Source organism: Passer montanus, unplaced genomic scaffold, assembly GCF_014805655.1.
Source record: "Passer montanus isolate IOZ18808 unplaced genomic scaffold, ASM1480565v1 scaffold41, whole genome shotgun sequence".
Taxonomy (NCBI): Eukaryota; Metazoa; Chordata; class Aves; order Passeriformes; family Passeridae; genus Passer; species Passer montanus.
In genome coordinates, this window is record NW_024368930.1 from 5,814,707 (window position 1) to 5,955,772 (window position 141,066).

At 46.7% G+C, this 141,066-nt stretch overlaps 3 protein-coding genes and 1 long non-coding RNA gene across 6 annotated transcripts; 2 read left to right on the forward strand and 2 right to left on the reverse strand.

Annotated features, from left to right (window-relative positions):
- Window positions 1-6,076: 6,076 nt before the first annotated feature.
- LOC120507121 lies at window positions 6,077-7,020 on the reverse strand. The gene is made up of 2 exons (XR_005628687.1): window positions 6,879-7,020; window positions 6,077-6,763 (listed from the first exon to the last, which is right to left on the reverse strand). It is a non-coding gene; the product is annotated as an uncharacterized LOC120507121 (long non-coding RNA).
- LOC120507120 (DEP domain-containing mTOR-interacting protein-like) lies at window positions 6,884-23,588 on the forward strand. 2 transcript variants are annotated; one of them, XM_039719411.1, is made up of 9 exons: window positions 6,891-7,272; window positions 13,642-13,820; window positions 17,331-17,454; window positions 18,652-18,830; window positions 19,409-19,594; window positions 19,948-20,088; window positions 20,381-20,451; window positions 22,078-22,182; window positions 23,311-23,588. In XM_039719411.1, the coding sequence occupies exons 1-9, from the start codon at window positions 6,956-6,958 to the stop codon at window positions 23,434-23,436; spliced, it is 1,428 nt and encodes a 475-aa protein (XP_039575345.1). In that variant the 5' UTR covers window positions 6,891-6,955; the 3' UTR covers window positions 23,437-23,588. The 2 variants fall into 2 exon arrangements, with proteins under 2 accessions (XP_039575347.1, XP_039575345.1); XM_039719413.1 differs by lacking the exon at window positions 18,652-18,830 and having other exon boundaries at window positions 6,884-7,272; window positions 19,437-19,594.
- A 2,584-nt stretch (window positions 23,589-26,172) lies between these two features.
- Window positions 26,173-78,234, forward strand: COL20A1 (collagen type XX alpha 1 chain). 2 transcript variants are annotated; one of them, XM_039719231.1, is made up of 40 exons: window positions 26,173-26,286; window positions 30,000-30,084; window positions 32,834-32,944; window positions 34,532-34,675; window positions 34,901-35,050; window positions 35,956-36,156; window positions 37,350-37,505; window positions 38,466-38,585; window positions 38,752-38,916; window positions 40,113-40,277; window positions 41,196-41,368; window positions 41,951-42,080; window positions 42,537-42,682; window positions 44,361-44,484; window positions 45,405-45,544; window positions 46,131-46,260; window positions 46,788-46,930; window positions 47,999-48,131; window positions 53,096-53,238; window positions 53,830-53,959; window positions 54,465-54,521; window positions 57,439-57,477; window positions 59,240-59,378; window positions 61,564-61,706; window positions 62,038-62,147; window positions 62,872-63,030; window positions 65,143-65,220; window positions 65,856-65,942; window positions 68,200-68,253; window positions 69,076-69,171; window positions 69,672-69,725; window positions 70,097-70,150; window positions 70,469-70,522; window positions 71,895-71,966; window positions 72,660-72,695; window positions 73,979-74,045; window positions 74,867-75,055; window positions 76,360-76,437; window positions 77,255-77,410; window positions 77,904-78,234. In XM_039719231.1, exons 2-40 carry the CDS (start codon window positions 30,012-30,014, stop codon window positions 77,915-77,917), a joined length of 4,413 nt encoding a protein of 1,470 aa, XP_039575165.1. In that variant the 5' UTR covers window positions 26,173-26,286; window positions 30,000-30,011; the 3' UTR covers window positions 77,918-78,234. The 2 variants fall into 2 exon arrangements, with proteins under 2 accessions (XP_039575165.1, XP_039575167.1); XM_039719233.1 differs by having other exon boundaries at window positions 34,904-35,050.
- Window positions 78,235-84,034: 5,800 nt separating this feature from the next.
- On the reverse strand, window positions 84,035-105,596 carry CHRNA4 (cholinergic receptor nicotinic alpha 4 subunit). Its single transcript, XM_039719230.1, has 6 exons — window positions 105,125-105,596; window positions 103,790-103,941; window positions 99,942-99,986; window positions 99,742-99,851; window positions 89,710-91,090; window positions 84,035-84,581 (listed from the first exon to the last, which is right to left on the reverse strand). The coding sequence occupies exons 1-6, from the start codon at window positions 105,183-105,185 to the stop codon at window positions 84,456-84,458; spliced, it is 1,875 nt and encodes a 624-aa protein (XP_039575164.1). The 5' UTR covers window positions 105,186-105,596; the 3' UTR covers window positions 84,035-84,455.
- Window positions 105,597-141,066: the final 35,470 nt, after the last annotated feature.

Here is a 141,066-nt window from a genome sequence, read left to right on the forward strand (position 1 = left end):
CAGACCTGCAGTGTGATCATTCCTGGCTGTTCAGTCACTGATTTGCAGGAGGCCAAGAGAGGCTGCCTGGCTGTGTCAGCTCCAGCCATTTGTGCTCTGTCAGCAAGGAGCTGCAACTCCTCAGGAAGGCAGGAAAAGAAAGATCAGCTCCTCCTCTGAGCAAGGCACTGATGTTTGCTTTAGGTGACATGAAACCATCCTGGTTTTATCCTCAAATACTGCTTTGCCTCCAACCTGAATTTCACCAACGCTGCCCTGATGGCAATGTTTAAACTGGCTAAAAACAGAAGAGATGAAAGAAATACTGAAAAGATCTCCTAGTAGAAGCCGCCTTGTACTTGCAGTGGATGAGAACGAGTGGGAGAGACCGAGTCTCTGGCAGGGCTGGCTGCAAGGACTGCCAAGAACACTCATGTTGTACCTCACCAGGATCATGACTGCTGCTCAAGCAGGAAAATCCAGTGCTATCAGCTCTGCACACTTTGGAAACCAGTTCTTGTCTGTCCCTCTAAGCCCTGCCAAAGTGTGCTCCCTTGGAGAGGCTGCTCAGCGTTGCTGAGGCTGGTGAATTTTACAATAGATGAATCAGCTTCTGCCAGGAAAGGCAGAAAGGCTGGAGTGTGTCTTTTATGAAAAAAATTCACCACTTCTGATTGAGAAGTGCATGGTATCAGCAGTTCTGCACTGGGTTGCTCATCTCGCCTTCAATGGAATGGTGTTTTACTACCTAGGGCAAAAACCATTTGTATATACAATTTTTCCCTACTCTGCTGCCACGGATGGTTAATATATGTAAATTGATGTGCCAGCCTATATAAAGACTGTTGTGATCAAGGTCAAACTAGGAATTTTCCTCCTTACAGAACATCTTCTGTGTGTTGTTGTTACACTGAAGCTTGATACCATTCAAGAGGGAATTGCTATTTTAATTCTGTGTTCACAAATTGCCTATTGACTCCAGCCATCAGCTGTCACTTTTGGGGAGCAGCTCAATGCACTGCACTTGAATTACAAACCTAGTCTGCCCAGACAGGGCTTCACCAGTCAGGTCAAGCTGCCCAGTGTTACTGCAGGGCTGGCAAGAAGAGATAGAATCTGAAGCTGAGGCTGCAACTCCCTTAAGCTTCTTGCCCACACCAAGGTGTGTCTCTGAGCTGGTCCCAGACCTTGGGAGGGAGCACAAGGCATAGCAGAGAAGTGGAATAAATACTCCTTGTGTAATCTAGGCTGCTGGTGAGATCCCGGCTTGTCAAACTAAACCTCTGCAGGACAAACTCCCCCATTCCCACATCTGTTAAATGACTGTCCTCTCTCTGATGCTGGCTGTGAAGGGCTTTTACCATCTGCTAAAGGCCACCCAAACCCTCTCTTGCACTGGGCTTGAGGAGGGACTGGGGCAACACCAGCTCACACAGATGATGATGATCCAGTGAAGGGTCCCTGTCCATAGAGCAGGGGCTGGAACTAGATGACCCTGAAGGTCCTTTCCACCCAGAAGTAATTTTATGATTCTGTGAAGATGCTCCTTTCAGATCTTTGCTTGTCACTTCACCTTCCTTCCTCAGAGGAGACTGTGTCACTGGCTCTGAGGGAACCTAGTGTGAGGTTTGGATAGCTGGATGCAGGGTTGGAAATGTGTTCCTGCTCATGGATCTGTTACCCACAGCCCCATCCTGTCCTCTGCCTGGGACTTTCATGCTGCATTAAGCCAACAGGGGGCAAATTCCTGTCCTGCAACCCCACACAGGTACTCCTTTGTTTTTATTTACAGCCTTGGGATTCCAGCTCCCATCTCACTGCCAGGGTGCACCAGGCTGGATGGAGGCAGTTTAAAGCTTGGGCTGTAACAAATACCAAATATCTGAGCTTTTTGTGATCCCTGGTATCCTGGCCCTTGCTGTTAGACCACTGTAAGCTCTTTCTTTATGAGGAGGAAGAGCAGACTGGCGGTGCAGAGCTGGGACAGGGCTGTCTCACTGCTCCCCACACAGGCTGGCAATAGCCAAGAGCTCTTTTTAATAGGATTACAGTTCCCCTGCCAGGAGTGGCTCCTTTGGCTGTGTTCAGTCCAGGCTAATTGTAACGTAATCAGCACGTTCCCATCACAGCAGGAGCCTGGAGACTTTCCCACCTCTGAAGCCTGAGAGAAATGTGGGTTTAGATTCGGCCATGGCATGGCCCTGACCCAGCTTAGGGTGCCCAGACCATGCTAGGGAGCTCTGAGTGCTGCTCTGCAGCCTGCAGCTCCCTGAATCATAGAATCATTTGGACTGGAAAAGACCTCCTTGAGTCCCGAGAGGTTTCTGTGGAGCTGGGGCAGCAGAGGTGCCTCCCAGAGATGTCCCAGAGCAGGGACAAGGAAGTCTCTGTGTCCCTGTCCCAGTGGTCTGCAACACCTGAGCTGTAAAACCACACAGAAGAGCCTCACCCTGAGGGTGAGCAGGGGGAATTAAACTCCTTTGCCCAGCTTTGAAGTCTCACACCCACACTCTGCTATGGGAGCTAAAAGTTGAGGGCTATTAACAGTTTGAATTGTTTCTTCTGGTGTTGAGGAATGGGGAAGTGGAGGTGACAAAGTTCCGTGTCTTGTTGTGTAAGAGCATTTCTTTTGTTGTCATTTTTTTCTTTGTTGGTTTTCTTTTTTCCCAATGAAACTTTTATTAGTTCATAAAGCAGGTGAGTACTTGGTGGTGTTTTCATTGAAGCTGCAGGTCCTGAAGCAATGCAATCATGGGAGAATTTAATTTTTCAGTGTTGTTTCTTTGTTTGTTTGTTTTCCAAGCTGAAGTTTTATTCCTTGTAGTGCTGGAGAACCAGGACTGAGCTGTATTTGTTTACAATTTTAAGGTCAACGAAGATCCCCCTATTTATTACTTTGAAGCCAACCAAATTATTTTGTCTTGCATTTAATTACTTGGGGTTAGCAGCCTGTCTTTTCTGTGGAAATATACAACATATTGCTCAAACATCCCAATTTTTTTTTTTTCTGGAACAAAATGAAGGACGCTCAATGACAGGAGAGCTCCAGCTCAGATTTATAACTGAGTAATGAGAAATTGCTGAGTACTGTGCTCGTTTTCTGCCACTAGATGGAAATAAATCTTCCACTTTTCTCTGAGAACATGCTGTCCACTCTCAGCCTCCAGCCCAGGAGTGCAGGATTCTCCAGGGTGCAATGTGCTTCCCTGGTGCCCAGCCACCTCAGGCTGGCTTTACTGGCTACAGGAGCATTCCCTGGCTGCTGTGGATGAGGAACCTCAGTGCAAGATGCCCCCAGAATTCCTGATGTGCTGCTCCAAGGGGAGGGGGTTGATGCCAGGTGGCCTCCGGTGTTTGCTGTGGCCCGGACACCAATGAGTTAAGCACAAATAGCCCCGGGGTGGCCTGTGACCTTTACTGGAATAGAAACAACTTTTCCCAAAGCAGCAGGAGGGCCTGGCTCCCAAACAATGCTGGGCACTCTGCTGCCAGCCCAGCTCTGGGCTCCAGCCCAGGTGAGCACACCTTGCTGGGGACAAGGACTTGCCCCCAGGGAAATGCTCTCTGGCAAGGACAGCTGGCAGCTGGCCTGGGGAAGGGACTTTATCAAATCAAATCAGGGATTTTATTTGTTGATGTTGGCAGTGAAATCCTTTTAAAGTTTTTTAGGTTTATTTTTTGTTTTGTTGTTTAAGCAAAATCAAATTTGGTGAGTGGGACAAGCAGCACTGGCTGGCTGCCAGCTGCAGCCTGCTGGCATCAGATGTGCCAGCTCAGAGCAGGAAAAATCTGCATCTGATCTCACCAGACTCTGCTCCCCTGCACGGGAGATTTCTCCAGCTCTCTGCTTCAAATGCAGGCCTGAATTGCCATAGAGAGGACAAAATTTAGGCAAAGGACAAGGCAAGCTTTGCAGCCAGTGAAAGGACGGCTGTGACAGCTCCTGGTGTCCTCTGTGCTCACTCCTAGCAAGATTTACAAACAGTTTTGTTATCTTTTTACAGCTTTCCAAAACAAACTCATCTGATTTCTTCCTGTCTTTTCCTCAGCCCTGCTAGGGAAAAAAGAAGGAAACAAAAAAAATCAAAGGGTGCTGAACTTTCTATCTGAAAACATAGATATTTGGCTGTTTCCAGAGGTTCCCCTATCTTTTCTGAACACTTAATGAGGCAAACGACTTCCTAGTCTATTGAAACAGAAAATTCAGGCACTGCAGCTCCTCTGGAGGGGAGACCTAGGTGGAGGGACTCATTCATTGTAGATTGGACTCCAAAGCCATGCTATGGAAAGCACTTTTCATCTGTAGATTGAGCTGATAACTAATTCAATCTAATTAATCCCTCCCAGATGGGGAGTGGGGGAGGCATATTTAGGGATTGATTTTCCCAACTCTGAAATTCTGTCACCTCCAGGATGGAGTTAACAGCAGCTTGCTGGGTATATTCCCTACATTCCCTTCAAGAAAGGGAACAAAATGCTTTGGGGGAAAGCTCAGATCTGCAAAGGACACTGCTGAGGTTAAATAAGACCTGCTGTGAGCACAGAGATTTGGTTTAACATTCCGTTTCTCCTGAATTGGTGAGGTGCTCTTCCCCTTAAATGTCAGTGTAAAAAGCCCTGAGGTTGTGACATTCAGAGTGTTGAGCTGATGGAGAGCTGAAGTTCTTCCAGGCCTGGATCCTTGCTCTGGTGTGGACCAGCAGCAGAAATCAGGAAAAGAGGAGAAGAAATTGTGAGTGAACTCTCCACTGAAGCATTCTTGCAGCTTCCACCACTGAAAACAGAAGTAATCACCTGGATTTCCATGTTCAATACCAAGACCTGTCCTTCATGAATTTACCTAATCCTTTTTAAAATTAATTTAGATTTTGAAGCTAAACATCCAGTATTGATAATTTGCACAGTTTATGCAGCTGAAGGGGAAAACCCTCCTGTCAAGGAGTTTGTCTCAAGGCTGCTGACTCATTTCATCAGCTTGGCCCTGGTCCTTGTTGGGGAAACAGCCACTCCAGTCACCTCCTGTGTGACAGCTGCAGATTTACAGTGGTGCTCTGTCCTCTCAGGAGAAGTTTTAGTCCATCCCCCTGCCCGTCATCCTCACAGGCAGCTTTCCAAGCACAGCTCCCTGCATCCTCAGCAGCCCTGGATATCCCTGGCTGCTGTGCCCTCACTCTGCTCCCTTGAATGTTCCCCAAGCTTAAGATGGGGAGATAATATATTTTTCATAGTTCTCTTCCTTTTTTGCGTGTCTTAAGTAGAAACATTAACATCTAATTTAAAGGGCACACTTTACAAGGTTATTTACTGGAGAAATAAGCTTTTTTCCTCCTGTGTTTTTCATGGAAGAAGCTGGCAAAAGCTGAAATCCTTTACCTTGTTAGTGTAAAACACTCTCAGGATCGGAGCTGAGTATTTGAATGTATTTTCTTTTAAGGAAGAGAGTTATTATCCAATGATTGAAAATAGTTATGATGATTAAAACAGCAGCAGTTTCTCCATAGTTGAAGCAGCACTGTGAGCAATGGGATGGGCAGATTTGGGGAGCTCTCACCACTGTGCTCACGTTGGGAACAAAGGATGCTGCAGCAGGGCAGGGACGAGCCCAGCCTGCCCTGGGAGCCCTCAAAGGCTCTTTAGCAGAGCCTCAGACACCCCGGAGGGGCTCCAGGAGCCATCCCGAGCGTGGCACGGGGCTGGGCACACAAGGGGAGCCTGTTCTGCCTTTCTGGCCCCGGGCAGAGCTGGAGCTGCTCCGGGAGAGCCTGGACAGAGGAGCCTTGTTGGCACAGCCCATCCCGCTGCTCCTGTTTGCCTTGGACGGCAGCGAGGTTTGTCCAGCCCCACTCGTCACCTCTGCTGCTGCTCCACCAGCAGGGAGCCCAAAGAAACCCAGCGTGCCTCCAGCTACCGTGGTGCCTTTGCCCCGTGTCTCCTGCTCCTTATGCTGCTCTTCCCGAGACCCCAGCACAGGGGGTGGATTTAGGAGCATTTATGGGATGGGGGAATGTAAGCCTGGAATTCCGTGCTGATGGAGACCACAGCAAACTCACTGCCTGCTGATGAATTACTGCCACAGAGGAGCTAATTAAAGACAGCATTTAGTTTATTGATGCTTTATTTGACTTAAATTGAAGCAGAACCTCCTTAGCTGATAAAATTTCCTTCCCTGCCCTCACACCTATCTTCTCCACACTCTCTTTTGGTAGGTTTCTTTTGTGTTTCTGAAGTCTGGTCCCCTGTGCCAGGCAGTATTTTTCACTCCTGATTGACTGATGGAAGCATGATTTTACAGGAACCTGACAGTAGTGATGAGTGTAATTAACCCTCTCCACATCCTCTGCCTTTTTCTGTGCTGGTCACCATCAGTTTTAGGTCAGCTCTGGCCTTGCAGAAAGTTCCTCAAATAATGGGAATGATGAGTGGGAGCTGAGGCAGGTGCCAGTGCCTGGAGGTGACAGAGGTGGCATCAGTGGCACCAGCAGAGCTCCAGCCTCACCAGTGCCAGATCTGGATATTCACAGCCCGTGCTTCTCCATCCACCCCCTCTGGTGGCTCCTGCACAGAGGGAGGGCTCAAGCTGCTCTGATCCCCTTTAGCAAGGGTTGGCCACGGTGTTGTGTGCATCCCACCCTGTGCAAAGGCAGGGAGGAAGATGGGAACAGGCACATGGCTTGCCTTGGGGACGGCACATCTTGAACCCCAGGAAGGTTACAGCATAAGGAAGGAGCTGCTTTGTCCATCTTTGGCTCATCCTCCAGCCCGTGAGTGGTGACACAGGTTGTTCCTGCATAAAGAGAAAAACCCTTTGCAATTTCTTTTTTAAACCATCACAAACATTAATTAAAAGAGTGGCTCTCCGTATTTCCAAACATAGTGAAGAAATTACTCTCCAAACTCACCATTTTCATCCTTCCCTGTTAGTCCATCCTTGGAATAGTGTCTAAAAGACCACAGTGCTTCTCTGGGAGATAGCGGGATGCCATCCCCCGGCCGAGGGGACACTGTCCCGGGCTGCAGGGCCCGCGGTCACCTCCGGCTGCCAGCGGCGGAGCCGGGCTGGGATTGCAGCAGGCTCCTCCTCCGGAGCCGGCCGGGAGGAGGGACGGGCGGGGAGCGGAGCCAGCGCTGCGGGTGCCTCACCTGCCCCGAGCCAGGCCCGGGAGCAGCATCCTGCAGCTCAGCCCATGGGGAGCCGCGGCAGCCCGGCATGGACAGCCTGGGCAGCAGCCTGAAGAAGAAAGCCACGGAGCAGCACTACAGGGCCGAGGTGATGATTGCTGGAGAGCAGCTGAGGTAGGAGGTCCCGGGGTCCTCCTGCCCCCGGGGCTCTGGGCTGAATCCCGTTAGCAGCAGGCTCAGAGCTTTACCCCTGAGCCAGCTCTTCCCCCTCTCCAGTACCTGCTGATCCATCTTTCACCCACCAGAGTGCTGAGCCAGCTCCTCTTCTGTTCTACCTTGTCCTGCTGCTCCTCTCTGGCGTCTCCCACCCTTCACCCCCAGGTACCAGGGGACTGACGGGTCAGTTTAGCTGGCAGCAGATTTCTTTTTGTCCGTTCCACCTTCCCCGAAGCAGGGAGAGTGAAGTGGTGGCACTGGGCAGCCCCCACAAGGTCCCTGACCCTGGCTGGATGAGGACAGCCGCGCTTCTGGGGATGCTTTCGGGGTGACTGGGAAGGGCATTCCACGAGTGCCACGTGCCTGAATGGATCTTCCCTTTCCTGAAAGTCTCTTTTGGGAACTTCTGCTGGTTTGTAGTCCCAGTCCTTCAGCAGCTTCTGAGGGTTTTCTTCTTATGAGGACATAAATCCTTTCTCCTATGCAATGTGTGGCTGAGAAAACATGGGGGTCAGACCCCCTCCCTTGCTTCCAAGCATCTGACTCTGGGCTTTCCTAGCTCTAGAGCAGTTTGCTTGTTTGTATCTGGAGCTGTTCTGGTTTGTTATGAAATGTGGGTGGAAAATAGGAAATATATCCTTGATAATGTAAATAGTCCAGAGCCTGAGTGTGCTATCATCAGATCCCTAAAATTAGCTTGATGTAGATTTGTGCATTCTTAGTGAGCACTGTTAGCTTTAGCTTTATTATTTGTACTGTATCAAGGATTGATAATTTCCAGCTAAGGATTGGGGCCCCATCTTAAACATACAGCCAAGGGACAGAGCAGATTTATTCATATTTATATTTCCAGTAACTTATCTGGAGTGACTGAGGTTTAAGTTGAGCCCCATAGCCTGGGCCAAAGGAAGGGGTCAGGTATTGAGAAAGAAAATAAAATACACAAGCTGTGTGTTAAAACTGTGTTCCCTATGTGGGGGGTGATGTGACTTCCCCACGCCTGTTGCAGGACAGGAGCAGATCAGAGCCTGGACCATTTGGTGATTGTGATTCTAAGCATGAGAAGGGGATAGAGCAAATTTGTTTGTGAACAGGACTTTTCCATTACACTGCACACTGGGCTAAAGTTGAATAAAAACCCCAAAATTTATGTAGTTCGGGGACATCCATCTTTTTTTTTTTTTTTTTTTTTTTTTTTTTTTTTTTTTTTTTTTTTTTTTTTTTTTTTTTTTTCCCATATCTCGTGTTTCTTGTTTGGGAGCTCCCAGAATCTGAGAGTTCACAGTGAGGGAGAGGAGGGTCCTTTTGCTGGGGCTGGGCACACAGCTGTTGCATCCTTCTGCTTTGGTCTGGGCAGGAGCCTGTTCCAGGTGCACAGGATGGGAAGGAGCTGTTGGTGTAAAACCTGGGGAGGAGGCTGAGGAGATGGACACCAGCCTGGAGCTGGGCTGCTCCTTCCACTGAGCCTCTGGCTGGAAGGAGAACTGAGTGAGGCAGAAACACACAGAGTTTGAATTTCTCCCTTGTGTTTTGGGGATCTCACAGCCTGGCAGGTCAGGAGTTAGTGGCATGGATCTTCCTGGATAGCTGGTGGAGAGCAACAGGGAAACTGAGGCAGAGAGGCTGGGTGATGTGTCAGACAACAGCAGATGGACAGGGATAAAAATGTCCACGTCGTCCTCCCCTGCTTTTCCCCAGATGTGGAATACAGAGGCATGGAAAGGAGCCTTGCAGCTGCCCTGAGTCAGTAAACCTCCATCAGCAAATAACGCTGCTGTATCCACACGAAACATCAAACATTTGTTTTTCCCTGCTCCCCGCTTCCTGCCCTGCCTCCCCACTATTACATTAAATCAAACAAACCTTTGCTCCATCTTTACAGTTCTTTGGCTTCCCAGCAAGTTTGCAAATGCCTCAGAGTTTGGTTTGGCCAGAGGGGTGAGTCTGTTCAGTGTCAGGATGTGTTTCCCAGCCAGGAATAGCTGCCCAAGTGAGGGCTGGAGGAATGCTCCGTGTGGATGGCTGGGAATGAAGTGGATCCTGAAGGAATCAGTGGGAGATTGGCCAGTGGGGTTTGGGTTTGCCTATCTGCCAGGGTCCCTCTGCTTCAACGGCTGCCTGTTCCAGGAAGGGGGGAAAAATTGTGTTTTGAATTTCTCTTCAGTAGAAAGACAAAAATAAAATTTTCACTGATATTTTGGCCTTGAGTCTGACAGAGCTGCTGGCTCAGGCTCGTTCCTCACGTCTGCTGTCATTCCTCTTGTGTCAGACGTATAAACTTGCATGAAAATCACATTGGTTTTGCTGGGCGTTGTGTATTCCTGGGTGGCATTCTGTAAGAGAGGCCCAATTAGTCACTTCTAATTGCAACAAATGTTTTATCTACACAGAGAGGCTCTGGAGCAGCTTCCTCGCTTTGCATTCACACCCTGCTGTAATCAGAGTTCCTCAAGTATGGACAAGCCCTGGTGCACTCTCATCTGGGTATTCCCATGGTCAAGAGAAGCAGCTGGGCTCTAATAGCTCTGCTAAGCTGCATTAATCACTCCTAAACATAAAATATACTCAGTAAATTTATATCTTGCACAGGAAAAGTGAGAGGTGAAGGAAGCTTTTTTCCTACAAAGAATAAAATTACATTTTCTGTCACTGTCCAAAACTTTCAGAGCTGGCGAGTGTTTTTTTGTATACTCAGACTGAAGTGCTGTTAAATAAAGTGCTCATACTTTGATGCTCTGGAAATTGGGCTCACTAAAGGTGTGTGGCTGAACATGCCAAAATTTGTATTCTTGCCCAAAAGTCATTTGTCTGCAGGAAGTTTGGTGGTTCTCTGTTGGACTTGGATCTCTTGTGGAGAGCATGACTTCCTTGAGGAATCATGGGGCACTGCTTGATGTAACAGTGAACATTATTCAAAGATGAGGCTTCATGGTCAGAATTACCTTAAAAAGATAATTATAAAATTTCTAGCACTGGTGAAAGGGAGGACTGGGAAGTGGACTTGTGCTTGCTGGGATTTCTTTCTGAGATTTAAGTCTTCCTATACTTATATTTAAATACAAGGAAAATGAAACACCTCAGTACCACTTTGGGTTGTCACAGGTGTGCAAAGCCTGTGTCCCCAGATGTCCTGGTGCTTTTCATATGGGGGGTGATGCAAACTGGGCTTTGCTGAACCCATTTTCAGCAAAATGTGCAGTGTTTGCAGCAGCTCTTTTGCCTGAATGTGCCTCTCCAGCAGCAGCTTCTTTGCAGAAATGCTCCTGTGGCCGTTGCTGCCTTTTAGTGAGCACTTTGTTGTTTTGGTGGGGATTTTTTTTGTTTGTTTGTTTGTTTGTTCCCGTGAAGATAGGAACAGAAAAGATCTTTTAGGTGGTGCATCTTTCCAAGGCCACTCATTTGTGCTTAGCTGCTGTGGCACTGTGAACTAGAATTAATATCCTTGAAAGATCCACCTTGTCATTTGAGATGCTCAAGGTTTGTTTACATGGGAGGTGAGGGAGAGTTTATTCCTCTTCTGTTTGGATGTCCCTTTCCACAAGGTTACCCAGAATGAATAATGATGGCTTTGTAGTGACCTTGACAAAGAAACAATTTGCTTACCCAACACAACCTCCCCAAAGCAAACGCACGTGGAGGCTCTGCCTGCCAAGCCAGGAGTGTTTCATAAGAGCCCATTCTCATGTTCCAGCAAGTGTTTTATCCTGACCTTATTCTGCTTTTTTTTCTTTTTCCTTTTGAAGAAGTAAAGTGTCCACAGGGTGGATTTTGCCATCTAGAAAACTCATAATATAATATATATATATTATTATATATTTGCTTAATCTTATTTATCTGGAGGCATGATTAGAACCCACTCATGGTCTCACCAGCCTTGTTTTTATAACATCACACAAGAGCTGTTACATCCTGTGGCTGAAGGACAAAGTTTGTCTCTTCAGGGTTGACAGGAAACAGTAAACAAGAGGAAAGTGAAAAGTCTGCAAGGACATTCCAGTCGAGCCTCTTCCGCTGCCCTGAGTCTGCAGGACAGAGGGAAAACTCGTCACAAGTTTAAAACAGCCCTTAAGGGCCCAAGATGCTGCTCCAGAGGTGCTGAAATACCACTTAATTCCTGTCCTGGCAGTTGCTCCCAGTCAAATATTTTCAGAATAAATTTATTTTTTTAATTTTTAAATCTTGGTCCTTAGCAGCTTTGCTTCCTAAAAATATTTTCTTTTTAAATTTTATTTATCTCCTTTAAAATCTGTGCAATTTTTTTTTTTTTTGTATTGTGAAACATGATCAAATAAAGGGAATAAAATAGGGGAAATAGTGTTCTCCTAACCAGTTTCTATTCAGGCCTTCTGTGATTATGGTCTATGTATTATTATATGTATAGGGGGTGTGTGTGAATGTAAAAAAAAAAAAATATATATATATATATACATATATATATATATACATATATATATACACACACACACATATATATATTCTTATATATAGACTCCTATATATAGACTATATGTATTCTGTATATAGACTCCTGTAGACTCTTGGTGGCAATAGAGCACTGTTAGAACATTTCTTGTCTTTACCAAATACTCTTCTAAAGTGCCTTCCTACTTTTTGATTGTGAAGGAGAGAAAACATGAAATTGTCTGTGTCTTCCTCCATGGGCAAGGATCCTCTGTTTGCAGTCACTGCTGACTGTGTCTGGTTGCATTTTGACAGTGGACCATGAAATAAAGGAAGAAAAAAGACAAAAACTCTAAAAATAGCAAGGCAGCTGTCTGTGGAGTGTTCTTTCTGGGTAAAACCCATCTGCAGAACGAGTGCTGGGCACATGTGGGAATCAACCTTCCAGGTAAAGAATAAAATGCTGGATATGGACCTCAGGATTTGAGGGAGGTCTGTGCAAGGCAAGGCCAGGAGCTGGTTCTGCATGAATCTTTAGTTTAGTGTTTTAATTGGCAGGAAGGTCTGAAAACTTCTCAGTATTAATTGCAACAATCAATTACTAATGATTCTTCTAACAAAATATTTGATGGTAAAAATTTTAGGAACTTAGTATTTATAAATGTTGCAATATAGGATGATCCATTATTAGCTGAGAGGTTTTTAGGGTATCCAAACTTACTGTGAGATACCTAAAAGTGTTGTCCAACAGGCATAACTTTTCCAAAAAAGAACAAAAGAACTTGAGGCATGAAATAACAAAAGGCTGCAGTGTTTAATACCCTAGTAAAATTCACTGGCCCGGGGCAAAACTGGGAATTGCGATGAATAATTTGAAAAAAAACCATCCTGGAGTTACAGAGATGTTTAATTAATATCTCCCCTCCGAGCCTGCTGCACACACTGGACATTTTCCAGCACGGGTGTTTTGGGAACAGTCATGGCTACAGGGCAAAGGTTTGGCCCCTGGACAGATCTGCTGCCAAAGAGGGCTGGCTTTGGCTGGAGCACAGAGGAACTCTGTGCCTTGTGGCTCACTCAGTTGTTAAGGTCCTTTTGAAAGTCAAAGCTGTGCTCACCTGAGTAACCTTCCCCCATCTACCTTTCCATGGCAGCTGCAGAGCAGCCATAACATTGGGGTTGTTGGGGTAGGAGGGTTGTTTCTGGGTAAACTCTGTCCAAATCAATCCCAGCTGGACCCAGAAAATGCCAGGACTGTTGTCCACTGCTGCTGTGGGTTGGTGGGCACAGGGATTGGGCAGTGCTGGCATCCAGCTGGCACTCTCTGCTTGGACAGGAGAAAGGAGGGCTCCTGTTACTGCTCCCACCTGGAGTTATGAGCGAGGCTCTGTCCTGGGGGCAGCTTTATTCCTGCTTTTGTGGCCATGGGGAAGGAGAACTAGACACAGAACCATGCCAAGAGACATACACAAATACAAATGTGCTATTTGTACATACGAATACATGTACTTTTTGTTTTCTGAGTTTTGTCCCGTCTTCACCCTCTTTGGTTGGCTGCTATGGTTTTTTTTAGAGGCTTGTTTAGAATGAGAAGACACGTATGGGTCAGACTACATCCTCTTTACCCTCTTTGGTTGGCTGCTATGGGTTTTTTAGAGGCTTGTTTAGAATGAGAAGACACGTATGGGTCAGACTACATCTGCTGAGTGGTGGCAGGAGGGGAGAAGGGGATGGTGGGGAGGCTCCCTGGGATTGGCTGGTGCAGCCTGGCAGCGCCAAGGGGTTTGGCTGAATTGATCAGTCCCTGGCTGCTTGGCACCAGCCCCACCACGCCCAGGCTGCTCTCTCCAGGCTGGACAGATCCGGGCATCAGACCCAAGCTCCCGTGTGAGCCCAGCTGTGCTCAGTGGCTGCCTTTCCCCCCAGGCTTCGTCTCCACGACGGGAAGCTGATCAAGGACCGGCGGTTCCACCTGCGCACGTACCCCAACTGCTTCGTGGCCAAGGAGCTCACGGACTGGCTGATCGAGCACAAGGAAGCGCCCGACCGCGAGACCGCCATCCGCCTCATGCAGAAGCTGATGGACCACTACATCATCCACCACGGTGTGTGGGGCTCCTGCTGCCCCCGGGGCGGGCTGTGTGTCTGCTCACCCCGTGTGCCACTCAGCCCGGCACGCAGGAGTCCCTGAGTGCCGCCCTGCCGTGGGTGAGGGCTCCTGGAGAGGCTGGGAAAGGCAGGATGGGGCTGGGTTGGTGTGAAGCTGGGTTGGTGTGAAGCTGGGTTGCTTTGGGGGATCTGCCAGATGCTTGGTGCTGGTGAGGGCACGCCTCGAGTGCTGTGCCCAGTTCCAGGCCCTCAGTTTGGGAAGGATGTTGAGACTCTGGAGCATGTCCAGAGGGGGCAATGAGGCTGGAAATGGGCTTGGAACACAAACCCTCTGAGGAACCACTGAGGGAGCTGGGGTTGGTTACCCTGGAGAAAAGGAGACTCAGGGGTGACCATATCACCCTCTATAACTCCTGAAAGGTGGCTGTGGTCAGGTGAGGGTTGGTCTCTTTCTCCAGGCAGCACTGACAGAACGAGAGGACACAGTCTCATGCTGTGCCAAGGGTTGGCTATCAGGAAAAAGGTTTTTACAGAAAGAGTGATAAAGTTCTGGCATGGCCTGCCTGGGGAGGTGGTGGAGTCACCATCCTTGGATGTGTTTAACAAAGACTGGATTTGGCACTGGGTTTAGTTGAGGTGTTGGGGCTGGGTTGGACTCAGTGATCTTGAAGGTCTCTTCCAACCTGGTCATTGAGTGAATTCTGTGAGTTCCCTGCCCACCAGAGAAGGGGCTTGGGCTGTGCACTGGTAAAATAATGTCTAAAGTGTCTCCTCTTTGAAAGCAAGCTCAGTGACACCTGACCTGTATTCCTGTACCCAGGTGGGTGTTTGTACAGCAGCTGGTCTGGCTCGTGTCTGTGTCACACAGAAGTGGAAGATGAATTATAGCACATTTCACACCTGCACCATAAGACCCCAGTGCTCCTCAGTTCCTCATGCTGGGACAAATAGGGCTGTGGGGTCCACATCACTCCAAGGAAAATTTAATCTGACAGCTGTGAACCTGAAGCTGGAGCAATCCTTTAGGAAAGACTCCCTTAGGATTTAAGTGTGTGCTGCCATTACAACGGCTTGTCTGTGGAACCTAATTAAAAAGAAGTTTTAAAAGGAAGGAGAAAAAAAAAAGGAAGAGTGGAGAAAATCAGCTTGATGCTCAAGCCCAGCTCTTAGCAATACTCAGGTTTTTTTATTTTAAAAACTTCTTTGGAACTTTCAGGAGTTTTGAATTTACTTGGGTCACATACTGAGCTCTGTGCTGCAGAGCAAGGTCCAGCCCTTGGTCCCGACATAACAACAGAAAACAAGTTGTGCTTCAGATGGGCAAAAAGCAATTCCTGTCCATGTGGTTTTCAGGCCCAGCCAGGAACAAAGCCCCCAGAGTGTCAAACAGCCCTGGAACCCTCTGCCATGGGAGGGAAGGGCTGTGGCTGAGCTCTCCTGCTCCCAGGGCTTTGGGGCAGCAGCTGGGGCTGCCTGGAGCTGGGTGCTGCTTTGCCACACGAGGATGTAGCTGAGGAGACAGAAGCAGATGATGACCACACCAAACCAAACCCTCTCCTCCCCCCTCCTCTCTGGGGTCCAAAAATAGCTGCCTTTGACCACTGCAATGCAAACACTCCCTGTTGCCATCTGCTCCTTGTTGAGGGTAATGCCCTTTACATTAAACTGACTTGAATAAAAATAAACTGCTGCTGGGCTTTATCACAAAAAGCTGAAGCAGGGAGTTCTCAGTTAACCATTAACACTTACACCTGATTCTTTTTCCATCTCTCCAGCTGACAGTTTCAAATAAATCCATTAGTTAATTAAACCTGTGCAGCACTGGGTACCAGCACTGTTTTGATTGCATATGAAGACATGTCCCTCCTGCTCCTGTGACAATTCCTGGCAGGACACAGAAGTTGACTTTCCAACTTGCCTTGTGCCCATTAATTTTGTTAGTCCTGTGGAAAGAGCACTGGTGCTTGGCAATTGTCTGGCTGAACTGTTTGCCCTCTTCTCCCCTGGCATCCAGATAATTATCTCATGAAGATCATTGTGCTGCCTCTTAATTGTCTGCTGTTCTTTGAGCTTTGGTTCTGTTACACACTGGAAACACACTGAAATTGGTCTTTAAATAGAAAAATTGCTTTGGTTTTCTATGGGCACAGTGCTGTAGGATTTCATGTTCTATTCCTGGTTGCAATGGCTTTGGAATTATTGTTCCTTGGAATTATGAGGCTGCAAACTTTCACTTAAAATAAAGGTTGTTAAGACAACTTTCTCAATACTGCCCTCGTGCTTGGTGAGTCACAGGCTTTGGAGCCCTGATTGCATCTGAGACAGCTGCTCTGCTCTGCAGGAACGATGAACCCGAGATAATCTGACAGGTTTTGGCATTTTGCTGCTCACCTGAAGGGGAATGTGGTTTTGCCAGTCTGCTTGGAAGGATGAAAAGGAGTTAAAATTTTCACAAGAAGTATTTTGAATCTTTTGAATTTCACTCTAGTGGATGATGCTACTTCAGTGAGGAAACATTTGCGGTTTTTCTTTTTCTCTTTGACTAATTTTCTTTGCTTTCCAGGCATATCCTTTATTCTAGTTTTTGTTGTTTTTTGTTGTTTGGGCTTTTTTTCTTACCACTTAAATTTCTTCTTCTTGCTTCGGATGGGTGCAGCTGAAGGCAGGCTGACTTTTAAGAGCTGAACTATGATTTTTGGGTTGGGATTTTTGGTCTTGGTTTTAGTCTTGTTGTTGTTGTTGTTGTTTTTACTTGTGGTTTAGGAGTCTGTTTCAGGCAGGTTTATCTCACATATTTATTTAAATATTTGGTGTCCCAAATATTTACCTGCTGAAGGTTATATGAACTATTAAGCCATGCATTTACAGAGTGTGTGCCAGTCCCCAAGATGAATCCGAGGCTTTTAATACAGATTTAATTATTCCAGTTGTATTGCCCCTGGCTTTGAAGGAAATTTTCTCTTGAGGTCAGTTTGCCATGCACATGAATTGGGCAGGGCTGGCATAAAATGATGTGGAAAAGTTTGTGCCATTGTTTTTAGCTTTTGAGTATTTTTGATAGACAGATATGGGGGTTTGAGCGCAGTGTGGATTTTTTACCTCTGTCCTCTAAGTCTGCTTACATGTGGCTGTAGCTTTTAAAAAAAACTTGATTGAGGCAATTCTGTTCATCCTCTTTCAGTCTAAATCAAAACATTAACACTTAAATGAAAAAAAAAAAAAAGTCCTGCTTTTTCTAATGAATATTTTAGTGTCTGGAAGACAATGCAGCCCCCAACTCCAGCTTTGCCAAGGTCTGTACTTTGGGATTGACCTCTCCCAGCAGCATGAGCTTCAGGTGTTCACGGGCAGGTAATTTTTGGGGACTGAGGGCTCGGATGCCGATTATTCCATGGGACACATGGGAGGGACATGGCACGAAGCCCTCACAGCTTTTAGCTTGGACACACCACCCTGCTGAGGTGAGCCCCGCTTGTCCCTGACATCCCTGCCCTGTGTCCCTCCAGTCTGTGACGAGCACTCGGACTACAAGGATGCCAAGCTGCTCTACCGCTTCCGCAAGGACGACGGGACCTTCCCCCTCAGCAAGGACGTGAAGGTGTTCCTGCGAGGGCAGAGCCTTTATGAGAAGTACGTGAGTCCTCCCTGGCCCTGGGGCCCTGGGGCTGTGCCCTGCTGGCTGTGCTGGCTGCTGGTGCCCTGCAGCTGGGAGCCCCAGCTCCTGCTGGCTCTGCTTTTCCTTCTCTGCACTCCCTGCTGTCCCACTGGGAAATGCTGCGTCCTGAGCCTCTGCCACAGCTGCAGGACAACCAGGGCATGGGAGTGGAGTTTTACTATGGACTCATGGATGCTTCCAAGGGCTCCAGCCCACGTGCAGGGTCTGGGATCTGCTGTCTGAGTGCTCCTGGGATGAGCACATCCAGTGGCCATTCCCAGCACTCTCCCAGCCTCCTCGTGTGAGCAGATTCCACCAGCTGTATTCGGACTTGTGTCCCACCAAAATCAGCAAGGTGTGGGACTTTGAGGACCCTCGTGGGCGTGGGTGCATGCCCCTTTCTTAGCCTATTAGCCTATTTAGGCTATTCATGGCCTAAATTAGGCTATTTCTTAGCCTAATTTGCAAAATTGTAATGGAAAAGGTTATTGCCAGAGAGTAGAGAAAACTCCTTCCACTTCCAAGTGTTTAATTTTCGTTGTGTCGATTGTTTCTCGTTCTAAATCCAAGCCATCTTTCCAGAGTTTAACCCCAGCCCACCCTCTGGACCAGGTTCCTTTAACAGCCTCTTCACAGCTTCACATCCTCCCCCTCTGGCAGCGAGTCACAAACTGACCCCGAAGGACAGTCCTCCATCCGGCCGGGTGTGATTTTGGGCGTGTCCCTGCCCCTGTGCCAGATATGCATCCCTTGTGCTTTGCTCTCGATCCGTGCCCGTGGGATGGGGAGAGCATCCCGGCCCCGATGGCTGAGCCGGCTGCACCCTCTCGTGGAGACGCTGGATTTCGCTCTCACACGCTGCCTGCTGACCGAAACCCACCTTGTCCTGGCATTGGCACTGCCTGCCGTGTGTTACCCACACTCAGTCTCTCGCTTGGCTTCCCCTGCGGTCTTTAGCCGAGCTCACAGCCCGCCCGGTTTTGCTGGAGATTTACAAAGGTGCCCGACTGCAGCTCCGCGTTCCTCCCTCCCTGCCCGCTGCTCCCCGGCAGGAATGTTCTGGCTGCAATGCTTTGCCCGCTTCCCTCGGCCTTGCTTCACCTGGCTGGGATCCCCTGGGGACTGGCAGGGATGTTTGGCATCACGGGAGCCTTGTCCCACCTCTGTGCCAGGCTGGTGAGCGTGGAAGAGTCAATCCTGAAGGTGAGGGAGGAGAACTCGGTGAAGTACCAGAGGACTTTCCTGGGCTCTGAGATGATCGACTGGCTGGTTCAGGAGGGAGAGGTGGAGAACAGGCAGGAAGCAGTGGAGCTGGGCCGGGCACTGCTGGAGCACGGGATCATTCAGCATGGTGAGCCAGGGCTGGGAAGCGAGGGATGAGCGTGGCTGGGGAGGAACAAACCCCCATTCATGCCAAGCAACAAGTGCTGGTCAAGTGCCCACTTGGAGATGGCAATGGAGCCTTTGAGTTCTATGTTTGGAGCTGGTGACCTTTGAAACTGGAGCAATCTTTACCATCCGCAAGGGCTTTGAGATGAAATCTGAGCTCTTGCTCTTCAGCTCTTCAAAGCCTCCGGCCACAGGGCTGGGCTGCACCCCTGGGTTTGGAGGGCTGGGGCGTGAGGATGTCATGTTTAGCTGCTCTTGGCTGGAGATCATATCCATCTGCTATAATTAAACTTCCAGTTTGGAAGGCAGGGAGTCCTCTGAGTGTCTTGGGACAGGGGCAGGTGGAGGGCTGTGCCAGTGAGTGCCCCCTGGCAGATGGCACCTCTAGGGGGATGGCCCTGCTCTTCCTCCCTCCCTGCAGGCAGAAAAGCTGCAGTAGGGCACAGGGGCATTAAAAACAATTCATGAGGGTCCCTCAGGATATTTGTTATTTCTTTTTCCACCCCCTCAGCCTCTCCCTCCTGCCCTGTTCTCTCCTAGTCTCCAATCGGCATCACTTCTTTGACAGTGACATCCTCTACCACTTCTGGATCAACTTCCGCCGGCGCCGGCGCCTGACGGAGCTGCTCAATGAGAACTCCTCCCGTGCCCTCTCCGAGAGCCCCGACAGCCCCTTCTGCCTCCGCAAGCTCAACCCAGAGCCAGGCAACACCAGCTTCCTCTCTGGTAATGGGATGTGAAAGCAAGGATTAGTTACCCGAGTGTCCGGGGATGAGGGTGTCGCTCCAGCAGAGTTTGAGGGGTTCCTCTGGGCACCCCATGAGGTGAACACCCATCCCACTGGTTTGTGGTGGGTGTCACAATGCACTGACAGTCTCTAGCACAGCCCCCTGTCCCAGGAAAATAACTCAGCATCAGATCAGCTCTTGATCTTTCTTTGAAGCTGGTTTGACTCTTTCTAAGCTCAAATACTTCTGTGCACACACACACCTTTCAAGTGTAGGTCAGGCTTGGGGGGAAGTTTGTTATTTTAAACTAGTCTGTTTTTACACAGAAGTTTTTTTATGTGCCTCTTTCAGTGCAGACCAACAAGGAGATCAAAGTTGTCTCAGCAGTTCGAAGGAGCAGCATCACTTCCCTCTCTGGAAACTCCAACACCTACTTCAGTGCTCCTCCTACCTTGGTATTCCCTCCTGTGCCTGAGTGCAACCCTAAATCAGGTCTGGGCTTCTGCATTGTCTGTTGTTATATGGGAGACATCTACTCCTGCAGGGCACGGGCTCAAGCCCAGCCCCAAACCCATCAAACCCCTCAGCCTCACCTCTGCATCTTGATTTGAAAAGTTGTGCTTGTGTTTGGAACACCCCTGAGATGAACACGAAGGTTTTGGTGTGCAGGAACTGTGGTTCTAACATCTGTTTTCCAGCCCAGGGTGATCCCCAGGCTGCCTTGTTATGCACTTTCCTGTACAAACCCCTTGATTCTGATGGAATCTGTCACCTTCTGCTCTAGTGTTAAAGAGACCTGTCACCACTGAGGAGCTGCTGTCCCCTGGGGCCCCCTATGTCAAGAAAACGCTGACTGTGAGTGACCATTGGGAGTGGCATTGCTAATCCAGCAGCACCCAGCTCCCTGCCTGCTTTTTGGTGGTTTTCTGTTGGCTGCTCTGACCTCTCTGTGCTAAAGCTTTGACTGCTTGCCACATCATCGTGACTTTTTGTTGGTGACTCTCTAGGGGTCAATGTCTTCACACTTTCTTGTGAGTGGAAATGTGCTCAGCCCCTCTGAGAGCTTAATGCATATCCATGAGGTAGATCAGGGGAAAAAAAAGTGTTTTCTGGCCAGAAAAAAACATCCCATTTTGGAGTTTTTTTGCCATTGATCAGGCCCTGGCACAGGGTGCCCAGAGAAGCTGTGGCTGCCCCTGCATCCCTGGAAGTCTCCAAAGTCAGGTTGGATGGGGTTTGGAGCAACCTGGGATGTAGAAGGTGTCCCTGCTCATGGCAGGACATGGTGGAACATGGTGATCTTTAAGGTCCTTTCCGATGCAACCCATCCTAATATTCTCTGGTTTCTGTTCCAACCAGCTCCATGCAAGCTGTAGAATCAGTAAGTCTTGTGGCACTTGGGACTGTGGCACTCACCCTCTGTCACACCCTTTATGCATCTTTCAGGTCCCTCTGCAGATCAGGGGTGTTGATTTGATCCATCAGCCTCTGATGGAGCTGCACTGGGTGGGGGGAGCATCCAAGGGCCACTCTTGCCTTCTTTATGTTGGACTTTCTGCATGGACAAATCTCCAGGATGTTGCAGACATCTCAAGTTTGGGGGTTTTGTTTTTTAAACTCTTTCTAAAGCTGTAGGACTGGTCAAGTCCGCTGGTGGGTGGAAATGCTGCAAGGCAGCTCCTGCCCTGTGGATCCTATTGCACTTGGCTATTTTTGTGTCTCACCCCTCCACTGCCCACCTCTGAAAGGGGCAATCTCACAGAGATCAGTACAGGAAGCATGAGGGCTGCCTTGCCATGCTGCTTTGGCACCAGGAAATGTGGATCAGGTTCCCAAATTAAGTGTGCTGTACAAAGTGGTGGGAAGGAGCAAGAAAAATCAGGCTGGTGATTGGCACGGCACATCTGAGGAGTGCTGTTCATTCTCCTCCTGGACGCTCTTGCCCTGCCCTTCAACTCTGCCAGCCTGGGCCTTTCATGGCTCATTTCCTCCTGCTTAGCTCTGCAGTTGCTGTTATTTATTTATACGGGCCATGTGCAAAGTGCCTTGGGAATTCCTTTTCTCTTTTGGGCACTTCAGAGGGCCGCGGTACCACAGCAAACTGCTCTGCAGGCTGACACCAGAGTGGCAAGGCAAGAGCAGCCCCTTCCACCCAGGAAATGCTCTGCTGTGCCAAGGAAAAGGCACAGCACATGTGTGTGCCCTGGGAATGTTCTCAAGCATGCTCGAGGTGCATGCCTTGCATTTCAGCTTGATGCTGCCTGTGATTCTCCTTCCTGCACAGGCTGGAAATTAATCAGAAATTAGCTTTGTAGCTTTGCAGGGAGCAGTTAATCACTTCTGCATCTCACTTGGTGCACGGCCTTTTCTCTCCTGCCCATACAGGCTAGGATCATGAGCTCTCTGTCTCTCTAGGAGCTGTTGCATCTCCTCTCTCCAGCCCATTCCTTGGTTTTTAAATCCCTTTTGTTTTCCTTGCAGATTGTGGGGGATGCAGTGGGCTGGGGGTTTGTGGTTCGAGGGGGAAGACCTTGCCACATCCAGGCAGTGGATCCAGGAGGACCTGCTGCTGCTGCAGGGATGAAGGTACCTACTCGTGGAGAATAAACAGGATTTGTGTCCTGTTCGAGCTTTTTGGGCTGAACACATCCTCCAGGGTATTCCCACCTCCTGCCCTGGGGATCAGACTGATGGAATGGGCACGTGGAGCTCTGGGAGAGATGGAGGGAGGGATCTTCTCTGCAGCAGAGTGCCCTGTGTGTGCTGGCAGAGTGCAGGATTTGCTTTTTCTAGGGCAGCACAGGGGCTGTGGGCAGCTGAAACTCAAAAAACTCTGTCAGAAGTAAACCATCCCTGTGCCAGACCTTGGAACTGTCAAAATGGTTTGAGCTACTAAAAACAAAGCAGAGAATTCCCAGTTCAGTTCCAGTGACTTTATATAACCCCAGGGAGGCAGGGTAGGAGCAGAGCTTTGTCCTGAATCACAGTTCCTAGAATGCTCAGCTCCTGAGCATTTTGTTCCCCTGCTATTAGCAATGGACTTCTCCATTAAGCTGTTTTCCAATAATATCAAATTGATGCCTTAATTTGATTCATCAAGTAAGTTCCAGTATTTACAGCTCAGGAGAAATGAACTGAGAGCTTGAAACTCACTTTAGGCCCAGGCATGTGAGTTTGGTGTGCAGTCTTAGGCATGAATGAAAGTGTTGACTTTCCCAGTTCCTTACAGAAACCCCAGCAGCAAGGTGGTAATTTATAAAAGCTGATACAAGTCTAAAGTCAAATGAATATTTGAAACAATGGGATTTTTCAGAGGCAGAGTGTGACTCCCTGTTTGCTTCAGGCAGGATTGGAAGGGGATGGATGAATTTGTTTCATTTACTCAAGAGCCCAGTTAATTTCTACTTACCTAATCTCATTTGCTACCAAATTGCTGGATGTTAATATTGTGTTTCATTTCCATCTGTGAAATGAGCCCCTGCTCATAAATGAGTCTTTTTTTCCTCTGCTAGCTCACAGCCCAAATCCCCTTGGTCCCATTTTTATGACACAGTGGTTGCAGCACTGTGATTATTGGTGTAGCTACAGGGTGGTGATACTTGAGGCTTTCCAGGACTTTAACATGAGTTATTTGCATCTCAGCCCCTGGTTCCAGTTTGTCCTGGGCAGGGGGTGCTGAGGGGCTGGGGGTGAGCTGTGCCTCCTCTCCTGCAGGTGTGCCAGTTTGTGTTCTCCGTGAATGGGATGTATGTTCTGCACCTGGACTATCAGACCATCAGCAGCCTCATCATGACAGGACCACGGACTCTGGTGATGGAAGTCATGGAAGCCATTGAGTGAGCCAAGGAGTCTCTTGCCACTGCTCTTTGGAAAGGCAGGGCTCTCCTCTTGGCAGGGATGGACTGTGGGGAGGGACCAAGCTCGACCACTCACTGTGATGTGCTACCCAGGCATTTTGATGTATTTTCAAATAAATACATTTGAATGGACAAATCTTGGATTTTTTATGCTCTTGAAATATTTGTCTCTACCTGCTCTTACAGTGTCTGAGCTCTTGAATCTCCTCTTTGGTGCCAGTGTGAGAATTCAGCACTTAATGAAGCCCACTTTAGAGCAAGCCCTTCACCAGCCAGGCTGTGAGGCAGGTGGCAAAGCTGGTAAGCAGCAAGAAGTTGATACCAAGTGAGTCTGTCTGAGGTGCCCTGAGCTGTCTGTGCACTCTTCCAAGAACACAATGTGCTCTCCAGATGGCCCCATAAGCTGTGCCACCGGCTCTGTCAAGAAAATAAGGAAATGGATACAGGAGTGTGTGTTCCTTGTAAAGTCCAAGGCTCCTGCTACTCTCTTGGCTTAGCCACGCTCACAGCCAGGGCTGGTTGCTGTTCCCAGCTGTTTCTTGAAAAGGTGACACTTTCATGATTGTGCTTTTTGTGCCCTCACTCTTTAATAATGCTTAATTTCATTGATCAGCCTCACCTCAGCAAGGAGGCAGGCAGAGATCCCCAACATCATAGGCTGCCACCAACCTAGAGGGGAGCAGTGGGTAAAGGAGGGACCAAAACCAGGGAGTGCCCAAAAGGAAATGTGTCCTGGTCTGAATGTGGCTCTGGGAAGGAACAAAAATGAGTAAAAGCTACCAAAATCCAGCCCTCTGTCCCCTGCTGCTTGCAGGATGTCTGTATTTGCAGCCAGTGCAAAATATTCATTGCAAACTACCCCGAAAGTGAACTAAATATAGAAAAACAGGTTATAACAAGAAATTAGGGAGGTTTCCTTCTTTCCAGTCCACAGAGCATCCTGTTTGTGATTATTCTGCTGTGCTGTGCATAGCTGGATGATTGCCAGCACTGCTGGTTAGGGCAGGGTCCTCAGTGCAGCTCCTCTGGCCACAAACCAAGCCTTAAAAACACCCCATAAAGGCCAAAGATAGTAATTTAGATTTGTGTTAAAATGGGGTTGACTTTCTTGGAGAGTCTGGTGTCAGCTGTGCATCAGGTATTTCCCTACTGCTGGCTGCCTTTTTTCCCTTGATATAAAGGGGTCTCTGCTCCCCCAGTGCTGGTGCTGAGGTCATGGGACAACCTGGAGAACAGAATTCCTGGAACAGGGTCCAGGCAAGATGTTTGCATTGATAACTGGGGTCCTTCCAGCCCCTAAGTGGAACCAGACCATCTCCTCAACAAACAACAACTCACAGTTGTTATTTGTAGCATTCAGTGCACGAGTTCAGCAACCTCCATCTGCCTTTTTGCTTTGTAAATTCTCTTTAGGGGGAGTTTGGGTGTCTGTGATGTGCAAAGGTGTAACCCAGGGTGCTTGGCTTGCACTAAGGTCAAATCCAGAAGGTTTAGGCATGGTGTGGGCACTTTGGGAAAGGCAGGTCAGGAAACAACACCCTGAACACAAGCACTGAAAACAGCTCCAGAATTTTCTGTGTCAAAGCAGGAATTTTTAATTCTGGATCTGAATTCCTTGGAAGCACAGGAGATAAGTGCTGATATCTTTCTCCTACTTTTAAAGAAACCTGTAGCAGCTCTGAGCAACATCAGAAAGCAGGAATTTCAGAAGAGGTAATTTGTGGTATTTACACAAAAGACAGTAACGACCCTCTCTGCTTTGTTCTATGAAGATTTGTTGCCCACTTTCTGCCCAGAGAGGCTGTGGCTGCCCCATCCCTGGAAGTGTTCAAGGCTGGGTTAGATGGGGCAGCCTGGGATAGTGGAAGGAGTTCCTGTCCATGCAGGGGTTGGAATAACATGCTCTGTTATGTCCCTTCCAACCCAAATCCTTCTGTAATTCTATTATTTAAGTGCTTCCTTTTGGTGTTATCCTTTGGTCTGTACATTGTGATGCTTTTAAGTACTTACAAGATTATAAAACAAAACTGCAAAGAGCTAACAAATGTTTGTTTAATGTGCAAAATATTTTGAAAACTCTGATTTTTTCCCCCATTTAACTTGACACTTCCAAAGGTATCCGTGTTTCCTGCTAAATGTCAATGCAAATATCTTAAACCTCAGTTGTGATGGGAGACTGATGCTGACAGTCCCTGCAGATGAAAATCTGGCCTCTGTAATGAGAAATGTCACTGTCAGTCATTCCCTCCTGGCAACGAGGACAAAATCTGTCCAGAAGAAGTTTTGGCAGGGAGCTGGGGGTCTCCCCCAGGAGCTCCTGGTGCTCAGGATCCCTCTCCCAGGGCTGGATCTCACAGCTGAGGAGCTCCAGCTCACGATTCAGCCTCTGGCCCTGCAGAGCTTCCAGATGTGCTCAATTTCCTAAAGCAGAGGGAGCACACCCCTCCGGGGCTGTGAATGGGAGTGAGCTGGGCCGGGCTGCCTTCATCCCGACTCTCAGGGTGGGCGGGAGCCAGGGCTTGCTGCTGCCTTCTAGGAAATCAGCCTGCAGCCTCCCGGACAGAGATTTGGTTTTATTTCATTAGCAAAGCCCCGAAAAGCCGATTGCTCCTCGCGTCCTCCTGCTCTCCACGCTTCATTCGGCGGCGCGAAGGGGCCGTGGGACAGGGAGGTGGGGGAATCCCATCCCATCCCTCTGTTCTCCCTCCCCTTCCTTATCCCTCCTGGCCGCTGGGAATCGCAGTCTTTGATCGCGCCGAGGAGCGGATGAGGCGCCAGGGCAGCTCCTGCCCCCAGCCCGGGATGTAGCCGGAGCCGCCGCCGTCTCCGAGAGGTCTGTGCCTCCTTCCCCCCGGGGCTGGCTGTGCAGGGATGCCGAGAGGGGCTTTGCTCTTTTGGGCATGTGTGCGTGTGCCGAGGAGGGGATTTCTGCAAGGTTTTGCTCTCTGGGAGGCTTGGAGCTGGTGCAGTGCTTGGGGTCGGGCAGGGGGGACAGGTCCCATCCTTTAGGGTGAGGTGGCTTCAAGGCACATTCCCTGACATCAGGCTAAACACTGCCAGGACTCGGTAACTCTTCAGAATTGTGGCTGTGAGAAATGCACTTTGTTTGTTGGTTTGATTTTTTTTTCTTCTTCTTTTTTTTAATCCTTTCCTCCCACCCTTCCTTTTCTGGTATTTTTTTTCCCCTTCTTTTGTGGTTGATAGTACCAAACTGCAGGATCCTGCTGCCAGAGAGTTCTTGTAAGGGTTTGTCACCTGTGTGGGTTTTTCCCTCCTGGAGGTGTGGGTGGGTTCAGCCTGGGTTGGGGGAGCTGCAAAAGCTCAGCCTAGAAGTGGAACTTGTTCCTGATTTTTTTTTTTTTAACCCACCCTTCCTTTTCTGGTATTTTTTTCCCCTTCTTTTGTGGTTGATAGTACCAAACTGCAGGATCCTGCTGCCAGAGAGTTCTTGTAAGGGTTTGTCACCTGTGTGGGTTTTTCCCTCCTGGAGATGTGGGTGGGTTCAGCCTGGATTGGGGGAGCTGCAAAAGCTCAGCCTAGAAGTGGAACTTGTTCCTGATTTTTTTTTTTTTAATCTGGTGCTGCTTCCACTTTTGTTCAGTAGTGGAACTGAGATAGAGAAACTTTCCAAGAGAAAGTAGAAGGGGGTTGATGAATTTGAATGTTTTTTAGTCTGTTTAGGTCCTTTAACCAGCAAAGCACTTGGGGAATGTGGGGCAGATTTATTCCCTGCAGTTTTCTGCCTGGGGCAGTCCCTGTCTCTTCTGCAGGGCTGTCCCTGGCACTGCTCATGAGTGGGACACGAGGTGACATTGCTTCTGCCAGCACTTCTGTGCAGAGACAGTGATGACCTCTGACATGAGGAAATGTCCCCAGACTGTGACTGTGGAGGATGGAAATAATTCACAGTGCCTGCAAATCCTCACCTTTAGTCCTGCTGATTTAAATATATGGCTGGCATTTTTTTCTTTGACTAAAGCAATTACTTCTGAAATTTCCTGTACAAAAAAAGGCTTCTCTGACTGCCTTAACCTCCAAATCTCCTCTGAGCACACAACTGGAGCAATGGAAAGTGGTGTGTCCCCCACACAGGCTCTGGAAATACTCACCACTTGCTCCATGTGCTGCTGTCTCCACATTCCTTCCCTGGGGGTGAGTGACAGGAGAGAGGCACCAGCGTGCTGTGGGCTCCCTGCCTGCCAGCAGGCTGCTGTCCCTGTGCTCCCCTCAGCCCAGGCTCCACGCTCAGCCTGGCTGGTGCCACCACTGATGGCAGAACTGGATGGGGAGGGACCACGGGGTCCTGGAGCTGGGGCTTGGGATGTGGCAGGTGAGTTGAGGAGAGGAAACTCCTCCAGATATGTGACTTCCACCACTTCAGACAGGTGCATTTCTTATTCCTGATTTGCAGGTAGGAAAATGAATGTTGGAGAGGAGGCAGAATGGTGATGGGTTTGCCTCTGAGGTGACAGAAGAGGTGAAGTCCCTGTTTCTTGCTTTAGTCATGGAAAAGATCCCACCCTGGGGTCTAACCGTGCCCAGTCTGGGTTAAAACCAGGATTACTGTGAGGGTGGGCAGGCCCTGGCACAGGGTGCCCAGAGAAGCTGCGGCTGCCCCATCCTGGGAAGTGTCCAAAGCCAGATTGGATGGGGCTGGAGCAACCTGGGACAGTGGAAGGTGTCCCTGCCATGGCAGGGGTGCAATAGATGAGCTTTAAGGTCCCTTCCAGCCCAAACCAGTCTGTGATTCTTTGATGATATTGAACTGACACAACAGGGTGGAAGCTCCTGCCTGAATCAGAGCCTGCAGTAAGCTGGATCAGTGCAGGCTGGGGGAGTTTATTATTCTGGATTTTGGGTCCCATATCACCCTGGTTAACATGAAAAGGTTCCACACAATCCAGTGCTTTTGCCAGAGTTTGGCATCCTGGTTGTCAGCAGTTGCACAGAAGTTTCAAGGAAATTAAGAGCGGTTTGGTGGCATTGCAAAATGGCAAAAATTAAATTTTAGTTCAAAGAATTTGGAAAATGCTGACTTTTTGCTGCTGTTTGGCACACATACCTCTGCAGCCAGGGCAGGCTCTGCTTTCTTGGAGGTGACAGTCAGGGTCCTGAAACCCACCTATCAAATGTTTGCTGTTTTTTATAAACAATGACCTCATTTTATGAGCTGGAAAAATAAAGCAAGTGTTTCCCATGGCTAAAGGCTTCGGTTACACTGCAGTTGTTCCATTCATCTTCAATAAATAAAAAAAAAATCACAGACAGAGAAGGGTGGTTAACAACTCCCTGTTACAACTTGCACGTTTTTCCATCCATTCTTCCAGCAATTTAGATCTGATTTAAACAGATCATGCCTGGGTCACTCACTCACTCATGTGCATATTTATTTTTCCTTGAAATTGCTACAAAGCTGCTGTGTTTGAGGGGAATCAGGCATTTGCCAGGAGCCTCTGCATACCTGTCCATCAAGGTGAAGAGAAGTGAAATGTCCCTGCAGGAGCGAGTGCAGGGCTGGTTCTGCCAGAAGCAGTGAGGCTGAAATGTGGAGCACAGAGATGACAAAGGGCCAACAACCTGTGCTTAAAACTTGGTTTGCTGAGAGCCAGATGGGAGGTGGCACTGCTTCCATCAGGGTGGTTTTCTGCTGACCCAAAATTCCCGACCCAAACTGAACAGCACAGAAATCCAGGCTGGCAAAGCCAAGTGTGGGAGCTCGAGGTCCATGGGCTGGGGCTGGCAGTCAGCTTTGGCCATGCTGCTGAGGTTATTTCTGAATCAAACTGATCCTCAGCCATGGGTAAGTCTGTCCTGTCTGCTTTCAGTCTGTTCAGGTCAACAAATTAGAGCAAAACTATCCTAACAAGTCCTGGATATAACTTCTTGGGAATGAAATAAGAAATAAACCCCTTCTTTGTAAGCTGTTCACATACAAACTCCACTGGATCTGTGGATCCCTCCTGCCGCAAAATCGCTTTATCACAGCAACTGATGTCATTAAATTTGTGGTTTGAGGAGCCTGGCTGCTCCTTTCTGTGCTTCTTCCTTTGTGATTGGTGTGTGCATCCCAGGGACATGAGAAACATGCTCTCTGTATACCTGGAATGACTGTGGTCATGATAACCAGAATTAATTACTTCTGTACAGTTTAAACCAGAAGTTATTCTGGAATCTCTCATGTGCCAGTGTTGATTTCCATGATCAGAGCAGAGCCCATCACGGGGAGTTCCACTGCTGAGATTGTCCTGCCCAGAGAGCAGTGCCCAGCCCCAGGCACAAGCAGGAGGAGAGGAGTGGTCCCCACCACTTTTATAAACACAGTTTAGTCCAAGGCACTGAACAGTTATATTGGAGGGATCAAAAAGATAAAATAATGTGTAGGGATTGCAGGAAAATCTGTGTGTTCTTCTCTACCCACCCTCTCAGTGCCATCAGTGATGCCCAGAGCTTGTGGTGCCTTAAAAGAGGATGGACAAAACCTGGATTTTGATGTGGTGAAATACAGCTTTTACTTCTGTAAAAGTTCTGCCATTTGTCCTTTTGTAGGTCCTGCTCACAATGCTGATTCATACTTGGTTCTTTCTTGCCTGCCTGCCTGTGGTGAGCCATGTCTGGGGACGAGTGGGCCAAGGTAAGGAGCCTGCCTGCCCTTGTGGGGTGTTCCCGAAGGTTTGTCTGTCCCTGGGATAGCCCAGCTCTTCCTGCTGGCTGTGACACCACTGCCAGGGGCATTCCCAAAGCCAGGCAGCATTCCAGGGGCTGCTGTGCTCTGGGGGCTGCTGGTGAGGCTCCAAACAGCCTTTCCCAAGCATGAAGAGCAAAGAGGGGTCAGGGGGCCCATCTGGGGAGAGCCCCTGCATCCCTCCCCACCCTGCCTGGCCTGTCCTCATCCCTGGCAGCAGTTCAGCCACTCCCTTGCTTCAGGGATGCATTTCAGCCTGTGCAAGCAACGAGGGGCTTGTGTGATCTGTGGGAGCCTGAGAAACAGGAGGAAAAAGGCTGTTGCTTCTTTAGACACCGCACCTTCCTGCTTTGGGTGTTTGTGGTGAGATGTGGTGCAACATCTAGGTGAGAAAGCACGAGGTGATTCCTCTTGTATCATCCTGCTCCCCAAAGTGACCAGAAAATGCCCACAGCACCTCAGCACAGCCTTTCTGATGTGGAAGAGCCACCTTTAGGTTATGTCTGAAGAGCACAAAGGTTTCCAGAGAGGTGGTGGCACTGCAGGGACAGATGTGTCTCCCTGCTGGGTATCTTCCAGACTTCTGCAGTTAAGCCTGGGCTTAACTCCCTGTGAGCTGGAGAGCAAGGTTACAGCATCAAACAGTGCACATCTAACACAGGGCAAGGAAACAGTGGAGCTTTCATGGCCCTGGGATCATTTGCATCCAGCACATAATGGTGCTTTAGAGGATGATGTCCTTTCTGGTCTGTCTGGGGACATTCTTGTCTTTTTAGCTTCTGGGCTCCTAGAGTGATGCCCAAGGAGCTGGACCACACTTGGCCAAAAGAAGACAGCTCCATGTTTAATCTAACTATGAATCCCCCTCATTGTTCCATGATCTTTTACCATTTCTCTTAGGCATGATTTTAGGATTTGCTTTTTGCCCTTCACCCCTCTTTCCCCTGTTTTCTTTCTTCCTCTTCAGATTTGCCTGGGGTGAGATGTGAATCTGAGCTTTGTTTCCCCAAAATAGTTATCTGCTTGTTGGGCAGCCTGCAGGAAGTCTCTGCAAGGAAAGGTTAAGGCACAAAGGTTGAGCTGAGACAAGCAGGAACCTCACTGCCAGCTCTCACTGCTTTCCTGGGTGGTGACATCATGGCAGGGATGTCAGGAGGTGTCAGGGCATCGTGCAAGACCAGATTAGGGAGCTGAGGAGCCCTGGGTAACAATTTGGCAGCCCTGAGCAGAAACTCCGGGTCACTCTAAGATTTATTTTTTTGTGAATAATTGTAAAGGGAAAAAGATTGGTAACAGCTGCAAATGAGGGGAGCACTTGGGTGCAGATGTTTATGGTGTGCTCACTCACTGCAAATCAGGGCATCCTGCTGGAAAGGCAGCTCTGGGCACAGTGTCAGAAGGAGGGGAGAGAAATCTGCTGAGTTGCCATCCTGCATCCAGCCGAGTGAAAAAGTTTTATATGGTGACATTTGTGTGACAGGAATCATGGATTCTAGGAGTGACACATGGGCTCAGACATCTAGCTGGGGTTAACAGATAGCTGTGAAATCTGGAGATGATAAAGGAATGTGCTCTTTCTTCTCTTTACCTCCTTGTCTGATACTATTTTTTCCCTCAGGATTTGTCATTTAGTTTGCAGCTCCCTGCAGCAAACTGATACAAGCTGGTGCCCATGAGTTATGGTCCTGCCAGGAGCTGTTATTTACACTTTATCAGGTTTTCTTCTATGTTTTTTTTTTTTTTTTTTTTCCTTCTTTCTAAACCCAGCTGGTCCTTGGAGCTGCCTCTGAAATGATCATTCTGCAGAAGTGTGGCATCCACCACCTGGGGAATTTCTGCATTTCTCAGCAGCCCAAGCCTATTGAAGAGCTGGCCTGAGCCCACTTATCTGTTTGCTGCCCTCCCATTCCACGTGTTTGCACTGAACACACTTGCTGTAAAAAAACATTGAGCCTGAAAGCTCTGGGAGAGCCCTTCAAGACAGGAAGAGTTCAGAGAAAGCCCCCACCTGTGGGGAGCTGCTTTACCTTTCTGCAGGGCTGTAAACGAGCACCTGAGAAACTTCTCCTTGCACGGGAGGCTCCAGGCCTGCAGAGGTGCAAGGGGACTGCAGGAGCTGCCCCGCAGCCCCAGGGGATGCTGAGGACTTGCCTGGGGTGGGGAAGGTTCCCTTTGTGCTAGAACTATGCCATGTCCTCAGGGGAATCAGCACACGGGGATTTTGTGGCAGGAATTCCAAAGGGCTGGGAACACAAACCCTGTGAGGAATCCTGGGGAGCTGGGGGTGTTTAGCCTGGAGAAAAGGAGACTCAGAGGTGACTTTATCACTCTCTACAACTTCCTGAAGGGTAGCTGTGCTCAGGTGGGGTCGGTCTCTTTCTCCAGGCAGCACTGACAGAACAAGAGGTCACAGTCTCAAGCTGCACCAAGGGAAATATAAGTTGGATATTAGGAAAAAGGTTTTTCACAGAAAGTGATAAAGTTCTGGAATGGCTGCCCAGGGAGGGGGGGGAGTCACCATCCCTGGGTGTGTTTAACAAAGCCTGGATGTGGCACTGGGTGCCAGGGTTTAGTTGGGGTGTTGGGGCTGGGTTGGACTCGATGGTCTTGAAGGTCTCTTCCAACCCAGTGGCTTTGTGAATTCTGTGATTCTATGAATTGCACCCATAACAGCATGGACACATCTCCTCCTCCCCAGGGTCAGGCCGGCTGAAACTCACAGTCCTTTCAGAAGACAGGCTCCAGATGAAGTGGAAAGAGACTGAGGGGAACATCAGTGGCTACAAAGTTCGGGTAAAGCCCATGGCAGGTACGAGTCCCAGCAGAGATCCCTGTGTGAGAGGGGGACTGAGCTCCACCTTTTGTCTGGAGCACAGCAGGACCTAAAAATGAGCATTATTGAGACCTGAAGGGAATAGAGACAAGGCAGAGGGAGTCACCCACAGCCTGCTCTGTTTCCAAGGGTTGGTTTCACTGGGCTGTACGTGCAGCAGTGACAAGGAGCCTCTCTGGCCACTGTGGGAGCAGTCTGTAGTGCCACCCAATGCAGGCACTGCCCCTTTTTCACTCCTTCACAGGAAAGAGAGGCAATTCAGCCCTCTTCATCCCAGGGGAAAGGTTTAGCCAGAAACGCTGTTCTTTGGGACTCTGTAGACAAAAATGAAACAGGTTCCTTGCCTGGCTCTTCTGTGGAGCTCCCAGCTCTCCCAGCACTGCAGGGACAAGGAATGGGAAGTTTTTGACCCTATTTGCATGGGTGGGCTCATCTCTCTAGCTCCTTACCCCTACTCCCTGATTTCAGGTGCTGAACCTGGCGGTGTTGGAAGGACACGATGTCCCTCAGCTGGAGGAGGGGCTGAGCCATCCTCAGTTGTGGCTGGCATTTCATTCCCGGTCGCTTTCCCAGTGAGCCGGAAAAGGGAGCTGCGGAGCAGGCGGCAGCTCCTGTGATCATCCACCCGTTTTTAGCTCAGCCCCACCTGTTTCCCAGCCTGGAGCAGCAGGTTTCTCATTCCTTGCCTGCCCTGCTCCTCCCCAGAGCCTCAGCTCAGCAGAGATCGATGAGCATCCCGGGAATGCAGGGAATCCCCACCGGCGCTCCCAGCACATGCCTGAGGCTTTCCCTCTCAGGCTGGGGAGTTTCCAGCCCCAGGCAGGAGCACAAGGATGGCTGGGTCAGAAACACATCCATCTCCATCATTTAAAGCTTGCAGAGCTTTCCTACAGAGGGGTTTAGGGAGCTGTTGTGCTCTCTGTTCTGGCAGCATCACTGCCTTGCTCCCTCTGCTCACTGCCCTGCCAGCACAGAAACCCCCAGCTCCTGGCTGCTCAAGGCATCCCAGCCCCAGGACAGGGTGCAACAGCTTGGGACATGGCTGTGGGGGGCTCTGGAAACAATGCCAGCCCCAGAAATGAGCTGTGCCCTTCAGGCAGCTGCTGCCCTTGCAGACAGATGGGGCAGAGGCAGCACAGCTGGGGTAAGATGAGTCCAAGTGCCAGTGGTGACCTCCAGAGACTCTGAGTCACTTGCTCATTTTGTCACCATGACCTCAATCAGCTGGGTGTTTTCATAAGCAGTTGCCAGTCTTTACACTCTGAACACCAGCTTTTCACTCAACAACTCCTTGGGAAGCTGGTGAGAGTTGCACTAATCCTGGGTGGGAAGTAATTCTCTAATTTGGGCACGTACCAGGGATTTAAAAAACCCACCTCAATCTTCCCAACTCTACATTGAAGAAAAAGAGTAAAAATTAGAGCTCCTCAAAATTTAAAACATGAATAGGAGCTGACTGCAGTCCCTAGGCAGACATTCCCTGCATTTCAGTGCTGCTTTTGCTACTGTCAGCTTGAATCTAAGCTCTGACAGGCTCTGAACTGTGGCTTCATCCCACCTCAGGGGACTCGGAGCAAGAAGTCATGCTGAAAACCAAGACTCCCAAAGCCACAGTGGGAGGGCTGAGCCCCACCAAGGAATACACCCTGCAGGTCTACGTGCTCAATGGCTCCCAGGAAGCCCTGTTTGCCAAGAGGAAATTTGTGAGTAAGTGGAGAGGGCTAAATTTTACCACTCAGAGCTCCTGAGGCTCTTGGGGTTGTGGCTGCTCTGGCCCATCCCCTGCAGATTGTTTGGCAATCCCAGAGCCTGGTACTATTTTGGTTGGAAGGTTAGAAAGGGAGATGGGGAAAACCCAGGGGATGAGGGAGGGAACTGTGGCTCACAGGCCTGTCTAGATGGGCAATTTCTCTATTTTTGGTCTTCCTACAGTAGAGGAGCTCAGAAATGCATCCCTGACTAGAAACAACCGAAGGAACGCAGGAGCTGCGTCAGGAAAGAATCTCACCTCCTCAGCAGCTGAGCACAGTGGGGTGGCTGAGGCCACCCCACCACCCCTGAACACTGCCCTGTCACACCCAGGTGGGTGCTCTCACCATCCTGGAGTCACAGGGGTTGATTTTGAGCCATGGCCTGTGCCACGCTACCACAGCTGGAGCATTCAGCTGTCCCCAAAACCATTCCCATTTCCTCACCACAACCTCCCTTCATCAGAGATATTCTTACAGTGAGCCTTGCTAGCCTGATCTCATCCTTTGCATACGATTCTTAGCTACAGAAACACAGTAAACCACATAAGAATATTTGCTCCTCATTCCAGCCAAGTTGAAAATACACGTCCAGGTACCCAAATTCAGCAGATGCAAACTGATCCTTTAACTGAATGTGGTTCCTTTGAGAACAAGCTGCTCCCTGAGCACTAGGGCTGATGGTGCTTTTTTCCCTAAGCTCTGTGTCCCAGGACTGGCTGCAGGGGCTCTACAAGAAGGATTTCCTCAACCTCCCTGGCTGAGGACTGTATGTAACTACAGAGTCTCGTGTTTCCATGGGCTCAGAAGGGAATTCCACCTGTTGATGGAAGAAAGATCCATCAGGGCCATTATCCAAAAAGTCTTGCAGTAGCTCAGGGTGTTTGCAAGTCACAGATTGCTGAGCCCTGGAGAGCAACTGGGTATGAGGTGCCATGGGATGTTTTCCCTGATTTATATTTTATAAACATTCATTGTTTTTCATCATCAAAGATAATGGGAAGGACACACTTGTTGATGTGACCCATTTTTAACATTAGCTCCTGAGCACACACACATTCCTACCTCTCAGACAGGTATGAATGAAGGTGGTGACAGTCTATTCCATAAAATTGTAGGAATTTTACCCTTTCTGAGCCCCCTACATCTGTGCCAAATGTGGCTTAGCTCAGCTGAGGAGTGGGATTGCATGGAGATAACACAGTTAGGGACGAGGGGATTTTTCTCTTTGGAGCACAGCAAAGGACAGAGCTGAAAAGAAAAGGCAGAAGGGGATTCAGCCAAAGAGCTCAGGAGAAACGACAAGAAACCAGCCCAGTGTGGAGGCCAGCGTGACAGAAACAGCATCAACAACCCCAAAATCATCCCAGCACACTCCTGCAAACGCAGAGCACGAGTCTCCAGGAAAAGAAAAACCCTCAAAGGATTCATTGAGACGAGGTGAGAGGGGGTTCAGACATGTCTTGCTCCTTCTCCTCTGCTGCTTTCCTGAAGCTCATTGAATTCAAGCTTTCCAGCCCACCCTCTGCCCCCCCAGAGTACAGTGCTGCTGGTTGTGTTTCCAATCCCTAGCTCATGCTTTGGGAGTTGTCAGAGCTCACTGGAGAAATTTGGAGTCCTGTAGAACAACATGAATTCTCAGGAAAGCTGGAATTAGGCCAAAAATTCCTTCCAGATGATTTAATTTATTGATTTTAATTGATTTGGCACCATTCCCTCTTCACGTTGTCATCTCCCCCTGCTTCTGGCAGATTCATGTAAGCATTTGTGCTCTTCAGCAGAGCACCCCCAGCCATGGACCTTTCCAAGGTGTTTCCTTTCCAAGCACCAGGGGTGTTTGTTACCCAGCCTGTTCTTTGTGTTTCACAGATATCTGATCCACGAGGATCCTTCAGATTCAGTTGAGATTGTGGTGGCTCCCAGCTCTGCTGTAATGGTGGGAATGGGATGGGCCAGAGCATCCCCTCTGGCCCAGCAGAAATCCATGTCTGTGAGAGGAGACACACCTCCTTGGAGCCTGATAAATCTTAGTGGGATCATCTGTTTCCCCTCCGCCAAAGATGGAAAATTCCCCATCTGAGAAATACTCAAGGAAGATGCATCCAATTAGCAAAATGCCTTATCTTATCCTCTGCTGAGCTGAAGGCTGGGGTGGGGAGGAAGGCTGAGCTGGAGCTTCCATGGTGCTAGCAGGTTTTTACTGAGAGATTGGATTTAATATAAAGCCATGAAATAATTGTAGCCCACAGGGGATCTCGTGATGGAATGGAATTAAGCAATCACCTGCAATTCTTGGAGACTTAAGCTAGATAAAAGGAAGCACTGGGCTGGGGCAGAGATGGAATGGAGCTGACAGCTTGTAGAGAGCAGTGCTGGGGTTAGCACATGCTTCCTGACAGCTTTAACCCCTTCTTTGCAGAGGTGCAGCTGCACACCACTCCATTTCGAGGTGCTGAGATGGGTTATCCTTGGCTCCATGGATTTCACAGGACGCTGACATGTGCCAGACTGGCAGATGGTCCATTCCACCATCTAGACAAGGCCTTGCACAGCAGATTTGATTTTTATCTTAAAGATGAAGCAGGTTTTCCTCCTCACAATTGCTTCTCTCATACCAAACCTTTCCCCTGCAGGCTCCCAGTTTCAGTGTGACACACCTGCCATGACTGACATTGTCCTGCTTGTGGATGGCTCCTGGAGCATTGGGCGCAACAATTTCAAGCTCATTAAAGAGTTCCTGAGCAATTTGATTTCCCCATTCAGTATTGCAGAAGACAAGATCAGAGTAGGTAGGACATGCTCCTGTTTCCTGACCTTGGGATGTTGATGTTTGAAGGGGTCTTGGTCTCTTGTCCCCGTGGTTATGTGCTCCTTTTGGTAGCTGTTATTTCTTTAGGAGGGGGTCCTTGAGCTGCTCTTGGAAGCTTTTCCCATCTGGCAGCAAGCTCTGGCCTCTAGTGGCTGTGAAAAATATCTGCAGAGTGAACAGCAGCGCTGTCTTTGGGCAGCCCTAGGTCGGGTGGTGATGCTGAGATACTTTTGGGATTTCCTGCCATCTCTGACGAGGTGCTCAGCCACCAATGCACTGAGTGCAGCCCCACTGGGGCTGCTGTGAGTTCAGCAGGGAATGGGGCTGCTCCCAGCTCTGAGGGATGCTGACAGCCAGGCTGTACATGAAATAGGATGGTGTAAATCCTTCTCAGCCCTTGCAGCTGATTGTTTGCCCTGGATTCACCTTGACACCTTATCAAATACCTGTGATCATCATGACAGGAGTGTGTACCCCTCTACCATGTGGGATCTGAGGCATCGCTTTGCTGCCATGGCAGGACCAGAGAACCACAGAATTGTGGAATATTCTGATTTGGGAGGGACCCATGAGTCCAAGTCCTGGCCCTGCATAGAACACCCCAAAGATCCCACCCTGTGCCTGAGAGCATTATCCAAACATTCCTTGAGCTCTGTGAGGCCTGGAACTGTGACCACTGCCCTGGGAACCTGTTCAGTGCCCCACCACCTCCTGGGGGAAGAACCTTTTCCCAATACCCAGCCTAAACCTCCCCTGACTCAGCTTCATGCTGTTTTCTCAGAACCATGCAGAAAGTGGAGTTAGAAGCCCCATCTGCTCACCCCCAGTCCCTGTCATTATTGGTGTCATCTTCCCTCCCAGTCCTGACACCGGTTCCCAGAGTGTGCCTCCTGCAGCTCACCTGGGCTGGCACGATGCCCATGGCTCCTGTCTTCCCCAGGGCTGTCCCAGTACAGCAGTGACCCCCGCACAGAGTGGGATCTCAGTGCTTACTCCACCAGGGAACAGCTGCTGGAGGCCGTGAGGAATCTGCGGTACAAGGGCGGCAACACCTTTACAGGTAACTCCACCTGGCAGGGCTCTAAGCAGTGGGGGAAGCTGTTCCCATGAATAATGAACTCTGTGGGGACTGTGGCCCCACTACTGGGGAGCAGAGAAAACAGTAAAGGCATGGGGTTTTTTTTTTGGAAGTCTGTAGCACAACCTGCATCTCTGCCCCTCCCCAGGTCTAGCACTGACCCACGTCCTGGAGCAGAATCTGAAACCAGATGCTGGTGCCCGGCTGGAGGCTGAGAAGTTGGTAATCCTCCTGACTGATGGGAAATCCCAGGATGATGCCAACCTGGCTGCTCAGACCTTGAAAAACCTGGGCATAGAGATATTTGCCATTGGTAAGATCACAGCCATTGATAAGCTGTAGGACAAAGCCAACCTATTTTTGGTCATCTTCAAATTGAAGGTTGTGTTCCCTCAACTTTGACAGAAGCATCCTGAGGCTGTAGAACTGAGGTAGTGGGTGAGACTTCATTGCACTGTGGCTCAGATGAAAATTAACTCATTTATTCAGCCCAAGCAGTATCTTCAAAGTGTATATTTTTTTTGGAGAAAACATTCACATGAGAGATTTCACACCTCCCATCTAAAGACCTTTGGGAGCCTCAGGGACCAGTGCCATGAAAACAATATTCTCAGCTGTGGAATTGGGCAAAAGAATGTTGTATTGGGGATGGCAGAAAACCTCCTGTATAATTACTGCCTCTCACAACTTCCCATTTTTCTGAAAAACAACATTATCTGCTTTTCACTGTCTGCCAGCAACACCGAGACACGGAATGGCCTTGAGCAGCTCTGGCCCTGAAGAGCACACGTGGTCTGCTGGAGACTGATACATGAGCAATAAAGTTACATAAAAACTCCCCTAAAATTGCAATCTCCAAAAGTTTAAATGCTAATTTATGTTAGGGACATGCAAGTGAGGTTTTATTGCATGGGGTTGTGCAGGTAAGTGGCATTTATGGAGGAAGAAAAGCTGCTGAGCCTCCTTGGACAGTATTAGGGAACCTTGAACTAAGCTTTGGGAAGCAAAATGAATTTTACTGTGGAGCTTGGTCAGCAGAGAGTTAATGAGGAGGGGGAGCTGAAGGATGGGGATGCTGTGTGATGGAGAAGTTCTGTTATATAAAAGGGCTGCTTTTTGCTCATCCCTGACTGTTGAAATGCAATGTGATGAACAACAGGCTCTCTGTGGGGAGCGCTGGCACCTCATAAATATAAAATGGTTATTTGTTCATTCAGCCTCTCATCTGTTTATGCCAACTGCATCTCGGGTTGAAAAACATCTACCTTTCTGCTAGCCAAGCCTGCAAGTGGTGAGGAGGCAGGAAAACAGCAGGAAGATTCACCAGGCTGCCTCCAGGCCACTAAAACCCTTCTGAGCAGAAAGCTGGGCTGAGGTGGTCGGTACAGGAAAGTTGCTGCAGGAAAAGCCACCACGCTGCCAGTGGGGTGGCTGGGAGGCCGTGCTTGGAGAGCAGGGTGGTGGGGAGCCCTGTGTGGGGCGTTTCTCAGGCTGGTTCTCTTGTGGCAGGGGTGAAGAACGCGGACGAGGCGGAGCTGCGGCAGGTGGCCTCGGAGCCGCTGGAGCTCACCGTCTACAACGTGCTGGACTTCCCCCTGCTCAGCTCCCTGGTGGGCAAGCTCACACGGGTCCTGTGCACCAGGATCAAGGAGAGGAGCCACAGGGAAACCGCAGGTGAAGTGGGACCTCCCTTCCTGCCTCTCTTGGAGGAGAAAATCACCTAAGGACAGCAATTACCATTGTAGGGAAATTCCTTCTCTCTTCCTTTAGCATATGGTGTGATAAATGTGTTGTATCCATCTCCTTTTCTGAGTTTCTTCCAACCAAAAAGAGGCAGAAAAAGCAGAAGAACTACCATGAAAATATACTAGGGAAGGAGTATGGGGTAAATGTGGAGGTAGGATGAGGAGATGTTAAAAACACCTATACACTTTTTTTCACCACTAAACTTTGAATGTTGGATCTCCAAGGCATTTTCAAGTTCAGATCAAGCAGCCATTTCTTTTGTCTGCTGGAGAACAGTTTGCATGATGAAGAGCATGAAGAACCCCTCCAGATGTTAGCTTAGATCCTCAGGAGAAATATTGTGTACATATTTCTATCCCTTTTTGCTCTAAGATTGACATAAGCAGAATGGGAACATCTAAATTTCAAACATAACTTTATTTTAATGCTCTGGACATTCGTGTAAATAAATTCATTTATTCTTATTGATTTGTATTTGACATAAATAGACATTTGACAAAGGTGAAGGTTAGGCTGAAGAAAAATGAGCTTCTTCAAAAAGAAACCAAAGTAATTTTTGCTTCATAATTTTGGCAATTTTTTGTGATTGAGGAATGCAGACTTGTATTGAAGAATTATTTGCAGCACTCAGAAAAATACACAGCCTGCTCTTTATGGAGTATTTATGTTCTCTGTACACCCAGTTTTAAAATATTTATTTCAGAGTAGTCTGGAACAGTTTCTCTACTCTATAGGGAAGGAGCCTGCAACTTGATTTGAAAAATGTCACTCATATTTATGAGCTGGAAAGTATGTTTGGCATGAGAAGTGTGAATGTAAGAAAATAACTCTGTTTTTAATTCCTAGGCAGCGCTGTGAAAGACACCCCTGTGAACACAGGTCCCCAGCTCAGCCCAACTGACCTGAAAATATCTGCTGTGACCTCCAAGAGCATGCGCTTGGCCTGGAGCCCTCCTCTGAGACCACCAAAGAAATACAGGGTTGTGTATTATCCGTCCAAGGGTGGGACTCCCAAAGAGGTGAGAGACCTTTCCCTGGACACCTGAGACTGCCACAGCTTCCAGATGGTGGCTGGGAATTTAAGTAGGCTTAGGTGGACAAAAAGAGGGTGGGACTGGGACATCAGTTAAGCCAGAGAAGAATTTAAATGTACAATGAATGTAAATGTGATGAGGTAATAGGGTGACAAGGTTGATTTTTCTCTTAGTCAGTGTTATCCCCTCCCTAAACCATGTGTTTTGACTCAAAGAGGACACTCGGATACAGAGAGCTGTCCAAGAATACTCATCTGTGATGGATGTGATTTAAAAAAGCAAATCCAAGTCGTGGATGAATTTCCATTGATTTCATTGAGAGCATGACTAGAGTTTTGTGCTCAGTGTTTGCACAAATCCCAGGCTTAGAGGACAGCAATCCTTTCTGCCTCTCACCTCTCTGTTTTTGAGAGATTTTAGCTAGCACAAAGCACCGAGGGCAACTGGACTTCATGATTCTGGGCACAGATCTGACATGGAGGAGCCAGGGATGGCCACTTCAGTTGTTCCACTGCCTGAAGAGCAGCAGCACCTCCCTGCCCTGACAGCGCTGCCCTGTGCTTGCAGGTGGTTTTGGAGGGAGCAGTGTCCTCCCTGCAGCTGTCCAACCTGACCTCGCACACGGAGTACCTGGTGTCGGTGATCGCCGTGTACGACAGCGCCGCGGGGGACGCGCTCAGAGGCGTCACCTCCACACGTAGGTCCTGAGTAGAGACAGCTCTGCTGGTGGCTGGTCTGGCCATCTCAGACCAGAGCCTGCCTTGTGTATTTCCCAGCTCCAGTTCAGCCTGCCTACAGCCCTCTTTATCTGCAGACACTCAGAACTCAACCAGACACGACCCTTGATCAGACTGTTCTTTGAGCAGCTGGTTGGGCCAGAGACCTCCAGGGGTCCTTTCCACCTACGTCATTCTGCAAAGCAGAATGTGGCAGTAACACACCCTGCTAGAAACATATTGCAACTCTTTGCTGCTTTTTTTATATTTTAAATCCATGGTCTCCAAGTGAATGAAACTTTCTGTAGCATAGAGACTGTGTTAGACATGGGGTTAGTGCCCACCAGCTTGCAGTAGCTGTTGTAAATCCCCTGGGTTTTGAGTTGTTTCAGACCTCATACACTGAAGGTACCTTTGTGCCTTATTTTTCTCCTTAGTGCCTTTGTCTTCCCCTCGCTCCCTGCGCGTCTCTGAGCTGAGCCACAACAGTCTGAGGCTGAGCTGGGAAGCAGCCCAGGGAGCCACACACTACCTGGTGCTCTGCTCTGCAGCCCCCGATGGAGCAGAGGACTACACAACAGAGGTAGAGTTTGTGATAATAGTGATAACATTATTTTTTCTCTGTCTGAGTTTAGTGCTAGCTCTAAGCTTTGGCAGTTGGTATCATGTGGTCAAAGAGTTTTTTCTCTCTCTGGGCTGAGTTTAGTGCTAGCTCTAAGCTTTGGCAGTTGGTATCATGTGGTCAAAGAAAAGAAAATGCATAATTATTGCCAGAAACAGCTTTCATAGAAGATTCTTTTTTTAATGGTTTGTCTCAAAATGATTTCTATCTGCAAGGGTTTCATGTGGGAAATTAAGTCAAGGGAGAGACCTGGCTGCTTCCTGAGGCATTGAACTCACATCCTTGCAGCCCCAAGTGTAATCACTGCATCCTCAAGGCTGTACATAAACATCTTGACTGTGTGTATCTTTAAATGTTAATTGAAAATGTGTTAGGGCGGATTTTGCTGACATCTGAAAACAGACCTACAACACTGTAGATGAGTAAAACAATGCTTGATGAATGGAAAATCCTTAGAAACATCTAAGAACCCTTTGTTGTGCATGTTAGTGCCTTATCTGGAGTACCTGTAGGCTGAGGATATGAATTTTAAAAAAACAAACAGAGTGGGGAGGAACATTTATTGCCTCTTTGACTAAGATTCCCCCTTTGAATGCACAGCATTAGGGACAATAGCAGGATGGTTTTCAAACCAGAAACAGCTAATATTCTAATTTCAGGGCATAACAATGGGATTTTTATAAGATCCAGAATACTTGAAGCAACACCAACATTCAAATTTTCACTTCAGCATGCTAAAACTTTTCCACAGTTACCTGACCTACTCCCTGCAAGAGTACAATGCTCCAGACCTATGGGATGTCTGCAAAACCAGCATTAAAATGTTCCCATCTTCTTATAAACCGTGCTCCAAGGGATGCAGCCTCCCAAATGTCCCCGTGGTGGCTTTCTGCGCTCGCAGGCAGCAGGACCGGGGCTGTGCCCGTGCTGTGCTGGCAGCAGATGGCAGCAGCCCGGCAGCGCTCCTGCCAGAGCTTCCCTTGGGTCTGAGAAAAGCGGGATCGCAGCTCTGAATGCCCCCAGAGCCAACCAGAGCAGCGTTTTGTGTGAGACTCAGGGCTCTGCAGAGCAGGGTTCGGAGGAGGTGCTGTGTGTCCCAGGGGCTGGGTGTCAGAGGGGCAGAGCGCTGCAGAGCACCTGCCCAGGTGGGGCAGGACTGGAGGAGAATGAGCAGAGACATCACCGAGGTCTGCAGTGTCCTCATGAGGGGAAGGGAGGGGCAGCTCCCATCTCTGCTCTGTGTGACAGGAGCCGAGGGAGCAGCTGGAGCTGTGCCAGGGCAGGTTTAGGTGGATATCAGGAAATGTTCCTTACCCAGGGGGTGGGTGGGCATGGGATGGTCACAGCAGCAGGGTGACAGAGGTCAAAGAGAATATGTACAACACTCTCAGGCACATGGTGGGGTTCTTGGGGTTTTCCTGTTCAGGAACTGGATTTGGACTCTGCTGATCCTTGCAAGTCCCTTCCAGTTTAGGATATTCTGTGATACTATGATTCTAAGACCATTCTAGAGTGGAGATGTCCCCTAAGTGTAACTAAAGGGTCCTTGACCTGTGTCTCTGTAAGGTCCTGCTGTCTTAAATACATTGGGAGGTACCCTAGGGCTGAAGGGTACCCCAAACCCCCTCTCTGTTGGCAGGTGAAGGTGACCCAGCCCGAGGTGCTGCTGCAGGGGCTGTCCCCCAACACAGGGTACTCCGTGGCAGTGTATGCCATGTATGGGGAAGATGCCAGTGATCCAGCCAGCATCCAGGAAACCACCTGTAAGTGCTGCTGCTGCTTACTGAGCTGTTATTGAACACTCAAGGCAGGAGAGATGTGTTCAGTGAGGCGCTTCCCATATTGTGCATGTGGTTTGTACACACGCTGCCTTTTCTGCTGGATCTGAAGCAAATACTGGTCCCCAAGGGGATTTCTAATTGCAGGGTAAGCTGTGAAAAAGGAGCGGTGTTCCCCTGGTAATAAAGGACCCCTGAAAGAGGGGTTCCTTGAAGTCTTTGTTGTCTGTGGGGGAAAAGGTGATCATCTGGCTGTTTCCTCACCTAAATCTGCAGCAGCCCTTCATAACCTCCCTGCATGTGGCAGTTTTGCCTCAGGTTTTAGCTTTTGTATTTTTCTGATTCTGTACTGCTTTAGTGTGTAGATCTGAGCTTCATATTAGGGGCTGGTGAGTTCTCTTCACAGAGTAGCAAAACAAAACAATTCCTTCTCTAGCTGGGGACCAAAGAAAAATTATCCAAATTTCAGGCCCAAGAGCATAAACAACAATGGACTGAAGAGAGAAAAACAAGATTGGGACTTCATAAGTTAAAGCTGTAATTGGACAATTAAGTCCAATATGCAAATGGAGCAGAACTTCTAAAATGTGAGGCTCCGTGACCGATTGTGCATTTTGTGACCATTTTGGTTCATCTTGGGTGTAGCCCTGGCTGAGCTCTTGTGCTGCCCAAGGTGCAACCATGGAGGCCTTTTAATAAATGCCTACTTTATTCTTTAACTCTGCCTAGCCTCTGTTCTAGGTCAGCCTTCCCCAGGCATCACAGTGAATAAAGGGAATATTTTCCTGCATAATGAACGAGCCTCTTAGTTCAAGGCGGGATCATCTAGGAGCAGCAGGAGGCAGCTCTTAGGGTGGCATTTCCTTTGTGCAGGCTCGGAGTGCTGTCACTAACTGTTGTTGCAGTGGCCTTGAGTCCTCCCAGGTACCTGAGCTTCTCGGAGCTGAGCCACGCGTCCGTGCGGGTCAGCTGGGAGCCCGCGGCCGCGGCCGTGCGCGCTCACCACCTCACCTACGTCTCTAGCAGAGGGGGCAACGCTGGACAGGTGAGTCCTCTAGAGCTCAAGGGGGGAGGAAAAGAAATTTGGGAAGTTGGATAACGCCCTGTTCTCCTTCAGCTGCGTGGGGCAGGGAGAGCTTGTGTGCTGGCGGAGTTTTAACTCTGAAAGGGGCGCTTTTGCTGCAGTTATCAACACCTCTGAGCTCTCTGCAGCTGTACCCTCTAGAGTCACAGGATGGTTTGGGCTGGAAGGGACATCATCCATCCATCTAGTCCAACTCCCCTGCAGTGAGCAGGGACATCTTCAACTAGATCAGGTTGCTCAGATCCCCATCCAATCTGGCCTTGAATTTTTCCAGGCATGGGGCATCCACCAGCTCTCTGGGTAACCTGTGCCAGTGTTTTACCACCTTTGTTGTAAAAATTTTCCTTATATCTCATCCAAATCTACATCTTTTAGTCTAAACTCAGGCCCCCTTGTCCTATAGCATCAGGTCTTGCTAAACAAGTCCCTAAATAAGCTCCCTTTAAAATACTGAAAGGCTGCAATAAAGTGTCTCTCTTTCTTCAGGCTGAACAAGCCCAAGTATCAGCCTGTCTCTTACAATACTCACACAACTCCCCCACTGCAGGTGGAAGTTCCTGGCACTGCAACATCCACTGTCCTGCGACCTCTGTCCTCCCTCACACAATACTTCATCAGTGTCAGATCCACATACGATGAAGGGGACTCCTTTCCAATTACTGGCAATGTCACCACCTGTAAGTAAGGAACAGAAACACTTCTGGTCTCAGTAGGAGGTGACAAAGTTGGTTTGTGTGTCTCTGAACTCGGATGTTTTGTGTACTGGCCCCAGCAGCTCGTGGCTAAAACTCTTGCACAGAGCACAGATGGCTGCTGTTCTTTGTGTGTGGAACATGTCCAATTGTGTTATGCTCAAAATGAGGTGGAAGGGATAAAGAAAAGAAGCAAATGAAGAAAAGCAAGATGTATCCCTAACCTCTGCATCCTTGAGAGCCCTGCTAGCCTTCTTCCCTTTACAAAACTGGTGTGATATCTGTGCTCCCCATAAACGAGATAACCTGTCTTAATTAGGGCTTTAAAAATAATTTACCCCTGTCTATCCTGATGACTGTTGTCATATGGGCCTGAAGAAGCAACAGACAGGCTGGTCTCAGACATCTGCTTGGCTGATGCTTTGCTCCCCAGCCATCTGCTCCCCACCTTGGCTCTGACAAGGGGCTGTCAGAGCCTGCACTTCAGCTCCTGTTCCTTGTGCACCCCTCAGTGAAGGTGCCCCCTCCTCGTGCTCTGAAGGTCACCGAGCTCTCTGGGAACAGTCTCCGCCTGCAGTGGGAAGCTGTGGCTGCCTCCGATGTGGTTGTCTATCAGATCAAGTGGAGCACAGCCAGTGGAGAGAAGCCTCAGGAGGTACGAGCCCACACACAGCTCTGGGGAGGCCGGGCTGGCTCTGAGCTCACCTGATGGAGTGGCAGAGAGCTGTGGAAAACTATTCAGGGAAATGCACCCCAGCAACTGAGCAGCTCAGCAGGATCCCTCCTGGGTCTGGCTTTCAGTGGAGCAGTCACCTTGAGGGCTGGGAGCAGGAGGGACAGCAGGGCAGAGTCCTGCAGGCTCTGGGAAGATTGCAGAAGTGTTCTGGGAAACCTCAAGGATGAAATTTAATAGGGACAAGCAGAAAGTATTAAGCTTAGGCAGGAATAATTAACCATAGGTATACAGGATGTAGAACAAATAGCTAAGAAGCAATTCAGTAGAAAAAGATCTGGGGTTGCAGAGGATCACCAGTCCCCAATGTCAAGATGTTGTGGATAAGAAAAAGACAGCACTCAAGTATTTATAGCTGGAGGTATTGCTTCTAAGGAGGTGAAGCATTTTCTCTTCTCAGTGCTAGGAAGCGCTGATTCTTTTGGGATACTGCTGTTTGGGAAGGGCGAGGTCCAAGTAAGGAGCACACAGAGGACAATGACCAGAGACAGAGCTGGTGCAGGTGTGGCAGGGATGGACCAGGTGCCCTCTTCCATCTGAAGCCCCTGTTTTCAGTATGAGGTCAAACAGCAGCTTAAACCTAGGCTTAATACCCAAGTCTCTCCAGAAATGAATGAGACCAAATAAGTTCTATTTGGGCTGGAACAGAGGGGTTCTGGGGGGGTTTCTGTCCCCAGCTCCCCTAGAAGCTGGAAACTCAGCAGAGGGACTCTGCTCCAGGCAGGCACTGCCTTGGGTCAGAGCTCTGTGCTGTGGTGCTGCAGGAGCTGCTGATCACAACTGGGCTGCCATGCACAGGCATCTGCTCTGAATTATTCACAGCTGGGATTTTGCCTTTGCTTACACACGTGCAACTCCAAACTCTGGCCCCAAAGCCCAGTGCTAACTCATTTGTGCCTAGGGACAGCCTGTGAGCCTGGCACCTGGGTGGCATGAAGCAGCCTGGGGATGCCTGGCAGTGGGGCTGACCCCTCTCCTCTCCTTCTGCAGCTCTCCCTGGCTGGAAATGTGGCCACAGCCGTCCTGTCTGGCCTGCAGAAGAACACTGACTACAAAATATCCATCTGGGCCTACTACAAAGATGGTGCTCGAAGTGACACCGTTTCTGTTCACCACAGGACCAGTAAGTGGCCAGTGCTGGGATCACAGCCCAGGGATGACAGACAGGGCAGGGCATCCCTCACAACTCAGCTCAGACACACCTGCAGCTCAGACTGGTCACCTCCAGCCCTGAAAACACAACCCCAAATGTCTGAAAAAAGATAGAGATGTTGAGGCTTCTGCCTGAAAATGCTCTCAGTCTGTCCTGAGAACGAGAGGCTCAGTCACATCAGGCTGGTGCACAGCTGGTAATCCCTCCATGCAGAACACATTTCATCCCTCCCCTGCCTCGGTGCAGTGCATGGATGGAAATGAATTCTGAGGTGTCCAGCTGAACGTGTCCCTGTGCTGTCTAAGCAATGGTTCTTGTTAATAAAATATTGCCTGGAGGGAGGGTGAGGGTTTCCTGAGCTCTGTCATTGCTGAGCTGGGCTCACTGAGGGCATTTACACATTTGGGAGGCAATCCTGCAGGCACGCTCTGCCTTGGAAGCATTGTCTAAATGTGGCTTTGTACAGGCAGGATATGAGGTTGAAAAGGATATGAGGTTAAAAAGTGGCACTCCCACAGGTCCTGGTAATTAATATTGCTGTAAAATGGCTTTGTTGGAAGTGAATGGAACACTTCAGCACAGCAGTCTTTCCTCCCCTCTCAGATCTCCTCCTCCTCTGCAGAATAAACTCATTTAGGCTGATGTTGAGCTGATGAAGCTTGAAGTAAGTGGTAATCTTGGAATAAGAAGCTCAGGTTTTATTAATAATAAATAATAAAACCATTTTTTAAAGGAAGCTACCTCAGACAAGTACCTTGGAGCTGCATATGGCAAAGAAAAAAGAAAAGCAAGCATCCTACTGATATATGATGACAAGAGGACAATTAGAGCTGTTTGGAGGCTGTAGGAAAATTAATTACTATGTTTTAAGCTGTGAATTATGAAGTGTCAGAGGAGCTTTCTCAGCCCAACAAAATGACACGTGACAGTGCCCTTCTAGGCACATTTGCACAAGGCAGTCCTTGCTGCCAGTCCTTTCCCTTCCCCAGCAGGGCAGGAAAAGCAATTTGATTTCTGCTTGTCAGCTGCTGTCCTTGTGCAGGAGCCTTGGGAATTGTCAGGCTCTGCCTTCTGCATGAAGAAAATAGAATTCTCCAGAAAGCCAGGTGTGCAGCTGGGCAGCCAGCACAGGGTTCAGTGCCTGGGTGCTGCTGCTCCCTTTGCAGGAGCAGTCAGGGCACTGCCACACTCCTCCCAGCCAATATTTGTAGGTGAAATCAATGTTTTGATGCTAATTCTTTTCAGTGTTTAAAGCAAGAAGTGCCCACAGAAGAGAAGTGGCACAGAAGGGGTGGCTGGTGATTTCCAGAGCTGCTCTGGGGCAGGTCAGGGGAATCTTGAGGATGTCAGAAAATTGCTGAAGGCTTGAGCAATGAATGTATGGGATGATGTGGCACCAGGCAGGACTCTGGGATCCCCTGGGATATGGTTATATTTCAAATCTTCAGTGTTTCAAGCAAAGCTGCCACCTGTACTGTGCCTGGTCAGGATGTCCAGAGGTGTTGATCTACATCAGAGCTGGTGGATAACAACTCATTCAGACACAGCATGGAAATCTCTGGTGTTAGCTGAAAACCCAGACCTCTTGGTCTGATTTTTGAGCCCTCTCATCCTTAATTTTCATTATAAAATGGAATTGTGAGGGTGAAACAGTGATGAAAGCTCTCTGGTTCTCCTCAGGATGGCAGCCTTTGGGTTGCTGGGTGGTGAGCAGCATTGATCAGGCTGTGCTGAACAATACCAAAAGTGTCTGCTAGAGGAGCTTGTGGGAGGGAGGGAGAGAGGAAGTGCTTTCTTTTGCTTTCATAATTTCTTTTCTCTTTTTCTCTCTTGGCAACATCCCTTTATGTAAGGATAGGTCAAGTCATGAAGTTTTTCTTAAAAATATCTTGGTAGAATTTCCAAGAAATGCTGAAGTTTAAGGGCAATGGCTGAAGTGAAACTCAGCAGGAACTGGTAACACAAGATTCTCTCCCTGTCCTTCAGCCTCCCTGGAATACTTTCTTCTTTGAAGGTCAAGGAAAAAATTGCCAGGGCAGAGCAATGCTCTTTGCCTACAGTTTTGTGAAATGGAACCGAGTTCTGCCCCTGGGGTGAGGGAAAAACACCAAGTCCATTTTATTCAGGACCAGTTATGCGTCTTGTCTCACCTAAAACACCCATTTTGAGAGCAAATATGTTATGGTCATGGGACCCTGCAGACACCAATCCCTCAAAAAATACAGGTCAGCAGAAACATCATCCTATAAAAACCAATAACCAATCATCACTGTGATGGATCATTTGGAAGGACAGGGATGAGGTCACTCGTCTTTCTGGTAGGAGAAAAAGTTCTTTCAAAGTTATGGTCTGAGATTTGTCATTTTATGAACTAAAAAACAGTGAGTAGCTTTAGCTGGAAAAGAAAATTTGGAGACATTAATACGGTACAGGTCCCTTCTTGTCCTGGAGAAATTGGATTTTTTAAAATCCTTTGTTTTGACTAGAGGAAAGAAAAAAGTTTGGGATTATTTTTCAGTAACCCAGTTAGCAAACTTTTCCCTGCAGACTTTCCAAGAGGCAGAGCAGAAACAAAAGCATGCTGATGTATTTCCCACAGACAACAAAATTGTCAAAATGTGCGCTTACCCACGGTTCTGATGTTTCTTTTTTTCTCTCTGTTCTATTTAGACTGAATTCTCATTTGAGTTGAGCTCTCCTTTCAGTCTGTTTTATAAATTGGCAAGTGTAGCAAAGTCCTTATCCTTGACCAAAGGCTTTCAAAGTGATCACTTGTCATACTAATAAACATCTTTACTGGTACTTCAAACACAAACCTCCCAAGCAAGGCCTGGGAGTGCAGATGATGCTTTCCTGAAGGAACCTGCTGGGACATGGAGGTGTTGCTGAATGGTGATTATTGGAAAATGCTGGAAGGGGTGGCTTTGGTCCTGCTGAGAATCAGACAAGGACCTTCTTTTGTACCGAGGGGGACTTCTTTCATCCAGGCTGGGGAAAAAGAACTTGAGCAAAGGAAAAGAGCCCCTTGATGGTCCTGAAGGACAAGGAGAGAGCAGTTTGGATGGGACTGCTGCTGAAACTGGGCTGAACCACCCTGGCTGGCTTTGCACTGAAGTGTTTTACAAAGTGCTTGTGTGCCCTGCTCCTCCAGCTAAGCTGTGGGGAAATCTCTTTATCCAGCTCCTCACTGAGGATGCACTGCTCCTAACAGAGTATGCATGGCAAACAAAAGAGATTGAAATGTGGCAATGAAGCTTCAACCCACGGCAGGAAAACACATGGCTTGTAGTTAATACATAATAATCATTGCAGGTGAGCATTTGGATGGAGTGGAGCCCAGGGTTTTATTCTTATTTGAGTATTTGTGTGCCTGTGATGCTGGTTAGACCTGAGAGCACGCAGGGATTGCTCCTGTGGAGGAGCAGAGGTTGAAGAGGCAAACAAAGACACAGATGCTGGCAGAGATGCTTCTATCCTCCAGGGCAGCTTCAGGAGGTGGCCTGTCCCCTGTCTGTCACATCCATGCCATCAAACTCTGCCAGGCCTGAGGGCTTTCCAGAATAAACCTGACTCTAAAGACTTTCCCAACTCTCCCTTTAAAGTTCACTTCAGCAGTCTCCCCTCACCTCAAGTGAAGGAACCAGCCAGTGCTGGCAGCAAAGATACATCACTGACTGATAAAAGTGCTGCTGAAGTGGCTTTATTCTTGTTTTCTTCTCTGCTTTACCTTGTGGTGGTGTACAGCAACACCTCCAGCCTGATTCAGCTGCTGCAATCTTGGTTCAGCCTCAGTAAAATTAAGCTCATTTTCTAAACAAAAGAGAAGGAGGATCAATGAAGATGCAAATGATCTTCCCTCAACCTGTGCTTTAAGGTCACCCCAGGCTTTGCTGGGTGGGCAGAACATCCTTACAGGAAAAGTGCAGAATAAAAACCTCAGCACCTTGTGTGTTTCTTTGACTGTCCTTAAGGCTGACCCATCATTTTTAGTGTCTTCTGAATAAATTCTTCTTTTTTTTTCTGCCCAGAACTTCTGTGTCTTCTCACCAGTATGAGTTCAAGGACAGACACACGATTTCATGCTTGCAAATGCCCCAGGAGCAGACAACCCCATGTTCTGGAGCCTCTTTTTGACCTGATTTAGCCCCCTCTGCCTTTTCCTTCCTCCCTCTCAGCCTCTGCTCAGAGAAATCCCTCCAGCAGAAGAGCCTCTGTCGTCAGATCCAGTTTGCTGCACAGCAGGACCCCAGGGAAAGAAATGCATTTATGTAATTAAAAATTGCTCAGCTATGGTCTCTGGCAAACTCCTTTCTGGTTGTCTGGCTCAGCCCATCACCTGTTTGGAATCCATCCAGCCATCCTAGGACAGGGCCAGAGAAGAGGAGGTAGCCCAGGCACTGTGTGTGACCCATTCCTGGGCTATGGGTGTGGATGTCAGAAGCTCTAGACAGAACTCTGGTGTGTTGGATGTTCTGGGATTTTTTTTTTTTGTAAGAGTAATTTTAAAACAGAAAAAGCAGAAAAATATTAGAAACGAGGGTGGATTAACTCTGAGGTTTAATTGCCAGTAAAGCTGTTTGTCCAGCTTGATGAAATTCAGTTCCAGTTCAAGCAGCCTGGGAGTTTGTTCATGATGTGTACAGTGGGTCTCTTTGCCTTGTGCTTCGAGGACTCTTTCACCTTTGCAAGAATTTTCCCCGTGTCCTAGGCTTGGAATTGCTGAATGTTTGAGTTGTAGCTGGGCAATCCTCATCCCCCCAGGATCTATTTTCCCTCTTGCCTGGGTGCTTGTGGCTGTCCTGAGTGTTGGTTACCTGCATAGCAGAGCCCTGAAGTGTTCAGAAATGGGCCTGGAAGCAAACACTGCTGGCTCCAGAGATTTACAGAGGTTTCTCCCTGATTTTTGTGCTGCTCACCTTCCACCCCTGTCACAGATTCCCGGAGCCCACCCACCAACCTGTTCATCGACTCCGAGACCCCCAGCAGCCTCCAGGTGCACTGGACCCCTCCTGATGGCCGAGTTCAGCACTACAAAATCACCTACAGCCCTGTTTCTGACGCTGCTGCCCAGCAAACTGTGAGTGTCCAGCTCCTTTGTGGGGGACAGACACGGGGCCAGAAGCCCATGGGGACAATATCACCAGAGGAACTCTGCTTACTCCAGTCAGGTTTAGGATATCAGTGCTCAAAAACAAATCTCTTCTTGCTGATGTGTTGCTTTGTAAATAGAACTCTGAGGCTCTTGTATAATTAAGGTATTTTTCTCCATCAAGGCCACTAATAACACAGCTTTCTCTGCTCCTTGGATTGGGGAGGGAATTCTTGGAGGCAGAGGGGTGGGGAATAAACCTACTGCCCCTCTGGCTTAGGGAGGTTAAATATAATTCTTTTAAAAGATTCCCTACTTAAACAGGCTGATAATCCTGTTATAAGGCACTTCTGCTGCATTTCCATGGGGAATAGTGAGGTCTTCATATGGGAAAATGCTTTTCCTCTGGCCATTGCTAGTCCAGCAGCAGCTCACAGCCAAGTTTCTGGGCTGAGATGAGCAGGAATGCTGCTCTGAGCCTCACACCCAAGAGCCAGCCCCATGTAACTCTGGGCTGTGAGTGAGAGCTGGAACGAGACCCCAGATCACTGGGATTGTTTTTTTTTTCCCCCATTGTAGATCATGGCTCCTGGCAAAAGCAGCAGTGTGACCCTGCAGTCCCTGCTGCCTGATCGAGCCTACAAGGTGACAATTTCTGCCATCCACTACACGGGAGAGAGCGAGAGCAGCTCCACGACGGGCCGGACAGGTACAGGGCTCACCTGGAGCGGGCACCTCCTCCACTGCCCTCCCTCTGCCACCTCGAGGCCACCTCTGCTGGGACACCTCCAGAGGGCTCTGCCTGAAGCCAGGGTTTTGCTCAGCGATAGAATATTGGCCTTGAAAAGTGACAATCCTGCCCCAATTTCTGTACTCGTGCGAGTTATTGACAATTCTGGGATGAGTGCGAGGGGCTGGCGGCCCTTTGGGTTTCGAGCCTGGCATCACAATCTTGGATAACAGAGCTCAGGCTGGGCCAGGAGAGGCTCAGGTCAGATATTAGGAAACATTTCTTCACTGAAAGAGTGGTTAAGCATTGGAAAATGCTCCCAAAGGAGCATTCAGAGTCACCCTCCCTGGAAGTGTTAAAACCGGGCAGACGGGACCTTCCCAACGTGGCTGAGTGGGCGCGGAGGTTTTTGGTCAAAGGTTGGACTTGATGACCTTTAAGTTCTTTTCCAACTTTCTGATTCTGTGATTGCTTTCTCTTTCAGCTCCTGTGCTGTCTAAATTCCCTTCCATCCGAGGATTGGTCCCCCCTAAAGCAGAGGGTAAATCATCTCCTCTCCAGCCCTGCTTTGGTTTGTAATTCAGAGCAAACAGTGTGGGCTCTGCAGAGCAGCAGGAGGGCTCCAGCAGCCCTTGGCAGATGCCCTTGGGGACAACCCAAGGACAACCAGAAACCACAGAACTTCTCAGCACCAGGCTCAGTAAACAGACCAACAGTATTTTAGAGGATTTCTGCACAACTTGACCAAAATGTAGTGCAGGGAAGTGTGACATGTTTTAAATTAAAATTCCCTGTAAAGTCCCTTATTAAATTTAATGAGCATATGCTCTCGTAGCTGATAGAAAGCAAACTATGAAATGGATTAGTGAGAAATGTTGAATTAATGGGGTTATAAAAAGTTTTTAATAAGTAAATATCACAATGCAGATATTGTGGTACTGCTGGCTTTTGCTGACTATTTGAAACTATTCCAAGCAAAATTTCAGTTTTAAAATTTATTGAGTGGAGTCAAGATTGAAGAATGAGGCAGCTTAAATGTAAAAAAAGATTAGTTTATAGACAACAAAGGACATAGCAGATGAAGTTTTCAAGTATTATTGAGGTGTTCAGATCACAGTGGAAAAGTCCTGTGAACTTTCAAGCAGAAAACAACCTCTCAAAAGGCTGATGAGTCACCTTGTAGAATTTAATATAGCTGTTTGGCTATGAGAACTGAAAAGACAATGGAAGAAATACTAAATTCTTTATGTTTCATAAAGTACTTTTTTTTTTTGAAGAAGGAGAGACAATATGTAACAATGCTGGGAAAACAATTGGATGTGCAATAAAGGCTCCAATGTTTATATATAACCAAATTATTGAGAGAAATGATCTGATCTTCCAGGAGTGAATGTTCATAGAACAGTGAATAACTGCATTGGGCTGGGATTCGAAGAGAAAAACAAAAACCAAAGGAAATAACAAGACAGCAGGAATCTTAGGCTGGAAAGTCTAGGGAAAAATCTTCAAAGCAGAAGCGAAAGTGCCAGTGTCAGGGAGCCTTGCCCTGACTCTGAGAGGCTTCACACAAGCTGAGCATTGCCTGATCAAAGAGCTGTGAGCAATCCCAGAGCTGCCAGCTGGGAAGGAGGGAGAATTGCCAGGGATGTAGGCAAGAGGGACTCTGGGGCCTGGGCAAGGGTCAGAGTGAACTCACTGACTCCCAAACAAGAAAGATACGTGGAAAATGGGCAAGTTTACAGCTTGCTTTAGGATCTTTTGTTTTTGTTTTTGTTTTTCATTCACCTTGCTTCAGTTCTGGCAGAGTTGGAGAGGGAAGGGTGTGGAGTGATGGAACAAGGTGGGGTGGCTTCAAGCTGACAAAGAGCAGGTTTGGGTTAGATGTTGGGAAGAAATTCTTCCCTGTGAGGGTGCTGAGGCCCTGGCACAGGGTGCCCAGGGAAGCTGTGGCTGCCCCATCCCTGGAATGCCCAAGGCCAGGTTGGACAAGGCTTGGAGCAGCCTGGGATAGTCGAAGGTGTCCCTGCCCATGGCAAGGGGTGGAAAAAGATGAGCTTTAAGGTCCCTTCCAACCCAAACCATTCTCTAAGGTTTAGAACAGTTGGTTTCTGGAAGGAGAAGGGAAAGAGCAGTGTATAGATTGAAGATCCTGCATGCAAGGGCTGGTCAGGCTCAGCATTGCAAGGCTCAGGTTTCAGAAACTGATTTTTTAATGGATTTCCATAGATCCCTTCCACAGTTTTACACACAGTTCTACAGGAATTATGGTATATAAAAAATTAAGCATCAATTGGAGCAACAGAGGTCATAGCACCTTGTAAGTCTTTGTGGTTTAAATCCTGGCTTTAGTGGTCCCATGGCCATCAGAGTCACAGGTTTGGGTGTCCTTCCTTCACAGAGAGGAACTGAAATTCTTACAGGCTTAGGAATCTCAGGTCTTTTGGGGCAAGTAAGTCACCTACCTTAAATGTTTTACACATTTTACAAAAGTCAGGCTGCTGCTGAGGTAGGAAATGGCATTGATGCAAGAAAGGCAAGGCTGTGCTGAAGCCTCAGTACAATGAACTCTTAGATTCTATTATCCTGATGAATGAGTAAACCCCTTGTGAAACAGCCCATCCTGTCAAGTGTCCTTGATTTTCAGGGACATTTCTCATTTTGCGTCAAGCATTCCCTTTGTCTCAGCTCCATCTGGCATCCACGGCCTGGGATTTACGTGGCAGCAGATGATTGAAAATAGCATTCATGAGCTGTTTTCTAAAACACCTCTTTACCTGAGCCTTTAAACAGAGTGCTCACAGCCCTGGTGCCTCATGTTCCAGCTTCACATCCCCATCTCTTCTCTGGTCTTGCTTTTTATCCTGTGGCATCTCAAAGGATTCATCAAGAGGATTTCTGAAAGACAAACTACAAATATTTTCAAAACTCTCTGTGTTTTCTGAAAGCAATCAAAAGCCAGACTCTCAAGTTGAGATACATTTTTTTTTTGCTGTGTGTATTTTTAATTGCAGGTACAAAATTTGAAACTGCGTATATCTTTATTTTACCACACTACTAAGGCACTGTTAAAACAAAAATAAATGTTTTGATGTCTGATTTAAAAAAAACTTGCCAAAATGATGCTCTCTTATATTGCATATCATCAGGTGCCAGCTGAGTTAGTCAAAAGAAAGTGATCACGGAGATGTTTGATGATGAAAGACACTATTTTTATTTTGGCGATAGGCAAGCCAGGAAACAACTTTTATGTTTGCATAAAAATCAATTCTCTCCTTCTCCATATATATATAAACAAGGTTAAAGTCCAAGCTCTGAATGAAGCTGCAGAATTTTCTAAGTTTTGCTGTGTTTTTCCTTTGCTCTGTCTAAAGGAACTGTGCTCATTTTGCTTCCATAATCCCCTGCTGGTTTTTTTTTCCCCCCTCTAATCGTTTTCCTCTTTTCTTCTGTTCTCACAGCCTGCCCCACCATCACCTCCACGGAAGGTTCCATAAGAGGTACAGTAGCAGATCCAAGCCCTGGTGCTGCTGGGCTCTGACTGAAAACACTGCCTGGGCTTGATTTGGAGACATATGCAAGAGCTGAGTGTGGGGAAAATGTCCCAAGGAAAAGGGGAAAAGTGTGAGACCCAAAAATGGAACATGTCTTTTATCAGGGAGAAGAATATTTTACAGTACCTGAGTTGTTATGCTCTGCTGCTCCACCAGCTTGTGCTCTCGGCTGTTAGTGCTTAACACCAGGATTTTCACCAGCCTTGAAGAGGTGAAGCTTCAAACAGCCCTTGAATTCCCAGAGGATTTGAATTCCTAACTCACAAAGGGTCCTCAGACTATTAAACTCCAAACCTGCCAGCCAGTCCCAGGATGCCCTGTGCATCCTCCAGAGGAGGTCTCACTGCCTGAGGAGCTCTCTGCACTCAGGATTTTGGGGGCGGCAATTTCCCCTTTCTGTCTGTGCCACGAGAGCTGCTCCTGCTGTTGGGTTTGTTGCAAGTGCTTCTTCCTGAGCAGCAGTGAGTTCTGCTTAGAGAGGGGTATCACCTTCTTCCCAGAGGTCTGAGTTACAGGTGAGCTGAGAGACAGGCTGCAGCTCTCAGGTCTGGCTACTCCACAGCTGAGTCACTTCACCCTGCCCAAGGCCAGGCTGGATGTGGCCCTGAGCAAACTGATCTTGCTCCCTGCCCATGGAGCTAGATGATCTTTAAGGTCCCTTACAGCTCAAGCTGTTCCGTGATTCCATGAATCAGTGAAAATAATGGGATTATACTTCAATACGTTTTTAATTGTGACTCAAGCCTTCTCTTCCTGTGCATTTTAAAGGAAGTCTCAGTGTCAGCAGCTCCATACCAGAGATAAATGGCCCTCAAGTAGGTCATTTATTTTGGCAAACTCCCTTCTACTGCTGGGATATGAAAAAATAATGAAATAAAACACCCTGGGCCAACCCCCAGGCGAAATCAAAACTCAAGCCAAGAAACTGCAGAAGATTGTGAATGGTGAAGGGGTGAGGGAATCCAGATGAAACCACCACACTGAAATGAAGCCCTTCTATTTGGTCAAGAAGGAACCATCTCCTTCATCCCAGTCTGCTGCAAACTCAAATAAACTCAAACAGAATCCAAATGGCGAGATCTTGTCTTACTGAACAGAAAACTGAAACGAAAATGACTTGGAGCTTTAATGATGAGCTGGGGGAGAGAGATGAAGCTGCATGAGCCAGAGAAAATGTCAGAGGTGTCAGAGGAGAATCTCTGTAGCCCACACAAGGCAGGTCAGCCTTGGGTGTCTCCTGAAAATAGAGAGAAATGGAAAAGTTTGTATTTTAAAGTTTTTTTCCTATTTTTTTTCTGTCTCTTACACATAAGGCATTTCAGAGTAGAAATCATTTTCTCTCCCTGCTAGCAATTACTGGACTGATTCCATGCCTTTTGAAGATAATACTTTGTGTGTAGTTGAAAGGAAGAAATCGCTGGAGTAACATCTTGCTCATTGGGGTTTTTTTCATCATGAAGATTTGAAAACACAGTTGTGAAAGCCTCCATCTTTTGTGCACTCTCCTTCAAGAGGAAGAGATTACAAGAAATGTGCACACACTCTTCTTTTCCTTGGCTGCCATTTGAGGGGTACACTCAAGCTGATGTTGTGCCATGCAGGGCATTTTCTCCTGTTGCCTTCTCTGTGCTAATTCAACCTGCTCCTCAAACACGTTTCTTTTGCACTGCTGCCTAACCACTGATTTCTCTGTTTTCCTTTGTTCCAGGATTTGATATGATGGAAGTTTTTGGCTTGGTAGAGAAGGAATATTCCTCCATTAAAGGCGTGGCCATGGAGCCCTTTGTGTTCAGCGGCTCCCGCACCTTCACCCTGTTCAGGGACATTCAGCTCACCCAGAGGACCAGGTGGGAGCAGAGCTCTGGCTCTTGCCATCCTCATCCTCAGCCTCAGCACAGCAAAGGAAGGTCATTTTGGGGAGGAATGGTGCAGCCCTGCTGGCAACTTCCAAATGAAATTATAAATATGATGAGCTAAATCAAACCACTGGTAGATTGAAAAAAATAGCCAGAGGGTTTTTACTTAATGTATTAATAAATAAAAACAAACCCGTGGCTTTCCTCAAGATGAGGTGTCATGTAAAAGTTAAGGGGACACAATAGTATTTATTATACATTTGTACAGCCAAACATTTTCACAGTGGTGTTTTTGGTTTCTACAAAATCACTTTTTCCCCACTTTTTAGTTGCTGTGATGGACATGAGGATCATGTCACGCATGGACACTGCACCAGTCTTTAGGCATTCTGTTCACAGCCACCTGCATTTCAGGGATGGCAGTTTGAGGTCACATTTTCATCTTCAATCCCTTCTCCCAAATTTCTCTGGTTTGGAGAGAGATCTTTGCTTTTATAAAATATCACTCTGGTAGCTGCTCTCTGCAGCCTGGGCTGCGCTGATGAGAGGGAATAACCATTAGCTCTGGCTTGTGCCTTGACCTCATTCCACTGCATATGAAGCTTCTCCACAGGGTCCCAAGCAAGCCAGGCAGCTCCTGTGACCTCATTCCTTTTTTATGATTATGAATCAGGAGTGATCTGACTCCTGACATTCATTGCTACTTTGTTTAAAGCCTAATTACTGAGCCACTGACTCTGCTTAATCTTAGTTAAAGAGGCAAAGCTTCTTAGAGTAAACAGAGTGGGGGAGATTCAGAGAACCCTTTGGTCTAAATACTCAGGAAATGATGGGCAAATCCTTTTGTTCAGCTCTTATAGATGCCTTTCCAAGGACACTACCGCTTCAGAAACTGAGTGAGGAAGAAAAAAACTTGTATTATTTGTGAATCAGTCCTGCAAAGATGCCTGATGGGTTGTGTTTATGCCATGACAATGTGTCCTGTTTCAGATTACAGGCGTGTTTCAGGCAAAACCAATTTGACCTTCCCTTATTGCCTTGTATCCTCTCACAGCTGCTGAGCCTAAATCCTGCAGTTGGTTGTGGAGACCCAGAGGGGGCTTTTCTGTGGGCTCAGTGCTTATCCCTGAAGGGCATTTACACTGATTTAGGATAATAGAATCATTTAGGCTGGGAGAACCACCAAGTCCAACCATTACCTTCATGCTGCCAGGTCTGCCACTAAACCACACCCCTAAGCCAAGAGTTTTGTGCCAAGGTTTAAAGATTTACCCCATGATATATAGCAACCATTCCTCCTCCTTGAAGAGGAGACCTGGGGGAGTGCTTTGGAACCTGGCAGAGATGTTTTGTAAGCCTCCACTGAGCTCTCATCTCAGAAGCATTGAGGCTGCACTCGCTGTGGCTTGGCACTCCCTGAGGCAGCTCTGGCAGTGATGGATTGACACCAAGTGCTCCAGCTGAGCATCCCCCAGCACAAGGAGAAGCCCCATGGGTGCTCATCACTCACCACAGAGTTGTCCAGGCACTGCAGGTCCAGGCTCTTTCTGTTCATACCACCATCATCTCCTGGGAGCAAAGCCAGTCCCGTTCTGGCCCCTCAGTTTGAAAGGATGTTGAGATGCTCGAGCGCATCCAGAGGAGGCAACGAGACTGGTGAGGGGCTGGGAACACAAACCCTCTGGGGAACGACTGAGGGAGCTGGGGGTGTTTAGCCTGGAGAAAAGGAGACTCAGAGGTGACCTTATCACTCTCTACAACTTCCTGAAGGGTAGTTGTAGTCAGGTGGGGTTGGTCTCTTTCTCCAGGCAGTGCTGACAGAACGAGAGGTCACAGTCTCAAGCTGCACCAAGGGAAATATAGGTTGGATATTAGGAAATTTTTTTTTAAAGAAAGGGTGATAAATTTCTGGAATGGCCTGCCTGGGGAGGTGGTGGAGTCACCATCCCTGGATGTGTTTAACAAAGCCTGGATGTGGCACTGGGTGCCAGGGTTGAGTTGAGGTGTTGGGGCTGGGTTGGACTCGATGATCTTGAAGGTCTCTTCCAACCCAGTGATTCTGTGAATTCTATGATTCTTTGCCAGCCCCCCCCTGCCCAGCAAACACCGGGATGAAGCTGCAGGATGTTTCTGGGGGTTTACATCACCGATGTCCCCTTGCTTTGTGTCATTCCAGTGACGTCCACCTGTTTGCCATCCCACCCGAGCACACCATCGTCATCCTGCTGCGCCTGCTGCCCGACACGCCCAAGGAGCCCTTTGCTGTGTGGCAGGTCACAGACGAGGACTTCCAGCCTCTCCTGGGTGTTAACCTGGACCGTAAGATTTCTCACTAAATACATTCAATTTGGGTGCTTCCACACATCTTGCAAGGACTCACTTGGAATGTTTTGATGGTTTCCTTACTCAGCAGCAGTTTCTTGGGAAGCTTTGTCATGGCTGCCATCCTTTCAATTGCCCAGTGCAATTTTTAATTTTTATTCTACTTGGAGCATATTCTTTATTTTTACATATTTTTCCATTGTTTAGAAGTACTTCTTGAAAGTAGGAAATCTTCCACCATGTTTAAGGCTAATTATTTACTACTGTATATATGTGTGAAATCAATTTCTAAGCTTTTTCTAAGTTATTTTTCCTATTTTCCCTGCAGCCAGTAAGAAATCCTTGACCTATTTCAATCATGACTACAAGGCTGATTTACAGGAAGTCTCCTTTGATGAGCAGGAAGTGAAGAAGATATTCTATGGGAGCTTTCATAAGGTCCTTATCAAGAGAGGGAGAATTGTGGCTCATGATCTCACTCTGGTCAGGGAGTATCATTCAAACTGAGGGGTATCATCCAAATGCTTTGCATCCTGATTGCCAGAGAAATGGCCAACCTCTTAGATATGCTGAAATTCATAATTGTAAAGAATTCAGGTGGATCTCATGATCAAAATATGATCTCCACATATTGATTTTTCCCTTTCCCCCCAGACTCAAAAATGGAGGTGTTTTAGGAAAAAAATTGAATTTTTTTTTTTTTTTTTTTTTTTTTTTTTTAAAAATTTATTTTTTTTTTTTTTTTTTTTTTTTTTTTAGAATTTAGAATTTTTGCAACAATTTATTTCTGGATGAAAGGAAAAGGGAATCCAGCCGTGTGAGAAAGCCACTTTATCACTCATAATATGGTGGGGATTTGGCTATCTATGTCCTCATAGAAAAAGGATTGCACCCAAATGAGCAATGAGCTCTTTCCATGGGTATCTGTGGGCAGGTTCATTACTCACCTCCAGCAAGGCTTCTCCCATGGAGAAGTGAGGGGATCAACAGGGAAACGCACATACTAAAACTTACTCCTGAGCCCCCTCCATCCATTCACTCATTAAAATCACCCACCTGTGCCAGCAGCAGGCTGGGCATGGGGCAGAAGGTGTTACTGTGGTAGGACACCCCCTCATCCCCCCACAGAGCTCCAACACGGCTTTGTCCTCCTGCTGCCCAGGTGCACGTGGCCGTGAGCCACTTCAAGGTCAAGCTCTATGTGGACTGCAAGAAAACAGCAGAGAAGCCCCTCAACACCCTGGGCAGCATCTCCACTGCTGGCTTCATCATGCTGGGAAAGGTGACCCGCACCAGAGGGCCCCGGAGCGGCTCCGTGCCCGTGAGTCCTGGGATGGGACCTGCTGCTGCAGCTGGCCGGGGTGGCACACGGGCAGGAGTGTCACATCACCCTCATCTGAACCCTGTCCACGCTGCTGTGCTGCTCCCTGTGGGTTTAATGAGCTTTTCCAGCACTGGGAGAGCGTTTCTGTCCCTCCTGCCTTGGTGTGGGCACTGGGATGGGGATGGGGATGAGTGTGTCCCAGAGGAGCCTTCTGCTGGCTGCATCCCCCGGGGTTGGGGCAGCACAGCTCCTGCACTGGGATGCTGAAGCAGACAGGGGGGTTTGGGAATTGCTTCTGCAAGGAAACTTGGGCACATCAGCCCACACTGACGCCTTGGTGTGGGGACTGGGATGGGGATGGCAGCAGGAGTGTGTCCTAGAGGAGCCTTCTGCTGGCTGCATCCCCCGGGGTTGGGGCAGCACAGCTCCTGCACTGGGATGCTGAAGCAGACAGGAGGGTTTGGGAATTGCTTCTGCAAGGAAACTCGGGCACATCAGCCCACACTGAGCGATGCTGGGAAATGCTGGTGCTGCAGGCAGCAGAGCTGGGTGTGCCTCGGTCTCCAGTGTGTTTGGATTTGTCTGTCTGAATACAAATGAGGGGGGAAATAATCTCCAGTAGAGAGGCTCTTTATCAGCTCCTACTTGAAAAAAAAACCAAAACCACCAACCCAGCAGTGAGTGCTGGCCTGTGGGTGTGTGCTCACTGCTCCACACAGCTCTGCAGGGAGCTGCTCCCTGCAAGGGGACAGGAAAAGGGGATGTGTGGACTCAGTGTCCTGGCCTGTGCACAGTCCTCAAGGCAAAACCACCCTTCTTCTGTCTGTGTGTTCCATTCTTACTCCCCAAAGCAGGAGTGTTAATTACGTGTGGAATCAGTGGCAAGTTCATCACCCACAAGGTTCCATTGGGGCTGTAGGAAATCATTCACCACTGACGTGAAGATCTTGCTCCTTGGCCCTGCTTTTAGATCTAGAAGTCTGGGAAAATGGCTCATCAGGTGATTTGTAATTCCCCTTGCCTCAAAGCAGCACCATAAAAACACTTTGTCTCATGTGCATCCCCAGTTGAAACCTGAGAGGCAGAGGTCTGGGATACACCCAGAATAAAAGTGGAATTTTGTAAGAAATGGGTCTGCTGTGTAACAAACCAGGGGACAGTGTGTTTAATCAGTATTTACTTGTTTCCTAAATAAATTCTCTGGCAATTTGATCAAAACCTGTGGCCACCAGGACAGGAATCTGTGCTTTCCTTGTCCCTCCCAAATTCTCTCTGCTAGCAGCTCAGCTAGACAGGTCTGGCCAAATAATAAACAGCCTTGTGCCATCCCTACTCCCATTGCCTTTCAAGCACAGCAACATTTCACATCTTCCACAGCTCTGCTGTCCTTGAGAAGACAGAGTGCCTCATTATTGGTTATCATGGAACCTTATTTAATTTAAGAAATCTTTAAATGCCACTTGATCTGCAGGGCTCATCCATATCTGTAACCCTCCCTGGGCTGTACAGCTCTCTCCTTGTTAAATGCATGGAGTGGAAAAAAAAAAAAAAAGAGAAATGGTGTCAAGGCAAGAAAAATTAATCTGTGCCTCATTATTTTGTTTGGCTTTGTGCAGTGTGTGCTTTTTTGTTAATCAGAATGGGAAGATGTGGCTGTTGTGAGGGAGGCAGTGAGAGACTGGTTGGGGTTTCTGGGGAGGGGATCACATCCCTGCCCTGGGAAATGCTGCTGCCACATTTACCCTTCTCCCCATGCCCCCAAGGGGAGTGAATCAAAGTTTGCTTTCACATTCTGGTGGCGCTGAAGCCCAATTAGTTGAGAGCCTGCTGCTATTGCAGGGCTGTGAGTAAATTTGAGACGTGATGTGAAGCTGCTTTGTTGACTTGCTCAGCAAGACAGAGACCTGAGGAGTTGTGGAACACTCAGTCTGGGGGTAGTTCTCATGTCGTGGCTTTTTTGGGGTACAGTTATAATTGAGATCAGACAGAAGAGTCCTGTCAAATCATACCTGAAGATTATTTTTATCACTTGAAATTCATAAGATTTGGTGATGGGTGGTGGGAGCCAATGCTGCTTTCTTATCAAACTCTTTTTTTTTTTCCCCCCAGTTCCAGCTGCAGTCTCTGCAGATCTTGTGCAGCAGTGTGGGGGCAGAGCAGGACAGATGCTGTGATCTCCCAGCGCTGGTAAGGCAAGGGGCACTGCTCTGCTCATCGACAGGAGGCTGGGGAGGATGGGACAAGCCCATGGCACTGAAGTGACACTGAAAATGATTTTGATAGACTTAAGAGGGAAAGCATTTTTTTTCCTCTTGGGAATAACATCGGTGTGTTTCTTGGTGAAGCAAACAAAACTATGTTTGCTTCAAAAAGAGTGAAAACTTCCAGTCCTGGTGCAGTGCATATTTTTCCTGTCACGACCTCATCCAGGAGCCCTGGCACTCCTACAGCTTTGCTGCCATCTCAGCCCCGAGGCACAACATCCCCCACTCTTCCTTTCACTTCTCTTCTCCACACAGAGAGCTGCTATGTCTGGTGTATAAATAGGTAGAAAGGAGAAAATTATCTTCCAATATGTGTTTTGCACATTGCAGGCAGGGCTGGTTCATAGTTTTTTGGGTTTTTTTTGGTCTACATTTGTTATTCAACAGAAAAGATAAAGAACTTGATTACTGACAAAAATCTCTCAGTGGAGTAGGAAAAAAATCTGCTTTTCTTCCAGTAAAAGACTGAATTTTGAAACACTGAATGTTGTACTTGTGATCCATCCTGCTCTTGCTGTGCAGCTGCTCATGACTGGTTCTGGCTTGATTTCATTTCAGAGGGATGAGGACACCTGCCCTACCTTGGCTCCTGCCTGTTCTTGCACTTCGGGGCGCCCGGGCTTGCCAGGACCCCCAGGGCCCCCTGTAAGTTCACCCTCCCACCCCGTGTATTGCAGGTGCTGCTCTTGCTCCATCTCTTGAGGCATGTTGGGCACGTGGGTAACACTCCTGGGGCTCTGTGGGGTTTTAGAATCACAGAATCGTTCAGGTTGGAAAAGATCCTAAAGATCATTGAGTCCACCCATTAATCAGGGCTGCCAAGCCCAGCTCTAAACCATGTCCCCAAGAGCCACATCTACAGCTTTTAAACCCCTGCAGAAATGGTGACTCCACCCCTGTCCTGAGCAGCCTGTGCCAGGGCTTGACAAAACCCTTTTGGTGAAGTTTTATCCTCATTTCTAATCTAAATCTCCCTTGCTGCAACTTGAGGCCATTTCCTGTCATCCTAACTCAAGGAGCTTTTCCAGGGCAAGGCTGAGAGTGTCCCTTTGGATTTTGGATGGTGATGAAGTGGGGAGATGGAGAGTTGGCAGAGCAACAGCTGCAGCTGGGAACAGGCTGAGCAGTGCCTGGTTCCACATTAATCCTCTTAGGAGAGGAGGACAGGTCACCCTCAGTGTCTGCAGAGATTTCATGGATTGGAGGCTCTGAAATTCTCTGTAAATTTAAGGAAAAAAACAACTCACCAAAAAAATCTTCCAGTCTGGATCCTGTGTTAAATTGGAGCCTTGTGAGTGTCTGTGTGGGTGGACAGTGTAAAGAGAAAGGGGAGACTTTGTTATCCTGGCTGTCCCCAAAGCTCTCTTTCTGTTCAGTGAATGTCACTTGCAAGAAAACCCTGAAGAAATGGGGGGAAGAGAAAACAGCCACTACATATGCAGTGTGCTCAGGAGAAAGGGCATAAATTCTGCCCTATCCCTTATAGATGCAGGAAAGCTGTCATGGGCTTAAACCCCAGGAGAAAATATTCCTATCAAACTCTAGGAAGCAGTTATAAAAAAATTTGCTTTTTCAAAATCTGGGGAAGAATATTTGATTTGCACAAGCCAGCTGAAACCTGACAGACAGCCTGTCCATGAACCTCAGTTCAACCACTCCAGGTACTTTTCTCCTGGAAAATAACCATAAATGGAAATATTTGCTTCCTTTTTCAAGTGAAAAGGTCTCAGATCACCTCCTGCACTGACCTGTGGTTTAACTGTGAGTTCAGTTCCATGCAAGGAGAGTGCCTCATTGCGGAGTAATTACTTGCTCATTCCGGTGGAAGTTTAATTAACAGCACACTCCACTGTCACAGTTTGCTCCAATATCCTAAGTGCATAATTAGCAGCTTATATTGCCCTGTGGTTTAAGCATCTCCACAGACAACTCCTTAAAGAGCAGGACTCTTTAAAGCATTAGAGGAAATTGGGTTTTGACACATAACCTTCTGCTCACACCACTGAACCCTTGGTAATTTGCTGCAGTTACAACAGCACTCACTGCTATTTTTAAAATTCCAGTTAGCAAGACATGTCCCACCTTGTATTTATCACTGTCCTTAATGAGTGTGTCTGACTAGATCCAGCTGGCTTATAAAATGAGTTTCTGGGCACTTCTGAAAGCACCTTTCCCAAAGATCCCTGCCTGTGCTTCTCAATTCAAATCCACGTGGTTTATTTTGGATTCAAGAATAGCAGCATTCAGATTAAGATGTCAAAAATTCGCACAAAATGAGGTCATGCCAGGAGGTTGATTTTTTCTCCCCACCCAGAGTTTGGCAGAGGCAGAGCTAAGCCAGGTCTCCCAGAGCCAGCTCACGTTCAGATTAAGATGTCGAAAATTCACACAAAATGAGGTCATGCCAGGAGGTTGTTTTTTTTCTCTCCACCCAGAGCTGGCAGAGCTAAGCCAGGTCTCCCAGAGCCAGCTCTGTCCCTGACCTCAGCAGAGGTCACTTCTCTGGAGTGGAGAGTGAGAAACCCACCTGAGCACAAAGGAGTGTAGATGTGAGCACCCCTTTTCTTCCTTCTCAAGTGCATATGAGATGTTGTCTCAGCATGGATCCACTCAGAGGGAGTTAGAGGGAGGTTAAACAGGTTAAACTTCATCTCTCTCTGCTGGGAATAGGTGCTGTGTTCCCAATGCTGGTCATGGAGGGACTGGACTGTTACTTTCTTCTTCCCTTTCTCACATTTCCTGGACAACTCAATCAATTTTCTTCTTGTCTCTAATTGTTTTGAGCTCTGTGGGGCAGGAAACATTTTTCAGTGTGGGGCAGTGAAGTGCACAGAGTTCTGTCCCCCAGGCTCCTGGTTGCAGTGCAATAAATGTGATGGTGTTCTTTGTGTCCCACTGGCAGGGCAGCCCTGGGAGGAGAGGACCTCAGGGGGAGCAGGGGGAGCCAGGACCCAAGGTGAGTCCTTAGGCTGGGGATTATCTCTCTGCACCAAGCTGAGCCCAAACAGAGTCTTGACAACACACAGAGGAGGATGGGATCACTTATTGTTAATTAAATGCTCAGTTGGGCTTTGGAGATTGAGATGATGAGCCTGATTGTGCTGAATTAATGCACTGGACGTGGTCAGCAATGTCCTCTGAGAGCAGCTGTGCTGTGACAGGGTCAGGCTTTGTGCTGCCAATCTCCTGACCACACACACTGGTTCTGCCCTGGGGCAGAGCAGCGTGAGGAGGGAGGCAGAGAGGGAACACAGCCCTGAGGTGGGCATGAGGAAAGGCTGGGTCTGAATCCCCCAGCCCTGGGGACTCAGCAAACCCTGGTGCAAGTGTTCCCAGCTCCATGGATCAGCACAGGGCACAGCCAGAGCAGACCACTGTCCCATTTGTTGGGATGGCATCTGGGAAAGCAGCATGGCTGCAGGGCAAGGATTTGGGGGAGGGAATGAGAAGGGACACAGATCTCAGAAATGGGCTAAGGAAGGTTTCCCTTTGCTCTCTGACCAGCTTGAATAACAGTAATAACTGCTTGGGAAGGTAAATTGTGCTCTGCAAAGCACCCTCTGCAGCTTTGCTGTCTGCTCTCATGAAAGATGGACCAAAATCCTGGACCTAAAGCACAAAGGCAGCTGAGGTTGTTGGAGATACCCTCAGTGCCCTAATTTAATCTTGAATCCTGTAGATGGTTCATGCTGACCCAGGCTGTGCAGTGCAGCCCATGAGGAGAGCAGGCACCATCCACTTCCTTCCCTCAGGATTGTTTCCTTGTCTTTGGTTTCAGGGTGAGCCAGGCCCACCTGGACAAGTAGGACCAGCAGGTCCCAGTGGCCAGCAAGGCTCTCCAGGCTCCCAAGGAATCACAGTTCAGGGCCCTGTGGTATGTGACCTCTTCCATTGCCTTTTATTGTCACTCGCTCTTCACAGCTAGAGCCTGTCAGAAATGGGTGTCAGTGCTGTGATTTATGTATTTACATCACCAACAGCTGAACAGCTGCAGAGGGAGAGATGACAATCAGTGGTTTATGCTGATGAGGCCCTGCACTTAATCATTCTGGCCAAAGCCTGCTTTTGTCCGGACTCTCCTTAATGGGCTTTTATTTCCAGCAGCCCAGTGGGGTCCCTTCCAACTCAGGGTATCCTATGAATATTCAGGCATTTCTCTTTCCAGTGATCATCATTGCTTGGCAGGGAGTAGTGGCAAGGGCTGCCACATGTCTGGGATGGCAGAATCCCTGTGCACATGCTGTGGCTGTAAATTACCCTGGAACACTGCAGGGAGCAGGAACAACCTGGGACATGCATGTGGAGCAGCAGGATGCTTTTTGCCTTAAAGGGTTCTGCCACACACCCAACTGTGTGCTTTTGTTTTAATCCAAGGGGCCACCAGGAATTAAAGGAGAGAAAGGAGACACTGGAATCCCTGGCATGCAGGTAATGGTAAACACCACTCCTTCTACTTGTCCCAAAGATTTCAAAGATTTGCCCCACTTTTTTTTTTCTTTTTTCTTTTCTTTTTTTTTTTTTCCCCCCTGGTTAACTACTTTAAGCAAGTCTGAAAAGTTGTTGCTCATTTTGGACTGCCATCCCTTTCCCAAGGGAAACTGAGTCACCTGGTGTAAGAGAGATAGACCTAGCTGGAAGCTGGATATGATGGAATTAAAGCTCTATGTAATGAATAACTTTGCTCTATGTAATGAATAACTCTCTCTCTTCTTTGACCTTTCTCTTCTGTCCTCTGTTCCAAGATGGATTAGGGCAATGATAATCAGATGCTGACTTTACCCAGCATTTCTGATTTACAGGGCATTCCTGGTGTGCAGGGAGCTCCGGGCAGGGATGGACATCAAGGTGCAAAGGTAAAAACACCTCAACCCTGAGGGTGCCTAAAAATCTGCTAGGAGCATCCCAGCAGAGACCCAAAACATCCCCGTGCACTCAGTGCAGAAATGAATTGTCTTTTCACAAAGCCAGATGGATTGGGGGGGGGGAAAAAATGGGATCATTTCAGGTTTGGCCAAATTTGAGCAGATTTCGCACTTCTTGTTGCTCAACAGATGCTTTTCTTACCCATTTTAGCAAGTTCCTGCTAAAAGCAGCACATGGAAAAGCATCTCACTGCTGATGAGGTCTCTCAGAATCCTCTTGTTAGTAAATGACTGGATTTGGCTTTGCAGGGGGTGAGGGGACTAGAAGGCACAGCTGGGCCTCCAGGACCTCCTGGACCAAGGGTGAGTACTCCCTGTGAGTGATGCACTCTGAAATCTGTTCCTCAGCAGAGTTTTATGCTTTCACCTGGAAGTGCCAGGGCAAACCCCCTTCCCAGGGCACCACAGGGAACACCTGGCACACGGAGCAGGTGCCCCCTCTCCCTGCCACCCTCACTGTAAGAAGAAAATCCTTGGCTTCCTCTGGCAAGTCCTGAGGAAGCTTCATCCCAGCCAGAAAATTCTTACTGTGCTGTTTTCACTTTCCTGACACTACTGTTTTCCAGCTGTTGGTTGAGTTGGAGGGGATTTGGCTTGTTGGACTGAAGTCAGCAGGAGCTGGAGGATGCAGGCAGTGTGAAAGGTTTTTCCCCACGTCACTGCCAGTATCTGCTGCCAGGGCTGGATTAGATGGCTGTGCTTGCACTCAGTCGTGCCCAGGGTAGCAGAACTTTAAGATCTGTTGATTCACAGCTCCTAATTGGAAGGCACCACAGGAACACGTCATTTTACTTGGGAAATTGAACCAAATTTGGGTTTACTTGACGGCTGGTGGACCTGCTAAGTTACTGATTCTCACAGCTGAATCTCACAGCTGAGTCTCACTGCTGAATTATAAGGAATTTGGCAGTGGCTGTGCTAAGTTATTTATAGGAGCCAAGGTTGAATTAGGCTCATAACTTTGACTTGTTCATCCTGGGAATATGTGGATCTGGCAGCATTGAGCCTCAGCTTTTTAAATATGAGGAAAGCACTGTCACCTTCAGAGCAGGCTCTGAAAGCTGTTCTGGTGCTGCCTTGAAAACTTTTCTCATTTTCACTGTTCAGAAAAGTTGCTAATATCTACTGAATTCAAATGGAATAGCTGGAAAAAATTAAAACAAAGTATTTCTGCTAGTTTGTTTTGGCTGATTTTTTTTCTTCCTTTTGTGGCTCCAAAAGGCACAGAAAGCTCACAAAGAGGAGATGACCACAGAAGGCACTTCCCACTCTAACTGCTCTTGATGTTGTTAAGTATTAGAGGCCAGCACAGGTTTTAAAGGAAAAAGAAAACAACCACGTGGTATTGGGAGGCTGAAGAAGAGGGTTGTGCTCTAGGCTACATCTAAATCTGAATATATAATGAAAGATCAAAAAGCCTGTAGGGTATAAACTACACTGCAGTTTGTTGGCAAAACTCAGCTTTGCTGGCTTGGCCATAATTGAGATGGTGATGGGAAATGATGTGAGCATGACACACACAATGTGCTTTGAACAGTGGGCTCGTGGCTGGACAGGAAACTTAAGGCTACTGTTCCCTTGCTTGAGTCCTCTAAACTCCCACACGGGAGCCTCTGGAGCCCTTGAACAGAAGAAGTTAGGAAATAACTGGATTTTCAATCTGTAATGTCTGCAGGGTTTCCAAGGAGCCACAGGCACCCGAGGCAGCAGTGGTGAGAAGGGACCTCCAGGTGATGTTGGGCCAACAGTAAGTTTCTGCGTTTGGGTCTCAAAGAAGGCCAAGACATGGAATAATGGAATGGGAATGAGCTGTTCTCACAGCAGCTCTGCCTCAGAGTCTGAAGAATGGTTTAAATTCACACTCATCCTTCTTAAGGAGATGTCTGGGCATTCAAAGCCCAGGCTTTGGATCTGTTGATAAAATATTCAACAAATCCCACCTCCCTTCACCCTCTGCAGATTCACCTGCTACACAAAAATCTAAACAGATTTCTGGTGTAAGATTCTAGAATAAAGCAAGAAAGTCACTCCTGAGCTGGAGCAGCCAGCCTTGGGTTTGTAGGTGAAACCACAGACCTAAATGTCACAGGTATTTCTTCTCCTCAGATGTTCAAAACCACCTGTCCTGTTGGGAAATCTGTTCTTAGAGTGCAGCTGAGAAATTTCTGCATCCCTGTTGATGGTGTTTATCCCACTGCTCCAGCTACTCTTTATTACTCTTTTTCTTTAAAAACAAAGTGTTTGAGTATGAATTCATACTTTTAAGTATGGACTTAAAGCTCTTACAATCACTGCCATGAGGTCAAGGAAACAACAAGAGTGTGAGAAACAATCATTGTGCTCCCACTAATGTAACCCACATCCCCACTGAATTTATTTATTTGTTTGTTTTCTGTTCTTCCTTTCCTTAAACTTCTTTATTTTAATTTCTTTTCTGTAGGGGCTGCCAGGTCCCAAAGGAGAAAGAGGAGAGAAAGTGAGTTTTTCTGGTGCTGGGTGATGCCGTCAGTGCATCATACCCTCAAAAGAGTGGGTGTGATAAACTGAATTGCAACTTTTGTTTACAATTCTGAGCCTGACCTCTCCAGTCTTGGTTGTACCTATTGCTTGTTGCCTTTCCTTTCACCTGCACAGGCTGGGCTGCTGGGGTATAAATAATCCCACAGTAGTCAGGAGCTCCTTAGTATCACTTGTAGCAATGAAGCAAAAATGTCAAATACAAATCCATTCTTTGCTGAGAAGGGAAAAACCAAACCCACTTGGCTCCACTTTGTTCTGGTTTAACGTGTTGCAAAAGGGGACTCATTTGTCATAATCATTGTCTGTGGCCCAGCACAGACCTCAGCAGTCAGGACATCCACACTACCTTGAAAGGTTGTTTTGTTGGGAAAAAAGGTTTTTCACGTTTTTCTCATCCTGACTTCTGGTTAAATCAAAATGCCATGACTTTCTAGGAGGCATTGCCAAGACTGACTTATGCAAATTTGTCTTCAGACAGGGATGAGGCGCTTTTGTCTCAAGTTAATGCCTCAGAATTATAATTTTTAAGAGCATTCTCCTTCCAATCCTACCAGTTTTTCCTTTTCTAGACTTTTTTTACACTGGAATTTTCTATTTCCCCCTCCTTTGGGTGTTGAACAGAGAAGTTTTTAAAGCCTGGATTATCTGCACCGTGATCCAGCCAGAGATGTATGTTTTATAAACAGTTCTGAAGTAGGTGCATTAGGTATGAATTTTCAGAGTCAGTGTTTATTTTTAAGTAGGTTTTTGCATTTTAATCACTTTTCCCTACTTTACTAAAATTTTCTGAAGGGCCCATCATATATGATTTATTCAAAATACAGTAAGAATCAATATTCAATATTCATGGAAGATGGAGTCAAAGATAGGAAGTTGTAATATCTGATCATACTAAATGTTTTACATATCACAGAACACTGAGTTATAGACTTAGCATCTTTTCTGATAAAATCTGAGGGTGAAATTTGCTCTCCCTTTTTTGGTAATTATTTAGATTCGGTCTGGTCCTTTTGATGTGCAGGAGAAAAGCAATAATTGATGTTTCCAATTTCAATTTTCTGGTTTCAGAGCTTCATGATAAATAAATAGAGCTGCATTTCACAGTAATTAATATCTCTGGAACTCAAGCTGAGAAAATGAATGGGGTGAAAGCTATCATGCATTATGAGATCGATCCTTTCTAAAAGATATTAATATTTCATTTTTTTCTTAATTTTTAAAAATAATGCTTCATTTTAGGGAGAACCACAGTCTTTGGCCACAATTTACCAGCTCGTTAGCCAGGCCTGTGAGCGGATGATTCAGAGTGAGTAAAACCAACCCAGCTCCTGAGTCTGCTCATGTGGTGGTGGGACAAGGGGGAATGGCTTTAAGCTGAAGGATTGGATTTATATTAGATAGGAAATTGTTCCCTGTGAGGATGGTGAGGCCCTGGCACAGGCTGCCCAGAGAAGCTGTGGCTGCCCCATCCCTGGAAGTGTTCAAAGCCAGGTTGGAGCAGCCTGGGACAGTGGAAGGTGTCCCTGCCCATGGCAGGGGGTGGAACAGGATGGGATTCGAGGTCCCTTCCAACTCAAACCAGCCTGTGATTCTATGATCCTATGGCTCTCCAGAAGTGGAAAACCAGAGGAGAGACAGCCTGAATCTGTAGTGATCCCAGCAGCTCCACCACCCTGTGCCCTGCTGAGCACCACGAACAGCAAATGTCCCATCTCAGGCTCTAAGCACTACTTTGGCTTTATTGGTGGCATTAGCACAGAAAAGACCTGCAAAATATTTATTTGCAAAACCCTTTGGTGTTTTGCAAAGCCTCCTTTATTTCTTAAATGGTAAAGCTTGAAACTAATTTGAGAGAAATTATTCTTTCAGCTGATTCCCCCCGAGACGGGGCAGTTTTGTAAAGCTCCTGTGCTGTGATGTGCAGAGAGAAGCAGTGCCTCATCCAAGGTCAGGCAGCAAAGTCATCACTCAGCTGCCCATCTTCATCTCCTGCCTTTCTCAGTTTGGACTGACAGCTTTTCAGCACTAGCTGATCATTCTAAGTACCTTTTTAGACAAAATCCTTTGATTTTTGATTTTCCTGAATTTCCCAACCAAGGAAATGTTTATTTTCTCTTGCCTTCTCAGCTCATGTGTTGAAATTTGATTCATTCATACATGAACATGCAAGGAAGCCAGTTCCTATCTGGGAGGAAAGGTTAAAACCAGGAGAACCAGGACCTCCAGGTCCTCCAGGCCCACCTGGGAACAGTGGAGAAAGAGGAGAAAATGGCACCCCTGGACAGCCAGGCAAAGATGGGTATCCAGGAGAGAGAGGTATGGACAGAAGGGTTCATGTGCATTTTTCTCTGCATCTTTGATACTTTAACTAAACATCTCAGTGCCTCAAGCAGTACTGTATAGATAATCCATTATATTGTCTCATTTCATTGCTGTTTTCCTTTTGAACTTCTCTACTTAGGAAGAGGCATTCAAATTAAAAATCTCAAGTAGGGAGAAGCCAGATGCAGCCCACTCTATTTTCAAATTCTGCATGAAAGGAAAAGCCAGTTTAGCATAAAGGTTTGGGGGGATGGAGAGCTTAATTTTAGAGGGCAGGAGGCTTTTTCTACAACAAAACCAGTCAATTGGGTGAAGACATGGTGGTGGAACAGATCAGCTTTGGGCAGAATTGAGGAGTATTGGAAAACACTGATGGAAGGCATGAGGCAGCTGAAGCAATCTTCAAAGGGGAAGTAAGTTTCTGGAGCAGTAGTTTCACAATGAAATACTCAGACATAACTAAAGAAATAGATTAATATAATCTCAGAAGTGGCCTCAGTTATTGCACATGAATGAGTGAAAAGTGGGAAGATGTTTTGCTGGATTCGCAGACAATGTTTGTCAGCGGTTCGAGTAATTGTCTGTCAAAATAAAAAGAAAAACATTGGTTTCAGCAGTGTCCTAATACCTCTGAGTAACTGAAAATGTTCTGTTTAACTCCTTCCTCCTGCAGTAGTCAGTGTTAGCTGGTATCTGCAGAGCTCATCACAATGTCACTTCAGAGAGAAGGGAGTAACAACCAGCAGATTTTTTCCAGCCTGTCAAGCAGGAGAGGGCAGAAGATGCATCTCAGTGAGAAACCACCTGAAGAACATGGCTGATCAAAATATTTTCATCTTGAAACAGTGAAAAATCATATTTTGTGAAAACGTACCTGTTTTCTCTGAGAGATACTAGTTTCACAAGTAATTTAACAGGAAAATATCAATCCTGGCTAAGCAGCACCTTGTCAAAGAGACGCCTCAGCTTTGTGATTTGTTTGATCCACATGAAGAGCACAGAGGTGGACCTGACCCTCAGGCTGGTGCAGTAACACTATTGCTATGAATTTCTCTGTTAAAAATGTTCATTCCCACCCCCTATTGGGCTGCAAATCTGTGCTGCTTGGATCAAAGAAACCAGTGCCCTGCTGATCAGAGCAAGAGTAGGTGCCCAGGCTGAATGAAAGCAAATGGATGTTTCTCAGGGTTGCCAAGGGCTGTGACTCCTCTTTGACTCATGGAGAGACTGCAGGAGCCTCAGTTCAGGGTGAAATTTGACATACAGTGAAGCAACATTTATCTCTTATCTGTGAACAGGTGCCCCAGGGCCCAAAGGAGAGAAAGGGATGTCTGGAGCCAGTGAGGAAGGGAGCCAAGGACCCAGAGGCAGAACAGGTAGAGTGACCCCAACTTCTGTCTATTGCTCCAGCAAGGCCATGTGCTGGCCACCAGCTCTCAGATTCAAAGCATCATCCAGCTGAAGGACCTCTGTGGTGGGGTTGGACTCACCTTCCCACCACAGCCCTGCTGGCAGCATCCTCAATGATTCCTCTCTGCTGAAATGTCAGATACTTTTACAGGTTACTCCAGGCAGCTTCTTCCCTCTGGTACCCATTGCCAGGGGATGATGTGTTTTGAGGACATGAGACACATCCAGGGAGTTTTAGTTTTGCTGCCTTTTTGCATGCAAGACCAGATGCTCGGGGGGATAGAAGCTCTGAAAATTCAGCTCGTGGAACATAAGGGTTTGTGAGTAATCTGTGAGGATTTGGTGTACTCCTCCACCCTGATCCCTGCTCTTGGGACCTGTGGGAGGTTTGCCACTGGCATAACAAATCACGCACTGTCAAAAGAGTGTGGTCAAACACATTCCTCTTCATTTAATTGTCTATAGTTGTGATGTAAAAGCACAAACCCCAATGACTCTGGGATGGATCCTGGGGTTAAGGTGATTCTCTGCTTTAACATGTAGGTGGGTTTGGGGTTCTCATAACCAGGCTCCATTTTTAACCACACTTAAGGTCAAGAACACTGGGATTCAGGTACTGGGATTCAGAACAAGTTTATCCAACAGGCAGATCCTGTTTATCCACCAGAATGAGGAAACTATGCTCAAAAGATTACCTGCCATGTAGGATGGAGGAAAATACAGAGGAGGCATTACATTGCTAAAGCAGATGTGCTACAGCTTACAGTGCTTCTCCTTCTGCAGGCCCACCAGGAGAAGTTGTACAGGGGAAACCAGGTCCCAAGGGCTACCCTGGGAATGCTGGTCCTCCAGGGTTCCCTGGTGTCAGAGGGCAGCCTGGGCAGCCTGGGCCTCCGGGGGGCTGTGATTTCTCTGGATGTTATGAGGCTGATAGAAGAGGTAAGTCCTGACTGTATCAGTACAAAAGTGATGATTTTATGGCTGGTCTCAGGTTACTTCTCTTGAGCCAGGCAGAGACATCTGCTGTTCCTTCAGGCACCATCAGTGCTGCAAAGCCTCCTCTGCAGAGCAGCCAGGGTGATTCCCATGCAGCCCACACGGATAAAAGCCAGCTCCATGGGCTGCTCCTCAGCTATCCCCCATGGATTAACACATCATGCAGCACTGGTCAAGCAGGTGGGAGGATCACAGGGGGATCAGTTCTTCATGTTGCCAGCAACGTTTCCATGGGGGATGCAGATAGGGACAATTCCTCAGTTCCTACATTTACATTTCATGGGGCTCAGTGGGACAAAGACCTGGGTGAGGAAGAAATTCACTGGCACGGAACAAAAGGTTTACAAGGGAAAGGGATTAATTCTGTGCCATTCCTTCTCAGACCCTGACACTGATTTATTCATTTGCTCAGTGGCCTCATCCTTTCCACACACAGATTTTGTCCCCTGATGGCTGGGATGGAGGCAGCTGAAGATGTCGCTTTTCCCTGGAAACCTCTGGAAAAAAACTCCACAAGTCCAAAGGAAGCAGCAACCCAAATAGCAGATGTGTTATGGTTTTTTAATTCCCCATCATTTCTGTATGGACAAGTCAATCAAACTCAACAGCCACAGCCTGTGTCTGGCTGAGCTGTCTGTCTGCACAACTGCAGTGCTCAAACTCATACTCCACAGCAAGACAAAGGCACAGCTGGACACTCAGGCTGATAGACTTGTAAGAAAAAGAAATGCTGTATTGAAATGCTCAGAAATAACAGATAATTTCTGCCTGTTTGTCTGCCTGTGGTTTCTTATTGCCAGTTGTTGTTCTGTGTCCCCAGCACAGAGAAAAACAGCACTTCATAACCAAAGCAGCAAATCCACTGGAGCAAAGCTGCATTTTCTGTTGGCTGCCAAAGTAACAAAGTCTAGCACCATCTTGGCTGTTTCTGCTTTTGACGGAATGCTGATGGTTTCCTTGCAGGGGTGTTTTGTACACAAACATTGCAGCCAGAGATCACCTCACTGGGATGTGACAAACCACTGTTCAACTCCCCTGGGGCTTGGTAACTCAGGCAAAGCCTTACATGAGTCACAACCCTGTGCTGAAAGGAGCTGGAGATTAACCTGCTGCTTTTGCCATGTCCCTCCTGCAGGCTGAGTAGCTACTTTGCATTTTATCAGGTGGAATATTGAACAGCTCTGAGTCTGGCTTTTACCCATGTAACATGGAGGTAATTGTTGTGTTACACCCCTTTCCTTGCCATCAGCTGAGACGTGTCTGCAACAAACCATGCAGATACTGATAAAAATGTTCTTCCTTCTTTGCAATCACTGCTTCAGGCTGTGCTGGATCATTGCCTGTAACCTGCCCCTCCTTCAGAAACAAACCTTCCTGAACTCTGATTTAAACCCTAAGCCTAAAGCAGAGTGGCACAAAAAGTATCAGTACAGATTTTTCAGAGCTGTTAAAAGGTAAAAAATGCAGCATCATGCACATTCCACTGCATTTATTCTGGATGTGTAATTTCTGCAGTTACATACGGGACGGCAGCCTGGGTGTTCATACAGCCAACCTTTGAAATCTTAGCAGCAAATGCATCACACTTAGAAAGCAGATTGTCACATCAATACCAAGGAGAAGGAGGTTTACCTTAAGAGAACTGACTTTTTTAGACAAGGAGTCCAAATATTATTTCTTCTTGTCATGAAGAAAAAATCCTATGGAGTTAAGAAATTCTGCTAAAGGAATATTGGAACATGTCAGACTTGTGTGGGAGCCAGCCTACAACAAAAGTCAGATAAAATATGTTTAGTGCACCCTGTAAGTATTTAAAGTCATCCTTGGCTTTATGTGTGTTTATTCTCTAGAAACTCCCAAGAATTAATATTTTCAGTATGACATACATTCCCTTTGGAAAATGCATAGAAACACCACTCTGATAGAAGTAACATTTCTATTCACTGTGGAGCTCTCCAGAGTTGCCTTGACATATAAAATGGAAACCTTTCAGCACAGATGAAGTGTTGCTGCAGACAAAGTTCCAGTCAGAAGAAAAAGGAGAGGTCAGAGGAGCTGAAGGTTGCAGCACAGCAGGAACACTGTGCTTGGAAGAGACTCCTGCACAGGAACACCCTGCTCAGGTGTTGGGAGTTGCAGTGTGTCTGTTTATACAGGTAAAAGAGCTTTGGAATTGTGCTTTCCAAATTCCTTGGGAAAAAAACAAAAAAAAAACCAAAAAAACCCCCACCAACAAACCTACAGTAAGTTGGTTCAGAATGGTACTGAATTTAGCGCTGAGTATAAACTCCAAAGCTGTGATAAGTGGCCAGTGAAACTTGTGGGCAGAAAATTATTGCTATTAAATGTTTACAAATTGGGGAAGACGAGCAGTGCAATGAGGAACATCTGAATTGCAGGTTATTCTGCTTCCTTTCTGACTTCAACCAGTGCAGCCAAATTCCCAGTCCTGAACTTGCTGTTCTGCCTGTTAAAATTAGTAACCACAGGTGATTTGAGACAGAACTCCTTTAGGTTTCTTTATCAACTGTTTTTGCAAATTGCTCACATCCCCTCTCTGCCTGTCTTGGGATTTGATCTATTTTGGTGGAATTTCTAGTGACATTTGCTTTTGTCTGGTTATTTCAGAGACAACAGCAATGGTCAGACTTCAACAAAATTGGGTCCCAGCAGGGCTATTGATTAGGAGACAGACAACCTGCACAAACAACTTGTCCATTTATCTTCCTAAACTTTCTCCCATGAGTGGTTTTATTTACTTGAAATCAAGGATACTTAGTCCATGTAGTGTCACAGAGCCTGTGCCAGTGCTTTGTAACCCAATTCCTCAAGCCAAGGAGCTTTTTTGCTGCAAGATTTTATGCTCTGACAGTTTGACCCACCTCGTGTAGGTGGATTGTGGCAGGGGCTGAGGACCTTTCAATGACAGATATTTTTGGAACAAACATTTTTTGAGGCATTATCTCTGTCTCAGGGGTAAGATACAACCATAGGAGTAACCAGCAATGCTGTTAACAAGTAGTAGAACTTGTTATGTCCTTTCTCCATGACTCAACAGCTTGGCTGGACCAGAATTATAGGGCTGGAAACAAAAAGATATCCTGGGAGTGGATAAAGTGTCATCAATGGACATCACTGCAGTTGGGGAGGGCCACGTGGGGCTGTTATGGGGGTGTTTATCTTAGGACTGTACATGAATCCTGCATCTTTGCCTGTCTGTGAATTGCCTTGAGCCAAATTTCTTGATAAATATCTAGAGAAACTTCTCCAACAGGGAGGTGTTAAAAGCTATGTGGATTAGCTCACTGGGGAATGAGATGGAAATAAGCCCTGGACATGCTGGGGAAATGGGGATTTCATAGATCATCCCACCAGGCAGCTGCAGATAGAACACCCTGCATCCCCTGTGGCTGGGAAGATGATCTGGACAAAGTGAGCATTAGGGAAGCAGGAGAAATGAGCTGTAGGGAAAAACAGAACAATGGAGGTAACTGAGGTTGGTACAGCCAGTTTTGTTCCGTTCATGCCCAAAGGAGCTGTACTGGAGGGAAAGCATCAAACACCATGGTAAGGATCCAATCTCTCCTGCACAAGTAAAACAGAAAAGATCAACATCCGTATCTGCTGTCTTTGATGCCTTTGGGGTCTCTGAGCTTAGTTCTGCACTCCTGGAAGCTGAAAACCATTTACTTTGCTCTGAATCTCTTCCAATACATTTTAGGGCTCTTGTTGTGTCCCACTCTTGCTTCCCCACTCTTTTTGTGATGTCAGCTTGTTCACTCAAGTCCTGGGAATAATTTCTGAGCTGGGAGCATTACAAATGCCAACAGTCTGGCTGCATGCATTTTCCTGGAGTCTTTCATATGCTAAAACGTCTCTTTGTGTTCCATGGGTTTGAAATAGCACAATTATTCATTATTCTACAGTTATAGTCTGGTTCATGTCCCAGTTTTATTCCAGTTTCTGATCACTGAATCCTATGGAAGGATGGCATCCTCCTAAACAACCTCCAAGATGGAATTACCTGAGAAAGAGCAGTGGATGTTGTTTCCTAATTTCTCCCCTTAGACTTTAAAAAGAGGCATGTCAGAAGCAAAAACAAGAATTTATTTGAACTTTAACCTGGGAAACTACTTATGCAACATGTGAAGAAATGTAGTTATCAGCGTATGAAAACTGCTATGGCATTAACAAAGCAGAGGATGCCAGGGAGCTGCCCTATGCCAGCTTCTCCCCGGACACCAGTAACACCTCTGCAAATGGTTTCAGCTGTCACTCCTCATCTTGTCCCTCCAAACCCTGTGATCCTGCAGTGGCACTGACTCCTCAAGGACACAACCACGCCCTTGGCACTCCTGATCACACCTGGTGCCTCTGATGTTGTGTCATGCACAACAAATGCAGCTCTTTTCTCCTCCCCCTCCCGCATGGCAGGGCAGAATGTCCTGCTCTGTTGCAGTCCAAGTGCCATGCTCCCCTTGAGCCACTGCCCTTCACACAGTGTGCACTGGCCATGACTTTGAGCAGAAAAGGTGAAAATCGGAGATGAGCCCTTTGCTGTGCACAAAGCCTGTCCCTAGTGCACTCCCCAATCTGTCACCGTGAAAATTTGGCTCTTATCCTGTCCTTAAACTTCATCAATTCTCCTGGTGCCTCCAAGCCATTCCCCCCTGCTCAGGGGCCCAGCAGCAGCTCTGGCAGCCCAGCCACCCCGGCTTGGCTTTGGCTCCTGTGTTTGCTGGGAGATGTGAGCAGAGACTCGAGCTGCTGCTGACTCCATCCCAGCTGGAAACTGCTGGTTTTACTGCTCAAAATGTGCGTGCACAGCCAAGCCTCCCACCTGCTCTGCTGCTAGTGATTCCCATGTGTTCAGGAGGAGGAGGAGGAGGAGGAGGGGGAGGCAGAGCGAGCTCTGAGCAGCTGCTGTGGGCATTGCTGTGATACCATGCCCCTAACCCAGCAGTGCCCAGGGTCACAAATCTTCCACCTTCACAATCCTTTCGTCAAAATGTGAAAAGGTGCCGGAGAGGGCTCAGCCTGTGACCCTGTGGGGCTGTGACACCGAGAGGCAGCCCTGCTGTGTCACAGCACTGCAGCTGTGCTGGGACATTTATGCACTAGACCTTGAAGATGTTCGTCTGTTTGTTTTCCTTTCATTGCCACAAGCAAACTCGCTGGCTGTGAAAAGGGGTAAATTAGCATCTCCAAAGGCTGGGTCTCTCTTCATTCTGAAAACAAGCCACGAGGAGCAGCAGCTCGGCTCCCTCATCCTCCCTCCCTGCCTCCCACCCCGTGCTGTGCCAGCACAGCTCTTTGTGGAACTGGCCCAAACCACAGCTACTCTGCTGTCTTTGTGAGCCAAACAGATTTTAAGCACTTGGCTGCATCTGTGAACACGGAGGTCACTTGTAGTTCTTAGATGAGGCCTCACAGGCTGATCACTGCATTGATTTTTAACCTGTGCTGTTCAGGCTGAGCGCAGTAACTTGTATTCCAAATAAGTCTCTAAACCCCATTGTGTTGGTTCCAGCATTGCTGTCACAATTCTGAGCAGCTCTGTGCTGCTCACTGAGCCGTGTGGCAGCCACGAGCCTCGTGTGCCAGGCCACCACACAGGGGTGACACATGTCCCACCTGGGCTCTCACCTGGCTCTGGCTTCTGCCAGCACCCTCTGTGCTGCTCCCCAGGCAGCTGCCTGCCTCTCCTGGTGTGTATTCCCCTAAATTCAGGGCAGGGTAAACTTCCCAGAGAGTCCCATGGGTGCTGATCTCAGCTCCAGCTGTGGAGGAGGTGCTGGGCAAAGCCCAGACCCCAGAGCTGCAGCCTGGGCTTTGAGTTGTGCTCTCACTGCAGGTCCTGAGGCAGCTTTTAGAGGATGTTTAGACCACGTCTGCCTCTGCCTGCACACACTGGTAAAATGGTCATGAGCCCTTCTGCCTCTGAGAGCTCTGAAGGAAGCAGGGAGACACTGGGCTGTGGGCTGTTCCCAGCTGGCACCCAGCATTGAGGGTGGGAACAGTGAGCATGGCCAAACTGAGCTGGACAGGCTGAAACACAAGAAATCCCACCTCAACACGAGGAAAAAACTGCTTTACATTCAGGGTGGCAGAGCACTGAGGCTGCCTTGGGAGGTCATGGAGTCTCTCTCTCTCTCTGGGACCTAAATAACCTGCTCTAGGTGATCCTGGCACACTTCTATCCTGGACTTCTGTTCTGGCTTCCCCATGTCTTAGGTACCTTCCCCACCTACACCAAGGGTTTTACATCTCAGGGTGACCCTCTGCAGTTTTGCAGAAGGCATAACTTGGATCCAGTACTTTCAGATTTCCTCTGAAAGTACCCTAAAGTGTTACCAATGTGGTCCCAATCTTAACCCCAAATCCTCCCTCCATTTGCCTGATCCTCATTCAGGATCCACAGTTCCTGGAGGGCACTGGCCAGAGTAAAATCTGTATAAAATCTGCATCTGCTGTGCTAATGATCACTGTTGGTCCCAAGCAGCCATTCCAGCCTTTCCAGACTCTCTGCCTTTACCTGCTGAACACAGACCACATCCTGCACAGGTATCCCAAATCTGGAACTTTATTTATAAAATGACTCATACAGGGACACCGTCCTGAAAGACTTCAGCCTGACAGGGCAAAGTCACTGGGCAGGGCACAGTGAGACTGCTGAGGGTGACTGGAGCTACTGCCAGGGGCTGGTTTGTGGATGCAGAGCCCCTTCCTGTGCTGCTTTAGGGACAAGCTCGTGTTCTTACACTGCTGAGTATATGCCAATGAATGCCACCATGCTATGTACAGACTTTGATAAGAACTTTTCCCCTAAATTAGATGGAGGAGATGAAAATGGCTTGGCAAAACAATGTGACCTCGGCAAGGATTCCCCGAGAGCTCGGGAGCAGCTCAAGTGTTCTCTCCTTCCAGGTGAACTAAAATCCATAGAGTGGGATAGTGGGACAATAATTTCTTCCCTTTGGTGCTATATTTAGATCATTCCTGCCAGCCAGGGTGGGAGAAAGAGCCCAACAGTTCCCAGCAAACACACAATGATGAACATCCAGAGGAAGATCCTGTCGATGACCATTGCAACATACTTCCAGTCTTCCTTCACCTGGAACACAGAGGGGAGAGGCCAATTATTAGCATTTACTGGAGATTAAAATTTGTGAAAACCCTTAGAGCTTTACTCCAAAGCAGGATATTTTCATATCATTCCTGAGATAGGAGGGGGAGGCTCACTTAGTGGAGCTATAAAATGGCAAAGCTTCATTCATCAATCACCTGAGGGATCCCCAGACTGCAGGGGTGTGCATGTGAAGTCCCAAATCCCAGTGGATAACACACCCCCGTGGATAATTAAGGCCATCTGCACACTCACTCTCCCATTTTCCACCAGCAACAGCTGTAGCTGGGTGTGTAAATGAGGCTGTGATTCAGGCTGGGGCAGTGGGGGGTAAGAAATGACTCGTTTCCCCGTGCTCATAAAAAGATGTGCTTACAGATGAACAAAGCCAATCTCTTTCTGTGAAGGCATTCACAGCTTTGGGTGAATAAGAAGTGAAAATGAACCAGCCAATAAAAGTACCCTCATCCTCCTTTTTCCCTATTTTTGCCTTGCTGTGGGAGGATTTTCCAGCAATTCCCCTCTGGGAACTTCTAGTACCATGAGGCAGAAATGGTTAATGACTGTTTCATTAAGAAACCATATATCTATGAAAACCTCTTATATTACATTGCTGTTAGTAATTTCTTTCCCAGGAAGAGGCCTGATCAGATGGTAAAGTTCTATTTGATATGACTGTACCCATTATGATTTCCTACAATTTCCCACTTGGTGATTAATAGCCCCAAGGGCAGAAATTTGGCACGCTGCCTTGTTCTTTGGGGAAAACATCTCAGCAGGAGCCCACTCAAACCTCCCCAGTGGCTGTGAGTGGTGAAAGGAGAAGGGGACAGCAAAGCTGCCAAAAATGCATTTTGGTAAAGGAAGCAATCCAGCTATCAGTGCAATGCCACTTGCAGCAGAGGATGTTTCCACAGGTACAGTGGTGTTGCTGAGCTCCTTGGCTCAGTGAGCAGCTTTGTGAGCTGGGAAATGAGGCATGCACTGGAGACCATATTATATTTTCTCAGAACAAAGCATTTTCAATTTCAGGAATACCTGAATGTTGTCAAAAGCATAAGAATGGGTTCAGTGTTTTCATTAAATGGATAGACTTATTCCTTTTAAAAGCAGCATTGTGTTAAGCCAGCCTTTACTACTGAATAGGCAGAGAAATCAACCATGTTCATCCTGCATCTTGTCACCTTCTTGGGTAAAATCATGTTATCTTATGATTGTACAGCCTTCTGCACAACCATCTGTAATTAGCGTAAGTAAAAAAAAAATACTGACCCTTGAAAACCAAAAGGAATTCTCTCATTCCAAGATTCTATAATTTCCTTGGGTTGTGAACTATAATTTATTCAAATTTATAAAATCGTGTAGTGGCAGAACAAGGGGGAATTGCTTTAAACTAAAATGTAGCATTTTAGATTAGAAATTAGGAATAAATCCTTTACTTTGGGGGTGCTGAGGCCCTGGCACAGCTGCCCAGAGAAGCTGTGGCTGCCCCATCCCTGCAAAGTTCAAGGGCAGGTTGGATGGGGCTCTGCTCATGGCAGGTGGAATGAGATGAGCTTTAAGATCCCTTCCAACCCAAACCATTCTGTAATTCTACAATTCTGTGATAAGAGCTCAGTGGATAACTCCCTTTTGCTGCATTTATTTTCTGACCTATTCATCACTTGCTGAGAGTTGGAGCCTCTGATGCTTAAAATTCCCCATGAGAAAGGCATCTAAGCAAACCCTGGATGATTGTTTTTATGGGATTAGTGTCTTATGATGTAACCAATGTGTAAAGCAAATCTGAAATTTCCCATCTGATGTTCAGCTGGAAAGCTGGATTGAGTAAATAATGTCTCATTCTGGTGTAATGACTTTCTTTGAATATTTATGCTAGTAAAAAAAAGTGCTAGATCACACAAAGAAAAGAAACTTGATGAGTTTCTCTCTGAGCAAAGAAGAGGAAAGTGGGGGAAGAACAACTTGCAGAGGAATTTGCTTTCTAATGTAATGGTGTATGCAGAAATACTGAACCCATTTTGAAAATGATGGCTGGGACTGCATCAGATGTTTGTAAAATCAATATCCAGCTTCAGACTGAGAGCACAGAGGGTGAAATTGGAAATTAAGGGGAGATAATAATAATAATAATAAAAAAAAAAAGAGGATAAGGGAGAGAAAATGATTTGGATTTTTTATTTTGTATTCGGCCACGATTGTAGCTCTTCCTCGTGGTCCAGCAGCCCAGTTGGAGTCTGATCTGCAGGCATCCCTCTGACATCCATGCAGCTGCCAACATCTGCCACCACAACTCCTGACCTCTATTCTGATTAGTTTTTAAGAAGCTCACTCAAAGTTATTTTCGGGAAATGATCAGGGGAAGGACCAGCTGACTCCCCCACTCTCAAACTCCTGAGAAGTGGGAATCTGCAGCTCTGCCCTGGTCCAGCTCCTCGTGGGTCTGAGCCTCAGGACTGGAGGAGGATTGAGGTGCCTTGGTGCCATCTGACCCCCAGGACCCAGAGCCTGCAGCACAGATTAGAGCAGTCCCAAGCGGTTTTATTGTATTTTGTTAAAAATAACCCTGTGAGATTATCCTGTTTCCTCCCCCTCAGCTTTATTCCTTCCCATTTTATTTTTAAATATCTTCACATCAGAGCATTCTGGAGATGCACACAGCCATGGACAGAACGACTTCCCAGATGGTGCTGTCTGGTTATTTTGGCTGATGTGTGACATGGAACTTGTTTTGCCTTTCAGTCTGTAATTAATTTCTAATGGCATTTCCATCTTCTGCTGGGACAATTGCGCCGTGTGTTTTCCCCAGTGCCCCATTGTGCCTGTATTGTTTGCAGATATCTTTCTGTAACAAACAACTGCCTCTTGCATTTCCCATTTTCTCTTCGCTGGAGCACTTAATTAAATGAGCTATTTACTTTTAATTTAGAAGCACTGCCCCTGTGGCAATGGAGCTTTAGAGAAAAAATAAAAAGACAGGAACTTAAAAGAAGCTCTGTCCTCCTTCTGGGAAGGTGAATGTCTCTGGAAATATTGCCCACAAGACAGTGAGATGTGTCTCAGCACTGCATCAGAGATGCCTGCTGATAGATTTATTGAAGACTTCCATGAAGAAATGGGACAATTTGATTTTAAGATGAAAGCAAATTTCTGAGGACTGATTTTTTTCCCCAATAAATTCTCATTTTATAGATCAGTTCTGCTCCTCAGAATGTATTTCACCTCCAGAAGATCATTTTCCTTATTCTTTTTCATTTCCACTGGGAGGAAAAATTGTGCTTTCCTACTTTATATCTTAGTTGGGTCCAGAGAGAGAAAATAGTGCAGGCCCACAATGGAGTCAGCATTATCCCCTCTATCTGAAAGCCCAAGCTCTGCCTTCCGTGCCAACCACAGCTGCTGTGGAACAGTGGAGAAAGGTCACCCTGAGTCCCCAGGGGAGCCCACAAAGCTGCCCACAGCTCACTGCTGGATGTTCTCCTGGTGCCTTTCCTCACAGCCTGGCCTGGCAGGAACTTGGGTCAGAGACCAAAGGCTCAAAGCTGCTCCTTTTCTTCTGCTTTTGATGTTTAGTGCTGTAAATAGCTTTCTCCTCAGGACGATCACTTAATTTCACGAGGGAAGAGCAGCAGAAGGTATCAGAAGAAAATCTGTGGCTTCTGAAGACTGTTTCATTAAAAAAATTAAGAGGAAGGAACCCAAAATATTAATTGACTCCATTCTTGTTAACACCAACCAGCTCAGCAGGCAGAATCATTTGAAATGGGAAGTATTATTGGTGTAATATTTTTTCATTTGCACCATGGGGAAAAAATTGAGCTAAACTCAACTGACATCCAAGGGTTTACTTGTGATTATTGCCAGAGGGAGAGAGCAGACTTTAATTCCTGCACTCCTAATGTGCTTCTGAAGTGCTTTACCCTGGCAAGGAGTTTTGGACTGGCAACTAATGAAGATGAGGATTCACAACCCATCTCTGCCACAGATTTGTTCTGTGACCTTGAATAGAAAGTTTGTGTTTTGGCTGTAACTCTTCAACATAAGGAATTAACAGTTCCTTCCTCAAAGGGATGCTGTGAAGCAAAATCCATTGAAGAACAGAGGCCCTTAACTAGGATACCAAAGAGTATAGAAATGGACAGTAGTATTTAAGCTTTTCTTGCTGCTCAGTGCTGTGAAACATGGGAATAAAAGATACTCTCCATGCTCAGGAAGTCTTGTATAATCACACTATGACTTGCACTGGTTCTAAATCCTAAGAAATTTAAACTGTAGACAAAGCTAAAATGCACCTTTGGCATATGAATCTGCCCAGGAAAAGGTAGATAAGACTTTTCTTTAATAAGATGACTAACTTCAGGTTATCTTGTGCCTCCTTTCATTGTGGCCATAATTACTAACACATAGTATCCATAGTCCTGCAGTAAAGAGCTACAAGAGCTATGAAAGGATGTAGCATTTGTTATGTGCCTCACCGTCTCCATGAAAAAAAAATCCTTTCAGCCTCTACTCCCTTTATTTGTAACCATATTTACCCCCACAGAATAAACAGGAAATTTGTTCCCTCACGTCCCTGCAGAGAGCTCCAGTGGAAGTCCACTAATAAAGAATCACACCATGATACATGAGTAGAGCTGAACAGACCCTGCAGTATCCCCACACTACTGCAGCTTCCCACAGCCTGCCTGGGCAATTTGCTTTCCTCAGCTCCATAGTCAGTCAGTGATTAATAAAAAGCAGAGAGTGTGAATTCCTCATTTGTCAGAGGCTTAAATAAGGAATAAGCCTCTGTTCCTGTGAGATGGCTGCATCTTGGGTGTCAGAAATCTAACTGCTTCTTTGCTGCCTAACAACAACTTTATTCCTATTTTCTGCTGGAGAATCCATTGTTCTAGAGCAGCCTGAGCATGCCCTGGCTGTGCCGCCCCCTTGGCCCTCATTCCAAGACACCAAGGACATCTCCAGCTGTGCCTACAGCGGCCAAAACCCACCCTAGAGGTATGGCTGAGCCTGCCTCAACACGAACACACCCTGCACAGCTCAAGGCTTGCTGTGGCCCCCTTAGCAGCTCATTCCTGACTCTTTGAGGGAGAGCAGGCTCCGCTGGAATACTCACCGAGAAATCCGCGTCCTCCGCCCGCAGGTGGTCTGCGATGTAGTGAACCCCTTCCACTGCCAGCTTCAGGGCTGGGGACATCAGCACCAGGTGCTGCTCTTTGGCGCCGTGGCTCTTGCTCCCCTGGGCTGCTGTGCCGGCCACCTCGCCCTTTTTGCACTTGCACTTGCACTGACGGGGCTTGTGCTGGGGCTGCTCCCCGTTGAGGTGGCACCGCTGGGACGCTGGGGAGCCACTGGAGTGGCCATTGGTCTGGGAAGAGTCCTCTTGCAGGTAGCAGTACTGGATGCTCCGGGACCTGCAGCGGATTGTCCCCTCCTCTGCCTTGTTGGGGCTGTACATCTGCTGGACACTCAGTGACCTGCCTTTCAAGACAGAGGTGGCCTGGGTGTCGCTCAGGTGGTGGCAGGAGGGCTGTGGAGAGGAGCAGGTCACCTGTATGGGCTCTGGGTGCAGCACGGAGTACTGCCCAGAAGGGGACTTGCAGATGGGCTGAGGCTTGGCTGGCTCCTCCAGGTGGGCACAGAAGGAGGAGGTGGGTGATGGCTCATTGCTCTGGGGGCTGGGGGAGGATGAGGTAGTGAAGTTGGGTTCCACGTCCATCTCGGACCAAAGCCTCGGCGCGTTGGTTATTTTGTGCATGGACTCAATGAGCTTCTTGCAATTGTCCTTCACCGTGGAGGGACGTTTCATGAAAAGGATCCGTGGGACCACGTCAAGGAAGACCCTCCTCACCCAGTCTGGCATGGTGTGGGTGCGGGGGGAGCGGTGGTGCACGTTGAGCACGAAGACAGTGATGATGATAGACAAGGTAACGAATATCATGGTGAAGAGGAGGTACTCCCCAATCAGAGGGATGACCAAGGAGGTGGAGGGGATGATCTCCGTGATGAGCAGCAGGAACACAGTGAGGGACAGCAGCACGGAGATGCACAGGGTTATCTTCTCTCCACACTCAGAGGGCAGGTAAAAGACCAGGACAGTGAGGCAGGAGATCAGCAGGCAGGGGATGATCAGGTTGATGGTGTAGAACAGCGGCAGCCTCCGGATAATGAAGGAATAAGTTATATCGGGGTAGATCTCTGTGCAGCACTCGTATTTCTTGCTGTTGTAATTGCCCACAGCGTTGATGATGACCCACTCCCCACTCTCCCAGTAGTCCAGCTGGTCCACATGGCTGTGCATGCTCACCAAGTCTATCTTGGCTTTGTCGTAGGTCCAGGAGCCAAACTTCATCGTGCAGTTTTGCTGGTCAAAGGGGAAGAAGGTGACATCGATGCTGCAGGAGCTTTTATAGATAGCAGGGGGCATCCATTTAATTCTCCCGTCATAGAAGAGGTGAGCCTTGGTCAGGTGGGTGACTGCAAAGTCACCATCAGCACTGGGGACAGATGGAAGACAAAAAAAGCTTAGACTCCTCTAGGACATGTCAGCTCTGTTAAGGAAATAGGATATTCAGTGCCTGGCTTCCAAATGACCTGAGATGCAAGAGGCACATCACGTCCAAACACTGGCTCCATCTACTCTGTCCAGGCATTTTGAGCTCTTGGCTGACACAAGCCCTGGAATTCATGCACATGCCAGCCTTTCCCTGGAATAAGTCAGTTCCTTGATATGATTGCACAGAAGTTTTTCCCAAAGGTGTCCCAGATGTGCTCTGGAATGAGTTGAGTTTGGTTTAGAAGTGGGAGGAAGTATTATGAGATAGGGTAGCTGTGAGCTGGGCAGAATTATTTGTGACAGCTGCTAAAAACGAATGAGTGTTGGGTAATCACCCAGTCTTTTATGTGAAAAACAGCAAGAACATCCTATTAGTAGGAATAACGAACATTAATCTTTTGATTTCCAAGTTAGGAAGAGAATTGGATTTTGTGGTGTCTCCTCACAGGAGCTCTCAGCTGGGGGTTATCAGATAAATAGATAACAGCTCAGGAGTTTGTACTGGAATTGTATGAATAAATTGTATTTTCCAGACTTTTGGAGGAAGAACCTGAGTTACCAACAGCAGCACTGCCAGACAAAGGACAGACTGTGCAGGGGAAAAGAGCTTCTGCTAAAAACTTGAGATGAATTATTCAGGCTGATACAGATAGAAAGCTCTCTGCTCCTGCCCAGTGCTTCTGGCTGGAGCCAGCCCAGCCTGCAGTTGCCAAAATCCCAGGGCTCTGCTGCTTCAGTGCCCAGATGTGCCCTGACAGCAGCCACGCAGTGACAGGGAGCACACCTCTCCTCCTCCCTCCCAGCAGCAAGATCACCAACACACGGCTGATCCAGCAGGGCTCCTCAAGCTGCAGAAGGCACAGGAACTTTCTGAATTAATTCATTTACAAGACCATTCATTTAAAAGCAAAATTGGGAAAGAGAAAGGACTTTTTGATAGTTTCATAGGATCATGGAATGGTTTGGGTTGGAAAGGACCTTAAAGACAATCTGATTTCAACTCCCTGCCATGGAAGTTTCTGGGTTTTTTTTCCCCTTCCACTAGACCAGGTTGCGCCAATCCCCATCCAATCTGGCCAGGAACAATTCCAGGGATGAGACAGCCACAGCTTCTCTGGGCAGCCTGTGTCAGGGCCTCACAACTCACATCACATATTCCCACCTGCTCTGTGAAACATCCTAAAAATGAGACTGGTGTTGTATTGGGAAATAGTGGCAGGATCTGGGCACTTGCTGAGCTGCCTTGGCTAACACAGTTCCTGGGAAGAGATGGAAACATCCCCAGTCCTCAGGATCACAGCCCAGATGTCCTTGAGACAATTTTCTAGTTTTCTTGAAAAATAAACCCAGAATTCTTGTGTGGTGGAGAACCAGGTTTTACTAAACTCTTTTTGTTCTTTGTCTTCTTTGGGGCAGATTTTGGGACAGCCAAAAGAACACAAAAGGACATAGTGTCTTTTGACTTCTAAACTGGATTTTTTCTCAAAGACTTAAAATACTTGGAAAAAAGAAAAAAAAAGGTGGGAACTACATACAAGGCACTCACAAAGGGATTAACACAAAATCAGTATGGTGATCTACTCTGAAGCAACCAAACCTGGGCCATTGCACAATCCATCCAGCTCCTGTCTTACCTGTTCTTTCTTAAATCTAATTTACACTCCAGAACATGTGATTTGGATGAAAACCACCTTTTTTTTTTCCTCCTGGGTTTTGCCAGGAGCACAGTAAATCCAGATTGAGACATGAAACATGCACAGCAAGTGGCAGTCCAGTGCTTGCTGTTCTTGGTGGTTTTCTTTTTAAATCTCAATAGGAATATGGAATCTGATTCTGCATTTAATGATATCTCTGAGGCATGATTAAATCACTCATTAATGGAGCAATATTTTTAACTGGATCTTACTAGAGAAAAGAGATTATGAGCATCCACTATGAGTGTTTCCCTTCTTAGGTAGAGCGGGTAAGTGGCTGGATAAACAAGACAGGTGTACATTTTTCTTTTGAAAACTCTTGGAAAAAAACCACACTAAACTCTTGCTAAAATAGCATCCAGGAATGATAATAATTCATGCAACTCTGTTCCATTCCCAGAAATGCCTTCCCTGGCAGTTTTGCAGTTTCTGGGTGATCACCACACTCCTCTTCTGCAAACATAGATGGAACCATTGTGGTGCTGCAGATCTTGTGTGTCACTTGTTTCTGTAAATTACCTGCTTTTTAATGAGGAATAAACTTTTTTTTTTTTTTTAATTGCTCGCCTAACAAACCCAGCTTCATCCTGGGTCCTCTTTGGCTCACATTTTTACAAAGAACACTGGCACTGCCTTCCAGGCTGGATTTTGCCTGCAGTGCCATGCCAGGAGTGAAACCAGCTGCGGAACTTCTCCTTGGATTTAGTCAGTTATTGACTCTGAGGAGCCATAAAACACCCTTGGATGCTCCTGCCTCACCAGCCTACCAGGACTATGAAGGAATTTCTGACTTTACTGAGTGTGTTTGGATTTCTCATTGCAGTTCAGTGCAGAGGAATTTGTAAGCAGGGTAAATCAGCCATGCTCTGTACATGGAATATATCCCAGCCAGCCACATCATGCAAAGGCAGTATTCCCACTTGTCTCACCCTTCATGCATCCATATTTTTGTGCCTCCTTTCCCGAGATTTCCACCCACAAGCATATGTGGACCTTCAAGCACACGTTTAGTGGACTGGAAGCTGTGCCTGCTGGCACCCTGCCCATGCAGGGAGCCTGGAGAGATTCTCTCTCCCCTCCTGTGAGAGACTTTGATTCTGCTCCTCTCCACATAAAAGAGGGAGCAAACAAGGTCACCTGGCTGTTGAGTGCTTTCCCAAGTCTTTCCCCCCTCTCCAAGGGATGAAGGTGAGACAACCAACTGCAAACACAGCCTGCAGTTGGGAGCCTGGGGAAACCCTGTGTTCTTTTGGACAGCTTTGCTGTGGGAAAACCCATTCCTGTTCCTACAGCCCTGACTGCACCACGTGAATATTGCCTTAGACAGGAAGGTGGGAGACCTGATGAAGTGGGACAGAGAAAATCTGCAGACATTCCTCTAGAGCAGCAGCACGTTCTCATCTCACTCGGTGGAGATCACTCTGTTGTGACAGTTGTCATGAAAATCCATTTGGAAGAAGGCGTGAGTGCAAGGTAAACATCACAAGAACTGCAGAATTCAGAGTCAGGCTCTCCTGGTTACTCTGACCTGACAGCTTTAGAATTTAGAAATATGCCAGTATTAAAGAACTGGAGCTCTTATATTTTTATGTCAAACACCAAGAAAGAGAGAAGACAATTACTTATCTAAAAAAAAAAAAAAAAAAAAAAAAGAGCTGCTGTGTGCTGCAGCCTTTGATTTCTCATTTTGAGAAGAAAGGCTGCTCTATTAAATTTCCTAAGTTTAAGGGTTTAAGGATGGCATTGCTTTACTGACATCTACCAGCCATGTTCTACTAAAAAGCTCTGCTGACAGAGAATTTCTGTTTTCCTTTGACACTTTCTATTTTCCTACAGTTGGGAGATACACCATCTCACAAAATTAAGTGTTTTCAGAGTGCATGTAAATGAGACACACATTTATTTTAATTTCTGATGACGCAATTTAAATCCCAACAGACCTTTAAAAGCCTGAAAATTATCTACACACACATATGGATATAGTAGAATGTCCTCACTTAAAGCATTTTTCATCAAAGAGCAGTAATAAAGAAAAATTGTGGTATTAGGAGCCTGCACCCTTTTGGTACACATTACAGAGATGCTTCTGGAATATTCAGATTAAAATTCTCTTCAAAAGGAAACCAGAAAATATTTACTGGAAAATATATACTGATTTGTGCTACCAAATAACTCAAATGCACTGCTTGGAAGGCACCTCTGGAACTGCTTCCTGCCCAAAACTCCCTGCTCAAAGCAGGTCAGCTACACGAGGATCAGGACCTTACTTAGTTGGGTTTTAAATATTTCCAGGATCTTGGACGTCCTGGGTGCCCAGGGGAGATGTGTGTGCACTGATGGGACTTCCTTCAGTCCCATCCCAGCTTTTCCTTGGTTTAGAAACCAGCAGTAATAATGATGTTTTTGCTGTTGCTCAAGAAAACAGGCACCATTCTCAGCAAAGGCTGTGCTACACCAATGGAATGAGCACAGGAGGTTCTGACTCTGCTGAATTGGTGCATTTTGCTCCAATTCTCCCCTTTGCCAAGGATCCTCCCCAGCACTTTGAAGGCAGAGCTCTTGCTCTGTCCTTAGAATGGTAGGAGCAGCCCTTGGGTGTGAGCAGAGCAGCAGCCCAGGAGAGAGATCCCTCCTGAATATTTCCTTCTATCAGCTCCTGCATTGCTGGGTAGAGCTTGGCAGCAAACCTCAAAGCATCTGAGGATGTTCCTCTCCAGAAAAACAACCACTGAATCTGCCAGAAGGATCGGAGAACTGAAGGGTGAATTAGTGATTTTTATTTTTTTTTTGCCTATTATAAATATAACTGGTGCACAATGATGAGATCTGTGCCAATGCACATAAAGAAAAATGTCAAGTATGTTTCCAATTTTAAAGGTTACACTGGGGCATCTTTTGGTATTTCTCCTCCAAAGAGCTTTGGGATGAGTCATAAAACCAGTGTTACTCCATCAATCTAACTGGTTGCAAACATCACAGTATAGCTCACGAGAACAAGCTGCAGCAGTACTTTTCAAAAAAACTCTTTGCTTTTCCATGATTTTCAAAAGCTGCCTGACAGACGATCTTTTTATCCCATCCAGTAATCCCTTTGTGTCCATTTTATCACTGGATGAATTCCTCAAGATATTTCCTACCCCTAATTACAGAAATTTGTATTTGATTTTCCTTCACACATATTTCTTTTTTTTGGGGGGGGTAACTGTGGAGTCTAAGGCAAGGATTACTTTCTGGAACAGTTAATCCCAGAAAATACCAAGAAAAGAGAAACTTCTGAATTCTCAATATTCCCAGCAGCTTCTTCTCGGGTTTTACAACCACCAGGCTGTGATAATACCATGCCTGTCCAGCTGAAAACCAGCATTAGGCTCCAGGACATGGGCTTGGATTGCCCTGGGCAGCCTTCAGCAGCTGGAGCACCTGGGTGCAAACCTGTGCTTTCAGGGGTTTATCCTCTGAAGCTCCCATGTTGAACAAGGGACTCAACACAGAGATGGAGAAGCAAAAAAAAAACCAAAAAAAAACTAACAAAAAAAAAACACAACAAAAAACCAACCAACCAACCAACCAAAAACAAACATAAAACAACAAAAAAACCTAACAAAAAAAAAAAAAACCAACAAAAACCCCAACAAACAAACAAAACAAAAAAAAACCAACAAAAAACCCCACCACAAAACAAAAAAGCAATCCCAAAAAGCTTATTCCCTCATTAGAGAAAAAAATACAATTCATTTTTTGTACTTCAAATATACAAAGAAAAACTAAAATGTGCTTCAAAGCCATTCATGAATGGAGAAACAAATCAATGCAGAGGATTAGATAATTCATTTAGAAATGATTTGGTGGTGCCTGAAGAGCCTTTACAACCTCAGATAAGGAACAGCCTGGTTTTTTGGCAAAGAGGAGGCTTTGTCACTTCACTGTGAGGAACTCATATTCCTCTGTTGTACATATGTTATGTCACATCCAGTAGAAACTATTTGCAGAGTCTTGGAACTTATCTCATCATGCCTGAAAATTCAACAGCATATTAATTTCCCTGTAGGATATTAATTTCTTTTCAGATTCCTTATGAATGTTGACAACTACATTTAGTCTCTAGGCCAAACCAGCTGAATTTACTGATTTAATTTGGGTCTCTAGAGTGGGTAAATGGAATGTTTTTTACAATAATGAGCCATGATATGAGAGTAACCTCACAACAAAGGGTCAGGTTTCCTTAAAAATGTAAATCTGAAATAAACTGAAATTTTACCATTTCTGTAATATATAGCCTAAGATGAAAACAGGAAGGGTATTTGTATAATCTTTCCTAAAGGAGTCCATCCCAAACAGAAATACCATATTTCAATAATATTATAAGCAATAATTAGCTCACCCTAAACAGCCTGAAGACAAAAGGTCAGTGTGGCCTCTCGCTCTCTTTCACCAAGGTATTTTTGCACATTCTCTTGCTCTTAGAGACCCAGAATCACGTGCAGCTATGTCAAACTCTCTCTAAACTATACATATATATGTGTAAAATATGAGATGGAGTCCTTGTTAGCATCACCATGGCTAATCACTACCATTTCCAGCTGAGATGTCCAGCTGGAGAAGCCCTGGCTGGGAATGCAGTTGGTGAAATGCTGTGCAAAGCAGCCTCACCTTGGTGTCCCCTCACTCTGGGGGTTTTGCTTTGCATTTGCCCTGCAGTCCCTAAAATATGTGAAACCCGATTAAGATATTGACTGCAGCTCCAGATGTGTTTGGCAGGAATTTAGGTGGAAGAGAGAAGTACATCTCAGGGCAGAAAACATTTTGCATGAGCACAAAGGGAAATATAGCAGTGAAGACACATGGAATTCATGGAAACCCACTAATGTCTGGTGCCTAGCTCACATCCATGTTTAATTCATGGATAAAGTAACCAATTAAAAATGCATGATAGACTCATGACAACCAACAGACAAATGCATGATCATTAATGCTAAGTATGGATCAAGGGAGGGAAGCAGCCTGGATTTGGGGAGCTGGGGCACGAGATCTCCTGTGTCAGCAGGACAGTCAGATTTGTTACTGCAAGGCAGAGCAATAAGGTGGGCAGGACTGAAAGATTCTCACTGCCCAGAAGAGGAAGAGAAGGACATTCTGGAGCAGCTGCTGTGGCCAGGAGATGAGACCCCTGGAGTCCCTGTAGAGACTCAAGTGACAGCAGCAGTGACTACAACAGGGCAGAGGGGCAGAGTCTGAGAGGGGCAGGAGCTCCCAGCTCAAAGTCAGGGTGTCCTGGACATCTGGGGGGTGTCTTCAGCGTGAAACCCCAAAATGTCCTGAGACCTAAAGGATACCAAGGTCTCCTGGAGTGTTCCTCATCCCTGAAGTGTTCAAGGCAAGGCTGCACAATGCTCAATGCTTTGAGCATCCTGGTCTAGTGGAAAGTGTTGCTGCCCATGACCAGGGGTGGGATCAGATCATGGTTAAGATCTTTTCATCCCAAACCATTCTGTCATTCTGTGGTTCCTTATTTCCTGGCCCCTCCTTGCATGGACCATCCTCATCAACCCTGCTGAGCCAAGGGAGAGGAGGCAGAGGTGACATGTCAGGCTCTTCTGTGCCAGTAGCTCCAGCAAAAGAAGAGTTTGACGCACGAAGGTGGCACAGGGATTTGTGCCACGTCACTTCCTTTGGCACCATGGTCCACCACAACAACCACCAGAAGCTCCAAAAATAATAATCCTTGTCATTGTCATTAATTAAACAACAAGAATGACAAGGACATTGTTTTTTCTTTCCAGTGGAAGCTGTGAACACCTTTCTTGGCTGCCAAGTGAGGCATTTTTGATGCAATATTCATGTTCAGAGTGTGTCCCTGGAGGGCAGGAAGGTCCAAGTGCCTCTGAATGAATAATTTTCATTGGGCTAATCTCTGAAAGGTGCTCAGTGAGGATGCAGTGATTTCCGAGAGGTTTGCAATCACTCCACACCACTGAGGATCCAGAATGAGCTAATGGGAAAGATAACAGCCCCTGTAGTCTCCAAAGCTCACAGTCCCCTGGGCAGATTCCAGCTTCAGCCATTTATTTTGGTTTTTAAACAGAAGCAAAACCATATCAAGCTAGAACCAGGCAACTGTTTATTAAAACCAAGCCTGGCTGCTGCTGTGAGGGTTTTCTCTGAGTGTCAGCCACATGCAAAGATGATTTTCCTTGATGCCTGCAGCAAGTGTTTTCTCTTGGGCCTGTGCTGGGGTGGGGGACTGGGATATCTGACATCCAGGGAGACCGGAGAGCTGTGGTGGGGGCTCCAGGGAGAAAACAGCCTTGGCACTTGGGCAGCATTTCTAAAAATATCAACAGGCTCCAAAGGAAAGAAAGAAAACCACAACCTGCTCCCTAGGAAGTGTCCTTACAAGAGACAGATTCCAAGCATCTGCAAAGAGGAGCAAATACCTATTTAGGAATCATTCCAGAATGGTATTTAGCTGACCTGAAACCCCTGTTTTTCTAGCTGCACGAGCCTGACATTTTTCAGCATATTTTCCTTATTTAAGCCCATCATCAGTAATTGGCTTTTCCAGTTGATGGTGATGAATTAGGGGAGAGCTCCTGGGTGAAATGAAATTGAAGAGGACTGAAAGCTCAAATCCAGCTTAATTGTGCATCTGACATGTGAAGAGAAAACAATACCTGGCATCCCCCAACACAACTGGCTGCCCAGAGGAAGGATCATCAGGAGAGCAAAGCCCTTGTGATGAATGTCAGTCATGTCATTTAAGGCATGTTGTAGAATCTACATGAACTCTGACCACAGAGAATAAAATAAAGCAGAATTGTTGCAGGAAACATTTTAACCTCATGAACAGAGAAAATTTGCAAGGATGGGTTTGCCCCCTGCTCACAGTGCTCACACTCACTTGTTGTAAAGGACAATGTCTGGCCTCCAGATGAGCTCCGAGGGGATTCGGATGGAGGTGACATTTTCATATTCCTGGGGGTCCCAGCGCAGCTTGTAGTCGTGCCACTCCTGCCAAAAATGAGGTGGTTACAAAGCTGGGAGAGTTTAGCAAAAAAACTGAAAGGAAACATGGAAAAACACATATTTGGGGGCACCCACCTGCTTCACCCACACATTCGTGGTCATCATTTGATTTTTCTCATCCTGAAATGCAAGATCAGATATTGGTTACAGGAGCAGATTAAGAGGCCCAAAGAACCCTCTTAATTTCCCTTAATTGTATTTCATTTATGTAATTACAAATCACCTCTGCAATAAATGTAAGTTCTGTCTTGGAAATAAAAAGCAGATGTTTCTGTCATTTGACGTGGGACAGGGCACAGCTGGTCTGATACCACTGAACAGCTGAGCCTGCACCTAAGCAATCCTGTGAGCAGATGGACTGGAATTTATTGGGATTTTACTCAGTGCTGATGGATTCAGCCTGGGATGATGATACCAGGTAGAGGAAAAAGCTCCCCAGCCTGCCTTTGACCTCAGTACTGAAGGAGGGGAGTGATGGATATTTAAACCCTGACTCACACATGTCTGGTGGATTCCAGTGCTCAGCTTCATCTGCAAGGGTGTTCTCCTGTGAAACATTGCCCACGGACACAGTTCTGGAAACAAGAAGCTCAGCAGCATTTCTCCTACCAAATACATGAGCTTGTGGCACTTTGGATTGGGTTTTCTGAACAAGCCCCAGCTGCTCTGCTGACATGGAATTCTTGGGCACCTGGTGTATTTCCAACAATGGGTAGACTTTCTATGCACAAATATCATGGAAAAGTAGGGCTGTATATACATATTTAAACAATGTCAGGCATTTATAATGCTGGCAGCACTGCAGTAGAGTTAATTACTGTTTGCTGCTTGCCTTTTGTGCCCTCTCTAAGTGACTCAGATGAATTACACAGGACAGAGCCTAGTGCTGGTCTGACTGAAGTGTCCCACCAGAGCTCAGGGTTTATTTGTGTGGGGTTTTTATCTCTTGCCTGGGTTGGCATCAAACCCAGCTGAGCTGGCAGGGCTCAGCTGACAGCAAACTATTCATCATTAACCTTGCTCCTGTGCAGTTCAGGACTGATTGTGAACATTTAAACCCAGGAAGTTTGGGGGGAGCTCTGCCTCCTCCTTCCTAGACAGCAAACTGATCATCATTAACCTTGCTCTTGTGGCAGTTCAGGACTGATTGTGAACATTTAAACCCAGGAAGTTTGGGGGGAGTTCTGCCTCCTCCTTCCTGAGCCTCCTCATTTGCTGTTGTGGCATCAGATGTAAAACCTGAGCAGAGATTCTCTGCCCTGGGGTTAGGGACCAGAAGCACATGGAGCAAGGAGGAATACAAAAAACACTCCAGTGAGAAACAAAGGGAGAAAAAATATCCAGCTGCTTCTTTGGGTGATGATGGGAGAAGAATGCCATGACCTGGACCAATCCTTGAGAAACTGATTCTCTTACCACTTGGCAATTCAAGCACCTGAGGGTCTCCACCACAGCCCCTTGCATGGGGCATCCTGGTGTAGCAGGTGCTGCCTTCTCCTGGAATTCTCCCTGGAACCTCCCTTGGTGGAAGTTCCTGCCCATCACCACCCCATCCTCCTGACCTGAGTCCCACGGGATTATTGAGAGGGGTTTGCCGTGTGACAATGGCCAAGTTCCTCCTCAGCTGGATGCTCCTCAGGGAGCCAGCCCAGAGGGCAGCAGTGGCTCCACAGCCATGGGGTGCTGCACTGCCTGGCCCCTTCTCTCAAGGTGAGCACAGCACGTGAGCTCCCGCAGACACACGGCACAGCAGTCCAAGTGTGTCTCTCGGTGGCTGCTCCTGGGCACGTATTTGACCTCTCCCCCCTTATTCCTGGTCTCAGAAAACCCTCAGCAATCCAGGGTGAGGTAAGGACATGCAGGAATGTAGAGTTCCCCATTGATTTCCGTTCCCCTGCCCCCAGCTTTTGTCAGCAGGAGCTGGGGTTTGAATACAGCTCTGATTTCCCTTTCAGACTCCTCGTCGTTGGGAGCTGAGCATTGTGTCTAACAACTGCAGCAGGGTCTGCACCAAAACTGTCACTGTCGGGAGCGGGGAGAGGAGCAGAAGAGCCACAGTGGTGGCAGGAGTGTCACCAGCCACAGACTGGGGCAGCAGGGGGGGCCCTCCTCCAGGCATGCCCACAGGTCCCAGCACAGCTCTGCCTGCCCACCAGCCACAGACTGGGGCAGCAGCGGGGGAGAGCCCTCCTCCAGGCATGCCCACAGGTCCCAGCACAGCTCTGCCTGCAAGCTGCACTTCTATCCACTGACATGGTTTTAAGAAGATTAATTTTTCTTAAGTAAACTGGGAAAGCTCTGTGGAGCAGGTGTATCGATCCCCCCTCTCCCACAATTCAGCAGCTGCATAATGGAAAGTCTCTCTCATGCTTCCACAGTCACTAATGTCTTATCTTTAGTCTTATCAATTATTCAGATGAGAACCATGCAAGTTCAACATTAGCAACTGCAAACAGCCCTGGATCCCTCAGGCTGAGGTAAGAGCAAGGAGGGGAATGGGAGACCATTGCTGTGCTGCAAAGCTGGAAGTGGGTGGCTTCTGCACAAGGAGATGAGACTCTCCAGCAACTGGTGTCTTTGATTCCCCACCCCCTGAACCATCTCAGCTGCTTTCTTTTCATCTTAAAAATCTGATTTCAAAATATAAAACTGTGTGGAGAGTCACCTGTTAGGATTGTCCCACACCAGTAATGTCTTTAGGTTGCATTATTCCATTATCACAGGAATCACGGAATGGTTTGTACAGGAACAGGCTTCAAAGCTCATCCAGTTCCAACCCTCTCCAACACCTTCCACTAGACCAGGCTGATCAAAGCCTCACGCAGCCTGGCCTTGAACACTTCCAGGGCTGGGGCATTACCATCCCTTTCATTCTGCCACATGACTGCAGTAAAAAATGTCAGGGAGACCCTCTTCTGAAAAATAAGGGGTTTGGACATGATGACCTTTAAAGGTCCCTTCCAACCCCAACCACTCTATAAAAGCCAGCCCAATACCTGCTCAATGTGTGCAGCTGCACAGACATTGTCCTGGGAAATGCCACATGCAAATAGGGACAGGAAGGAGAAAAATGCAGGAGCAAGATCTGGACAAGCTCTAAAGCCTGTGAGTGTGTCTGGCATCTGCAGCCCTGCAGGGACCTCCTTTGTAAGCCAGCCAAATACCTGCTCAAAGTGTGTGCAGCTGCACAGACATTGTCCTGGGAAATGCCACATGCAAATAGGGACAGGAAGGAGAAAAATGCAGGAGCAAGATCTGGACAAGCTCTAAAGCCTGTGAGTGTGTCTGGCATCTGCAGCCCTGCAGGGACCTCCTTTGTCCAGCACTTGACCCCAACACACTGTGCCAGAATAATCCCATAAATGCTATTTCAGTGCACATCAGTCTGCGTGCAGACTGCTTTGTACAGGGCATATACAGCTTGCATGTGTGATCTGAGCAAACATTCAGAATTTGCTTGTTAATATCTGCCAGATTAGCTAAAAACCCTCAAAACTTTCATTTGCAGAAACCTCTTCAGGCAATCTTTCTTTCCAAGGCGTGCAAAGCTCTGTCCCTATTAACTTGTGTAAATTTGTATTAATGATCGTGGCTCAAATTCCAAATTAAGTATTTGATTTATTATTTTGCCAGAATTCCCTGGCATTTATGCCAGCGGCTCCACTGCCCTGCTGTGATCAGTCTCATGGGTTTTGACAGGGAATTTGGGATTTTTCCTGTAGTAAATGAAGAGTAAAGGATCCACTCTGATGACCAGCTATTCACATGACCCCCTCCATGTTCCACCAGCTCTGTCTGCATGATCTCTGTTCTCTGCTGAGGGCAGAGCCTTCCCAACCCAACTCTGGATCAGCCAGTAAAACCCACACACACCAGGAGCCTCTCCTGGGCCCAGCCTGGCTAATTTTGGCCTTTGCACTTACGACATCGATGAGCTGGGCGATGGACAGCCCGAAGCGGACCAGGACCACGTCCGAGATGTTGGCCACGGGACGGGACCACTTGTTATAACCAGAGAAGAGTTTCTTCAGCAGCCTCTCCTCTGCGTGGGCTCGGGTCTCCACGTGGCCAAAGGCTGTGGGGAAGGAATGAAACAGCTGCAGGTCCCTGGGCTGGCATAGCTGGAGCCTTCTCCAGAGGGAAACTCCTGCAAACCACAGCTTGGGGACACACAGGAGGGTGATGCTGCTCAGGTGATCTGTCTCCCTTCTATCCTCAGCATTGCCAGGTATTCCTCACTCTATTCACCTGCTGTTACAGAGCAGGGTTGGTCTGAATAAAGTGGGGGCACCAGTAACACCATTTAGAATTCACTTCATGAGCTATTCTTCCCTGAATCTGGTCTAATTTTTATGGCCACGTTGTGGCAAGTTTCTAGAACTGGAGTCTGCAAGCAGGGAAGAGGGATGCTAGGAGGGCAAGCCAAAAAGGAAAAAGCAGCCTCCTGCTAGGAGACAGTGATTTTGGATCAGATTTACACATAAAAAATTCGCATTACACCTATTAGAAATAAAAAAAGGCATACTGAAATTCAGCTCTTTAACCTGTCTAGTGGATATTTCACAAAAAAAAACCAAAACAATGGGAGAAGGAAGAGGATGGAGGAGAGCACAAGTTGGATAACAAGATCCCAGTTTTTCTCAGACATAACTTTAAAAGTTGGAGGCTGCAAGGAGCAGCCCTGACCCTGCACGTAGGCTCCAGGAGCTGTCAGAGGAGCCTGGTGGTTGTTAAAAATTGACGCCGCATTTCATCCAGGGGCTGCTGGAGGAGCTGCGCTGTACCAGACAGAGGGGAGAGGGAGCCGGGGGCTGTCCCCAGGTCCCTCGTGGAATATGGCTTCTACTTAGTCTTTAGCTGCCCTGGATTATACAAAGGGAAGCATTAGCTGAGCGCTGGCTGTGCTCTCCCCAGCCGGAGCTGTAGCCCCGAGACACATTAACACACTTTACCCAGGGAAGAAAAGCCCAGGCAAGAAGCAGGATGCTGAGCCCCGTCTGGATTCTCCCTCCTGTCCCCTTCCCTCCGTGGCTTTAACCCTTTCTCCATGAAATCAGACAAGGAGCAGAGAATAAAGGCAAAGAGCTGCTCAGCAGAGGCTGGTGCTCAGGGGACCAGAAATGGTGGGGCAGAAGGGTGGAGGGCTCAGGAAATTCCCTGTGGACAGGGGCTGGTTCCCTGCAGCGTGTCTTTGAGAGGGATAAGGGAGGAAAGAGCTAAAGAGCAGAGCAAGGGGACAAGAGCTTTCTCAAACTTACCGGGGAAAATGCTGGCACACAGCAGCAGAAGGAGGTTTCGCTTAGGCACCAGAAATCCCATCGCGGAGCAGAGCTTCAGTGTGCAGAGTCTCCCGGCAGGGCAACTTTTCCGCTCTGAGTCTCTGGACCCTCCAGGTTCATTCCCCTAAACTCCCTTCACTCTCTTTTCCTCTGGAAGGGGTAGCAGCTGGTGCTTTGTTGTTTTTGGGTGGTTTTTTTTCCCTTATCTCTTGTGAGTGCTCTCCAGCTCTTCCTCCTCGAAGGATGCTCCGTGCTGGGACGCCGCTCTCGTCCACTCCTAGCGATGTGCCAGGGCTGCAGAGCGCTCCTGTGAGAGCCCGGGGTGCCCCACCTCGCTGGGCTCTCCTGCTGCTCCTCTCCCCTTTCCTACGGGGCTCTTGCCTGCTGGATTCGCTGCTGCTGCTTTCAGCCTTTCCCCAGCCCGTGCTCGGGCTGTGCTGCTGGCGGGCCAGCGATGCTGCCTGTGGAGCAGAGTGAGCACAGCGTGTTTGTACATTTAATGTAGTCAGACCTGCCCACCTCCTGCTTAGCAGGAGGAGGAGGAGGAGAGAATCCCCGCGCTCCAGCAAACAGGCTGCAGGGAGGAAAACTTTTGCAGGAGAAATAAAGGGGGGGATGCGGAGCCCAGCTGCAGCCAGAGGTGCATATGGGGCCAGCTGGGATCCTTACAGCACCGGAAGCCCAAACAGTTCTTAATTAACGAAAGCTGTCTCTTTAATCTCGTCCAACTGCTTTTCAAAATCACTCCAGTGTAATTAGACTGAGATATTTCTGGCTTGGGCACGTATCTTTGCTGTGAATAATTGCTGGGGTGATGAACCTGCCCAGGAGAGCAGGGCTCTGCTGTGCTTGGTGCTGTACAAACACGTAGTACAAATACAAATATTAGTGTCTGCCCACGGGCAATATTGCAAACCAGGGGTGAGACCGAGACAAGGTCACTTGGGTTTATCAATATCTTTGAATGTACCTTAAATACATCACAAAAACTCTATAGAAGTCTTGCACATTTGGTGGAGGAAAGGATAACTCCTTGTGTTAGCAAGGAATCATTACTCCAGCCCTTCATCTCATATCCCTGATTCCTTGCATGGGAGACATGGAGTGGAACTCTCCCCATTTCATTTCAAAACTAGCTTTGATATTAACACAATTACTTCCACACGGATAGCAAATGGATTTAATTTTCAGGCAGGGGTAATGTTGCCAGCTGCAAAATTAATCAGAGTCTGTTCTAATAATATTAGCTGCATATTTTATGTATAATACTTTCCCTACTCCCAAAGCATCTCAAATATCTTCCAATATAATAGATTGCTCACTGCAAATGCGGAGGATTAAAGTCACAAGAGAAAATAGGTCTGTAGTGAGATTATAAATAACATCACTGTAGTACCACACTCGACTTGTCTTGTTTTTCTTATCTCATCTCTTCCTCAACAATTGTCAGCCTTTCCAGTGACAAATCACACCCTATTTTCCCACTTTATGGATTCCTGTACAGTTTCCTGCTTAGCTTTCAGAGTCCTGACCCTCACTGCAGCACCTGAGCACCTGTGATATGCTATAAAAATCTATAGTGCTCATTCCAGGGAACCATGCAGCATTAATTTAATAAGCAGCAGATGTGAGATCAAATTAACTCGGAGCTGAAGCGTGGGATACATCCTGAGAGCCGGGTCCTGTGCAGCTCTGAACACTCTAGCAAGAGGGAGGCAAAGGGGCAATCACTCCTCACCAGGGCTAAAACAGAATCACTCTGTCTCCTGCTGCAGCCACACATGCCCAAAAACAGCTACTAAAAAAACTCCTAGCATTTCTTTAAACATCTTTTCTTGTCCCCCTTGTCATGTCCAGCCCTGCTCAGTTCTGACCCAGCAGCATTCAGTGAGGGAATCCTGGGCTTCTGTCCACCTACATCCAGCCACGAGCACCAAACACCAGAAATAGTGGGGAATAACATTTCTAAAGGCCATTTTTCAGCGAGGCTGGTGCTCTGCACAGGTCACACATTGAGCAGCCAAACCCAAGGGACGCAAGATCAACTATTCCCTTCTGAAACCTCAGCCATAAATAATACAGGTATCCTTGACTACAGGCCCTCCTGTGCAGAGCTGATTCAAATCCCATGGACAAACCCCATCCATCTTCACCTTGCCTGGCTTTCCATGCTGGCAAGCCTTTAGATTAACCCTATAAATTATTTTGATTAAAAAAGGATTTCCTTCTTTTGGAAATTAATCGTAAATCACTATTTCCTATGAGTGAAACATTTATCCCTCACCTCGCTGGCCATGTGTGGAATGAGCATATTTTACAGTGGTTTCTGTGCCTTGAAGTGACCTTGTTAAATCTCACTGCCAGTTTCTTTCTGCATCATTGGGCCATAACAAAATTTTCATCAGCTCCTGTGTGAATTTGGAAGGCAATGACTTCCACTGGTACATGTGCAAGGGACTCTGACTGGAACAAAAGATGCCATTTAAAGGTTTTAATTATTTTTTTTTATTGTTCAGAAAACTGCAACTCCAGCCTGATTTCCAGGGACCCAGCTCTGAGTCTCCTCATTATTATTATCTTCCTTTGTCCAAAAAAGACGTGGATAATTTGGGTGATCCAGATGTTCACAAAAGCTGATTCAAACATCCCAATTACTGAAGATTCTAGACTGAACAAAACAGAAACAAGGCAGTGTTTCCCTAAGGTTTCCAGTGAAATCTCAGACTTTCCTTGGAAAAAGGGCAAGCCAGTAACAAGCTCAGTTTTGAGTCATTTAGTGGAATTCCATGATTTTGCAAGGATCTGGTAAGTCTTGACTGTGCCTTCTTGTATTCTGCACTCCTGTAAATCTCTTGTCTACTTTAAACCTTTCTCAAACAATTTTTGTTCTATAAAAGACACTGGCAGAAGCAGATTGAAGGTCCCTGAGAGGTGGGTGCCTGCACATAAACTGTGCTTAAGCCCCCTCTCCTGCCTCATTCAGTACTGAAAAAACTCAGCTGCTCGAGGAGGCAGAAGCTGCTGCACTGCCAGGGAATCCAGGACTGCACATTTCCTTTGAATTTGCTCTCTCTCCGTGATCTTGTCTTGGATGTCACAGCCAGCTCTCCAGGGCAAGCCCTTGACCTGTGTTTATTTTGTAAAATGTCATTGGGATGTTCAAATCTACCAGGGTGAGACATTATAATGATAATATCTCCTTACCCGTTGCCCATTTGGGCTTGGCACAGGGAACAGCTCAGGTTAATGGAATGCTTGAGGAGCATCAGCTTTGCATTCAAAGGGGAGTAGGATTTTTTTTCCTTGTCTCTCTGTTCCTGTGAAGATTTCCCTCTCCTGTTCCTAACTGCTTTGTCATCAACAGAAGCTTCAGGTGGAGCAAAAGCAGAAGGAAGAAAGTGAAAGGGGAGTGATCTCCTTTCAGTGAAAAGTGCACTGAAATGAGCAGAGCAGAGGGATGTGCAGGGCTGTTTCTGAGCAGAGCAGGCTCCATCTGCCTCTGGGGAAACCTGCGAGGTACTGCTGGCCTCTCAAGAGTGACTCTGATTTATTCATATTCATTTCAGTTTCTTTCTGAGGTGCAAGAATGCTTTGAAAAACGTTTTTAATTAAATCAAAGATTTTTTTTACTGTGTGAGAGACTTCTGGCCATGCAGGGGAGCTGAGACACCTGCATGAAAGGATGCTTTGAAAGCTGTTTTTAACTAAATCAAAGATTTTTTTACTGTGTGAGAGACTTCTGGCCATGCAGGGGAGCTGAGACACCTGCATGGGAGTGAGAACAACAGTAAAACAACACTGTGGGAATGTAAAAGGATTCAAATCCTAATGAGCACACAGAGAGGAGGGAGAGATGCTGCCTGTAAATGTAGGAATGATTATTTCCAAAGCAGTAGATACAATTATGGAGCCCAGGCTTTTCCAAGGCTTCTTGTCTTCTTGGAAGTTGGCTATGGAGTGGATTTGTTTCAACCACAGAATTCTACCATATCCTCTTATTTCCTGGAGCACCCTGGTGGCGCTGACCAGGCCCTGCAGACAAAGGCAGTGCCATGGCTTTGCTAAACCTCACCCCAGGGAGAACCCAGCTGTGCCAACAGGTCTGAGATGCTCCAGAGCTGCATCTCCCACATGATTCCCCTCCAGGGCAGTGTCCCTCTCTATCCCACAGTGAGCACACACCTGGCAGCCCAACCCTGGGTACTTGGGACACCACAGACACACATTGTCCAGTCAGGGTGATGACTCAGGAATTTAGCTTTTATATTTGTCAGATCCTGTACTTCTTTAATGTATAACTCTAAAGCTCCACAGCATGTTAGTTACTGCCTTCCCATTTTATTCGGGTGAAACAATTTCTCTGGACCTGAAACTCAAGAACACCCTACTGTTTCAGACCCTGAGAAGTGTAAACAAAAAGTAAGCTGGGAAAGGAGGAACCTCGGGGTATGTGACTTCATTACCTGAAGCTGTAATTGGAGGATTAATTCCTGATATGGAAATGGACCAAACTAATAATTGTGTGAAAACTCATGACCATTGGCAATCTTGGCTGTAGCCCCACTTGGAGGCTTCTCGAGACTGCCTAAGGCACTTTAATAAGTATCTGCTTTTGCTCTCTTAATCTTGTCTAGCTCTGTTCTAGGCAGCCACTCCAAGGCATCCAGGCCCCCCCAGTGCTGAGCCAGGGCAGCCCATCCATGAGGAGAAGCTCAGTGGGGCTGGAGCACAGACATGCACACTCCAGAGCAGGCAGTGTGGCTAATGCTGCATCTCCCCCTCCTCTCTGTGTGCTCAGTTAGGATTTGAGCCCCAGCACAAGAGCCCTCATGCATTAACCTTTTGGGTTGCCTTGGAATTCTCACACATTGCTAGGCTGGGAGCTAAGGGAGCACAGAACCTTGCAGGATCAACTCCATAACGAAGCTCTGGGGAGAATCCAGTTGTATTTACCTTTGAACAGCCTGTGCTGATGGAGACCAGGGGGAATTCTCTCATTCCTTCCGTCTCCAGACTTGTTCCCACCTCTGTCCCCCACAGCAACACATTGATTCTCTTTTTGTCTGACCAATGACTCATCATGCCAGCAAAACGCAATAATCCACACATTTCTTCCTCTCTGGATTTCTCTTCTTCCTGTTGCTCGCTCAGGCATATCCTAGGAATTTCTGAATAAGGCTCTTTATTAATGAAGCAACAGGAGGATTTGTGGTTCTGGCTGTACTTAAACAAAGCCACAAACAAAGTGAGCCAAGCATTGAAAGAGGAAATGAAGCAAAGCAGAAAGTCATGGCCTCATTAAGACTTTCAGCTCTACAACTATTAAAGGGCTCATGTTACAGATCAGATGAACCTCTACATCTTATTTGTAAATGCCAGACTCCATTGTAAAGAGCAAGGAGGCAGCTTTCACTTAAGATCCACAAGATGGATTTTTAAATTAGAGAACTGAAGCATGTTTCTCCAGACAAGTTTGTTCTCCAAGGATAGCTTTGGTTTCACTGCTCAGCTTTGTGGATCTAAATTAGGCTCTTGTCCTTCCTCACCAGAGGGCAAACACTGCCCAATTTACTCACTGTAGAAATGTGGAGCTGAGTGACTGACAAATCCTTTCCTCTCCCCAGTCAGCTCCAGCAACAGATCACAACTTCCCAGCCAGTGCAAACCTGTCTGAGGGTGCTGCAGGCTACAGGCAAAGCCAGGGCTCCTGACAACAGGCTGTAATTAGCTAGATGAGGTGACTGAGCAAGTTACAACCTCCCCTGAGCTCCTGGCCTGGTGATGGGAAGTGTCATAAACCTGCTGAACAGCCCCGGCTGTGAGGGTCAGGTGCAGGACCTGCCCATCCCAGGTCCCAGAGCAGGAGCTGGGAGCTGCTCCAGCCACCCTCGTTTGCATCAGTAGAGCCCAGGAGGTCCCTGATTTGAAGCTCTTGATGCCACTGCATAAACATGACCTAGAACAACTCCCATGCCAGGCCTCAGCTCTCTGAACAGAGGATATTTTAGCCAGGCATGGAGAGGAGAGTGATCTGAGCCTGAAATACCTCAAGTGCCCTCACTAAAGGTGCTGTGAAGACAGAGATGAGCTTTGCCAGAGATAGACCCTACTCCAGGCCCTGTCTTGATGGCTTTGCCTTCATTTTCATGCCCACATCAGTGTGGATCTGATCTGTGTCCTCTGTGCAAAAATCAGCATTAAAAAGATGCAGCCAGTGGTAAAAACTTGGTCATAAATATTGTGCTTGGCACAAAGCTTTGGCCATAAATATTTCCTTGGTTAACCAATAGGAAATGATAGCTCTTAAATCTCAATTATAGTTGAGTAGTAACTGGCTCACACTCATTGGCACCAGGGTCCTGCCTTGCTTGTGTGGCAAATAAGGGCAGCTTTCCCACAGCTTTGGAAGCAACCCTGAAACTCTGATTTCTGATTTCCAGAGTTCAACAGCATTTGTTTTCTTTCTTAATTTAGAAAGAGCTGGGATGAAAAAAACCCTCATGTTTAGACTTCCTTAAGCACTGTCCAAAAGCTTCCTGCAGTAGATGTTGTAGTGGCAGTTCTTTTCCAGCTTTTTCATTTTTCCATCAATTTCTTTATTTACTGGATTCATTCATATACAGCTCACAGACAGTCTTAGGATGTGAATCTTCAGAAGTGCTGCACAAATAGGAAAGGAAAGGTGGTGTTTTTCAGTGAATTTTTGGAAGTTGCTGAGATGCTACCATCCTGTCTGGTGGTTTAGCTATGATCAAGCCAGTTGAGATGCTTTTCATACCTACTATAAAGTCTATGTTCAAAGTTAAAAAATAAAATAATAGGATTCAGAGCATCATCTTTTATGGCTGCAGACAAGCTGTGGCCACACTCACCACACTGATATGTGCTGGGGGTGCTGCCTCTCCCTAGTGTGCACCTGGGAAGATGGAGAGGGGACAACTCAAGACCTCCAGAAAAAAGATCTCCTAAGTCTGGATTAGGGCCAAAGATCCTTTTCCCTTTTACATCTCTTTTTGTGCAACGGATGAGGAAGGTTTTGGACAACCAGGAAGGCAGAGCCTGATTTGTCTGCACCCTCCTCCCACGTTTCTGGTACCTTCAGGCTCCCATCTTCTCTCTGCTCATTAAGACACGGGCTTCTCTTATTTTCCTGCTGAGTGGCCCACACAAAAAGAAACATCAGCCATCTGTTACTCCCACAGTTTTCTGGATCACAACAGTGTTGTTGATTAAGGAGGATGTTTTTTCCAAAAGGCACCCATTTCCCACTGATTTCCCCAAAAATATAGCGTCTTCATCTAAAATTACAGCTTCTTGTCCTGCATGCTAGCAACACACTGGCCTCTCCTTCAGATCCACGTACAACTCTTGTATTTGCACAGCAGTTATTTACAGCACTACTCACTGCTCAGTCGGAGTAGAGGAACACAAACACTTGATTTCAAGTGCCTGAATATCTTTGGAAACCTGGACCATGCCCACCAAAGTATTATCAGAAAACCTCAGCAGTCACATGCTATTCAGGAACTCAGTTATTTTTTGCACTTTTCTACAAAAACAATTTATCATGATGTCTTTAGGCCTCATCCTGCCACTCTAAACATCCAAAAGTTCAGGGATATTTTTACCTGGACTGCTTCTAATTTTGCCAAGCAAGATGAATGGGCTGGCATGGCTACAGCAACTCCCATCATGATGACTGCAGAGCTTGGAATTAGCATGAAGATACTTTGACATATTTTATTCCTGATTCTATTCTTCTCCTTTTGGCACAGACTGGTGTCCCATATGGCCCATTGTTGGACCCTACACCAGCTGAAGGAAAAGTATCTTTGATTGACAATTGAAAATACCAAGTTGTGCCTTTGGGTTGGCTCAGGCTGAAAATGCTCTTGGCAAATGGAAACAGTCATGTCATTTTTATTTCACTGTTCAACAGGAAGAAGACATAAAAGTTTATCCTCTGAGGGGATGAAATAGTCTTTTTTTGATCTCCTGTAGCATGTTTCCAACTGGAAATGGGTTTCAGATCACACATTCAGCTCTGAGTGGAACTTGGAGGAATAAAAACCCATTCCCAGCTGTGGCATCTGGGTTAAGAAATTAAATGGCTCTTTCCCTTGGGGAACACAGCTCTTGGCCTGAGCAATCTCCTGCTCCACAGGTTTGAAACTCTCACATGGGATTACCCACACCCAAGGTACACCCAAAGAACAAGATCAACCACCTCCCTTCATCTGTGAGGAAGGAAATGCAATCAAACCATAGAGAATGACCTGGGGATAGAACTCTGGGGACATGGACACTGGGATATTTAATTTGGTAACCCATCTCCCAAACCATGCTGTGTTTTGATTTACTTTCCTTGAAGTCCTCTGGACTATCCACACCATCAGGAGTAAGAGTTATTTGTTCTTTCAAATTCTGCCATTATGGAATAGGAGAGATACTAAAAACTTAACAGTTTTTAATTAATTTTGTTAATTAAAATTTTCAAAAATAATTTTAGTTTTGAAATAGTTTGGACTTCCCAGACTATTTTACACAAAAACAGGTGTGGATAAATGAGCAGGAAATAACAAAACCCCCTGTTAGTAACAAGGCTCATGGTAACATTATTTTCTAGCAAACCCAATGGAAGCATTTTACTGCAGTCAGAGAGGAGCTGACTAATTTGTGGGTTGCAGCAAGAAGTTAAATTTGTGTAAAGAAAGAAAGGGCATGGAAAAAATATTCCCTCTGCCTATCCAGAAAGTGCTTATAATAGAATATTTGCAATCCTCAAATATTCTTAGTCATGATCCTGTTACTGGCAGGGGAATCAATCCAGGTTCTTGGAACAGGACAATACTGAAATCATTGATTATTTCCATTTTGTGGGATGAAAATTTTGGTGGATAAAGAGCTGTTCCTATGTGGCAGCAGTTGAGTTTGATCCTATGGCTTTGGATATATATCATATAATATACAGCATATGTCCTGTAACCCATAAATTCCGTGAGCAATGGAGATTGTAAATGGAAATCAGACAGACAGCTCCACACAGCACAGAGTGAAAAATCAATCAACTATAATAGCAAATACAAAGGCTGTGCTGCAGGGCTGAAGAGCCATTTTGCTCCATGTATTCAAACACCTGCAGCAGAAGAGGCTCCTGTGAGGCATCTCTTTTCTGATGGAGAGAGATTTCTCATCTCAGTCCTTAATGAGCACTCAAATCATTGAGCTGAGCCTTGCTTTGTTCAAGGAAGAAAGTGCTGACCACTTAACATAAAAAGCACCCACAAACATGAGTCATAGTCCAAAGAGAATGAGTTTTTCTTTAAAATCATAGGATTAAACATGTGTATGAGGTTCTTTGCAATCCTTACTACCCCAATATTACACTGCACTTCCTGACTAAGATTTTTTACAGCTATAAGGGAAAAAAACAGAGGTTGCCAGGTACTTATTTCCCTTCAGTGTCTGAGGCTGTTGGTGAGACATCACAAGCCCTGTGGTGTAACCCCAAAACCTGGCAGCCCTGAACATCAGCCCTTCCCGCAGCATCAGCTGTCAGCCTCTGACATTCAGCCAGTGACGCTGCTGCAGAATTCCAGGGGGAAACAAGCTGAGAGAGCCAAACCTCTGGCCCCATCTCATCATGGCCTGTTCTCCTCTGGAACATGCTGTTTTCTAGAAGTCGGGAAAACTTGCTAGATTTGACAACCCACAAAATAGTAATATTTTTTTTTATTGTTGGGGTTTGTTAATTTTTCCTCCTGCAAGTGAAGGTGCTTTGGAAATCATGAAAGTGTTTCATTGAGGGATATTTTCTTCAATGCACTGCCATTGTTTGGTCCTCTGTTCACAGAAGGAAAACACAAATGTATAAATGATGCAGGCAGAAATCCATGAGGCTTTTGAGGGGGAATTCACTGGCAGTGGTTTGGAAGGCAGCGAGTTGTGGCCGGTAAGCTCTGATCACAACACAGTTTATTAAAAATCCAGTCAGGTCCCACACAGAAGTGATGTTATTCTAATACCCCAATCATTTCTGCAAGGTGTAAATTGCTGTGTTGCAAGGAATGACATTGCGTGAGGCAAGTCACCAGCTTTGTGGATCGGGGCAGGAGGTCAGACATGGAAGAGATGGCACAAGTGAAAGCAGGGAGTGAGAGTCGGAATATTTCCATCAGGATCCCAAATGTAGCAGCCAAAGCTTCAGTCAGAGACAATCATTGCTAGGATACAGGGAAATGTGTCCAGAGTCATAGCAACAACTGATTACAAGCAATTCCCCAAACGTTTGAGGAGATGGTTCACTCTAGTCAGCACTTCAATTTCTTGGTGATTATCCAAGATGTAAACATCTTTACCCAAATAATCCAGCTGTCAGCCGTGAAAATCGATTAAATGGGAGAGTGGATGTCTGCAAAATGGTCCCTGCAAGGATTTCTGTGTAGGTGGAATGTAAGGGGGTCAGCAGTGCTGGTCCCAGAGCTCAGAGCCATGCATGTCCTTTTCCTTTATCCCCATCACCTTGTCCAGCCTTGCCAAGGCTCGCCTTGCCCCTCACGTGCCACATTTAGGAAAACACAGCACCAAAAGTTTAAATTTAAATTTATACCCCCCATCTCCCATGAAGATGCAGAGTGTTTAAGGTTTGGGAGATTTGGAAGAAGCTGGATTTCCCTGCATTTTCCAGGTTTGGGAGATGTGGAAGAAGCTGGATTCCCTGCATTTCCCAGCTTGGGAGATGTGGAAGAAGCTGGATTTCCCTGCATTTCCCAGGTTTGGCAGTGGCCCCGCACCTCCAGCAGGACAGTTCCTTTCTCGAAGTCTCCCGATTTAATTTCCCACCTCCTTTCCCTGGATCTCTCCTCCTGGCTGTGTGTGACAATGCCAGGTGTGAGCAGAGCCCAGAGCTGCCCTTCAGGGGAGGAAAGAACTGACAGCCAGAAAAGTCTGAACTAGTTAAGTGTGCACAAGGGAGGCTTTGTAAGACTAATTAGAGGTAATTAGAAGTTCTCCAAAGCCATCCAGCAAAGCTCTGATGAATATTTATTGCACTATTATGGACTGCTCCCAGGTATTCTCCAAGAGCATTGGAATTTTTCAGGGAAGGCAATGATATAAGTACTTTTAAAGCAATTATTTTTCAGAATTGCAGTGGTCTGTGCAACTTACATGACTTTTACATGCTTTTTAAAATATTACAGGGGAGCACAATGACTTTTCTCAGGATATGTATGGAAGGTGGCCTGACCTTAATGGATAAGCACCAGCAATTCGAGCACTGGGAGTGATTGACACACCTCATGGTGCAACTCAGTTTAAAATTATGGCACTTGTGTCTGAAAACACTCAGAGACCTTGAATATTCAGGCTCCACGTAAAAAAAAAAAAAAAAAAAAGAAAAAGAAAAAAAAAAGAATTAACCATTGGTCCTACAGCACCCCACACCCAGCACTTCAGGGAGATGAACTGAAGAGCTTTTGCACACTCGTGGCTACACAACCCACAAATCAACCCCCCTCTCGACACACAAGATAAATATAGAGAAGGCAGTATCTCAGCTAATTAAGCTCTCACAAAGGTGAACTGCTGCAAGTTTAATTAGCTTGCCGATGTTCCTCCTGCAAGGGTGTTTAAATCAAAGTCAGCTTCATCTGGATCTAATTTGTAGGACACAGGGATGCGGAGGGGTGAGCAGATTTCACCTTTTGCTGGAAGCAGCACATCATCTCAGGCACAGGGGAAATGAGGTAAATGACATCACCACGCTCCTCTGGGCAATGTGTTACATTTTTCTGTTGAAATTATTCATCTGTTATTTAGCTTTGCATTGCGCCTCTTTCTACTGAAGACGCTCAGCTCAAAAATCCAATTGCACAATTCACCACAGTAATCCTGCTTTAATGGGGAAATGCTCAGAGAAGGGCTGTGAGGGGCACAGGGCCTTGAGTGACCCTTTCCTAGTGAATTCCATCGTGGGGATACAACTGGAGCTTACCAGGGCTTCCCCAGGGACCCAACTTCTCTTTATGGTGTTTAAACAGAAGATAAATCAGTGTTTTTTAAGAAAGGTAGAAAGGTGAGGTAGGGGAGGGGGGCTGTAAATAATCACTCCTGAGTGTCCATTTCACCCTGTAGCCACAACCAGAGCTGCTGATCCAAGCCAGGGCTCTTCCCAAAGCTGGAGCAGCACCATTTCCCCTAGAGCAGTGGTTTGGTGTGGGTACCTCCCTGTGCAATGGGAGGCACTTAAATCATTACAAGTGCTACTTTTAATTAAATCTTGAAACCATTAGCTTTTCTAAGCTAAAGTGAAAATCCCTCCCATTAGCTGAAGACTCTCCAGAGCTGGAGAGAAGCGATCAAAAGCAGATGGAGGAGAAATAAACACATGGCAACTATTACAATTTTCAAATTGGGTTCTTTACCAGCTGTGTCCAAACCTTTCTTTTCTCAAAAGCGTAAATCTTCCTTTGAGTGTAGTATAAACTGGGACCAAAATTTCTGGCAGCTTCCAAACCCTGTCCTACACCCCTGAAAGGGAAAAGTCCACCACAAGCCACCACCAGCCTGCTTTCCTTCTCCATGGTCACTGCAGTGGGGCAGCCTTGCTGGAAAAGCATTGCCTGCATCTGAGATTCCTCAGTTCCCACACAATTCCAGGGCAGCAAAAGCATGGAGAGTTTCAGAGAGGTTTCCAACCCTTCCCCTGAGTCTGCCTCTCAGCTGAACCCCCTGTGGTGCTTCCCTCTGGCACCAGGTGCCTTTTCCTTTGTCACTGCGTGTCCCACAGGGCTCCCAGCCAGACAACAGGAAGCTCATCAGGAGCATCCAAGGAGAAAGGAAGGTCAAACACCATCACCACACTTTTTGAGCCAAAAACTGATGAACAGGTCCTGTGGTTCAAAATTAACAACGGTTTTCCATGTGTAGAAAATCAGCATTTTCCTACTGATACTAAGAGAGTGGACAGACAGTGGATTTAAATGGATGTAAATGGATCAATTTAAATATACAGCAGTAAAACCAGCTCTTCCTTCCCTTATTTCTTAGATTTAAAATCAAAAGGGAATCTTAATTCTGTCTCTGTCTGAACATGCAGCTGTTCTGGTCTGCCCATGTGCCATCTCTTATCCCAGAGTGTGTGAGAGCTGATTGGAAATGGTTTGCCACAGGTGATTTAAAATATTTTTTCCAAAACCAAATCTTGTGAGTCTGAGGCTATCCTAGACATGCGAAATTATAATAATGTTTGTCTCCTCTAATTTAGAATAATCCACAGACCTTTGATTCCACATCTTCCCAGTAGTAGCAACAAACAATTAGTACTTTTGCTGAAACTTGTTTATGCTTTCCTTACTTTGAAGTGAGCAGAAGGTATGGCTTCCTAAAATAAAATTATAAAAATGGGAGAAAACCAGAATATGTGAGTAGGAAGGAATTACATAGTGCCTGGAAGAGAACAATTAATGACCTCTGAGAAGTTGAGTAAGAGCTACAAAATTTATTTGTATCCTAACAGGATTTTCTTTTGTAAAGGAAAACATGAAATATAAATCAGCGATTGACATTTTTCCTTGGGGAAAAAGAGAGAAAAGTGATGGATGACAGATGGCAGAGAAGTGACAGTACACTCTGCAGAGCTGCTCAAATCATTTGTTGACAAGGAGAGTTTAAAAGCTTGAACAAAATGATATTTCTGCTCACGCATTTAGTCAGATAGTGCTTAACTGGTTTTCTGATGAAGGCAGAAAATGCTATTTAAAGTTTCTGAAGATCTGAAAAAAAAAATAGCTCAGGGATGATCATTTTCTTTAAAGTCCAAGTTGTGAAAATATGATAAAGCATTGGCAAAACATTTTCTTCAGGATAAGACTTGAAAGCCAGCACAGGAAATAGGTTAAATAAACATAACTTTACTGTCACAAGAAATTATAATTTTGCATTTTCCCTAAACAGCTTTTGATTTTTAGGCAGGCAGTTGGAACTCTTTATAGCTTCACTTAAAATACCCATATATTTATACACAAATACATATTCTATATACAAATATATAGATAAATGTATACATAAGTTAATACAAACCTCCCCATGTATAATTTTATATTTGTACATGTTGCTTTTTTGTTGTCAGTCACTGATCAATGAGGAACAATGACAGGAAAGTTCAAAAGGTACCAAATGAGATCGGGGACAAACAAAGTGGGACCAAACTTCAAAGCCATGTCTGATTCTTCCAGAGCTTTCTCAGGACATCAGGAAGCCAATCCAACCCCTTGTTTTGTTTGTGTGGATCAGCTTTGCAAAGCCCAGTCTGCCAATAACAGATTTGGACCATCCCAGACCAGAAGAAATCAATGCCATGAGGTCTTCCAGAGCTGTGTTAAACTTGGTTCTTGCACATCAGATAAATGATTCCTATTTGGTGCTGGTTACACATTCCTGGCAAGTGATGGATGGAAACTGGTTCATCTGCTCCCTTCTTCATGACATTTAAAGATGCAAATGACCAGGAAAAGACTCCAAAAAGAGCATTTTTCAGCTTTCAATAGAGACCAAATCTCTCCACATAGTACAGGAAAAAGATCTTTTACCTAGGTACTTTTAAATATAATGTGCTGGGAGCCAGAAGTGCTCAGACAGGGCAGGGATGGTGGGATGTGCTCAAGGACCCAGCCATGGGTGGTTTCTCACTTCAAAGCCCTGTGACCAACCCACCTGAATGTTGGAGCATGATACAAATACAAAACCTAGCACTTCAGAAATAATGGAAACAATTAACAGGGCGACTTGACAGCCTCTGCCTGGATAAACCCACATCCACACTTGGTCTGGAGTGGATTTAAAGTCTTGAGAAATGTGGGATCTTCCTCACAAGAGGATCACCTCTGCACAGGACCTGCTGCAGAACAGAGTCTGAGCATAACTCTCCACCTCATAAAAGAGGAAGCAGGAGACAAGAGCTTCTTTAACAAGAAGGAATTCACTGAGTCCATGCAAATTGCGATTAATAGGGTTAACAAAGCTTTGTTAGCACAGAGAGATGCGCATGGAGAGGAGTTTTTTAGGGTTATTAAGCTCACACCTTGTTGGTTGGGGTTGTCATGAAGCAGAGCAATGTGATTTCTGTATTGTTGCATTTGTTTGCAAAGCCTGGGGCGTTCCAGAGACAGGACCACCCTCGGATTTGGGCTGTCTGCTCAGGCTGAGCAGAAGAGGATTCCTAATTCCTCCTCCTGCTCAGTGGAGCAGTTGGTTGTCTTCAGCAGAGGAGTTCGCTGAGGGTCGAGCAGCAGGGAGATAACCTTGCCCTGCAGGGATAGACCATTTTATGTATTCATCAGCCATTCCTTGGCATGCAACAACAGCATAGCAATGAGCTGCTCCCACCCTTTCCTCCCCTCTCAACATGTTAGGAGTCAGGCAGAAGATCGAGCTAAGCTTCTTGATAAGCCTAGCTCTATTCTCTTTCTCTTCACTTCTCAGTTGAAAGACAAAACAAAACAAAAAATAAAAGAGAGAAAGGAAAAGACTGGAAAATGGAAATTTCATGGGGAACAACAGCTTTAAGGTTATGAAGACAGGAAAAAGCTGCAAAGATAAAGCATAAAACTATGGATCTTCCATATTCCAAGTTCCTCATTGATAGCACTTGGAGGCTTCTCACTTTTCTTTTCTGCAAGCTTTTTTCCCTCCTTAGAACCTGTCTTTCCAATTGTTTGCTGTTTGCTACAAATGAAACAAGAGGAAACTGATTCACAGAGATGCAGGTGCCTGTTCTGGTGGGTCAGGACAACCTGAAGCCTCAGAGGGGAGACAGAAGAAAGCACTGAGGCTTCCAGGAATGCATGAAAAAAAAAGATAGGTGAACCAAGATGATAAATAATGATCCTTTGGTGTGTACTTCAAAGAAATGGATGAATGCCATCCTTTCTGTGGCAGGAAAGAGCAGTCTGGACCTCTGTCCTTGTGGCTTAGCAGGAAGAGAGTACCGGGGGGTTGTTAACACATATGGAAAATTTCATGGAGGTGCCAAACATCAGCTTCAGCAGCACCAGCAGAGGAATAAACTTGGGAGCAGCCTGCTGCACTCCCTGCGTGTGTTTACTGCAGGGAGAATGACTCCTTGTCAGGACTAATTCCGTAATGGGAGTGACAGCCATTTAGGGGCTGAGTGGTGTCATTAGATGTGGCTCGCCTGCTCTGCAGCTACTTTTGCTGGCAATTTGTGCCGTGTTGTCTTTCAAGATGTGCAGGAGAGGACGAGGGGAGGGGGGAGTGCAAAGGGTTCTCTAGTTCCAAACCTTTCTGACAGGAGCTAGCAAGATCCTGCAGGCTGAAAGGGTCACTTGGGTGAGGCACGGAGAGGAGAGAGTGAATGGGGAGTGGGGAAGCAACCCCAAATCTGCTTTTCATCACAATGTGTGGAACCCTGATGTTCCTCCCTGTTCCCCTGAGCATCTGCAGGTGTCAGTGAACAGGCACCAGCTCCCAGTGGGAGGGGAACCCTTTTCCTGCACAGCAACACTTTGGATTTCTCACACACCCAGAGGACTGTGGCATCCCTATTTTCATATCACTCTTCTGTCACATTTTTAGATGTAACAGTGCACAGTTATCCAGGGTTTCCCTCCTGGAATTGCAGAAGAAGGAAATATTAGGCCCATTACAAATATGCTTTTTGACTGACAGCTTAAAAAACCTTCAGATTGTGACACAAGTTGTCCCCTGGTCAAATATTAATTACTTACCATTATTCACTGTGGAAAATAAAAGTTGTGGTAGCTCTCAGACACCCATGTCAGCTCTTAACAAAGGCTTGACTTTGATCAAGGGCAAACAAAATAGGGAAGGAAAGCAAGGTGCTCTTTGAGCTAGAAATGCACTTGAGGTTTTCATTTTTTGGGATCTCACCCTGAAGCCACAAAGCACCATGGGCTGTGCTGGAGCAACGCTCTTCCCATGGCACCTGGAAAAAAAATGTCACTCTTCCTTTGGACAGAAAGAAACCAATATAATGAGAGATGTGGAGAGGGTAAAACTCAACCAAACCCTGCAAGAGCCTGAACAGGACCCCCTTGGCTTTGCTCCTCCTGCTCAGCACAGGCTGGCATTGCCTTCTCAACTCTCCATGGGCAGAAGCAGCCCCTTGGTCCCAGGAGCTGGAGAGATGGCTGTGTCCCTCTGCAGGTGCCCAGCTGGGCCTTGGCCGTGTGCTGGGCAGCAGATCTGTTCTGGCAGCAAATGAAGATGTTTCCCCTCTTCCCCCAGGACAGCTATTCCTTACAACAAGATGTTTTTCTTCAAGGCTCACACTGAAAAGTGGCAGAGATGCGTTGAAATGATTGAATTGACTCGGGAAAGATGGTTAATCACATTTGGCTGTGTGACACGTTGGAGTCTCACTGCAGTGATAAGAGTTTTATGAGCCATGTTCCCATGGGGCACAAAGGAGTTGCACATGCATTATATATATATATACACACACACACACACACTATATATAATACATATAATATACATTTTATATATATATATACAATATATATAATATAATATTATATATATAATATATATTATAATGTGTGTGTATATATATATATAAAATATAACAACATGCATTTATATATATAAAAAATATAACAACATGATAAATCCCCCATGTACTTTACCTGGATGGCTCCACAGATCCCCACACTGATTTTTATATTTTTTGGGGGGAATTTTTTAATCCATTTGCACATACAATTAGCATGGTTGACAGCAGCTATTCTTAGGAGAGGGCAGGCAGGCTGGGATTTAAAACAAATACACATGTTAGATATATATATACACACACACACACACTATATATAATACATATAATATTCATTTTATATATATAGAATATATATAATATAATATTATATATATAATATATATTATAATGTGTGTGTATATATATATATAAAATATAACAACATGCATTTATATATATAAAAAATATAACAACATGATAAATCCCCCATGTACTTTACCTGGATGGCTCCACAGATCCCCACACTGATTTTTATATTTTTTGGGGGGAATTTTTTAATCCATTTGCACATACAATTAGCATGGTTGACAGCAGCTATTCTTAGGAGAGGGCAGGCAGGCTGGGATTTAAAACAAATACACATGTTAGATAGAATTCATGTTGATAAAATATTTCAACTCTAATCTTGGTATAAGCCAAAAGGCAGTGGTGGGTTATTATTTTTTCTGTTGTCAGGTGAAAGTTAGATTTACAGACTGCTGAAGGAAGAGGGTGGAAGAGAGAGCTGCTGGGCTCTCTCAGCAGCCCCAAGCTCTCACTTGGAAATAATAATTTGTGGAGCTGACATTCTGTGGACAGAAACCTGAGGGCAAGTCAGCCCTGTGAGGGAAAGGACACATCTGAGGGATGTGAAGTGTGAGGTCCACATCGCCGTGAGTGCTGGCATGTGTGATGGATGGGCAAGAAGTTCAAGCAAGTGCAATAATGGATTATGAAAGCTGTCCTCACTCTGGGAAGAGGAATTGCTCAGGTGCCGAAAGCAGCAGCAGCAATGGTGCCACAGGGAGTGAAACCCTTTATTTCTGTCACTGGAGCCATGCCAGAAGGCTGTGCTTAGGATCTGCATGTCAGAGAGATTCTGCATTGTCCAATTTCTTTTCTGTCTCCTGGATGGTGATTGATTCACTGACCTTGAGTGCGACACCTCACCCTGAGAGCAGCACACAGCCTGACCCTGCTCTTCATCCAGGCTCTCACCTTTGAGTTATCTCTCCATGCATAATCCAGGAATCTCATTTGAATTCAGTACAAAATAACAGTTTTATGCTACTGCATAATGTGACACGGGCTGAGCCTCTTGCAGGAAGGTGAGGGAGAACATCTCTGTTGTTTAGCCATGCCTCAGAAGCTGAGAGACAGGGCTCTGCTGTCTTAGGGAATGTGGAAACTTGGTGGGGAAAGGTGTCCTCTGTAAAATGAGCCTCCTGACACTTCTGAGGGCAGAGGAGGCTCAACCATCCCAGGGATTTCCTTCCATCCCCCTGTGTGCCTGGAGAGGGAGAGTGTCCTGCTCCATCCCTGCTTTGGAAAGAGGTAGGATCTGAACTCAGCCCTGAAACAGCACCTCCCTAAACCCAGCACATGACTAAACCCTGGTTTTACCTGCGGACCAGCTGGGCTGAGCCTTCAGGGAGCTCGGACCTGTCCAGCTGGACTTGTTGGGCTGTCCCTGCTGAGCTCCGTGTCCTGCTGCTGCCTCCCAGCACAGCCCTTTGCCTGCTTGTCCTCACCACTTCCCAATCTCTTTTTCTCTCGCCTGGCTGCCCTCCCCCTCCCCTCCCCTTTCTTTTATTTCCACCTTTCCCGACATTTGCCCTCCTCCTTCCCTCTCCCCACCTCGCATCGTCCTTCCTTCCATTCCCCATCACTCCAAATCCTTTCTGGCGTCTGAGCTTTTGTTCCACTCCCTCTTGGCCCCTGCTGGGACCTGCGCTGCCTTTCTGTTTACAGGCATGTCTGTACCAGTGCTGTGTGTGATAAGGCATGCAAAAGTGCCCCTCTGGGACCCGTTTTCCTTTTGCAGAGCAGACTGTCCTTTGTGCCAAAATAATGACTCGGCACCGCCGCGGGAGCAGGGCCGTGTGTGCTCCTGGAGAAACAGGGATGCACATGAGCTGCCCAGGCTTGGGGCTGAATCTCTGCCTCGAAGGTGATGCCTCCAAGTGAAAACAGCACGAAGCAGCGAGATGAGAAGGAGGAGAAATCATCCAACAACACAAAATTAGCTTTTAGCTTTGTTTCTGATGGACCAGAGGCCAGACAAAAAGCAGCTCCTCTCTTGCTCTTGCCTAGCACGTGCATGCAAAGATTTCCCAGGGGTTTACCCATTCTCTTTGTGTAACTTGAAACATAATCATATTATAAACAGAGATTGCAGAATTTTTGGCTTTCAGCTAAGTGTTCTTGAGTGTCCACTTGTCAGTTTGACTCCAGCATCCTTTATCAGTCACTTTATGCCGTGGCATTTCAGCTTGAAGACAACCAGCTGCATCTTTCAACATTGCCCACTTGATCTGGCTGCCAGTTTCTCTGTGACTCACAGCATTTTATTTTAAGCCAAAGGAGTAATGAAATATTTATTCTTTTTCTTGGGAAACTTGAAACTGGAGGCAAAATGTAACAGTTTTGCTTTTTCTCTTCCACCTCCATGTCTCTGAAGTGCTCCATTCTTTCAGGGATGAGAGAACTCAGGAGTGACCACCAGCCTCACTTTACAGGTATTGGGATTTCTTTGTGGGACAAGGGCATGAGAGTTTCAGTAACACAAAACCCCTTTCACCTTCTGCCTGGCCCCACAAATTCACCCTGCACAGCTCTGTGTCCAAACCTGCCTTCCTGGTTCTGCTGGGGGTTTCCAGCATCACTTCTGGGGACAGGTAATTGCACATTTTCTCTATGGATTTCTTATTTTATCCTAAAGGAAGCAGCAGAACCCACTGTTATAACAAATTAAAAAAATCATAAGCCAATCTACTGATTATCTTTGTGTACTTTCTGTGCTCTTGGTATCCTTTAGAGATGGCTTGCCCTCCTCTGTCACCAGTGGGAAAAGGGGAAAGGTCCTACTGGAGCTTCTTGGTTGCCTCTATAGGGATATAGGGGACCCAGCTGACTTTACCCCACAAGATAATAATAAGCCCCTGGGAGGAGGTGATTAGTGGAAGAGATTCCACAGGCGCCCTGCTGGCTCTAATCTGTCTGTTGTCATTCTGCTGCTGCTGTTGGATCCAAACAGCCAGGCAGGGTGAAAGCCACGCATTTCCGAGGGGTTTATGTCAATCTTCTGACTTTTCATTTGACTGGGGTGGTATTTTTATTTATGGAAGGTACGGCACGTTGGGCCTGCCTTGGGTTGTGGATAATCTCCGCTTAGAGCTTTTTGATCCATTTTCCAAAAAGATTATTTTAATCTCTTTTTCCCTTCCCCCAGTGCATCTCACTGCACCAAGGGATAATTATTTATCCTCTTGGCTCACCTCGCTCCCACTGGCCACTGTTTGATGCTGGCCAGATGCCTGGAGCAGAGGAGACAGGGTGAGTTTTTGTGCAGGGGATGTGATGTGACACGGTGTCAGTGATTTGAGACAGCAGCACAAAAGGACTAAATCCATACTTAAGTAAACTATCACAAACAGTAGTTTTGTTGCTTGTCTGTGCCCTGAGCCAGGCAGAGGCCAGGCTGACCCTGGTTTGAGCAGTCCCTGGGATGCTCTGCTTTGCTGGGGCAAGTTGTTCTGCTGAGCAAGAAGAGAGCAAACACAAAAACCCTTCAGGCAGAGCGAGGCAGGTCCCCAGCAACCAACACTGTCTCTGTTTTGCCAGCAAAAAAAAGGCAACAGCTAAGACCTTCTGCCTGTTCAGCTGCTCAGTGTTAACAGCACTGAGTTTCCTCTGGAAGAAATGATCATATTCATGTTCAGAACCCCCAAACTCTCCCAAAATGAGTCAGTTATTTCCTTCAAAGGCTGCTGTAAAGCCACGCTCTAGGAATGGCTGGGTTTGGTCTTCAGGATGATAATTAGGGAGAATGTCACCAATCTCAGGCTGCATAGAGCTGGGCAGCATGTACAGGCTGATAAAGGGAATTGGAAATTCACTCAAAAATGTGATTCAGAACACATATTTTCCCCTTTCTCTTCCTCCTGCTTTTGTCTTTAGCAAACCCCTCTTCCTACTCACCCAGTCCTGGAGGGTAATTTGTCTCTTCATGACTTGTGGAGCTACTTGAAAAGGTTCAATTAGTGAAGAAAGGTTCTGGCTGTGTATTTGCAGCACTTCCATTCTCTGGTTTTGCTGAACCTCTGTCTTCATGGAGATTACACACTCATCTTAATTAGGAAGTGGAAGAGGAAAAAGAAGCTTTTTAGCCTGCATTATTTAACTTTGATCTGACTTATTCCCTTTCATTCTGGAAGAAAAACATTTCAAAGACTTCCAGGAGCCTGAGTCTAATGGCATTGACCAGAGGCACTGTCAGTCTTGCTGGAGAAGAGAAGAATGCACTGATATCTCAGTTTCTCACAGAGTGTAATAATGCTGGTCCTTAGAAACCAGCTTTCATTAGACAAATTTCTAAATTTAAGGTCATATTCTTTTCCTTGGGTGAATGTCATTTAAGAGTCTATAATGCAGATATATCTTATATCTTGGTTAGCTTTACCCAGAGAGAGAAAATGATTCTTTGTCTTTTACTTCAGGTTTCACAGGCAGTTATTAAACACAGTTAAATAAACTGAGTATTTTAAAGAAACTTCATGGGCTTTACCCTGAAAAAGGAGTAGGGACTCCAAATTCAACTTTCCACCCTCCTGGTGTAGAATTGAGACATTGAATGAAATTATTTACAAACTGAGCTAGATTATGACATCCTTTTGTTTAAAAATATCACAAACGCAACCAGCTTCCAGGGCTTTTTTGGAGAGGGTTGCGGGGGGGTTGCCATCTTTTCGGGTGATGTTTGCGTTAAACATTTAAATGTAGTCATGAGGTTGGTAAGGTATTGCTTCGTACCCCCAGAGATGTCACATTCTATAAGAGAAATGCACATAACAGAAGAGATGATGGCACCTCCATTAAATTGTACCACAGATCTTCACAGCCTCTGTCAGTATTGTGGTTTGAAGAGCAAATGGCACGATGGAAATGTCCTGGGAGATGTCTCTGGTACTGGAGCTCACACTTGTGCCTCACTGCTTTAGTTGTCACCTGCTGTCCTCCTGCCCAGGCTGTGCAGAACCTTCAGCAGTAATGCATTATTAACATCTTCTTTCTGGGCATCAGAAATCAAACATTAATAGACTCATACAGAGTCCAGTTCGGATTACTCCTTTCTTCCTCTCCTCCTTTCTTTTGCTAACAGATGTCAATACAAAGAACACTCTGAGCTGGGGGTTGGCTCAGGGTGGAATTTCACCACAAAATTACTGTCAGAAAAAGGGCAGGTTTGGTGAAGTTTTGGTTCACGCAGTCACAACTAAACACCTGCTGCAAGATGGAAAATCCAGCTTTTGCTAATGTGGGAAACATGGAGTTTCACTGAGGTTTAATAACTAAGCAAACAAGCAACCACTCCCCACAGAACACACCTGCCCTTCTCGTGTCCCTTTTGTTCAGCAGTCAGACAGTTTCTCACTGGGATCTCCCATTTCCTTTATTTAAAATAATAATAATAAATAATTTTTGTAAGTGTATGTGATTTTCAAAATCAGGCAATCCTTTTCCCCATTCACTGCTAACAATTCCTCTTGATTTCAATAGAGGAAGAGTCAGGGAGACTCTAAACCTGTGTCTGAGCCTTCACGCTGTTTCCAGCAAGGAAGAACTGAGACAAATTTCTCAGTCTCTCAGCTGCCTTCCACTTTTCACAGGACACAGACTGCTCCTCCTTTCAAATGCCAAAAGGCTGGTTTTGGGGTAAATAACCCATGCCATAATGGCAAGATTTGTCAGATTGTTCTTTGAAAGGACCATGGGGAACTGGGCAGTGAAATGGAAGTCACTTTGCAACCTTGACGCCCTATTTAAAATACAAATAATAGAGCATTATAAATATAATCACATCTGAAAAATAGATTGGAGTGAGGAGACCTGCTTCCTAGGCTGTCCAAAATATGGAAGGTCTTATAACTTCAACCCTAAATTTTCTATCCTGGCAAATTTGACCCAACAACATCCTTTGGGGACAGGGTATTACCAAATCCTCACCTAGAGATGTTCTGTCAGATACAGAGGCTGGGAAAGGATCCAGGATCTGCCATCTAAGGGTTAGCCAAGGATCCTATTTATAGGCTGTTCAGGTGACAACTGAAACGTGAAGCTGCCTGGCCAGGGCTGAGGGCAGAGCCTGCCCAGGAGGGGCCCAAGCTGAGCTGTGCCACCTCCCACCCTCTGAGCTTGCTGTGGTATCAGTTCTGCCTCAGCACAGCCAGGTATGAATAAAATATCACACGAATTCATTCATCCCACCTGGAGAGCTTGTCTGGCACACTGAGAAACCAGCCAGCTCTGTTTAATAAAGAGCTTCCTTTGGTGCTTCAAAAGGACCTGATTGCACCAATCAATTGTGTCTTTCCAAAGCAGCTTAAACTGGACTTACATTCCTCTTTTATTATTATTTATTTATTTTAACAAGACCCAACAAGAGGACAGATAGGAAGAATTTTCAGATGGTGTCAAATTTTAGGTTAGTTCCTGTAATATGGGAAAAGCAAATGGATTTCAAGCTATAGTAGGAGTGATTTTATATTTAGAAGAAAGCAGCAAGGAGTGATTCCACATGAAGCTTGGCTGAAGATGGACAATTGGGCAATAAATAGATTTCCAAGTTGTAATGAGGAGGAAGTAATTGCTGAGAGGAAGTGTTTACCCTTGCAGTGTAGCCCCCAGAAAGAACTTGCCAGTTCCTTCCCACAGCACTGTCATGCTGGAACAACCAGTGGAGTAGGAGAGACTGGGATAAGTCCATGGGATCTGAGCACACATTTGGTGACCTCTGGAACATGAACTAATCCAAAATAACAGTGGGGTGGAGAAGAAAAGACAAATCAGATGAGGGAAAAAAAGAGGAATATTTTTTTCATTTCCCTTCCCAAAATGAATACAGCACAAAGCCATTACTTGAGAGCTCACTCTGAATTTAATTTCAGTGGCACATTTGGGGGAAGAACTCATCACAAAGGTGTCAGACACTGTGTCCAGTGGTACTCCAAGCATTGAGCAAGTTTCTGTATTTTATTTTAATGCAATGGGCTTTCCCCTGTTGGATGAATCACATCCAAGCCAGGTTTTTATCTGGCTCTGTAATTCAGCTCCTTCCTTCATGGCCTTTCAGGATGGAATGCTCTTCCTCTTCTCTGCCTCCCTAAATGTGTCATTAGCTTCTCATTTTATTTTGGTGTCTTATCTCGTTTCCAACTTTCTTAAGGTATTATTTTGATCACCTCAACTGTTCCAGCCCATTTCTGTGTCATGCCTGGCACAGGTAGGGCCAGATCATCAGAGGGGATGCAAATCTCCATAATTCCAGTGGAAATCATGGAATTCAGTTGCTTTTTTGCAAGCTCTGGATGTGACTGACAGGTCTTGCAGGAGCCAAATGAGGTTTTGCTACACCCTGGATTGTGCATGGCAGAGTGACTCAGAGCCTGTGGGGGTGGGAATAGTGCCTGGGCACAAAAACATTTACTCTTTTTTTGTTGTTTTTGTTGTTTTCTCTGCTTCAGGTAAAAGAATGAGCTTGATTAATTTTCAGCATATTTTCTCTTCACATTCTAACTCTCCTTTCCATAATAGTTTTCCAAGGTGTCAAAAGGAGCATCCTTCTCTACAAAATACCAATCAAGAGGATTCAAGTTAATTGCTTCCTGCAAACCCTTATAAGCTAAACAAGCCAATCCAGTGTTCTTTAATTCCCTTCTGCTTTCTGCTATTATGGGTTGGTCAGTGCTTGGGGATGCTGCTGATAAGCTAATAGGCGATTAGGACTCTAATCACGTGCCATCTGGAATGAAAAGAGGGCTCCAGGGAGAAGCAGAACACAGATTTAGTGTTTCTGAAGGAGAGAGCTGATTGTAGTGTGCCTGTGGAGTGGATGAGGGAGAGGTGGCAGGGATGGGGACAGGGATGGGGACAGTCCCTTTGCTGCTTTTGGTAGAGGCAAATCTCCTGTCCCCTCCCCTGGCTGGATGCACAGGAAAGGCAGAGCTGGGTTTGCTCATGGAACTGGTGCCTCTTCTCTTTGAAGTGCTCAGGGAATATAATCTTGTTTTCCAGACTCTCATCTACCTCATATAGACCAAGGGCTGGCATACACTTCAGTCCTGCTTGGGAAGGTGTGAGAAGAACATTAATATGTCTGTCATTCACCCCAAAGATGGGTTCTGCCTCACTTTCCACAGACAGGGTCTGGGTCTTCGTGCTACAAAACACTTCTCACCTCAGTGAGGGCCTGTGACCTGTGAGTATCTGAAAGTCTGGCTATACCAGCTCAGAAGAGGCTTCCTTTGGGTCAGCTTGAGTGGTCATGACCTGAGTGCCATGACTTGAATGCAAGGAGCACGCCCCATCTTCCCTCCCTGTGCTGAGATGGTAACAGGCATCTGGGATGTACAGCCCAAATCCTCAAAGGAACATCTGCACAGCCAGCCTCTGATGCCCAGAAAACCTCTGTTATGGTGTGTAACCTCAGTTAGACAGAGCAGGCAAAGAAAATAAAAGGCATTTTCTGGACAGAGTCCTGTGAGCTCCTTTCTGAGGGCACAGGCCAAATCACAGCTCAGTTATCCAGAGGAAAAGCTGTGTCCTCCACCACCCCCAGCTAAAACTCTGGGGGCAGGCAGGTCCTGCCCCTCAGAGGAAGGGAGCTGCTCTGGGTCAGGCCAGAGTGCAGCCAGGCTTCCTCCTTACCCTTGGACTTGTTTACAAGGTGATGCTGATCTTTACCTTTTCATGGTGTAAGGCACTGTAAAAATGGCTGTGAATTAAAGAAAATCTTACTTAGTTTGGGGGTTTTTTTTAAAGAAAACGTTCGAGGTGCTGCCAGCACCCAGGTGTGGCACTGGGGGATGGAGAGGCAGCAGCTGCAGCTGGAGCCAGAGATGGAGGAGCCTCATTGGGAGCTGCTGTTGATGGGAGCTGTCAGTGACCAGAGGCTTGATGAGAGAGATCAGCATCACTCCTGCAGAGAGGGAAAGGGAAGGCACAAAGAGCTGGGGCCGTGCAGAGCTGCCTGCCTGCCCTGGATAAGTGTTCTGCTGGGCTGGGCTGTGTGAGCTGACACAGAGCTCACAGCACAGAGGCTTTGTGTTCAGGTAACTGTTCAGTGCACAGTCAGGAACAGAGCAGGCTCACCTAGCCAGGGACTGTCCCCAAGCCCTCAGTGCAGGCAGGTTTTCTCTTCTGTAAGTGTGCATTTTAATGGATGAAAGAGGGTGTCTGTGCTTTTTAATTTTTTCTTGGTGGGATTTTTTTTCGCCACTCAAATATACATTTGGTATTTGAACAGTTTATTCAGCCAACTCTACTGCCTATTTCCTCCACCCCTCCTGCCCAGGTCTCAGCATCTCACAGCCTGAAAGGTGGATGGTGGAAACTGCCATTTTCATTTTACAGGCAACTCAGGGATGGAGAAACAAAGAGATTGATCAAGATTAGTCTGTGGTAAAGCAGAGCCCCGCATCCCAAATCCTACCTCATGTGTTATCCTTGCTCTGTGTGCCTTAAATAAGAACACATTTGGTCCTAGAAATCAGCCTCCATTCATGCTCAGTGCAGTGTGAAATCCTCCAGTCTTTACTACATCTCTGGAGACTTGGGTTGCTTGTACATGAGATCTGGCTTTCAGCTCAGGCTCCTGATTTTAATTTCTATCGTCTACAGGTGCTTGGCTCGAGAGCCTGCCCTGCTGCTGCTCCTGAATGCTAATTCCAGCCACGCTGCATGGGAGAGCTGCTGCAAATGTGATAAGGAAGCACTGGGAGCTAGTGCCAGAGTCTCAGCTGATTGCAAACTGATACTGCTCCCTTGTTTAAGTGGAAAATTAGATGGGGAAAAAATCATTAAAATATGGTAGACATTTTCTTTGGGCTCTTTTGAGGGCTGCTGTTTCTTGGTGCATTCCAATAAGATCTCTATTCCCTGTGCCCTTGTAATACAGAGCAACTGCGACTGCCTGTCAGAAAGTACATGACTAACTGCTGTCTTTTCTCTGTTCTATTGTAATTAAGGCACCAGGAATGTTTATGAGATTTGGACCCTTACTTTTAATGAGAGTTGGACCTGTGCCCCCATTTTAATCAAGTATGGGACCGGTTATTATTAATGTAGGACTTTGGATGCACATGACTGCTTTCAGAGTTAACGAAGATGGATTCCTTTCCCAGAATAGATTACAGGCCCAGGTCCTGCAACCTCTGATTGTGAGGTGTTCTCGGGGAGTAAATCATGAGCTGCTGCAAGATGACAGAGCTCTGAAGATCAGCAAGAACTGCCCCTCCTGAGCAGGCTCTTGTGGTGGGAAATGGTTAGGAGGCAAATGGGATTTTCTTGTGTTGGATAAAATTTGGGCTGGGGTCTAGAAAATAATAAAAAAACCAGCAAGAAATGAGTCTTGGAATGCCCCATCTCTGGAAGTGTTTGAGTCCCGGATGGGGCTTGAAACAATCTGGGATAGTGGAAGGTGTCCCTGCCCATGGCAAGGGGGTGGAATGAGCTGTAAGATCCCTTCAAACCCAAGCCATTCTGTGATTTTGAATTCTGAAAAACCAGTTTGTTCCAGGCATCAAGTTACTGAGTTCTTGACACTTTGCTATTTTCACTGCCCATCCATCAGACCCACCAGCCTGTGTCTGCACCCTGAGACACAAGCTCAGGCCTCCCTTGTCAGTATTCCTTCTTCTTGTGTCCCTTCTGCCCTTCACGTGCCCTAAGGCAGATCTGCACCTCCTGTGTCTCCAACTGCAAAATAAAGACACTGCTGTTTCTTGCTTAGTTCGACAGTTTTCAGACAAATCACATCCATTTTGTATCTGTGCATCTTTGTGCACAGTGGTGCATGATGGCAGCTGGGTGTTCTTGGAGACAGAATAATAGAAATACTAACTGAGTGAGAAAAATAGGAAAAAATAGGACAGTGGGAAGGGCAGGGATAAAATCCACAAGGTCAGGAATTTCTGGCCATGCCTGGCTTGATCAAGTGCTGGCATTAGTCCTGCTCCAAGCTGGAGGTTGGATTAGAGGCTTCCAGGAGCACTCTCCAGCCAGCACTGCTGTGATCTGGAGATAAAGTCAGCACATGCTGAATTTCACCAGTTTTAAAGCAAGGAAGTTGGGTGAATAAACTTCTGTCCCCTGAGATTCATGTCTGAATTGCATTGGAAAAAACCATCCTTGTGTTTAATCTCATGTGGGGCAACTTGATTGTGCAGTGAGGAAAAGGGAAAGACAGAGGGCAGCTCCCCAGTTTGTTTCCATAATCCACATCAGCATGGACTGGCCCAGGTGCCAAGTAATGTGGCCAATTTAGACTGATTTAATGAGCAATCCTAACCAAATACATTTCACCATCCAAAGGGATGAAAGCATGGACAAGGTTTTCTTCTCTCTTCTGCTGAGCTGAGACTTGTCATGCCATGACTTGATTTCATTTGATTATGTGCTTACATGATTTGGCAGAGAAGCTGCACAAGTGTAGCACTTGTCTGTGGGTCTGTTGAGTTTAGATAACTGAGTGCTGTCTCTATTTTGATAAGGACTCTATTTTGACAAGAGCAGCCCACCACTGGGTCATCAGCAGAGTCAAAATTGTGTCAGCCCTCTGCTGTTCAGCTTCAGGCTTCCCCTACAGGTTTCCTATGGAGGCTGTGAAGTGTCCATCCCTGGAGACATTCAGAAATGGATTGCAAAATGGCCTGAGCAGACTAGTCTGACTTCAAAGCTGGGTCTGACTTGAAAGCTGGGTCTAACACCGATGTCCTCCCTGCTTGGGGAGGGAATGGAGCAGGAGGCACCCAGGGGTTCCTCCAGTTTACAGCCCTTCGTGGTGTCACAGGGGGAAAATGAGCTGAGATTTCCTCAGGAAAAACACTCAGATCAGCACTTACACAGGCAGGGCCCATATGAATTACACTGTCAGGAAAAGTTACCAAAGCATGAAATTCCTTCTCCCTGAGTGTATTGGAATTGATTCATTCTCCTGAGAAATGTGCTCACGCTTGGCACTCAATCCTCTCACTTCTCTTTCAGTCTGCACTGAACACCCACATTGAAAACTTGGTGTTGATCCCAGCATTTTATGATGTGAGGTTCTGTGCAGGTTTGTAGATCTGATGGCTGGAATGAGTGATTGCAGTGAACACCCCTTAAAAAGAGAGTGATGAAATACCCCTTTAACTTCCAGTCTTTCTAATCTGTCATCATATTAGAGCAAGCATGGTAGGCTCTATGCAGTAAAATCCTTCCACATTTAAGCAGAGTTCTGCTTTCAAGCAGTTGGTATACAAAATTCGAGATACGCTGTCCCTTTTGAAAATTTCACAGCCCAGGATATTCCCACACTGAAGTCTGTGTGACTCCATATTTTTATAGCTAGACTTTAATCTTAACCTCAACTGCCAAAAGCTATGAGAGTTTTCAGCATAAATATATTTTTACCTGGCAGTAGCACCCACCCTCCTTTACCTGTCAATAATTAGATTAGAATTTCAAATTTAAAAAAATCAGGAAACGCTTGATATGAAGAAGACTCAATGTATCATCTTTCATTTCTGCTTTATATTCAGGGTGTTCTGCTTCAAGGAAAAGATTTAATTGTTTTATTGTCCACACTATGTCTTATTCTTCCTGTAGGATATAATGCTCCATAGAAGCTGATCCATGCTGAATGACTAGCTGTTCTAAAATGCCTTTGAGAAAACAAAATGGTTTGATTACAGCTTCTAAGTCATGAAATCATGAAGAAAAAAGGAGAGACTGAAATACAGAATGTGCCAGAACTGGTCCTTTTCCCACTGGTTTGTGAGGACTGGGGTTTGCCTGTTGGGATGACTCTTGGCAGTGCCAAGGGCAGCAGCATCCTTTCAGTGGAGTGTTTCAATGTCTGCACATCTTGGGGACACGAGCAAAGGTCTCAGGGCCAAGCTGGTGCCTCAGATGCTCCTGTAAAACTACAGAGTCTCTCCTGCTGCCGAGGGGGTGGCGCCAGAGTGAAGGAAATGCAAACCCATTTCAAATGCAAATACCAAGGCAACAGTTTGCATTAAAAAATAGAAGCTCTGAATGTCAGGGAAAGAGTTCCAGAAGCTTCGTCTGCCTCATATCAGGCAAGTTGTCCAAATGTAGGCAGGCTGCTATTTCCAGAAATCTGGGCTGGGAAGAGAAAAGTTGTCTGGACAGGTTCTGCAATTATTTCTGTGGGAGCAGTGACCTGGGAGAGCTCTGAGCTCCTGTGAGAGACCTTTGTGGGAAGCCTGGGAGGATGGGGGTTCCCAAAGGGGGATTGCAACAGCAGAACTGGGGAGAAGATGGTCCAAGCTTCTGGAGGCAGTGGGAAGATGATTTGAGAACATGATACAAACTTGCTGAACAGCAGCAGCAGAACAGGAGATGTCTGGCAATGCCAAAGGCTGGAGTTTGAAAAGCAGGAGAAGCACCAGGGATGGGCCAGGATTGCTCTGGAAGAGGAGGATTCAAGGGTCTTGTGTCAGTCTGTGACCTGATACTTCTCTCTCATGTGCTGTAAAATCTGTTTTGCACACATTATTATGTTTTTTCAACAGGATTTCAGGTTAAAAAAAAAATCACAGAGCTTTCCAAGGAAGCAGAAGCTGATGTTACCTCAGCAGCTTCAGCCACCCCTTGCCAAGTTCTGCTCTGGCACAAACAGGTCTCCTCCATCTGCTGTGTATTTCTGTCTCTCTAAATTGGTGTTCTGTGCATGTGATCCATTCTCTGTAACAGAAAACTTGATGGGCCATTTCTAGCAGCTCACTCTGTCTCTCTGTCCCTGGCTCTGCAGACTGTAATGGGTTTTCTGCCAGCACAGCCCATGGGGCAGGCAGCTGTACAACTCCTGGGCTGGGAGCCCCCAAAAATGCCTCTGAGTCACTTTAAAATATACAACCCCAGGTGGAACAGCATCTTCAGCACTTAAAGAAACTGTGATTTGCAAGATGCTTGGTTCCTCCAGGGCATTGTGCTCAGATCTAGAGGATGGGAATTAATCCTTTTGAAAATACTACCTTATTTCACTTTTTAAAAATGTTGTGCCCTGGCCACCATCACAGTTAAGAATAGCAGTAACTGCTGTTATTACAGACTGTTTTACCCACACACATTTCTTCACAGAGAGGCAAACTTTCGCTGAACTCTTCTTTAAAAAGAAATTTTTTGTTGAAGAAAGACCAGAGGCACTGGATAACATTTTCTTTAAATTGTCCAATTAAAACCAAAGTGTCCGAGAGCTAATAATCAAAGCAGATGTTAGCTCAAAATCTAAACCAATTATTTTTAAAATCTGCTCTTGATGGACTTATGCTAATGAACTATTTTATTATCATGAGAAATTGTAGCTTGTGCTGTGGTTTTAACAGTCTAATTACAGAGATAACACTTGTTTTGTGTGCCCATGATAAGCACAGACTTTTAATTCACTCAGCAAATAGTGGCATGACAGGAATTGGCCAGGACTTTGCATCTGCAGCTCAACAGAAGGCAAAAACCAGGGGCTCTCGACATCTAAAGAAGATTTCAGAGCTTCTCTGTGTCTTCTCTCCATGGGGATTAATGAGTGTCTCCAGCAGAGCATTTCTTTCAGTGGCTGTCCCTGTGCAGACCCCAAGGAAAGCTGCCTTGACTGTGCATAGAACTGGTGGCTGGAGGTTTTAGGGCTAATATTTAGGATATTTAATCCCACAGGGTGTGGAGGAGAGGAGCACATCTGGGTGGGGGTGATGAGACCCTCACCAGCTCTCTCATAAATGCAAACACCCATTGACCAGCAGCCAAAGAGAACAGTGTTCACAAAACCACTTACCTAGACTCTGCTTCAAAAGGGCTGAAATGGACAAAACCCCCACTGGAATAAATCTTTGTTCAGAGAACAGAGGCAAATTCTGCTGCCTGTGTCACTCTCCTGCCTACATCAGCTGCCCAGCCCAAGAAAATTGCCAAGCTATAATCGAGATATTTTTCAAGTGACTCTGACTGCTGAAAAAATGTGGAGGTCATGGGGCTGTTTTCTCCCTCCTTCTTCTAAAATCCATTTTCATACAGATCAATATCCGTGAAGACTGAAAGAGAAAACAGGCTTTGGGAATCAAACCTTTTCTGTTTGGAAGCAGGGCAAGAACAAGAGGCTCTGCAGCAGTGCTCTATTAAGGAGCAGGATTTATCATTGCAAGCCAAGGTTGGCTTCTCTTTCATTCTTCAGCTGGATCCTTCCTTTCAGTGACTCTCATTTCTTCCTTGTACAGCGAGAGGGTGAATGCTGAATAAAGATCAGCACTTGGCACATCCATCCACTGACAGTTTAAAGGAATTGTCTCTGCACAGCACAGGACTGAGCTTTCATCCCATCCATTGGTACTGGTGGTTCCTGGGAGCTAGAAATCTTGTAAATTAAAGGAATTTAAAAGTTCCTTGCTTGCTCTTTTGTTTTTCCAGGTCCTCATTCACCTAGGATGATTGAGGTGCAGCTTTGAGATTCAATCACTTTGATCAAAATTCCCATTTTGCAGGCAATGTGGTGAAAAGCCTATTTAATTATTACTCCTACACAACCCTATAATGTGGCAGATAATATTCTCAAATGCTGCTGAACTTTGTGTTGGTGATATTGGTTTTTTTGGTGCCTTCTCTGAGCTAATCCTCAGCCACTGGACAGCAGCAGGAGCCTTCACCCTGTCCCTGTGTGTCCCACAGCCTCCATGTGAGTGCCCAGCTTGCTCTGTCAAACAGTTTGGGATGCTCTGGGGAAATGAGATTCCTGAAGAGCTCATACTTCTGCAGAACCAGTGGTGTTTATCCCACATTTGCTAAACTGCAGCCCATGAAAGCAGCTTTTTATTTTTTTTGGATTTTGTGTAACGCCACCTCACCCACTTTATAGCTGCAGAAATTTGATTTGCAGACAATCTGCCTTTATTCTTCCCTCAGCCACCCCATTTCTCTATTGAACACCCTCCCTATCAATATCCATCTCAGAGCATCTCCTTCAAAGACCAGCTCCAGCCTCCCAACCCTCTCTTCATTAGGAAAGGATGAAGTAAATCAGCTCTTCAGCTGGTCCCAAAGGCTTCCAGGCTGTGGTGGAAGACGAATTGCACCTTTGCCTTTTAGGAGTAATGCAGAGCAATCATAGCAGGGCTTTACAAAGGGCCATACATCTTCCAAGAACCCTGTGTCCATTAGCTAAATAGCTCTGCTCCACACAGGACAGCCTGCAATTGTGCAGGATGGGGAGAAATAATGCAGTTATCCCTCCAGCTGGAACACACCCGAACCCGTGCGGGAGCTCCTTCCCTTCTCACAGGACAAACCTGTGGATGTGGATGTGGATGTGGGTGAGGTGACCCGAGTCTCTGTAATCCGCAGGACACAATGCAGGTGAAAGAGCTCAGGGTCAGCTTCCCAACGCTGCATTAACAAATATCTCAAATTAAACACGCGAGGAGCCGTCGGCTCTGGAAATAAAGCTCCTGCACCCTCTGCTGGGGAGAGGCTCGTGGCTGCACAGCCTGGCACACCAACGATGCTGCTTTTTCACGGGACTTTAATCGAAAATTCCTTCTTTTACCATGGAAATACTCGCAGGGATGTGGCTGAGATGGGGAAAACAAGACAGCATCTCTGCCCACCCCAGCCCTTCCTGCCATGCTGAACAAAAAGCCTGCAGACCTCAGATGAGAAGGAAGCCTTGAATAATATATTCTATGCTATCAATAAATCATGTAATAAAACCTAAATAATGTTTCTTCTCCTCCCATACTCAGCTTAAAGGGCAAGAGGCCAGGAAACATTAATATTCCTGTCTCTGGTTCTTCCCACACAGTAGCTTTTCCCACTTAACAGAGCACCCCATTCCTTACAACAAACATGTTTTGCCCCATTTAGGAACCCAGTTTCACTGAATGCCTTTGTTTTTGTCAACAGTGCTGTTTCCACTCTGGAAAAAAACAAGGGTGAGATATCCTAAGGGAGACTTGTTAAATCATGGAAGACCCCACATTTTTCTGCTTTCTTCCCTTATTTAGGAGAAATGAAATGCAGATGCTTTGAGCTGCCGAGGTGGGCTGGGGCACAGCCTGTGTGTATGCTCAATTCTGGGAGCAATCTCCTGCTTCTCCCAGAAAAGCAGCTCCAAGGCAGCTGGTTGTGATGCTTCCCTGGAAGTCCTCAGTGTGTTTGTCGAGTTGGTGCCTAGCTGTAAGCAGCAGCAGCAGGAATGTGGTTTCCTGGGCTCTGCAGGGCCCAGGAGCTCAGCTGGACCGGGGAGGGAATGAGGATGTTCCACCGAGGGGATGCTGAGCAGCTGCGGGCGGGATTCCAGCTCAGCAGTAAGCTCCTTCTGCCCTCTAGGGTCCAGCTCCGTGAGGGCTGCTCATCTCCCTCCCCCGGAGAACAGCTCCAGCCTCTCTGCAGGATGGGCTGGAGGGGAAATTTCAGCTTTGAGCCACTCCAGTACCTGCCCTGATGATGCTGCACTGATGAGGGGCAGATGGGATTACACCAGTTCTCCCAGTTCATCTGCTGTGCCTTGCTGCTGTTTGGTTTAGCCACTCTGTTAAAAGTGTATTCATTGGTTTATATCCACTGGCTTCTTCATATTCTGTTTCAGTAAAAGCTGCAGCTGAGTCAGGAAAGGTCAATAATGAAATAATATTTTAGCATTTACCCTTTAAGATGAAATCAGGGCTTGAAAAGGCATAGCAACTATGTTTTTTATTTACGGGTCCCAAACCCATGCACTGCTTTTGTGCTCAGAAAGGAATGGAGCAGAAAGCTACAAAAAATAAAGATGTGCCAGTATAACAAAACCCTCACACCAGTGCTGACCAGTGACAGAGGGAGAAAAAGAAACAGCAAGGATTTCCACTTATTTTTGATATTAGAAAGCTGGGGAGATAAAGTGTGTCAGTGCATCTTAGAACATTTAAATAAATCATTGGGAAATGTGTAATTTATAGGTCTGGTGATGAAGCTGGGGAGATAAAGAGTGTCAGTGCATCTTAGAACATTTGTAAATAAATCATTGGGAAATGTGTAATTTATAGGTCTGGTGATGGGAGAATGTCTGGCACTGGCTCAACTGAAGCTAAGAAATCTCTGAAATCCAAAAAGGAAAGAGGAGCTC

Excerpts from the sequence above, each read along its gene's own strand:
- LOC120507120 (XM_039719411.1), top strand. The coding sequence starts at position 6,956 with ATGCCATCCCCCGGCCGAGGGGACACTGTCCCGGGCTGCAGGGCCCGC. Across the intron at positions 7,273-13,641 it reads ATTGCTGGAGAGCAGCTGAG|GCTTCGTCTCCACGACGGGA; the intron begins GTAGGAGGTCCC and ends CTTTCCCCCCAG. Across the intron at positions 13,821-17,330 it reads CCACTACATCATCCACCACG|TCTGTGACGAGCACTCGGAC; the intron begins GTGTGTGGGGCT and ends GTGTCCCTCCAG.
- COL20A1 (XM_039719231.1), top strand. The coding sequence starts at position 30,012 with ATGCTGATTCATACTTGGTTCTTTCTTGCCTGCCTGCCTGTGGTGAGC. Across the intron at positions 30,085-32,833 it reads CTGGGGACGAGTGGGCCAAG|GGTCAGGCCGGCTGAAACTC; the intron begins GTAAGGAGCCTG and ends CCTCCTCCCCAG. Across the intron at positions 40,278-41,195 it reads GAGCCACAGGGAAACCGCAG|GCAGCGCTGTGAAAGACACC; the intron begins GTGAAGTGGGAC and ends TTTAATTCCTAG.
- CHRNA4 (XM_039719230.1), bottom strand. The coding sequence starts at position 105,185 with ATGGGATTTCTGGTGCCTAAGCGAAACCTCCTTCTGCTGCTGTGTGCC. Across the intron at positions 99,987-103,789 it reads TCGCCCAGCTCATCGATGTC|GATGAGAAAAATCAAATGAT; the intron begins GTAAGTGCAAAG and ends CTTGCATTTCAG. Across the intron at positions 99,852-99,941 it reads CGAATGTGTGGGTGAAGCAG|GAGTGGCACGACTACAAGCT; the intron begins GTGGGTGCCCCC and ends CATTTTTGGCAG.